Source organism: Equus caballus, chromosome X (genome assembly GCF_041296265.1).
Source record: "Equus caballus isolate H_3958 breed thoroughbred chromosome X, TB-T2T, whole genome shotgun sequence".
Lineage (NCBI taxonomy): Eukaryota > Metazoa > Chordata > Mammalia > Perissodactyla > Equidae > Equus > Equus caballus.
In genome coordinates, this window is record NC_091715.1 from 11,734,009 (window position 1) to 11,858,236 (window position 124,228).

Below are 124,228 nucleotides of genomic sequence, written 5' to 3' on the forward strand. Positions count from 1 at the left end.
GTTTTTGTTCACTCTCCACTAAGAAGATGCTGATGTTCTGATAGCTACCCAGAAGGTTCTCTCTGAGCCCATTCTGAAAACGGAAATCATCCACTAAAGACCCAGGGGAGGGGACCCAGAAAAACATTTGGCCTAAAGGTACAGACTGTCTTTGAGAAAGAATGGAGAACCAGGGAAAATTAGGAGACTGGAGATGCAGGAAAGCTGTCCTACTTTTCGAAAGGGTGGAAGGGTGAATTTCGTAAGTGGTAGAGGGAAGAGTTTGAGGTTGACACCTGTCAGAACTATAAAACATAGTTTTTAGAATGTGGTTTGCATTTGGAAAATACATCTCTCTTGTCCTAAATATATATATAGGGATTCAATGGAAAAAGTCAGATGCTGTCTGACTTATTTTCTTTCTCATAAAAGAATAGAATATTAAAAAAATCCAAAGACACAGTGTATCTTCCATCTCAATAAGGGATTTACCAAAATGTACAGTTCTACGACTAGATCTAAACGTTCCTGAAACAACCACACAGTATAGGATTAAGCAGTTCTCTGACCAAAAACAGTTCATGTCCAAAACAACAAGAATCTTGATCCAACAATTGTTTATTGGCTACATACTATATGCCAGGCGCTATTCTACATATTGGATATACACTAATGAATAAGACAAAAAAAGCTCCTGTGGATATCGTGTTATATGAGGTAGGATAGAGGGAAGAAACAAACAGCTGATGATAAATGCTATGACTTTACAATGAGCAGGAAAGGAGGATGGTGAATGATGGGGTGGGAATGAGAGGGTGACATTTGAGCAAAAACCTGAAGGGAGGGATGAAAGCCATGTGTATTCTGAGGGAAGACTGTTCCAGGCAGAAGGAATAGCAAGGGCAAAGGGTGCAGGCAGGTCTTAAGAACATCAGAGGTCTTTGTGGCTGGAGACCAGTGAGTAGGGGAAAATGGCAGGAAGAGAAGATGGAGAGGAAGCTGGAGGTCACACCAGGAGGTCCTTACAGATAATTGTAGGACTTTGGCTTTTACTCTGAGTAATATGGGAAAACATTAGAGGACTTCAAGCAGAGAAGTAATCTGGCAAAAGTTCTAACAGGATCATTCTCCCTGCTGGCTAGAGAACAGACACTAAGGGGGTAAGGGTAGAAGCAGGGAGAACAGTCAGGGGGCTACTAGAGCAGCCCAGTCAAGTGGGTTGAGTCAAAGCTTCGTAGGAGTTGTAAATCCAACTTGACTGTCCAAAAAAAGGGAAATCCATTGTAGACTCTCTTAGACTTTGTTAATAGAAGTATTAGATACAAAATAATTTAGAGCTTCACGCTCATTTCTGAGGACCACAATTTTAGAGAGACACAGAAGAGTATCCAGAGGAAAATAAATAAGAGAATAAATGGGTCTAAAATAATGTCATTTGAAGCACAGTTCAGACACGGACGAGAAGATGTAGGGTGTACAACTCTCCTCCATCACGGGGCTGTCATTTAGAAGAAGACTTAGGTAGCATAACAGATTTACTCTGCCACTTACTAGCTGTGTGGCTTTAGGCAGGTAATATTCCCCCCACACCTAATTTCCTTATTTCAAAACTGATGACGATATTGTACCCATCTCATAAGGATGATGTAAGCATTATATGAATTAATACATGAGAACAGAGAGAAGAATGCTGGGAGTCTAGTAATAACAGCCACTCAAAATGAGGGGAGCTGTGTAATAATTAGGGGACTTTGAGAAGCGAGGGAAATGGGAGAATTGTCTGTAGTAGTTCTGTAATGAAAACTGCCATATTCTGAGAATAAGCAGGCCCACATAAGCAAAACTAAAATGGACTGCTTTGATTACACCAATTTTGCATTTTTAAACCATTTACGGTAAAAAAAATTTTCTAAAAATATATTCCATCCTAATCAGGATGTTGCCTGAACATTATTTTGTGCCTTTTTTTTCCTGATGACTCAGTGTCATCATCTTGAACGTTGTTGACTGACTAGGCTATAAGGTGACAATGTCTTCAGGGCTTTACATTAAGTGGCTCCAAACTGCTTTATTGCTATTCACTCTGCTGTCTCTGCAGGTTCTGAATTCCCTGTCACTTCTTGAAGACTCTACTTCTAGTAAGCCTGCTCACCACAAATCCCCTCCCTGTTTCTGATTTGCTATCTGTTAAAACTGAAATGGAAACCAGATAACCATAAAGTTCAATCAGAAAGCTCCCTCTTCAGAAGCTCAGGGTGCATCTTCACTCTGCTCGAACAAAGTGCATAGACTTTGAGATCCACATTTCCCTTACCACTCAACTTTTCATATACTTCAAACTGAGTCAGAAGTGGTGATTTTGCCAAAGAGCTTCAGCAGAAGCTTTCTCTAGTTCCCTAAGTTGAGAGGATAACTTTGGGAAACTTTAAAGAAAAAAGGAGGTTTTGTGCAATTTCTTATCTTAAAATGGATAGAGTCATGCTTCTGACAGAAATAAGAAAGGATATCAGGAAGACACAGCATAGAGAATTTAAAACTTTACGTGGCCGAGAACTATTTGCATTTAGTACAATTAGTTTTGACCACATATTTATCACACAAAGTGAATTTATAAGTACTTTACAGAAAATAAATAACAAGTTGACTTTTGAGCCCAAAGGAAAAGCTAAAGCTCTTTCCTGTTTACATTTCTAGTTGCATAGCAGTCCCTTTTCCCTACAGATAGAGCAAAGATAATCTTCATTAACCAAATTGACAAATATTTTCAACAGACAGAGTTCAAATTTGTGAGGCCAAACTGTAGATTCCAGGGAGGTTGTGCTGAGTATTACTGGTCTTAATTTATGACAGTACAGTGCTTGCCATGTAACCCTAATTTATTTCCACACCCAGACTATACAAAATATCAGGTAACACTAGAGCCACCAGTATAAATTTACATCTAAGGCCTTAAAAGCAAAACTTGAGCCTTTATCCCAAGTAAAATGGTAATCCATGGTAGAGTTTGAACAGAGGAGTGACATGACCTCACTTGCATTTGGAAAGAATCACTCTGGCTGCGTATGGAGAACAGACTACTTAGGGGCAAGACTATAGGCAAAGAGCCCAGTGAGGAAGCTATTGCAATAATCCAGGTGAGATAAGATGGTGGCTTGGTGGTAGCAGTAGAGTTTGTGAGAAGGTGACTGGGTTTTGAATACATTTTAAAAGTAAAGCCAATAGGATTTGCTGGTGAATTGGATGTAGTCTTTGAAAGAAAGACAGCATCAAGGATCACTCCAGGGTTTTTGGACTGAACAACTGAAAGGACAAGGTTGACATCAATTTAGATGGCAGAGGTTGCATTTTGGAGGGAAGACTAGGAATTCAGTGGAGTTTGCGATATCTGTTAGAAATCCAAGGGGAGGTGTTGAGAAGGTAGGCAGATATACAAATCTGCAGTTTGGCAGAGAGGTCAGGGATGAAGATGGAAATTTGAGAGTTTTCATCTGGAGATGGTTACTCAAATATGTCTTTTCAGTTAAGACCAAGAGAAAAAAATCATACTTCTTCAGGATCCCAGTGTGCTAGAAAGTATTAGTCCAGCCCTCAGGAGGAAAATGGGATGGATAAATAGGGAAAAAAGTTACTTGCAACAACCCACCCTAGAGGATCCATCTGTGGACTGAACAGGGAAATGATAAAAGGGGGTTTCAGGAACTTGGCCAGAGCATCACATTTCTTCAGTGGTTGATAGCACAGTAGACACATCTTAGGAACACAGGATGATTGAGCTGAAACAAGGTGCAGGTTCAGAAAAGGCAGTTGACATGAGAGAGAGTCAAAGTCAAGTGGCTTAGACCCAGTCTAGGTCAAGGCTGAAATGTTGACAGCATTCAAAGCATAGATGATTCATTTTGGAGCCAGCTCCTGCCTTTCAGCTAGAGTCTGAGGGTGACTGAAAACTTTTACAATGTGGTTAATACTTCCTAATTGGCTCTAAATATCTTAGAATAAACCTTCATCCCTATTGGCCTCTATCTCAGTCTTCAGATTGAGTATAAGAGCCATGTTTTCTGATCCAACTAGAAATGTCCAACAGTAGTTGTCTTCTTGAGGTCTAGCAGGCTCATCTTGGAGACATTGTAGCCTCCCCTTCTCATCTTCTAAGGGATTTGCCTGGTCTGTGCCATCAGTGAGGCTTGGCCAAGGCTAGATACTGACTCAATCCCCAACCTCTCTATCACTCAGAGTCCCTCCCACCAAGGAAAAGAAGACCTCCCAGAGAGCTAATGGAACAATACCCAGATAGAGCCAGTTGTACTAACTCTAAGGTTGGTTCTGGGAACGCTGATCAAGACTATAACCTCTCAATTTTACTAAACGCTGTTTTGCCTCCTGCCAATCTGAAAGCTCAGAATTTTAAAAAAATATTATGATTCTCTTTTTAATGAGTCAAGGAGTGGAGCTCAAGCTACCTGATCGTCTTACTAAAATTGATCTCCCCTCCCACTACCACCACAGAAACATGTATTGACACTATTTCGACAACTTCCATCCATTATTTTCCTCTATGGCACTTACCTCCATCAGCTACACTATATTGATAACTGCATATTTTTCAAATTTATTTATTTATTGTTTATATCTCCCCCCACTATAACATATGCTCCAAAAGGACAGAGATTTTTCTCTGTTTTGTTCACTACCATATCCCCAGCTGCTTAGAAAAATGCCTAGCATATAATAGGTACCAAATAAATGGTTGTTGAATGAAGACATTGTATATATACTCAGTAGGGGGAGGAGGAAGAGGGTAGGCCCTGTATGTGGCATAATCCATTTTTAATAATGCATATGTTTTCTGTTCGTTTGTTCATCCACAGGATGTGATGGACAGAAATTAGTATCAGCTGAGAAAAGGTGGAAAAAATTTCTGGAACAAGATGTGATTTGGAAGCTATGCTTTGAGTTAATATGGTGGAAACATGGAAGAAAAATAGCATGATTACTATAATCCAGGCACTGGGCTAAATGCTTTCCATGTATTAAGTCACTGAATCCACCAAATGACCATGTAAGAAAGATATTGTTACTACCTTTTTATAGACGAAGAAAATGAAGTCTTCCTCCATCAAGCCACTTCTTCCAAGGCCATGCTATTACTAAGTAGAAAGGCAAGGGTTGAACGTGGGTCAATCTTTCCCCCGAGCCAAGTATCTCAGCCCACCATCAATGTTTTAGGCAACAAGAGAAGAGAGGACACTCTGGCATTGTATGAGATGAACCATCTTTATGTCTACCATGGTGAAAAAACTCATTGATGACTATGAAGCTGGGTGTCAGGGAGTGAGATAAAAGTAATGGAAATCCCTCCAGTTGATTTCATTAATAATTTTTATCTTTTAAAACATTTATTATCAAATTCATTTATCTACTTTTTAATTTTTAATACTACATTGATTTTTTGCTCCTACCCAGTGTTGTCTCATCTGTGGCCATAAGCTAGCATTCATTTCCCCACAGCTGTGGTCATCAGAATTCCTGGATAACCAGATAAAAGACATTACTCTAACTGGGATATGAAAATAAAGTGTTCCATAAAAAACTATTCTAGAACACAAATAGGAAATTATCTATAAAAATAAATATTCTAGACCAAGTCAGGAGGTGTACACACTCTTTAAACTGAGTCAGCAAAATATGAGGCTAGTTATTCTAGCATTGCTAACTTATTCCACCATCTAGGGGTGCTCTGAATTCAAAAGCTTAGAGCGCCATCAAAAGCTACGTCATTCCTAGGGGCTGGCCTGATGGTGTAGTGGTTAAGTTTGAGCGCTCCACTTCACTGGCCCAGGGTTCGCAGGTTCGGATCCTGGGTGCGTACCTACACACTGCTCATCAGGCCATGCTGTGGCAGCATCCCACACACAAAATAGAGGAAGATTGGCACAGACGTTAGCTCAGGGACAATCTTCCTCACCAAAAAAAGGAAAGAAAAAAAAAGTCCATGACATTACTTGAGGAGTTCCTGTTCTTAAAGATGGCCCTCATAACCAGCCATTAACTTCAGCAAAGATGAGATAGCCAAGTAACCACAGAAGCTAGAATACCGGCTAAACTGAAAAGCTGCTCTGGTAGCCATGTTAGACACATTTGCTCCCATGAGACAATGTGTCAGAATTAGGTTGAGATCATTATGACCTGGAGTTCTCAGAGGTGCCACATCTGTTAACAAGAAGTCTGGTACTGGAATGGGTGTGCTAATTTCAGAATGAATTAGGCAACATCGGTTATAGAAAAGTAAGGTAACTCTGAATCATAGACCCTTAGGATTATCTGGCAAGTATGACCCAGAACTCTGCTGAACCTTTGAGGCTTTATTTCCATGCCCAATGGGATAATAATGTTGCCCCCGATTTCTATGTAACATTTTTATTCATAACTTATGGTTGAGTGGCCAATTCAACAATAGAATACATGATTAATGTGATGGTGAGGACCCAGAAATAAAGTCAAGATACTTGACTATGTTATAGTTTGGTACATCACAAGACAAATATTCCTAAAGTCCAGATAGAGAAAAATGCTTGTTGTAGAAACAGAATGGCACGGCAGAGTGTACGGTAACAATTCTACAATGTATAGAATTCTCTTTTCTGTGTGTGCCCTTCTCTGACACACAATGTCCCAGATAAGAGCTGATTAACACCAATGGTGCTGGAAAGGCTGTAAGCTTCAAGGCTGGGGAAGCCTTCTTCTTTGGAGACGTCAGAGCTCTAGAGAGTTGGAAGGACCAGGGTGAGGCTCAGAGGTAAGCTTGCTGGTCTGGTCTATAGGACCAGAGAAAGGAGCTTAATTGGAGCTTTGAAGTTTTCCTCTAGGTTATCCTTTAAGAGTGGTACTCTGCCTAAGGATGCTAATGTTTATTTGGTTGCAGGGCTCCTTCGTTCTCTCTCTCTCTGGAACCTAAGCAAGTGGGAGATGTGGAGGAAAGTATGAGAGGTTATATAATGGCTCCAGTTCCCAAAATCAGAGAGATGGGGAGTAGATAAATCACATTGTAAATCCTCCGGTGCCTAACATCTGAGAGCCAAGGCAGACCAGTCTGGAAGTCAAAAGTTGAAGAGTAAAACCTTCAATCTCATGCCCACGTGGATACACGCACTTGAAATTATAAGAACTTTTCTGAGGCTTCAGAATCTACCATATTTTAAATTAAAAAACTCTCGGCTTTTGATGACACAGGAGATGTAATGTCACCACCAATATATAAAAACTAGAAGGTAAGTTGGGTAAGAGCCTTACTATTACTTCACTCTTTGCCACTAAAGACCCTCCTAAGATTTACCAGCCTGTCTTCAGCCTTGTCAGGAACCCTCTTTGGCTGAGAAATATGTTCACTACCTAGAAACTATACAACATAAATCCCAAAGCAGCATTGTATCTTTTCTGGGAACAGTCAGAATGTGGTAGGTATTAGTAATATTAATTTGGATTTCATCCCGAAAGGAATCAAATCTCTATGGCTTTCAAATTTGGATAAGGCCATCATGCTACAAGATGTTATTTCTGGATCTCAGTGATTCCCAATGTTTTAACATTGGTTTACATAAGTTTAGGCAAAGCCTCAGCAACCTCTGCAAGGATAAAGTCACTAAACAATTGTGACAAGTGAAAATGTGACTACACACTTGAAGGAACTCTCATATTGAGTGTCTTTCTCTGCTCAGCCTTTTCACTGGATTTTGTGGTTGGTATTATCCAAAGCTTTGTTGCCTATCATAACTATTGTACACTGGAATCTCCTGTTATAACACTGGAATCTCCCAAAAATTAGCTGGGGAGCAGAAGTCAGTTACAACTCACCGGGCAGCTTGATCATCCTTGGGAGCTGATTCAGAATCCTCTTTGAATTTATTTGGTCAAGAAGTCCTTAGGTCCACGTTCCACACAAATTCAATATGAACCTGAAATTCAGGGATAGCTCAAACACTTCCATAGGATGTTTCTGGAAGACCTATGATGCTTGAGAACATGGGGTACACTAGAGACGCTTTCGGTAGTCTGGATTCATTCCTAATAGTATTATTCCATTGGAAACCCGGAGACAGGGGCCGAGGGCAAAAACCCATCTCTTACTCAGTTGAGATTTCAATCCTGACAGTCTTCTAGGGAAACAGCTGCTGGCAATCAAAAACCAGAGCTAACAAGGCCCAAGACAAGGCAAAGCATTACGTCAGGCCCCAAGACAACCATCAGCAAACATTAGGCATTGGCAATCCAGAAACTTGGGGAGCTCCACTGCGGGCACAGAGCCTCTGGCAGGTATGGAGATGCTGTAGTCAAGGTGCCAGCTAGAACAGTAATGGGGTGAGGGGTTGTGGCAGAACAGATAAGAAATTACTTAAGTTTTGTTTAACAAAGAGAAGAGAGGAGAATGAGAAAGAGTGAGAGAGAGAGAGAATTCTAGGGCTTTAACTAGAGAGTATGGGCCTGTCTTTATAAATTACAAATAATGGTTAATATTTATATGCCAGGGACTGTGTTAAGCACTTTGCAAGCATTGTCTTCTTGAATCCTCCTGTCACCCTATGAGTAAGGAACTATTATAATTTCCACTTAATAGGAGTATAAATGAAACCTTACAGGGGCCAGCCCCGTGGCCGAGTGGCTGAGTTCACGTGCTCCGCTTCGGCAGCCCAGGGTTTCCCTGATTCAAATCCTGGGTGCGGACATAGCACCACTCGTCAAGCCAGGCTGAGGCAGCATCCCACATGCCACAACTAGGAGGACCCACAACTAAAAATACACAACTGTGTACCGGGGGGCTTTGGGGAGAAAAAGAAAAAGTAAAATCTTAAAAAAAAAAGGACTTAAAGAGGTTAACTAAAAAGCCCAAGTCTAATTAACAAGTGGAGGTGCCTAGATTCTAACTTATTTATTTACCATGATGCTCAACTAATTAGGGAGAGGGCTTTGTAAATATTTACTATAAGACATCTGTAGTACATTGCAGAACTACTTCTTCACTCCACCTTGTATTAATACCCTTTATAAGGTGACTTTGCAGTCTCTTCTATCAAGAGATATTGTCTATTTCCCCTCTTCTTGTATCTGCTTTGGCCAATAGAATGTGGCAGAAGTGATAGTGGGCTAGTTCTGAATCTAGGCCTCAAGAGTCCATGCTTGCTCCCTCCCTCCCTCCCTCCCGCTCTCTCTCTCTCTCTCTTTGTGTCTCTCACTCTCTGTCTCTCTCTCTCTCTCTCTCTGAAGCCTGAGTATCTACCAAGTGAACAAGACTGAGCCAAACTCCTGGAGAGTGAGAGACCACTGGAGCAATGATGAGACAACAAGGCTGAGGCCATGCTAGACCAGCCAGCCCCAAGCCTCCCTGGCGGCTGACTGTGGATGCATGAGTGAGAACAGCTAAGACCAGAACTTCTCAGGTGAGCCCAGACAAAATTGTCAACTCATAGAAGCCGAACTAAATAAATGACTGTTGTTTCAAGCCATGGAGTTTTGGGGTGGCTTTTTATGTAGGAAAAGCTAACTGATACATTCTCTTAATAATTTCACCAAGGTATTTCCAAATTATCTATTCAGTTAGGGTGCTTCTGGGCTGCAAGTAAGAAGATACTCTTACTAAACTGGCTTAAACAATAAGGAAAACATAATAACTCACACACAAAAAAGACCACGATACATTAAATCCAGCGTTGGTTAATTTAGTGGCTTAATGATATCATCAAAGACCCAGGTTTCTTCCATCTTTCCACTGTGTCACTCTCAGCGTATTGACCTCTGCTATGATTAAAGCTCCCCTTCTGGTCACAAGATGGCTACATTCATTTCAGGCATCACATCTAGAAGTCACAATGCAGAAAAAGAAGAACTGCTTCTTCCTGTGAATCTCTCTCTTTTTTAATGAATTTTTTTAAAAACAAGGGACGCTTTCCCAGGGGACTAGGCTCCTTGGCTTAGACTAATCAAGATTTAAATCTGATTGACGTTGGAGAATGGCAGACATCCAACTAATTGGCTCTGCCATAAGGAGGAAGGAGAAAATGTCTTTCATACAGGTAATATAGGTAGTGCTTGTTCCATCTGCTGTAGAAAGGGCTATTTCTACATTTTCTGTAGAGATAGCATTCCAACCCTGAGTTTGGGTTCCTATGAATTTCAGACACAGAGGACAGAACTTCCAAGATCTTCTTGAATTGTGCCTTGGTCTGGAAGGAGTTTCCATTTAGTATTAATATCATGCTACTATCGCTACCCACTGACTATATATGATATAACCAGATAAGAGCGGGAAAGAGGAGGAGACATTCCTAAGAGGAGAGGGAAGATACTTCCCCAAACCACTACCCAATTTTTTCAGGGATACAGATCCCTGCCCCGCCACCGCTGCAACAGTGTTAACAACTACTTACCCAATAAATGAGATGAATGAGAGAATGCAAGTCACATAGAACACAATCTCTGACTCATACATCCTGTGTTGTTGGGAAAATTTACTCAAACGACACAGATAAAAGATGATGTGAATAAACTGATTTGTAAGATTATAAAACTTTTCATGATTTCAGAGAAATATGAGGTTAGAGTGGGTTCAAAGAGTTAAGTAGTCTTTCTGAAAGAGATTAGACTCTGAATCATAGAGACTAATATTACTAATAACAGTAACAATAATAATACCCAAACCTTGTTGAGTGCTTATTATGTGCCATGCAGAGTTTAACTGGTTTACTTGTGCTCCCTCATTTAATCCTCACAACAACCCTATGAGGTAAGCAATAGCACCATCCTCATTTTCCAGATGAGGAAATCGAGGCATGGAATCAAGATCACAAAGCTGGAAAACAATGGATCTGGGATTCGAACCTCAGCAGTCTGCCTTCAAGCCCAGACTCTTTGTGGTAAGAAAGGGCTTTTTGAAAGAATTTTTATGGCAGGCATGGAAGAGAGGGATAGTCAAGGCATGAAGAAGCATAAAGGGTGTGGCTGGACAGCTCAAAAAATGGTCCCAGGATGACATCAAACTTGCATGAGTTACAAACATAGTTTCTCCTTGAACCTCTTTTCCTGCATTTATCTTCATAGTTTTCACTGAGGGAAGACCATCTACCCTCTCTTGGTAAAAAGCTATGGTTTTCTCAGTGGGCTGAGAATGTTCAGGAATAGAGAGTAATTAGAGATCATAGATTCACAGATGACAACCTCAGATGGCATGGCACTAATTTTCTCTTCAAAGCAAATCTATATCAGTGATATAGAGCAGTAGTTCTCAATCAGAGTGATTTTTCCCCCAAGGGGACAATTGGCAACGTCTGGAGACATTTTTGGTTGTCACAAGTTGGGCGAGGGTGCTACTGTATCTAGTGGGTAGAGGTCAGGGATGCTGCTAAAAGTTGTACGACACACAGGACAGCTCCTCACAAACGAGAATTATTTGGCCTCATATATCAAGTGCTGAGGTTAAGGGATCCAGATCTAGATAATGCTATGAACATAGTTGTCTCAAGAACTAATGTGTGTGCATGATTCCACTGCTCCACATCTCAATTAGGGCCAAGCAGAATAGTAAATTACCTACTCCCAGCTGCCAAGGCATTGGAGTACAAAGTATCTGATCTTGTTTAGATGTGCATTTGTGTATATATGCACTGGTCTCAATAACAAGTAGAAGAATGCAGGAAAAAATAAAACATAAAATACCAGCCCAAATAATTAGCCCTGACTTGAACATCACAGTGGGGAGAACCAACACTAAAAGTATTTACTGTGTTCAGGGCACCAATGTATATCACCTTGCTGAGTGTTCATAACCACCTTTCTGGAAGTTGTTACTTTTCAAATGCTCAGCAAGGTTATTAACTAGCTCTATGTCAACCGGTAAGAGAACTGAGGCTTAACCCGTTAGTGTGACTTCCATTTCAACCCCTGCCTCTTTCCATGGGATGTGGTAAAGGTTAAAAAGAATTAGTAAGACTGTTGAAGAAGAAAATAATTATGATTTTTAAAAATAGATGAAAATGATATAACACTTCTGCCTTGAAATTTTTTGATGTCAATATGTAGGAGATATTATCCAGACAGTGCCATCTCTCCCAAGAAAAGAACAGGAAGAAATGGGCTGAAAGGACATGGCAAAAGCTCATGTTTAGTCCTAAGGGAGAATCACTTGACAGTTGTAAACAGTGACACAGACTACTGAACAGTGTTGTGTACAATCTTTGTCTCTGGAGGGCTTCATAGGCTAAAGAGGATTTGAAAGTGGCCTTGACTGAAGGGGAGGACATGGATGGCCAGAGCTCCAGTCAAATGCTGCTTTGGGAAAAAGGAAAAAAATGAAAAGGAATGAAGAAATCCTATGGGACTTATGGGACACAACTAAGAGAAACAATGTACGCATCACTGGTGTCCAAGAAGGAGAAGAGAAGGAGAAAGGGATAGAAAGCCTATTTAAAGAAAAAATGACTGAGAACTTCCCACTCCTGGGGAGAGATTTAGACATCCAATTAATGAAGCTAAAAGGTCACTCCAAAATTTCAATCCAAAATGATCTTCTCCAAGACACATTAAAATAAAACTGTCTAAAATCAAAGACATGGATACTTTCAAAAACAGCAGGAGAAAAAAATTTCTCTCATATAAGGGAACCCCCATAAGGCTATAAGCATATTTTTCAGCAGAAACCTTGCAAGCCAGGAGAGAATGGGATGAAAAAAACTGCCAGCCAAGAATACTTTACCCAGCAAACCTGTCCTTCAGAAATGAAGGTGAGATAAAGACTTTCCCTAACAAACAAAAGCTGAGGGAGTTCATCACCACTAGACCTGCCCTACAGGAAATGCTGAAAGAAGTTCTTCAAGCTGAAATGCAAGAGTGCTAATTAGTAACATTAAAATATATAACACACTGATAAAGGTAAGTATATAGTCAGATTCAGAATACTCTAATACTGTAATATGGTGGGGTGTTAACTTCTTAACTCTAGTATAAAGGGTAAAGTACAACATTATAAAAAACAGCTATAGCTACAATAACTTGGTAATGGATACACAATATAAAAAGACGTAAATTCTGACATCAAAAACATAAAAAGAGTAAAAGGGTAGAGTTTTTGTATGTGGTCAAAGTTAAATTATTATCCATGTAAAATAGACTGTTATAATGATAAGATGTTTTACATAAGCCTCATGGTAACCACAAAGCAAAAGCCTACAGTAGATTTACAAAAGAAAAAGAGAAGAGTCTTCTCTTTTTCTGTGGAAATACTCTATGGAAAATCTACTACTATGGAAAACCATCAATTCACAAGGAAGGCAGCAAGAGAGGGAGAAAAGAACAAGGGAACTATGAAACAGTCAGAAAACAATTAACGAGATGGCATTAGTAAGTCTTACCTATCAATAATTACTCTAAATGTAAATACATTGAATTCTCCAACAAAAGACATAGTGTAGCTAAAAACCAAGACCCAAGTATATGCTGCCTACAAGAGACTCACTTCAGCTTTAAGGACACACATAGGCTCAAAGTGAAGGGATGGAAAAAGATACTGCGTGCAAGTGGAAATCAAAAGAGAGCAGAGGTAGCTATACTTATATAAGACAAAATAGACTTTAAGCCAAAAATGGTAACAAGAGACAAAGAAAGTCATTATATAATGATAAAGTAATCAATTCATTAAGAAGATATGACAATTGTAAATATGTATGCACCCAACATTGGAGCACCTACATATAATTAAGCAGATACTAACAGATCTGAAAGGAGAAATAAACAATACAATAACAGTAGGGGACTTCAGTACCTCACTTTCAACAATGGAGAGATCATCCACACAGAAAATCAACAAGGAAATGTTGGACTTGAATCATATTTTAGATCAAATAGACCTAATAGACATATACAGAACATTCCATCCAACAGAAGCAGAATACACATTCTTCTCAAGTGTACATAGAACATTCTCCAGGATAGATCATATGATAGGTCACAAAATAAGCCTTAGCAAATTTTAAAAGACTGAAATGGTACCAAGGATCTTTTCCAACCACAATGGTATGAAATTAGAAATCAATAACAGGAGGAAAGCTGAAAAATTCACAAATGTGTGGAAATTAAACAATACACTCCTGAACAACCAATACATCAAAGAAGAAATCCAAAGGGAAATAAAAAAATATCTTGTGGGGCTGGCCTGGTGGTGTAGTGGTTAAGTTCACATGCTCCACTTCAGCAGCCCGGGGTTCACAGGTTCGGATCCTGGGCATGAACCTACCCTGCTCCTGAAGCTCATTAATCTCGGCAACCCATATACAAAGTACATGGAGATTGGCACAAATGTTAGCTCAGGGACAATCTTCCTCAAGCAAAAAGAGGAAGATTGGCAACAGATGTTAGCTCAGGGCCAATCTTCCACACCAAAAAGAAAAAAATCTTGAAACAAATGAAAATGGAAACACAAAATACTACTCTTTTTAAAGAAATTTTTCCAAAGAAGACATACAGATGGCCAATTGGTACATGAAAAGATGTCCAGCATCACTAATCATCAGGGAAATGCAAATCAAAATGACAATGAGATATCACCTCACACCTGTTAGGATCAGAACGACAAGAGATAACAAGTGTTGGTAAGGCTCTAGAGAAAAGGGAACCCTGTCCACTGTTGGTGGGAATGTAAATTGGTACAGCCACTATGGAAATCAGTATGGAATTTTCTCAAAAAATTAAAAAATAAAACCACCATAGGATCCAGCAATCCCACTTCTGGGTAAACAGCCAAAGGAAGTGAAAACAGGATCTTGAAGAGATATCTGTACTTCTGTGTTCATTGCAGCATTACTCACAATAGCCTGGATATGAAACAACCTAAGTGCCTGTCAACGGATGAATGGATAAAGAAGATGTGCTGTAAGTGCTGGGAATGTACTGTACAGTATGGTGACTATAGTTAACAGTCTGTATCATATATTTGAAAGTTGCTAAGAGAGTACATTTTATAAGTTCTCACCACAAAAAGAAAAATTGTAACCACATGAGGTGATGGATGTGTTAAGTAACCTTATTGTGGTAATTATTTTGCCAGTATACATATACCAAATCATTACATCATACACCTTAAACTTATGCAATGTTATATATCAGTTATATCTCCAGCTGGAAAACAAACAAATAAACAAAACCAAATGCTGCTCAGGGAATGAGCCCCAACCACAGCCCAACTGTGGCCTCTTCCCCCGTCCCTTGTCCACCCCTACTCCTCTCCCTATGTAAGAACCTCCGTTTGATAGGCAGCCTAGCCCACCCTCCGTTGCATGTCTAACAGCCTGATCCATCGGATCCTCTCTCCTTTTGTTTCCAATCCTCTCAGGACCTCATCTCTCCCAGGCCTTTATAATTTCAGTTTTGAATGGTTAGATCTAGGTGGTAGATATACGGTGTTCATTATATTATTCTTCCAATTTATGTATGACAGTTTTTATAATAAAAGTAGTGTGGTGTTTACAGGGGCAGAAAGCAGATTGTGTAGGGTCTTGTCACCATTTAGAGACTTTGGGGCCGATCGTGACAGAGACGGGTAGGCACAGAGAGATTTGAGTAAGGGAATGCTGTGGCCTGACTTTCTGTTTTAACAGGATGTGCCAGAGTGCTCTTCCTTCATTTAAATCTGACTCGATGTAGGATGAGGAAAGTTGCAGTTCTGGGTGCAGTTTCACCATAGCCTCTAAAACATGCCCTGCCTTACCCACAAGTAAAGCATAATAGCAAATGACCTGAATCAAGTATAGCACAGAAATGGCCAACAATAATCTACAGTGCTATATAAATGCTGAAGCAAAAATACATTCCTCATTGAAAGATTTTTCCAGTTGTGAAATATATCCAATCTGTTTGAGATGCTTATTTCTCTCTATGCCACCGCCCATAGCATTGCAGTCGGTTTGGACCAAGAATAATCCTAGCAACCGCTCTGCACATTACTGAGTTAGGGGGTTCCAGACACTGTAATCCCAGTTCTTGTCCTCTAATGAGTCCACATCTGGCATGGCATAGACGACATGTTCAAGTTATTCCAGGAAGAAGAGTCGATAGCAAAGTGCTTCTTAAATGGAAATAAGCCAAAAGTAGAATAATAATAATGAAAACTAAAAGAATCAGTCGCTACATAATGTGGGAACATTTTTAAATGCTGTATGATTTCAGGTAAAATATTTAAATTCACTTAGCCTCCATTTTTTCTTTTGTTAAGTAGGATTAGTACTACTTGCTATTGAATGAAATAAATAAGGAAAAGAAGTAAAAATTAGTGAAAAAAAAAAGAACCTGTGAATAAAACTTTCATATTGTTTATAAAAAGTGATATTGAAACTATTCAACTTGAGTCCACAAAGGAATGAAAAAAAAGATTTATTTAGGGAAAATATTTTACTGTATGGCCAAATATTCATATCCGTAATGACTGAATCTTAGAAGTAAGACTATCTATCTATCCGGAAAGAAACAGATCTGGCAGAGAGGTGGTGAAAGGGAATACATAGATGTGTAAGGCATGTATTTGGATTCTCGACACAAAGGAAAAAAGAACTAGAAAACTCTGTGAAAAACTGCTAAGTACACTGGTTTCCAGACCCCACAACACCCTCAATTCTTCTCAAAGGACTCCAGCATAATCGCTGGGGAGGTTTTCTAAGTGGCGTTTTATTTGCTGATCTATTGGAATGTGCTGTGTCAAAGCACTGCATTTGAAACTGTAACCTGAGGCTTTCTGCAACTATTGTATTACTAAAATGAACCTTGGTATTCCCCCTTTATAGCTAAGCCAATGATAATCTAGCAAGTAACTACTGCAATATGTGATGGGAATTTAATATGAGCCTCAATCATCCTTGAAAGGAGGGCAAAGATACTAACATCGGCAAGCTTCTGTCACTTTTGAGCAAGTAGGTTTTAGTTCTTATGTCCATTGGTTTAAATTTTCCTTAGTTCTTCAAAGAACATGTTAGATTACCTGGAATTGTGCTAAATAAAAGCCAAAAGGTTTATCATGTGAATGAATTGTTCCACTGCTGGCTTGTGGCCCTGTCCTCCCAGGAACCTTTGACTCTTTGCCTTTAAGAGTCCCAAGAAATGAACAAATAAGTGACTCATCCCCACATACCTGGCAGACAAGTCACAGGCACCAATCTTCAATGTAAAAGAGTCGAAGCATCGTTAGAATTTGACCGGATGCACAAAGTTCTACTATATTCATTAGTTAATTCAACAAAACAGCGTGTCCGTCCAGTCACATAGAATTTTTTAACTGAATTGGTTGGGAGGCCAGTTGATTCAACAAATATCAACTGCTTTGGTGATAGAGTTTAAAAAGGAGTAATTACTTAAAAACATGATCATCATCACCTAATTGAGTTGAAGATAATACTGGGATAATTAGCTGAGTTACCACAAGTTTCTCTCTGTCTCTGTCTTTCTCCATCTCTATCTCTGTCTCTTTCTTCAGGAATTATATAGGATTGTTTCCTCCAGGGGAAAATGAGGGTATTGTTGAGGTTAGAAGTAATGTGTACTTAGAAGTTTTTTCTTTGCAATTACACTAGCACAGTGTCCTAGGGTTTTTAAAAATTTCTTTATGTTGAAAATTCAAATAGATACTCTATCTATATTCCCACCCACTGTCTCCCCACCAGATCTATGTGTGGTTGTGTCTTTCCAAATGGGCAGGTTATCTACTTCTGAGATTCAGCCATTGTAGTTATGAATTGTTCATATAGTAAAATATCTGCCTTAAATTCTTCTATTCCTCATTACAGCCTCAAGTTGAGTAGTTTCAATATCAATTTTAATAAATAAAAATTTCATTCACAGAGCACATTTTCTTTCTTAACTTTACTGGTTTTTGTTATTCATTTCATTCTATTCTCACAATAACCCTTTGAGCAGATAGGGCAAGTATTCGTTCCTTCTTAAAACTACTCTATCTACATCAAATGGAGACAAGTTATTTCACCGGATTGTCTCCCCACTTTTATGAATCCCTGACTGCCTGGGGCCACCCAGTTAGTAAGTTGTGGTGTTGGGATTAGAACTCAGGCAATATGGGTAATACTGTGTATACAACATATATCAACCTACCCCCAGTGGGATCTGGGGCAGCATTCTATCACTAAACACTTGAATATTTTTGCATTCAATAATATTAAGTATAATAAATAAAGACCATTAAGTATGATAAATAAGATCATAAAGAGCATTGTATCTGTTCAGGTCAGGTGTTGCTGCCAATGGTTTTTAGAGATTTTGGATTTAGAGTTGCAGATAAGGGACTGTGAACACGTATTCCTCTAGCCCTGGTGTTCTCCACCACTGTGTGAAGCAACTAATCAGTTATTACACGATGACTGCTTGCACACCTTTTCTGTCTTACGCCAAGGCTTCTCTGGATAGCAATCAACTTGGTGGTGGTCAGCAGAGAGAACCATTAACCCCAAGTATTTTCTCCATTGCCTTCATTATGCACAAGATGCAATTCTCTTCTTTCTTTCACTACTGAGAGGCCAACTAAATTTTACACAAAATAATTCAGTTTTCACCTGTTTATTTATTTCTCTTTCACCTTCGTCTCTGGTTTCTTTACGAATGGTTAAACAGAGAGGAGGAGTAAATGGATAGGGCCATATCACAGAAAAGTCAAGAAGGGAAAGTGTATCAAAGAGGGGGGGCAGGGTGCCCTATACTGTAAAATGAATCAAAGAGATTCAGGAGGGGGAGGACAAAGAAGCTGTGGTCTTGGCAACCAGAAATTCACTAGTGACCTTCGAGGGAGCAGTTTCCTCAGGGTTATGGGAATGGAAACCAGAATGCAAAGAGTTGAGAAGTAAGTAGATGGTGGTGAAGCCAAGACAGTGAATATACTGTAGACTTAATTTTTAGTTAGCTAGGATTAATGTCCTTTAAATGTCTTCAGAGTGTCTACAAATTCCTTTTACTAGTTCCATGTACTTTCTTATGCTTCCATTAAAATCTGCTTTTCCTCAAGCACTGACAATACAATCAAAGCTGGTTCTTATTAAATTGCCTTCTTTGTTAGTTTTCAGTAAGTTGCTGGCATTATAACAGTTTGTTTCCTAATATTTTACATGATAAATGTACAATATTTCAGCAACATCATGGGTTAATATGCTCCTGTAAGCTGGCCTGAAGGCTGTCTTACTATGTATGACATATTTTTTTTTTAAGATTTTATTTTTTCCTTTTTCTCCCCAAAGCCCCTCCGGTACATAGTTGTATGTTCTTCGTTGTGAGTCCTTCTAGCTGTGGCATGTGGGACACCGCCTCAGCGTGGCTTGATGAGCAGTGCCATGTCCGCGCCCAGGATTCGAACCAATGGAACACTGGGCCGCCTGCAGCAGAGCACGTGAACCCAACCACTCAGCCACGGGGCCAGCCCCTATGTATGACATATTTATATGGGAAACATCTTTCCTAATTTCCAAGGAATTGACTAGCAAACTAATAGCTTGAACCGTAAGAAATTGCCATTTTTGTAGGTCAAAAAATGATTGCATAGCAGCAATTTTTATCTGGTTCAACCTCATAAGTTTTCAAATGCAATCTTGACACAAACTGAATATTGCCACAATACTTCATTGTTCATTAGTTATCACGGGCTATGACCTAATGGTTTAGGATGACAAATGGAGTCCAGGGGCAATTAAGACATGAGTCTTAATTGAACTTTTGCTAAATTTTGCAAATAAGGGCCACTTGTTCACTGTAGCAAGGCACCTGACAACGGCACCTTCTAGGCTTGCCTGCCCATGGTAGCTAGTGCTCACCTTTGCTCCGTGCCTTGCCCAGGAGCTTTTGTTCCACGCTTTCCAATGGTGTTGGATATGACCTAGCCTTGTTGTTCCGGGAACCTAGTTTCAGATTGTGTCAAAAGACGTCAGACACTTTAAAAAAAAACTGGGATCACTCTCCCTGGTCTGATTAAATGTCTCCCTTCATCCAACACCCCACACCCATATTATTGACATGTGTTCACTAATTTTCAAAAACTATAAGCGACATCAAGGAGTAACTGTGGAAAAATTACACCTAGGGACACAGTTGTCATTTCTTTACTGGCAAAACTCTCCCCTCCTGCCCAGTACCACCATAGAGACTTGCATCAACTATTTGCACCCTACTGCTGCCCCTACTATGTTATAATAGAGAGGAGACTAATGCTGTGCTTTATAAATTGGCTCTTATTCTGTACCCATACTGATATAAAATTCTTTTTCAAACGATGCCATGAAAACAAAGAGCAATAAGTAACAACTAGAAATTATTCATTAATTCAAACCAAAATTCTCTAAAATAGAATGATATTCTGAGTAATACTTAATCTTGTCATAAATAATGAATGGATCCCTTCTAGAACATTCTTCCTCTGTTTACCTAAACACAGCATGATATATTACATAGAGTGTACAGTCAATAAGTTCTTGAGGCAGAAAGGAAGGAAAGAAGAAGGGAGTAAAGGAAGGATAGTAGGAAAGAAGGAAATAAAACTTCCATGCATTTGCTTATGTAATTGAGGTAAGTAGACATATGATATTCTTTATGAAAGAAAACAAGATGTAAAATGGGAACTAAAGTATCTTGTTTAAGGGGCCCCATGAATTTGAAATGAGGACGGAGGATTTGGACTCTGAGGGATTTTTTACTCTTTCTGGTTCTTAACCTGTGTTCTCTCCTATTCCTTGTTCCTTATCCAGGAATGAAAAAGGTGCATATTTCACTTGGTGATATTCGTATGCGGAGTCTGATCGTGTATCTTTCTAAATGCAAGAACTCACTGCATTATTTTATATAGTGATGTTTTGTATTGGTTAGTCTTGTGGAAAACATGGAAGATAAAACTACACCCAAAAAACCAAAAGTTACCTGAATTTGCATTTCTTCTGTGAAACGAGTCCAGATACCACCATCCCAGCTAATTTTTTCTGTAGTGACTTGGTTTTCAGATGCTTCTGTCTTTCCAGTTTCATCGTAGTTTTTGCTAAGGAAGTGGATACTGGAATAACAGCTGTATTTCCACCTGCTTTACAACATTTTATTTCCAGTACATATCACCTGGTAATGTGTTCCCTTGTGGCACATTAGAGGATCATTAAATTAAAAATGAAAGGAGTGGTTGATGATTGACTGCTCTCTAATTACCTGGAGTGTTTGTCAAAGGCAGTAGGCAGGAGACATAAGCTCCATTTTGCTGTTATATTGACTGTCGGGTTTACAGCACATCTCTGCTCGCATAGAAAACTTCCCCAACAAGGATATTTAGTGGAGCAGACCTTTGCAAGTGGAATAAATCCCTTTGGCATCAGAATAAACAGACAGTGAAGAAAATGATCTAGTGATGAAACTGGTTTATCCGCTGCCTTCAAAATAAGAATCCTATCTAGGATCAGTGTTTCTCAACCATTTTTCCCCACATTATTGAGACTTTTTAGAGATCTTTTCCTAACAGCTCACCCGTGAAATTTTAATACCATAGATATATTTTTTATCTGTTTATGTACTGTGGCCCTTTGGAGGACTATAAATTATTATAATATCTAAACTTTTTTCTCTCCACCAAGAACAATTTCCATCCTCTTGAGAATGCATGTCTTGAATTATGCTTGCTAGTGCACACTGATTGAATTCATATGTTTCATCAACCTTATATGCAAAGTTATCCTACTCTGGAGTGTACAATTCAAGAGGATGTAAGATAGAAAATGGTTCTTGAGTGAATCATATATTGCCAACCAAGAGGTCAAATCTCATTCCTCCCCTAAAAATAAGAAAGCTCTAATAACATTAAAGAGTATATGTTTCCCAAGCCAAAATGGTGTCCAAGTCAAAAATCTTGCACCCACAGATTCAAACTCTTCCATGTACAGAGAGAGGGGCATGCTTCACTCTCAGAGGGGATAAGACTATGAGTTTGTGACAGCTACTATCTCATTTGCTTGTTTATTAGCACACATTTACTGAGCTCTGACTATGCAGACTTTCAGCACCATGAGGGCAGGGATTGTGTTCAATTTTGCTCACCACTGTAAAGGGAGAAAGGAAGGGAAGGAAAGAAGACAAGGCACTATGCTAAGTAACTTGAACACTCTAAGTGTTCTAAGTATATTTAGTGTGAAGTTACAGATATGTAAACAAAGTGAAATATTATAAGCATTATAATTAAAAATATGTATAGATATGGTGAGGTTCCAAAGTCATGGCTAATTCTATCTGGTTGGAGGTGGGAGCAAAGTGCAGTGGGTTATGAAAATGTTTATGGAGACAAGGCTTTATTAGGACTTCTGTGGGCGCTAGGGCAACTCCTGCCTTTGCGGTCTCTTTCCTCTAGAAAAACACATTTAAATATGATATAATTATAGTGTAACAGGATGAGTATAATTATCTGGGCATTCTAGGAGCACATAGCCGGGAGGTCCAGCAAAGACCTCCAGGAGGACAAGATGTTTAAGTGAGAGAAACCCTAAGGACAAGCTGTAAGAGTGGCTGAGAGAGAGGGAAGAGTGTTCCAGGTGAGGGGAGGAAGACTTTTCCTCTACCTAATGTGGGTTCGTCTGGCCGGAGAACGAATTAAATTCACATGAGACAGAATAGCAAGAGAAAATTAAACAAAGCTTTATGAGGACCATGGCCCGGGGCCTTTCTTCCTGAAGGAAGAAAGGGCACTGAAGAAGTGGGGTGCACAGAGTGGTTATATACCCCCAAACAGGATATTTCACATATGATTGAAATGTCCCTCCCACAATAGTCACAAGATTGCCCTGTCGGCACAGCGCTTGATGGAAACAGCAGGTAGGGGTCTGCTATCTCGGAGGGTGTAGCAGGAGGCAAGTCTATTGTCTTGAGCTGGGTGGTCACAGGTGAGCGCAGCAATCAGTTCCTAGCCTAAGGAAAGATGCTTAATCCTTAAAGAAATGCCAATGTTGGGAGGGGGAGGGAAGTCAGTTACAGGAGGTTACCAGACAAGCACAATAAACAAATGCAGATTTAAGTCCTTGCCTTCCCCATTGATTAAGAGTTTCTAGAGATAAGGTCATCTCCCCTTCTTCCTGGTACAGAGGGCAATATCTTTACAGACGGAGAGTTCCTTTACAATGTAAATGTCTCTTACAAAGGGTAAGTAAATTCTACTTTTCAGTTGCTTTCCTGTCTGCAAAGTAACTAGCCTGAAATAATCATCATGCCAAAGAGACATACCTTGGGGTGGCCAAATCCAGGCCTCCACACAGGTAAACAGAACAGCTTGTTTAAAGGCCTGTGAGAGATCTATTATGATTGGACGAAAGAGAGAGAGAGACAGAGGACAAAAGGGGAGGAGGGGTGGGAGATGAAGTTAGAGGGGAAGGTGGGGGTCAAACCACAGGAGGCCCTGTATTAAAGAGTCTGACTTTGTCCTAAAGATAATAAGAAGCCATTTAAAGGCTTCTATGTTAGGAATCAACAGGATCAGTTTTGCATTTTGAATATTAATTAAAGCTACATTGCAGCCAATGGACTGGAGAAGGTGTGGTGGATATTCTGGGGGTCCACCAGGCCCCCTCTTCAGGGCCCATGTACCCATCCCCAGCTTCTGGAAATAGTGACTTTTGAAGGCCCACAGCTGAATTCTTCAATGGGAATTGCTCTCAGCCACAGTGAACTGCCTTTCCCAAGGGCAGATACTCTCCTAGAGAGCACCCATGGTCACGAGATACCAAGGTCCAGCCACCTTATCTCAATCAGGAACAGTCTCAGCTCCTAAGCTCCCTGAAGGATTGGCAGAGGTCTCTGTTGTAACCATGTTGCTAGTCACTTTGCCCTCTGCCTAATCCTAATCTATTAGTTTCCTATTGCTGCATAATACGTTACCACAAACTTGGTGGCTTGAAAAAATACACATTTATCATCTTGCAATGTCCATGGGTCAGGAGTCTGGGCACAGCTTAACTGGGTCCTCCGCTCAGGGTGCAATCAAAGTGTTGGCCAGACTGCATTCTCATCTGGAGACTTGACTGGGGAAAAATCTGCTTCAAAGCTCACTCCAGTTGTTGAAAGAATTCATTTCCTTGTGGTTTTAGGACTGAGGACTCCAGCTTCTAGCTGGCTGTCGGTTGGAAGCTGTCTTCAGTACTGAGTGGCCACCAGCAATTCCTAGAGGCTGCTCACAGTTTCTTTCATGTGGGCTTTCCCAACATGGCCATTTACATAATCAAGCCAGCAAGGAGAGTCTCTAGACTTGCCTGCTAGCAAGACAGACTCAGACATAATAGAAAGTAATTGCAGGAGTGACATCTCATCACCTTTGCTGTATTCTATTCAACAAGAAGCAAGTCACAAGTCCCATCCTCACTCAAGGAGAGGGGATTACATGAAAGCATAAACATCAGGAGATGGCAGACACCTTAGAATCTGTCTGCCACACTTGCCTTCCTCACTTCGCACAGGTATAACTCCTGAGAGCAGTCCCCAATAAACCTTCTGCATGCAACTACCCACCTTAGAGTCTGTATCCAGGGAGCAACACTGCAGGCAGAGATGAAGTGAGTTAGAGACTTGCTGTAACACCAATTATGGGTGATAGCAGTGAGAGATTGAGCATCAAATTTTCTTTCTATTAATAAATGTATAATAATTATTATCAGAATTTAGAATGATGCATGGCCTATCTGGAAGTAAAATCAAGTCTAAAAACTACAAGATGTCTTCAAACAGGGATACACGCAACAAAAATAATGCATTTCTAGGGCTGTAGAGCATATTAAACATAACTAACAAGAATTAGGGTTACTATGTTCCACCGTGTGAAAATAAATCTCAGAACACAATTAGTCATATAATCAAAAAGAGATGATTAGCACTTTATTAAATTAGCATAGATTGTACTTTTACAAATTGCAGAAATAGTCAACAAATAGAGCTGCCTTATTAGAGACTGATAGTCAGAAAATATACAAGCAACTGTTGGTATGATAACAGGATCAAATTCCACCTTGTGTATCCACACTGCCATTTCTACTCATTCCATTTACATTCCATTACTTTTTATTCTTGTTTACCTAGTCATATACAGCATGATATAAGTGATATTCAAAAAGGATCCATTTTCAATGATTTCTTCACCACATTATAGGTATTCTCCACTGGAAAAATATTTTTCTTAGGTCTTCAAAATGAGAAATACATATATATAGTGGCCTGACCTGATTTCTGGAAATGCTTAAATACTAAAGCATTTTTAAATCAGTAACTACAAACGCCACATGACTACACTTACGCACTGTGTCGTCAGAGAAATATTTTAGAATATTTTGAGTACTCAACAGTTTATGATTCCAGTGGTCTTCAGGGGAATAACTGATTGCTTTTCACTTTCATGCACATTCAAAATTTCTTACAAAAGAAGAATGGTGAAACAAAATACATAATCTGCCCTTGATAATTTGTGACACTCGGCAGTTGCAGAGAAGCCAGTATTGAGTTTCTTAGAGAAGCAGAACAGCAGCCCTTCAGAGAGGGGTGAGTCGCTCATCTTCTGTCATGAAGGCATCATTAACGTGCCCTCCCTTTGTGTCTAGGGGATCGCATGGGATGCCATTTTCAATTGTGATTGTGTTTTCACACTTATCTTCAGTGTCATCCACTTCAGATGGCCCTTTGTCCTTCCTAAATGAACATAAAAAGAATGATTGGTATCTAGGAGGAGAAAGCATGGTCTTCTGTACAAACATGGAGAGCAGGAAAGGGAAGGGGAACCTTAGAATGATGAAATAATTGATGACATTGTGTATTTTCAAATAAATTTCAAAGATCATAAAGAGCTGATAAGCTGAAAAGATGCTCTCAAGATAAGAAGTCTGCCTGGATGATATATACATATTGATCAGAACAAGTGGGTCTTATTTGGAATACTAAAATAAACATATATGAATATGTACATGAATGTGTACATATGTATGTTTATATGAATGAATATGTTTGTATACACCCACATATACACCTATACATTTACAGACACAAATTGCATGAAGGAATGTGAGGAAATATATGGTAAATGGCAAGTTAAAAATTTAACTCTAGGAGAACAACTTGATAAAAATTGGATTTAAAAAAGCAATAAATTCCTCTCACAGGATTTGACAAATTAATGGCCTGAAAATGTTGAGTGAAAATCAAATTGAAATGAAATATCAAGAAGCAAACTCTCATTACTTTGCAGAAAGGAAGTAACCATTATAAATTGCAGATATCACTGCTTGGCTCTACTTATTACAAAATAGTTGCATTCATTTGTAAGTCAGGTTTTGTAACCCAGAAAACATTTTACTAATTAACAACTCATAGCTATAATTCCAGGTCATTCCAGAAAACTCTATAAGACGGGGTAAATTTTTGAGTTTCTCTTTCTCAGATCCTTAGTAGACCCTTCTACTCCAACCCAAGTGGTAACCAGACCCTTAGTATTTCCTTAGAGTGTGGAAAGCTGTAGCCTTGAATTCAAAGGTTCTTCTTGTCTTTTGTGAAAGACCAAGCCACTGAGCCAATTATGCTTGATATCATGGAGGGAGGGGGAGAAAAAAAGAGTGGTGCATGATGATGCCCCAATGATGACTGAGACAGAGTTTCCTATTAGTCCTACGTAAAAGTCCACTTTAACATGCTTTAAAGAATATGGTGGAGGAAGGGAGTGAAAAAGAGAGAGCTCTTGTTTACAAAAGAATGACAACTAATATAGAAGGAGTAACAGAAATAGAAAATCATCACTACAATAATAATTGATTATGTTGAGGCTCATCAATGGATACTAAACCATTGAGTGAGAGATGGTTAGGGAACAGGACAGTCACATGCTCCCACAAGCAATGTACTAAATATAAAGAGACATTTGTATTTTGTAAAGGGAGAAATTTCGTGAATATCACCAACAATGAGACAAAGTGACAAGTGTCTCCAGATGTGATGCAATGAGAAGATTTTATATATATATAAAATATATAAATATTTTTAATATATATAATATATATATATATATTATCCTGGCCCCCTACCAAATTTTTTTGACCTGAATCTCTCAGGAGGAACTAATCAGACAAATCCAAATTTAAAGATATTTTGTAAAACAGCTGATTTAAAGATATTTTGTAAAACAGCTGATCTGGACTCAGCACAGAGTAGGTACTCAACTACAGTGCTTAGAGTTGGATGGACACATACATGAGTGGCTGGCTAGCTAGTTAGACAGACAGACAGATGGATGAATGGATCAATGAATGCAGATCAATGGCTGGCTGGTTGGATGATAAACCGATGGATGGATGGTGGTTGGGTAATTGAACAAACAATTGGATGGATGGATGGACAAACAGACTAATGCTGTAGGCAAAGCTACTTAGACAGTAGCCCGAGGTAGATCTTGAATGGGATCCACCGCAAGAAAGAGAAAGAAGGAAGGAAGGAAACAACCAAGGAAGGAAGGAGGGAAGGAAGGAAATATATACATGTGATACTTCTTGTATCTCTTATATTGTTATTTTTTCAAATGGATGGAGGAAAATATTCATTTTCGTACCTTAGGAATTAGGAGTTAGTATAGATTTTGCCAGGCTTTGCTGATAGTTTCAAACAGCTAGATAATTTCAAATAGCTAGATTTCAAAAAAAAAGGTAAAGTAGCCTTCTGATACTGCAGATTCCACTGTCATCACTTGAAAGTATTTTGCCATTGTAGACGCCACTGTCAAATGTCACAGTGTGTCACTAAAGGCCCAATACAGGGTTGTAAGTCAGGAGTTATAGTCCCAGAGACCTAGGAAAGGATAGGCTGCTGTGTTTTTCCATCCCAAGGGTGAAGACACTCCATGGCCATTCCAAGCATCAGCAACCAGCGATCGGCGCAGGTTGGGGTGGGCATCGAGTTTCATGTGATGAGAAGGTCCTCCAGCAGGTGAACTCACCTACCAGAGGACTAGAATACTTTGGTCCCTCCTCCTGCGGACAGGAGTATCATAACTTTCCATGTCCTCCAGAAAGCATAAGCAATTGACATTCTATAACCATCAATCACATTACTTCCATTCAGTGTATCCAACTTTCATTCAATATTTTGAGTGCCTACTATGTGTTGGAAGAGACACAGTCCTTGTTCTAAAGTGAAAAGAAAGGACTCAACAAAAGGAAAAAATTCCGAATTTCCCTGGTCCTCCCTCCCCTCATTTTTTATGGATTATAAAAGGAGGGATGAAACCCTAGTAACAAATACACATTTATAAATTATCAAAAATGTCTAGCTCGTGCAATTTTCCCCCAAATCACTCCCCATTGGGCTTGGAGTGAATAATAATTCTCCATAACAATAAATTTTAAACAGTCAGATCTTACCCTGAAATTTGTGTATGTAAGTATGAAACCCATATTACAAAAATCTTAGTGAATGGAGCATTCTGAAGTAAGTGGCAATGCAAAAATAGTGTTAGAAAAAATGGTTGTCAGTGTTTATTTGACAGTTTCTTCAGTTAAAAAATGTTTCGGGGCCAGCCCTGTGGCCGAGTGGTTAAGTTCGTGCGCTCCACTGCGGCAGCCCAGGGTTTCACCAGTTCGGATCCTGGACATGGACATGGCACCACTCGTCAGGCCATGTTGAGGCGGTGTCCCACATGCCACAACTAGGTGGACCTGCAACTAAGATATACAACTATGTACCAGGGGAATTTGGGGAGATACAGCAGAAAAAAAAAAAAAAAAGATTGCAACAGTTGTTAGCTCAGGTGCCAATCTTAAAAAAAAAAATGTTTTTATGGAGTTAGAAGAAAAATTGCCGAGAACTGGACACATGCAGATCACTGCAAGGAATCTTGCCTCTCCCTCCACCAACCACAAGGGAAAAATAATCTATCAGGTGTCACAAAAGAATGGGAAGAACTAAAAAGGAAGATGCAAACGGATGAGGACAAGTTTCTCTTCGTTAGTAGAAGGATTTCTCAACCAAAAAGATTCTGAGCGCAATCACTCTGGAAATTTATCAAAGCGAGCTGTGTCAGTGGCAAATTAGGTACATATTGTTCTTTTGTGACCTTAGATCCAGTTGTTCGGAGTCATGGCATTGCTGGGCTTCACAAACTGCAGTGTCAGTAACTTGCTGGTTGGTGGACATGATAAGCAGCTCAAAGGTTATCTAACAGTAACATAGCACTTTGTCACATCTCATAGTGTGTACTGTAATAAACTGATTCACTGCCCATGCATTGCTCTTACTAAGAATAATAAAACTTAACTATCTTTCTGGATCATTCTGATTTGATGTTCCGCTAAAAACATGAATTCTTTTTCCTGAAAAATAAAATTGAGCTTTAATGACTTCCGCCGTTCCTGTAATGTCAGCTGGTCCAGGAAGAGGATAAAACAAACAATAAAAAAAAGTGACTAAAATACCTGAAACTAGCTCCTAGGAGCCTTGAGAATGGATATCTCTCATAAATCCAGAGAGAAGAGGGGAAAAAGAAAGGACGAGAAAAGTATCAGGTGGCCCTCAGAGCTGGGAGTGTTGAAGAACAGGGTTTGCTCAAGATAAAGTAGTTGCACCTAAAAGCAGAAAGAGTATTTCTATCTCCTTTCAAACAAGATAGGGCAGAAGAGCCAAGGTCCAAGAATAGCCAGAAAAACAACAAAGGATAGACAAATATGATTTTAAAGCAGGACAGAATCAATTATTGGGGAAATAGGACTGTCCTCATAATCAGTATGGATGATTCCTGGTGAAAATGTCAGCAACGATGTTGTTACTGGAATGATTTCAGTGGGCATTGCAGCACACTGATTGGTGGGCTTTGGGATCAAGCCCACCTGGTTTTAAATACTGGTACTACTACTTTCTAATCATGTGACTGTAGGCAGGTGGCCTTTTATCTGTCATGTGATAGCAATAATAATAATAATCAGTATCTATCACATGGCAGAAACCAGACTAAGTGCTTTGCATACATCATCTCAACTATTCCCATTGCAATATTGTGCACATTTTATTATTATCATTGTTTTTCAAATGAAGGAGCTGAGACTCAAATATATACAGCAACTTGTCTTTCAGAATGGAACAAAATTGGTAAAAAGAGTGGACCTAGAACTCTATAATCTCCCCAAGCTTCACTCAAAACACGTATTTTATTCCTACTGAGTATGTACATTTAAGAAGAGCAAAGAAAGACAATTATTAGCTCTAACATTTCTGATTTTATTTATACGTCTATTTTCAAGACTATTTATTTAATTAAAGGTTATTTTTTTTAAGATTGGCACCTGAGCTGACATTGGTTGCCAATCTTTCTTCTTCTCCTCCTTCTTCTTTTTCCTTTTCCTTCTTCTTCCTTCTTCTTCTCCCCAACCCCCCCCCCACCCCCCAGTACATAGTTGTATATTCTAGTTGTAGGTCCTTCTGGTTGTGCTATGTGGGACACTGCCTCAGCATGGCTTGATGAGTGATGCCATGTCTGCGCCCAGGATCCGAACCAGCGAAACCCTGGGCCGCGGAAGCGGAGCACGGGAACTTAAACCACTCAGCCATGGGGCTGGCCCCTAATTAAGGTTTATATAAGAATATGAAGTTTCAGTATATGAAAATGTCAGCTGAGTCCCATCCCCTTGTGTGAAAAGCAAGATTTGTAGAAATCCAAATTCACTTCTGTTTACTATTGACCTTATGGGAATAGAAATATAACCAGAAATAAACCAAGTGAATTTATTAATTACTCTACTCAACTGTGAGCATTAGGTAGGTTTCTGTGTCCTGAGTCCTTGACTTGGCTTTGCTACCAACTACAAGATTTTAATCTCCTTTAGGCAGGGACCATCCTATCTATGTCTATATATCTCTATCTATATATGTCTATTTATCTATATATGTCTCTTCCACGGTATGTACCATAGCTCCTATCACAGAATGGATGGTCAATAAAGGAATAGGATATTTTTACCTCTGAGGCTTGGTTTTTGGAGAGATGGACTTAGTTCATCGTTAAGGTTGCTTCCTAAGATCCTAACGTTATAACAGTCTATTTATATATGGGATTCTTAAATCAATTCTACTATGCAAATGCAAGTCTGAAATTGTGCTGTATGTGTGACTCTCCTTTCATGGCACAAAGTGCAAGGTTACATAGAATCAGCACTTTGTAACTGCTTTTTGATGGTAATGCTAGTAACTTCCATTGATATGACACTTTCCAGTGTATAAAGCACTTGTGTATATTCTCTAATTTTGTCTTCTCATCAACATAACTATTTAAGAAAATATTATTATCCTCATTTTCCATATGCAACCTTCTCAAGATCACTCAGCTAGTAAATGCCCGGGCCTAAGACTGGAAACCAAAACCAAGAGTATTGATCTAGAGCTCTTTCTACTAAAACACACATCACATTATCAACTTAATCACCATTGCCATTATCACATCACCCTCACCATTATAACCATGATTGCCCTTGTCATCATCCACCATCACTATCACCATCATCGTCATCACCATCACCATAAAGCTGACCAGAGAACTAAAACACCTAGCTCTGGGCTGGCGCTACACACAGATCTAGTACAGACATCATTGTGAAGTACATGCAGCTCATCCTGGCTGCCTTCCAACCTACCCAGCTCCCTAATTGTTGCCCAAAAGTTAAAAAAAATAAAAATCACTTCTCCATCTTTTCCTTTCAACAAAACTCTCTCTTCCACAAACCATTCTCAACTAGATGATAATAGAGAAGCAGCCTCCTCAAACTATTTCAAAAGGAGATGGCAGTGGCAATAGTGTGTTGAAGCTGGCTGTTACAGGCTTGCAAGGGGTGACTTAAATATTCAGAAATTTCATACTTGATAGGAAATTGACAAATGCTACAAACCAGGGTATATTTTTTAGAGAGCTGGTTAACCACTATTATAGTAAACAGCAGACCTAATAAGACCATTTACCTTTTAAAATAGGCGTTTGTTGACTAAAAAAATCCCAAGTAATGAGCCATGGAAAATTTTCTACAATATGGTGGCAATATCTGGATAGAAAAGATATCCTTTTCCAGCATCCCTTAATCACAGAAATGGGTTAAGCTGATCTTGGATAATAATTACTGATTATTTAGTGCATACTATACCCTAGCTACTTTATACACATTTATCTCATCTAATCCTCATGGAAGCCCTGTGAGATATTATCTCCATATTACAGATGGAGAAATGGACTCATGGAAATTAGATGACTCAACCAAGGTCAATCAGCTAAAGAGTATAGCTGGTATTTGAGTTCACCTAGTTCAGGCTCCAATAACTGCATACTTTCCACCCATGGCTCTGAATGATCAGTGTAACACTGTTAGTGACACAGTTAATAGAACTATTAAAGTTTTACTTGAGAAATTTCCTCAATAGTAAGTTTAAATATTTGGGGCTGGCCCGGTGGTGTAGTGGTTAAGTTTGCACACTCTGCTTCAGCATCCCAGGGTTCACGGGTTCGGATCCTGGGTGTGAACCTACACACCACTCATCAAGCCATGCTGTGGCAGCATCTCATATACAAAATAGAGGAAGATCGGTACAGATGTTAGCTTAGTGACAATCTTCCTCAAGCAAAAAGAGGAAGGCTGGCAACAGATATTAGCTCAGGGCCAATCTTCCTCACCAAAAATAAATAAATAAATAAATATGCATATATGTTAGATAATACTGGCACTCTTTTCCATAGAAGCAGAATGGTGACTTTTTATGACCCCATTGTCCTTCCTGATCTTCTAAGTTTAAGATTTTCTATCATGCAAACTATGCTCATTATTATCTAATGTGTATGCATTGGATTGCTGAACAAATCTTTGTCTTGCCCAAGACTAAAGACTTTGGGGCAACTGCTATCTTTTCCATGATTAGAAAGGGATTTCATCACAATTATCAGGACTCGCCTCACTTTAAACTGCACCCTCTCCTCACCTTTGAAGCAATACTTTGCCCAAGAAAAACCCACTGCAGACTGTATCAAACTTAAAACATGACAAATCAATTTATCTTCAAAAGGTTGTCATAATTGTCCTGACTATATTTGCTAATTATTGATGCCCTCCAGGTTTACACAAGAGATCTGTCTATCTGTTTTTCTAGTTTGAACATGAAATGAATTTATGAAGGCAAGGTTGTGACAACAGCCTCACTCTTCCTGGGCAACAGATTATGATGCTACACACCCAATTATCGTGTTACTGCAGAATCTACTCAGAAGGAAAGAGATAGCTGATCCCAGCACAAACTAGCTGAAAGACCAGCAAATGGCAAGATAACAAAGTAATAGTAAGAGCTAACACTTACTGAGCATTCACTGTGTGCCAGGCGCCACTCTAAGCACTCTACTGTATTAACTCTTTTTAGCCCACCAAGTTAATTATTTCCCTGATACTTTGCTGTCGCTCTAGCAAAGCTATCTATGCACAGACAGCAAAGAAAAAATTAACCAACTTGACTCTAGCACCACAAACCATATTCTCCTGAGTTTCGTTTCCCTGACTCATTGCCTGTGCTTCCTGATATCCATACAGTTAATGGATTATACCCAAGAGTAGAATCTAGGAGATAAATACTTTGGATCTAAGCAGTCTATTTCCAGAGCCCATTCTTCTAACTTCTGCACTATATCGTACTAGTGAGAAAATTGGGAACTACAGAGATGAAGTGAATTCATAAAGGTTACAATCAATAGAAACTGAAGAATCATAGCATTTTAGGATTAATACAAAACTTTAAAATATTAAACACAGATATTCAAATACTATAAGAGAATATTTCTTAATATTCTTAAAAAAAATACCAAAACAAATTAACAATTTGTACCAAGTCTCTTTGCATTACATGTCAAGCCAAAATCAAGAAAATCAAGCAAGTACAACTTGATCTTAATCTTTGAGTTTAATTCAGGGACTAGACATAAATTTTATTTATTCCATAGAGTTTCACTTATCATTTGTGAAAAAAATTACAAAGCCCCAAATTTAAAATGATTACCTTCTGCTAGTAACTAGGGTGAACCATACAGGAAGTAGTAAACCTCAGGAGAAACATTTAATTGAACACAGACTAGGCCAGACACACCCCATATGTTCCAAGTGGGCACCAACACTTTTGAAAACCAATGCATGGCCCTGTGATTCCCACTTACCAGAATTCATCTCCCTTGGCATCAGAAGGGGAGGTTTAGAAGCATCAAAACGTCTAGTGAAGAGCTGAGGACTCTTTCCACTTCCCCTCTGGATCAGAGGTACTTGCCAACAAAATTATTTTCTCCTTTCACTGCACTGAGAAACCCTGCCTGTCTCCTCTCCTCCTGTCTCACTACCTTAGTAACTCTTCCACTGATCTGAAATTCTCTCTTGAAGTAATATCAATAATTTAGACAGCAAAGTTTACAAGTGCCCCAGAATCCACGTAAATGAACTTGAGGAGTGGGAATCTATAGGTAAGGAGTTAAATTGGAAGCTTTCAAACTAAGTGAATTAGAATAACCTGGATATTTATTAAAATGCATCCCCTTTAGAAATTCTAATTTAGTGGGTCTGTAGTAGGGGAAAGGAACGAACATTTTAAACAAGTGTTCTAAGTGATCTGATGCAGGGAGTTGATTCAAAGGCCACTTTGAGGAACATGGTTCTGTATAATGTCATAGGGACTAGAAGATGAGCAACCATCAAAGGGAGGGAAGTACAAAACAGCACAAAAGTACCTGGGGCAAGATGGCGGCTGCATGTACTGGGCCAAGAGGAGGCAGGCCAAGGTGGAGAGGCATGGAAATGACTATGGAGCTGCTAACATTTGGAAGTGGATGACTATCAAAGATTAACTCTGCCTACCTGAAAAGTCAGCTTAACTCTGTATATCCAGTTTACAAAATCATAACACAAGTATTAAAATCAACTCTGAATATGAAACATTCATATGGTGTAGAAGAGAGTGAAAGATAGTAATGGAAGGAGCCATAGTCAAGTAAGGGACATTGGACTCCAAAAAGTCTCTAAAAACAAGAGCATAAGTGATATTTTGAAAATCATCAATTTTTTCAAAGTTTCAGATTTAAGGTATTATCTTCAGCTAGGGGAAAAAAATCCTCTCCTTATTTTTCCAAGCCATGAATAAACAGGAAAACACCCTTTAAATTACTCCCTTTAAATATCTTACCTTCTACGTTGCCTGATTCCTGATAAAATCAATAGTATAATTGCAACTATGACGATGCAAAATATCACACCAAATATAATAATCCAGATGGGCACAGGTGGGTCAGTGGGTGGTATAAGAGTGGAAGGAATTTTTAAAAATTCCAGAGTCTGGTCATTCAAAAAGAAGGCATTGTTGATCCGGTTCCTATTCATCCTAAAATACAATGATGATTAAAAACAAACAAGACAGAAAAAAACGTTAGAAACAGAAGGCACAGGCCTCTCTCTCCATGATTATAACTATCCCTATAAACAGAGCTCCCCCTAGCAGGAGGCTTCAGGTTGAATAGACAGTTCGATGAGGGCAATCACACTGTGGTTTTCTTTTCATAAGTTGCTTCCAGAGAGATGCTCGTCTATGCACCACTGCCCTCCATGTTGCGAATGTCCTAGAAGTAACCAGAAATCCTGAGCTCTGAGCTCTGCCCACCATGTTTTATTTCCTGAGAGGTAGCATCTAGATTTAAATGACAGAACTCTATTGAAGGTGGCTTACATAAATACCAACAGGCAGAAAAAATAAAATAATATGTAAAAAGTGGGCAATAAGCATGAGAAGAAAAGAAAATCAGGAGCAGAAAAGAAAACAGGAAGCCAGGAGCAGCTGCAAATCCATCAATTTGATCTTTTTTTATTAATTCAACAAATATTTGCTGAAAATTTGCTAAGTACCAGATAGTGTGCTAGGTGCTAGAGATACAAAGTGAAATAAAAACACCAAGGAGCCTACAGTCTAGAAGGATGGCAGATCGGTCACTCCACAATCACAGTGCAGTGCAAAGTGTCCTATGAAAGAGGCAAATATGGGCACAGTGGGAGCACAGCAGAAGGGTGAGTACATCCCAGTGAGAAGTCAGGGCTGTTTTCCTGAGAAGGCAACTTTCGAGCTGTGTTTTGAGGGACAAGTAGGAGTTCTTTAGACCAGAGTGTGTAGTGAGCACAGGAATGGAGACATGGTATAGTATGACTTGTTCAGTAAACTGCAAGCAGTTCCGTTTGACTAAAGTAAATGGTGCTTTAGGAGTCCAAAAGTCTAGAAAAATATAAAGGTAAATGTGTTATTTTTCCTGGGGAAAATCTGCATTTGGGTGGTGGTGGCAGTTAGGGAGGGCTTGGTAGCAAAGACTTATTTGACTGAAGCCAAATAAGTGAATTTCTAACTGGAATTTGCAAATTGGGTGAGGAGATTTCTTAGAGCTATTGTATGGCCTTTACTGAATCCCCACTAGATAGGCTGACTTCATCCACCTCTAGGGCAGCACTGGGAAAGAGAAATACAATGTGAGCCTCATGTGTGGCTTAAAATTTTCTAGGCACTGCCATTTTTTTAAAAAGTAAAAAGAAACAGGTAAAATTAATTTTAATGGTATACTTTTGCCTCAATAGATTGAAGAAAATATAATTTCAACATATCCTCAATATTGAGTTGGCTCACATTTCGTTTTGTACTGAGTCTTTGAAATTCAGTGTGTACTTCACACTTAGAGCATATTTAATCTTGGACTGGCAACCTTCCAAGTGCTCGATAGCCACATGTGGCTGACTGCATTGGACAGTGCAGGTCTTGAACGATAGTGATGGCTTGAGAACCTCTGCAGACCAGCACCAGGCTATCAGGAAAGACCTCCTTTAGCAAACAGAAATCTGTGCTGAGGCATGATTATTCATGAATGTGAAGGAGAATCCCAGCCAGACAACCTACAGCAGGGGGTAATTTCAATGTAATTTTTATCAAACCATGGAATGTTTTCTTTTTTCATAATTTAATATTGATAATCTGGGGACACAAACCTTCCCACAAAACAATGAACCCTATTACTAAGGGTATGACTCAGAGTAAAATGAACGTTCAGTACAAACTGAATCTCCATCCACCACTGAAATCCCCAGTAGGTGTCAATCGCGATGGCTATCTTCCAGCCAAGACTGGCCTTGACTAAGTCGAGGCCCTCACAACAGAGCTAAAACAGACATCTTAGAACTGGTTGGTCTTTGTCTCCCCTCATTCCATAGGTGTGGACACTCTAGCAGAGAGAAAAATACTCACTGGATATGGTGGCAGCATGCCTGGGTTCAAGTCTGCACTCTTTATTTTTCTAGCATGGCGGCCTTAGCGAATCAGTTAATCTCTCTCAGCCTCTATTTCCTCATTTATAAGCCAGGGATAGTAATAATTACTTAAAAATGATTGGCATTGATATTAAATGCCACAGATGCATAAGAACACATCTTGTGAACCAGAAAGTCTTATGCAAATATTTGGTGAAACTACTATTATTTTGCCCAACCACGTAGATTCTTCAACCTTGAAACTCCTATTACCTGCCCTCTAGCTACCATCTCCTTTCTCTTCACTCTTTCTTCCCTCTTGGTGGTGTTTCCTTTACTTTCATACAATCCTGATGAACCCTACCCATTCCCTGACATAAATTCTCATTCTATTGGCCATCCTCACTCCCTCATAGCTTCTCCTGCTTGGACCTTTCAAATAGACAGTTTGTTGTGAACATATCCATCTACATCCTTGACCTTCACACCTTCAAGAGTGAAGAAGGTCACTCTTCCTTCTCACGTTAACTGAAGCCTGGTTTAACCACAGTGCCTTCATTTTCCTTGTAGCCCTCCCAGATCACATGGTTTGCATAAAATCTCTTTTCACATGAAATACAATATTCCTCATTCTTACTCTCTAAGTGGTGGGTCTTAGTATTCTTAGTGGCAAAAGTGCAGAAACAACTTAGTTCGAACCTTCTTGTTAAAGCAGATTAAATCATTTTCCATTCGTATAGATCTTTGCTTCAGCAAGGGAAATAGAACGATCGTTCACACAAAAACCTTTGGCATTTGATTATATACTCATTATCTTCAGTGTTAATATTTTACAGAGAGCAAATGAGTTCTTTCACTAGATATTTCTCCTTGGTAAAGAGAACAATATGCATTTCAGTAACTTATAAATCCTTTGTGAGGAGAGTTCCTTTGTTTCATTCTTTCTTTTTTGGGAAATAGTTTGTTTCCTGAACTCATCCAATATACCTTTGCCCAATATCAATCATGTGTGGGATTTGAAGTTTTGACACGCATAAAGTGCACAGCCATTGAAATAAAAACAAATTGCATCCTTCTGCTTCTTTAAAGTAAAGAATACATTTCACTTTTGAAAGTTTGTTATGATCACAAGGAAAGGAGGAGGAGAACTGTCAGGAAAAACTGTATAAAACTTGAAATGGGTAAAAAATATTACTGAGTGTCTGGCGAGAGTAACTTTCTGGACAATTTCCACTTTCTATTGTCTTTGAGTTATCTTGCAAATCTGTAAGTTGTAGAAAACTGAAATAATGTAAATGATTCTTGCCAAAGAAAATCAAGTGAACCGTGTCTCATGGAACATGATTGATTACTGCCTGTTGGAAAGACTGGTCCATCTTTTTGCAAATGAACATCACCATTCTTCAATTCCTATATATGCATGGTTCCCTGAAATCTCCTTAGAACCAGTTTTAACATGTCACTAGCTTCTTCATTAATTAATAAGATAATAAAATCTTTGATATTATTTATTTTTAATTTGTATGAGAGTCATGATTTTACCTTTTTAAAAAAATATAGCTTTTAAAGATAAAGACTGTATATTGACTAAAGAAGGTAAGTCTTTAGATATCCAAGAAATGCGAATATTTTTCTTGCTTTTTAAATAAAAGTCAAAGGTATGACTTGTCCCTCAAAATGCCTTCCATTTATTAACTCATTTCATCTCTTCAACAACTCTGAGAGATTAAATTCCCATTTTACAGATGATAAGAGGAAAGTAAAAGAGGGGAAGTAATTTGTCTGTATTCAAACAGTTAGCAAAAGGCAAAACGGAATTACAAACCTAAGCATTTGGGCTCCAGAATCCATGTGATGAACCATCACATAAGAGTGCTGTACACGGTGTTCTTGACAAATGAAGACAGTACTAAACATTCTTAGCTAATATTTAAAGCAGAGTTTCTCGGGGCTGGCCCTGTGGCCGAGTGGTTAAGTTCGCGTGCTCCGCTGCAGGCGGCCCAGTGTTTCGTTAGTTCGAATCCTGGGTGCGGACATGGCACTGCTCAACAGACCACGCTGAGGCAGCGTCCCACATGCCACAACTAGAAGAACCCACAACGAAGAATACACAACTATGTACCGGGGGCTTTGGGGAGAAAAAGGAAAAAATAAAATCTTAAAAAAAAATAAATAAATTTAAAAAAATAAAAAAAAATAAAGCAGAGTTTCTCAACCACAGCACAACTGACAATGGGGGGGGGGGGGGTTGGCGAATAATCCTTTGTTATGAAATGCTGCCCTGTGCATAGCAGGATATTTAGCAGCACCCCTAACTTTTGCCTACTTGATGCTGGTGACCCTCCCCCCACCACCACCAATTATGACAACAATAATGTCTCCAGGCATTGCCAAATATCTCCCTGGAGGGAAAATTGCCCCTAGATGAGAACCAGTGATGAACTCTAATCTCTAATACAAACTAACAAAATAAATCTTTGACATCTTAACAAGTAAATCATTGTGAAGCAGAGAGAGCATTCTTCAATATCTATGAAAATAACTGAATTAATCACCTAGTGGATTTACCATAGAAGGCAGTGATTACCTTATGGCTTCCTGTACCTCAACAGCAGGAAGGGTGTGCTTTTCCGAAGGGTCTGTAACCACAAACCAGAATGACACCCGCTGAGTTACATTGCAAAGTAGGACGTGGGAAATTCTGCAGATGATGGGAAGAAAAAATACATTATAAATAAATAATACCAAATTGTATTAGGCCATCCACTCTGGTGTAATGACCATCTAAGAGGCGTCCTAGCTGTGTATGAAAAGTCATTTCCACCATTATGAAGAAATGTTTTATTGAGAACAAAATTATATAGGAAATTTCCATTGTTTCAAAATCATATACTTGAGAATCATTCCTTAAATAAGCAATCTACCAAACAAGAAAAAATAAAGAATTACTCAATAGAGAGCATTAGGGATCTCATTCTCTATCACCTGTCAGCTGATAGCACTCCTGCTTCCCCAACACTTGGCCTCTCTCTGAACCACAGACGCCTTTTGTGTTTCCTCATCAAGCTCTTTTCAGCGTCTGCCTCATTCAGCCTTCCACCTCTCACATCCAGACAAATCTGTTGTCCACACTTGATTCAACACTTGCTTGCTCCGTTGGCCACCATTTCTGTCCCTCTCCCACTGTAATATTGGGGCCTGCCCAAAAACAGACCTCCAAACTGAAGTGCTATAATTAATTTATCGGTGGCCTTTGAACATTGTTTCTCCAGTTACCTGCTTTCCCACTGTAGATGGGAAATGTGACTTACTCTACTCTGCGTACACGGATTATGAGCAGAAATGACAAGAAAGAAATGGATTAGTGTTCAGACTGGAGACAATCAATATATGAATGTATGAAATGTATGAAGGCTGAAAATTCTAGGAGAGTCCACATTAAATGAACATTATCATGCTAAAACATAAATCCTGAACGTCTTTCACCATTTGCTTAAGAGCAAAATTACAAAAAGTGACATTAGCAACCATTCTAGAAAAATGACCTTTACTAACAAAAGTAAATTTGTTGTTTTTCCTTAAAAGAGCATTCAAGTGCATTAGGTTCGTTTTCACAATGAAAGAGCAGCCTACTGTCCATTTTCTGTAATTTTCAGGACCTAGTAGAAATTATTATATTTTCTCCCTTTATCTGCCAACTATAAAAGTCAAGGCACTCCTGGGCCTCTTTGCCCAGAGCCCCAGAGCCAAGCACTGGGAACCAACAGTGGGAAGCCGGACGTTCCTGTTCTCAGAGAGCAGGCGGCCTCCCCCCGCGTGGGGTCTCTGTGTTCACAGGGCTGGCCTGGCACGTGCGGGACCCCGTGCCCGGAGGGCCCGGACGTGCGACACCCCACGCGCTGTCCTTGCGCCCGGTACCAACGGTCACGCAGCCTGTGCGCTTGGCGTCTGAAGACTTCGGACACGTCTGGGAGCCGAAGGCCCCGACCCGCCGCACCGCGATCATGGGCAGCTACCTGGGCACAGCCGAGGCCGCACAGCCGCCCCCAGCCCCGGATCGCAGGTCCCAGCGACCCAGACCCGCCGGCAGCCAGCGGCACTGGGACCAGTGCCCGGTCAACCACGTCCACCCGGAGCGCTGGACGCGGACCCAACCCCACCACACCTCCATGGGGCTGGATTTGTCCGAGAATCAGAAGAGCTTCAGGCAGCGATGGCTTTGGAATGCCCGGAACCCCCGACACGTCCGGAGCCCGGTCACCGTCAAAATCAATCCTCCTGAGCGCAGAGAGAGCGTCTCCCGAGGTCCACCCCCGGAGGAGCCCCCGGACCCCTGTGCCAAGGAGACCGTCCTGAGGGCCCTCAGCCAATGCCAGAAAGGAAAGAAGAAGTTCGACGGACCTCTCTGGTTTGAGATCCCTGACCCCGAGGAGAGGAGCCCGAGCCCCCAGCCCAGGCCATCTGCCTTCCAGCCTGTACGGAGAAACGGAGTGACCCCTTCCTTTGTGCCCAGGCCTGGGCCTCTGAGAAGCAACCTCCGCCACTGATGCAACAGTGCCTGACAGGAGGAGACTGACCCGGGCCTGACCTCCAGCCTTCCTGGGCCTTCCCGGTGCACCGCCCACCGGCCACCGCCCACCACCCACCGCCCACCCTGCTGCGAGGACACCACCAACCAGCCCCCAGAGCCTCGCCTCGCTGGAGAGCTGGGAGGGATCAGCACTCCACGGGGCCTGGGGCCTCCTGCAGCCTCATGTCCCCCTGTGTCCCAAGAGGCAAGGCCCTGCCACCACCACCTCCTGAGACTCAAACCCACAGTCCTTTTACCCTGTTGGCCCCGCTCTACCCCTCCGTGACTCACTGACACCACCAGGTCACCTCCCACCACCCCAGCTGGCAGGTCTGCCAAGCCCCCAGGCCCACCTCTCTGCTCCCTGTGGAGCCCACGCTGAAGATACACTGTTTGCCTTCCTCCTGCCCAGCCAGGCCTGCCTTGTCCCTGGGACCACGCTTACCCAGAAAGCCTGCTTCTCCACTATTTGCCCAGTTTGTATAGAGGAAAGTTTGTTCTTATTTTAAATAATAATAATGGTGGGCAGCTTTATTATCATAGAGATTGTCATCGTCTTTCTTTCAAAGAGTCACACATTAGGATTTTGTCCACACCATGGCTTCCCCACCTCAGCACTGTTAACATTTGGGGCCAGATAAGTCTTTGTTGTTTGTTGGGTGCTGTCCTCTGCATTGTAGGGTTTTAGCAGAATCCCTGACCTCTAACCTCTAAGTGCCAGTAGTGTACCCATATTGTGAAAATAAACCATATGTGTCCAGTCACCACCAAACATTCAGGAGCCCCTCCTTGGGGGTGGGAGGGTGGTGGGAGTGGGGAGAGGCTGGCAAAAAAAAAAAAAAAAAAAAAAATCCCACTGGTAAAGACGCACGGGGGGACGGTGACCCCTACTGGCAGGAACACTCAAGCTTGGTGTCCCAAAATGGGTGGTTTTAAAACACCTACAGGGATGAACAAAATGAAGTGGTGCATGCTTGCCAAAAACATTTCCCCCAATTTTGTAGAATGGTGTGGGGTGTGAATTATTCATGATGTTTGGCTTTATTAATAATCAGAAAATGTATTTTTTTAAATGAGCAACTTAACCACTTCAGGTTGTCAAAATTCAAAAAGGTAAATAATATCAAGTGCTGCTAAAGATGCAGAGAACTAGAATCCCATATATTAAGAAATTTCTATTTTTTAATATAAAAAAGTTAAATAATATCAATTGCTGGCGTGTCAGAGGGTCCAACTGTTCTGGAGCGGCATTTGGAAGTGCTTCCTAGAACAGAGTGTGGCCGCTAGAAACTCTCTTACACACACCCTCACACCCCAACACAGATTGGTGAGGATGCTCTTTGCAGCACACTTGTCAGGGCAGAGAACTGGAACAACCTAAATGTCCAACCTAAATCGAGAGGGGAATGGATCGAGTAAATACGGTGTGCAATCTCAAGGGAATAGCATTCCACAGATGGCAGGAAAGAAACAGCCAGGGTTTCTCAACTATTGGGCTACTGGGCCAGATAATTCTATGTTGGGGAATGCCCTGTGCATTGCAGGATGCTTAGCAGCAAACCTGGCCTCCACCAACTAGCTATCAGTAGGACCACCTCCAGTAGTGGCAACCAAAAATGTCTCCGGGCATTGGCAAATATCCTCTGAAGGACAAAAACACCCCCAGTTGCAAACTACTGAACTAGAGCTACACTGTTTTATAAAAGGAGGAATCTCAAAAGTACAGTGTTGAGTGAAAAAGAAGGGAAGTGGGATACTATGTATAGCACATGCCCTTTACAGAATTAAACAACTACAAAGTAATATTGCTGGCATAATAGAGGAGGCCAGAAACCAGGTAAGAGGCCATTTGGACACTCTGCCTGTATTGTTCTTTCTATCTAGAGCCTCTTCAAATACTGTTCAAACATGAATCTCATGGTATTCCCCTTTAGAGAGTCAGAGACTACGCCGTAAACAAAGCAAAGTCCCTTCTCCTCTGGAGCTTGCTTTCTAAGGAGGTGGAAACAGAAGATAAACAAGGAGATACACACACACACTGCCCGCTGGGGAGAGAGCATATAAAGAAAGAGAAGGCAGGAGGAGGGCTGCACACAGCTCCATCAGCGTAACTGTGGCCCTGTATACTCTCCTGTCCCCGTCACCATGGAACTGCACTATCCCTTACCGTGAATTCAAGTTCTTTATTCATTGTTTCCACTGGGTGGCAACTCATGCTTTAATACAGCCCCTCGGCAGATGAAATGACAATATTTGCTCTACTTAGAAATACAGATTTCCAAATGATTAAAATTATTGCTGAAAATACTCAGTGGAGACAGTTAGTGTTAGATACAAAAAGTCCTGGACTGAATCCCTAAAACTCAAGCTTTTGTCTTGAAGTTTACTACCTGCCATTTACTAGACTTGAGACACTGCATGCCACTCTACATGAGTTAAGAGCAAGGGCTGGAGATCTTAGTGTGTCAGTGAGGGCGCTGTTGGCATTTTGAGTAGGAAATTCCTTGCTAGGTGGGACTGTCCTGAGTTTGGCACCACACTGATTATCTCTCATCCCCTCCTCCAAATGCCATAGCACTCTCCAGTCATAGATATAACCCAAAAACACATCACATTTCCACATGCCACCTGGATATGTTATGGATGGGGTCAGTGTCCATACCTATATAAAAAACACTTATAAATCTCTTCAAAAGTGTCAAGGTCATGAAAAACAAAGGCAGACCAAGTTCATGAAAAACAAAGGAAAATGGAGAAATTGGCAGAGATTGGATCAAACTAAAGTGGAGTAGACTCTGGAACAGAAAAGGAACATTCGTTTTTTAAAAAGGGAAATCCTAAAATACTACAGTTTAATAACATTAAATGAATTTTAATTTCATATTTTTGATATACCTACCATGGTTATTTAACACAATAACATTAGGGACATGGGTGAAGGGTCTAGGGCAGTTAGTTGCTCAACCTCAGCACTATTAACATTTTAGGCTGGAAAACTCTTGCTTGCGAGAGGCTGTCTATCCTTTTGCAGGATGGACAGCAGCATTCGTAGCCTCTACACACTAGATGCCAGTAGCACATCCAAATGTGAAAACCAAATGCCTGCAGACATTTCCAGATATCCTCAGGAGCAGTGGAGGGAAAAATACACCCAGGATGAGGACCATGTACACAGGATCTCTCTGTATTATCTTTGAAATTTTTTTATAAATATCTATTTTTTCAAATTGAATACACACACACACACATACATACAAATACAGGAGCAAAGCAGTTATTTTTAAAGTTGCCTGGGCAGAGTAAAATGACCTACAAGAACAAAACAAGGAAATTGAGTAATAATAGTTCTTACTGGCTTCACTGATAAGGAGATAACAGATACAAATGTACTTTGATAATAAGAAAGAGCTATATTCAAATGCAAGATATTGGCATCTATCAGCATAAGGGTGGTCTTAATAATTATGTAAAAATTTAAAAAATTAGTTCTGTTTTCTATTCAGATTTGTCAAGTATTTATTAGAATACCTCCCACTGTACTAGTGTCTTAAGAAGCACCATTTCCATCATTTCTCCAAGATGGATATTAGAAAAAAGGTGGAGAGTTTTAGCTGCTTAGGGTCTTCTTCAACAGAAGAGCACTAGGTACCCCTCCTACACGATGGTTCAGCCAGGAGAAGTCTAAGATTTTAAGCGAACAAAAATGTAACCGTGTGCTCGACAAATACCAACCATAGAAATACAATTGCAGAGAAGCATTGATAATTTGTTCAGATACTGGCAGCTGAACTAGCAATGAGTACGCCCTCTTCCTAAAGTAGCCAGGCTGTGGGAAAGCACAGCCCTGCTTCTGGAGACAGCTGCGAGGCAGAGGCTGTGGAAGATGATGGAGACACACTCATGGGCTGGGGCTTCCCCCTTGTTTGGATGATTTGAGAAATTAATTGATGTCTTGGCTCCCACAAGAGTGAGAAATTGAGGTCCAACAAGAGATAAAACCCAGGCAGGAGGGAGCTCCTTCTACTCTGGCCATTCCCACCATATCCACCATGGGAGTATCCTCCCATGGGACTAAGGTGGAAGAAGAGGAGAAGTGGGTGGGTGGGTGGGGCCCTGTTTTCTGGTGTCCACTGTGCCCCAATAGACAGGCCTCTGATTTAAGAGCCAGGATGTTAATCATGCTTCATTCACTCACAAATGTTTACTAAGACCTAACATTGATTAGCCAATATGGTTAGGGATGGTTAGGAAGAGTTGCTATTACAGGGGCATTTAGATTTCATGACTCTACCCATAAGTTCCAGGTACAGGAGTTTAGTGCTACTAAGACCATCGAAGCCCAAGGTCACAGTGTCTTGAGCCCACCAGAAGATTAAACGCCAAAGTAGAAGCCAGTAATGCCTGAGATGCCAGAATCTGCACACGAGATTCCATGTCCCACGTGAGAACAGACCCAGGACAGTGGGGAGGGCAAAGGGCTTCTAGATGTCATGTGGTTTGTCCAAGTCTTTGTCAGGAGGGTCTCCAACCCCTGCCCTGGTTTGAACTTCATTGTCTCCAAGCAAAGAACACCCTTTTTAATTTTATCAGCTGAGGGTCACCGGGGAGACTATCAAATATTTTGTCCATAAAGATTTGTCCATTTTGTGCAACAGACGACTTCTCAGGGCCCCAGGACATGAGGGCCAGGCTCGAGTCTGTCCCGTGCTGTGAGCCCCTGTATTCCTGAAGTGTGGCCCACATGGGAGCTCGGTAAGCGATTGTGAAATGAATGGACAGATGAACAAACTAATAGAATGGAGTAGTGACTTCCATTGTTTGTACTCACTGTTTCTACATTATTCCAAGAGGGACAAACTGAGAAAGTAAATTGTGCCAAGACTGCAATAATACAAAAGAGAGGAAGGAAAGGAGGGTGATTACTTCCCAAAACTTTGTTTACCCGACCACAAATATTCAGACAACATAATAACACCAACATGATAACTGTGTAGTCGAAGAAGACTCCTGAATATAGTGTAGATGGGGTAGCCAAGAGGACGTGTAAATGTAAGGAAAGTCGGTGTTGAAATGGAAGGAGCATGAAGGCTGACGGCACAGTCTTCAGTAGTTAACTTGCTTAGCAACCAAAGGATAGAAATTCCTTCCATTTACAGATTGTGTACAACTAGTGTGACTTCTTCCATGGTCTTTCTTCCAAATGTGACCACAGTGAATGTCTTCTAAGATTTGCACAAAATGGAAAATTAACCAAAAAGTACTTACTGAGCTAAACATGTCTTTTTAAAGTATGTTTTAATGTAATAAACCGAAATGTCCAAATCTTAAAAGTTCTCATCAAAAGAAAAAAAAATTCTGTGACTATGTAGGGTGATGGATGTTAACTAGACTTATTATGGTGATTATTTTGCAATATCTACAAATATTGAATCATTATATTGTACATCTGAAATTCATATAATACAGTGTGTCAATTATACCTCAAAAAATAAACTGAAATCCCATTAGTACAGCTAAATAGAAAATCTACATTTTCAAGATTGTAAGTATAGGTGGATCTGATGGAATTATTTGAATTCACTTCAATAATCATTTTATCCAACCCTTTTACAAAGTAATAATACTTATTCATATACAAATAGCTTCTTTAAGCAACTCACTGAACAGGTAAAAACTCTTCACTCCCTTTCCTCAAGTGTGGGGAGCCCTGGTCTGAAGGTAATTCTCTAAAAATTGGCTCCACTGCCATTTCTCATCGATGGCGCCAGACAGGGACAACAGCATGCAAGGGGTGGCAAGAATCGGGCTCTTGTTTCTGGAAATCAAAGGACTAAATAGGAGCTGGGCTGCTGTTTTACAAGCACAAGGCTGTTAATCCCCTTAGCATGGATACAACAGTACGTTGTTCTCTTTTAGGTCACAAGACTTCTCCTTGAATAATTAGGCAGAGGAGGAAATCCATTCCATGCCCTACCCCAGTTAAGTCAGAAAGAAAATGCCGTGGCTGAGTTACCTCTCTTGCTAAAAATGATAAATTATCCTAAGAAAACAATATCTGCTAAACGAGAGAGATAAATTTCCCAGTTTATCCGGGAAATAGATTAAAGTTTAAACATAGATTACATTTTCCTTAGAAACTACTTTCAACATTTAAAAATTCCGGTGAAACTATTTAGTAAATTTGGCCTTAACGTTACTATAAAAACTTGAGAACCCCTGATTGCCATCTTCAGTCGAAGTCCCAAGAAAACTTCAAATAACCTAACCTAAAGAAATAGAAGTTTTTATCATTTAAATAATTCCATCCATTTTCTATTCTGCTTTTAAGCAAATCCAGGAAATAGCAAGAAAATCACTTGATATCAAGATTTCTAGAGCCAGCCCTGGTGGTCTAGTGGTTAAGATTCAGTGCTTTCCCTGTCACAGCCTGGGTTTGTTTCCTGGTTGTGGAACCACACCACCAGTCTGTCAGTTGTCATACTGTGGCAGCAGCTCACATAGAGAACTAAACCAACAACTAGGCTACATAACTATGCACTGAAGCTTTAAAAAAAAATGTAAACAATGATTTTGAAAGAATTGTCTTATTTCTGTCACATTTAGTCCCTATTCCTATAATTTCTACCTGGGCCAGCTTCTTGGGTGTGGGCCCTGTGCTGTGTGGGACCTGATTTTACATATCATACTAATCTCAGGGCCTAGCACATAGTAGGCCTTCAACAGAGGCTACTTCATTCTGTGGCCCCAGCCCAGCAGCGCCGCTCAGCAGGCTGGCCTCAGTAGACCACAGTGAAGAGAGAGGTTCATATGGCTCACAGCGCTGCCTGGGGGCCCTCGGTCAGCTCTCCCTTCCCCACCCCTTGACGGCATCTGGAGCAGCTGGTGTGGCTTTCCTGCCACCGCCGGCTGTTAAAGAGTTCAGGGCAGCCTGATGAAAACCAACTGTCTTCCCGCCTCTGCCGCACAACGGCCCTCCTTGCAGCAGTGCTGGCCTGCATGGTGTGCCCCATGCTGTCACTCTCTGACCTCCACTTCCTCCTGCACATCTCACCTTGCCTCCCCCCACAGCTGCTTCGTTCTGGCTCATTTGGGGTGGAAGTAGAAAGGGGAGATGGGAGAGGGCGGGAATCAGAGAAGAAAAAGACAAAGCGCTTTTTCCTTAGCCAGGGCTCTTTGTGGTTCCCTCCTGCTGTTGGGGGTGCTCTGTCATTGGGGGTGTCCTCATGCTCTTAATTCAGAGTGCATTTGTGGGGCCTTTGGGGACCTGTCTGGGGACCTCTGCACTGCATCTTCCCCTGACACGGGTGATGCAGTCTGGCCAACTTCCTCCATCCCAGCCCTGCTCTGCCTCCCTGGTGACTTCCAGCCTCACTCTACCACCTCTCGGCCCTGCAGTTGGTTCTCAGCCCCAAAGGCAGTGACTCCATCCAGCTCCCTTCAGCAGCCCCCGCTTGGCCCCAGAACACATTCAAGTGCAGGCTGCTCACAAAGCTGCCCTCTCACCCAGTCACAAGAGGCTCAAACCAGCCTTCCACCTTTAGACTTCTCCAGCTGAGAGGAGGCTCCAGCTCATCCAACCGGGAAGTGGTAGGCCAGTCTCTCCTCTTACAGACAACTCCACTCTCTGAGCAGTCTCTGCCTCACTTGAGCGAGGCAGGAAACAAGCAAGAGTATCACTCAAAACACACACTCACTGGTAGGGCGAGGGCACCGACTCATCAGAATGGACCCGGCTGTCAGCACCCCACCTGGCTGCGTGGTGTCTATGTACTGGAACCCATTCCTGCCCCTGTCCTATGGGGAAGGCAGTGGAAATGCCACAGCCCTCTCTGCAGGCGCACACCCTCTGCCTCTCTGACCCTCTAGCCTTCTCTCCCCGTCTGCTTGGTGTGATGGTGACTGGACCAGGTCAGCTCTCCAGCAAGTCCTGCATGGAAGCAGCCAGAACCTCTCTCTAGAGGTTACATCCGCTTTCATAATCAAGGTTAAACTGACTGGATCAAGGATATGCCAATCTAGGCTTCCAAATGTGAACAGGCATTCTCAGGAGATACTGTGCTCTTATCACTAGCGTTGATTGAGCTTGATATGAGAGATATTGTAGTAAGGACTGGGTGAATGTGGGATGAATCTGAGAGTATTTATTATTCTGTGAATCACTTGGCTATCTTGACTGAGTTACTCTTTACATTTTCAATTCAGTGCATCTCAGTATCAAGTTTTCTGAAATATTCATTGAATACGCAATAACGTGGGAAAAAATAAACATACAGCAAGTGTCCAAGATTTGAATCCCTGAAGCCATCCTGGAAAGCGATATTTCTCACCTTCCAGAATTCACTCTGCCTCACACTGGCACCAAAAGACCTCTGAAAGGCAGAAGATGTAAAATCTGATCCATTTGCCAAGCTACTGGTGTCTTCCATCCACTCACCACATTCAAGTCAGACAGCCCCTCTGCAAAGTTGTTTTCAATGCCATCTTGCATTTTGTGGTCCCCTTTCCCACAGCAGGAAGGCTGTTCATGTAAAGATGCAGCCTCCTTTATGGCAGCGCATGTAGAATCGGGCCCAGCACTTGAATTGCATCTTAAACACATCCTGATTCATTAGGCAGCCCTCATCACTCAGCCCCCTGACAGCAGTATTCCTGTGACTCATGCTGCCTTATATTTTACAGAAAAAAGTTTGTTGACCTCTAATCTAGTTTCACACTTTTCGATTTTTTGAATTGGCAGTGGCAACAAAAGCTTCTATATATCTCGTGTACCCAGTTCCAAGCAAAACACCTTTGCAAATAAACAAGATCAGATATTCACAGACTCCTACCATGCCCCAGGTTCTGCAAAAATAATTTCAAAAGTGAATTTCTCAAAATTAATCTGAAATGTTACATATTTAAATTAACTTCTCCTAAGAATGGAAACATCTGATTTAACATAGTCATTGAAAGGTGAAATTTAGGGGCCGGCCCTGTGGCCGAGTGGTTAAGTTCGCATGCTCCGCTTCGGCGGCCCAGGGTTTCACTGGTTCAGATCCTGGGCATGGACACGGCACTGCTCATTAGGCCACGCTGAGGTGGCATCCCATGTGCCACAACTAGAAGGACCCACAACTAAAATATACAACTATGTACTGGGGGGATTTGGGGAGAAAAAGCAGAAAGGAAAAAAAAAGGTGAAATTTAGGCACTTAGAGGAAGTAATATTATACTGAACACAGCAATGTAGAAAAACCTACTGAACAAGGACAAGAAGATTAAGAGACTAGTTGAGGGGTTAGCATTGTGAGATGACTAGTGGATTTTTTCCTTATATTTTTCCTTTTTAATTTCTTATACTGCAATCACAATTTTTATTGATAATTTTAAAAGTTGTTATAAATAATTGTAGAAAGAATGCTGTAGTTTAAAGGCATAAGAAAAAAGCAAATATATTTTTTCCAAAAATCTACAAAATAGGAATAGAGTTCACTTAGGATATAATTTTGTTTTGCTATATATCTCCTTCTTTTAATTTTTTGAATCACTTGAATATATTATGTGACTATTTTAAAGTATCTATGTGTGTACACACAAATACATATATCATATGTTTATTTTGCTCCCCCATGTTTCACTCTTCTGTTTCCTTCTTTATATTCACAGCCCATGCATCATATATTGTGGGTTTGAGGGAGACCAATAAACAGCAATCCTCTTTGCCAGGTTCTGAATCATTATAGAATTAAGACGAAAGAATGAAGTAGATAGGAGACCAAAATAAAAGGCTAGGTTGGAGGCTACGACTTTAATCAGCAGGCAAATTTCCTTCCTAATTTTAAAAAAATCCTGAAATGAGACAAATTCACCTACAGCGTCCCAGGTAGAGCTGAACTGGGGCACGTGTCATGACATACTGGAGTATTATCCAAGATATTTAATACCCTGTATGATATGGCAGCTACCCATCTAAACAGTCCTCATTTGCGAACAGCGCATACAGCCTTATAGGTATGTATGCATGCCCACGCAGGGCCTGATTCTGTACTTATGTAGGGGATGGCATAGAAAAAATGCCGGCTCCTAGAGAAGCGAACCCATGCCCAGTTTCTCCTTCCAGTTCACCAACCAGATCGGTCATTTCTCCTCTCAATGGGAAGAGGGAGGGAAAGAGTAGAGAGAAACCAGGACTAGTACTCTAATCACAAGTAGAGATGGAAGTAAATATTACAAATAGAGAAGATTCCTCCAGAAGAATAGATAAAAACTAAAGCTTTTAAGAAAATAAACAAGATGCTATGACAGATAGCAACAGTGGGATGAACTCACACACATTTATTTTCAAAATGAGTTCTATGAACTGATTTGTTCCCCTTCCCCCAAAATTCATATATTGAAACCCTAACCCCAAATGTGACTGTATTTGGAGATGGGGCCAAAAGGAGGTAATTATAGTTAAATGATGTCATAAGGGTGGAGTCTTGTTATATAGGATTAGTGTCCTCACAAGAAGAGACACCAGAGAGCTCACTCTCTCTCCCTCCGGTTCCCACCCGCCCCCTGACCACACGCCCCCCAACAAGAGGCCATTCGAGCACACAGCAATCTGGTGGTGTCTGCAAGCCAAAACAAGAGACCTCAGAATGAAACCTCACCTTGCCAGTCCTTGATCTTGGACTTCCCAGCCTCCTGTACTGTGAGAAATAAATTTCTGTTGTGTAAGCCCGTCTGCGGTATCTTGTTATGGCAGTCCGAGCAGACGAATACAATGAGAGTAGAGTCCTTTCTTTCTATCTATCTGTCTATCCATCTATCTATGTGCAAGAGAAATTATATGTATACAATAGAAATGTAGAAAGCTTATGACATGACTGCAATTTTTTTGGATAATTATCTTCACAGTGCCCAATGAATGAAAAGCATTGTGGGAACATGATATAAATTGCAAGCTGAGCTAGATTATGAAAGTCTTTTAAAATGTTAAATAAAAATGTGGATTCCTTTGAAAAATTGGTTAAAAAATTATTTTCAAGATCGAGTTTTGAATTAATGTACTGTCTCAAATAATACTGCAAATAATCAAGATTTTTCACTGTTTACTTACTCTGTTTTTTCTCTGTTGGCAACTTTTCTCATGGAGAAAGCCACCATCGCTTTGAAGAGATATTCTTCATTTGTATCCCAAGCATACTGAAAGAGAAGTAAAACAGAAAATGTAAAGTGAAGAGGCATGGGGTAAAAAACAGTCCATTGGAATCTAATTGTAGCCACAGTGGTGTGGCGCCCCCCCCCATCTCATTTTCTTCATACACTAAAGACTGGAGACCATGATAAATCATGTCACCATAATGTTCAGGATAGAGTTTCCTGGACATTCTATCATTCCAAGTGTGGAGTGTTTCTCATTGCATTATCTTCTTCAGAATCTGCAGTATTAGTAGCAGGTCAACAAATAGGGCACTTAGACTTCTTATCCTGGACATATACAGTCCGTTCCCTTTCTCTCTTCACTCATAAACTGACTCCCCCTCTCAGCTTCCTTTCCTTTGTTAACATTGGTACAATTTTTATTTTCATTTTCTTAGCTGGAAACTTGAGTGTGTGCGTACATTATGGGCTGAATTGTGGCCCCCCCTCCCCATTTATATGCTGCAGTCCTAACACCCAGTACCTAAGAAGGTAACCAGGTTTGGAGATACTGTCTTTTACAGAAGTGATTAGGTTGAAATGAGATCATTAGGGTGGGCCCTAAACCAATATGACCGGTGTCCTTGTAAGAAGAGGAAATTTGAACACAGACACGTACAGAAGGAAGACAATATGAAGACACAGGGAGAAGACGGCCGTCTACAAGCCAAGGAGAAAGGCCTGGAACAAAGCCTTCCCTCAAGGACCTCAGAAAAAACCAACCCTGCTGACACCATGATCTTGGATTTGTAGGCTCCAGAACCGAAAGAAAATCAATTTCTATTGTTTAAGCCACCCAGTCTGTGGTACTTTGTTACAGCAGCCCTAGCAGACTAATGTGGCTGACTCCACATTTTAGGCAAGTAATCAAGCGTAACTGGAGAAAGTCACAAAACAGGGTTTGTTGGTTTAACTCTAAATTCATGATGACCTACTCTCAAATTACCTGGGAATCCCTTAGATTTCTCCATCAGTTTTCTCTCCCTCACAGTTCACAGTGACTATTTCAAACTTCTTTCAGGTACCCCAAATCTCAATGCTTTCCCTCATTCCTCACTCTCACTAGACGTTCTTGTTTCATAATTTAGAGATATTTCTCAAGTGATCAACTTAAACTCCCCATCCTCCTGACACCAAATGTAAAACTTCCTCGATAGACACACATCCTATCCACATTCCTCTTTGAAAGGTCAGATGTGGGCTGGCCCTGTGGCCGAGTGGTTAAGTTCACACGCTCTGCTTTGGCGGCCCAGGGTTTCAACAATTCAGATCCTAGGCACGGACATGGCACCACTCATTAGGCCGTGCTGAGGCGGCGTCCCACATGCCACAACTAGAAGGACTTACAACTAAAATATACAACTATGTTTTGGGAGGATTTGGGGAGAAAAAGCAGGAAAAAAAAAAAGAAGATTGGCAATAGTTGTTAGCTCAGGTGTTAATCTTTAAAAAAAAAAAAGGTCAGATGTGATGTTTCTCCTCCTTTCAGTGGCTATTCCATCCACCTCTATTAGGAACTCTTCTCTTCTGCCCTTCTCAGGGTCTAAACAATATCCATTTCCCCCCTTTCTTCTGTGCATTCAACTTTGAGTCCATTGACTTTTAACCACATTCAAGTCTTTCCCATTAAAACAACAGCAAAACCAAGTCACTTTACTCAATCCTCCTTCCACCTACTTCTGTCTCTCTCCTGCCCTTCACAGCCAAAATTCTCAAAGGAGTTGTCCATAATTCCATCTTTACATGTTCACTGCCCACTTCTTCTTAACTCCCTCCATTATCTGCCTTCCATTTCCACCATTCCAGAAAAACAGCTACCTCCAAAGTTACCAATGACCTCCACATTGCTTAACGCAATGAGTAGTTTTCAGTCTCATCTTCCTTGGCCTCTCAACAGCATTTGACGCTCTTGAACACTCCCTTCATCTTGAAGCATTTTCTTCTTTTTTATAATATGACATTCTCCTGGTTTTCCTCCTGTCCCTCTGCCCCTTTACAGGTTCACCTTCTTCTACAGGAGCTTCAAGTTTTGGAGAACCTAAAAGCTCTATGCTAGACCCTTTCCTCCCGTCACTCTGTACTTTCTCCCTCAGAACGGTCATCTACTCCAAGCTTCCATTATTACTTTAGTGCAAGCGACTCAGGAATGTATAGCTCAAGCCCCTCTGTCCTTGCCTATTCGTTAATAATGCCTCAAACTCATCAAGTCCAAAATTAAAGCCTGTTCTTGTCTGTACCTGGTTCCCTGACTCATAAAAGGGCCATCACCCATCCAGTTGCTTCATCTTGACCCCTCCTTCTCCCTTCCTTGTCACAACATCCCTGTGGCTCTCGAATCCCTTAACTACTCTCTCTCCACCCGCACACTGTACTCCAAATGGACATCATGTCTCACCTACACTACTCCAATCACCTCCTGATTCCTCTTTTCTACCCTAGGCCCCTTCAAACTGTCTTCCACGCTGTAGCACAAGTCTCTCCCAAACACTAATTCTACCGTGACGCCTCTTCCATAAAACTTCCACTTGCTTTAAAGATAATATCAAAACTCCCTAACACAGTCCACACATTCTTTGGCCTGACCCCTCCTTTTTCTCTAAACTCATCACGTGCCTTGCTCCTCCTCTCTGCTCCAGTTCCAGACACCTCAGCCTTCCTTCCATCCCACACTCTCACCAAGTTCCTTCCTGTAATAAGCCCTTGCACATGCTGTTCCCTCTGCCTTTTTTTCTTTTATCCCCTGGTTCACTTCTACTCCTGTTTTAGACCTCATGGCAAATGCCAGGTACCGAGGCCCCTGATGAGGCCAAAGCCCCCATGTACTTCTCCTTCCTGTAATACTTGTCAAGGTTGCACATTCGCATTTGGTTCATTGAATATTTAATGGACAACCAATTCTCCCACTACTATAAGCTCCACAAGGGCAGGGACAAGCCTGATTTTAGCTGCATTGCATCCCCAGCATACAGCATGGTGCCTGCCCTCAGAGGATCCTGGGATAAGCAACCCTACACACTGGTAGAGAGAGTGGATTCTACAGTCAGGCTGCCTGGGTTCAAATCTTACCTCTGCCATTTGCTGGCTTGAGATCTTGAGTAGGTCACTTAATTTCTTTGCACCTTGGTTTTCTCATCCATCTACTGAGAATGAGAATACCTATACTACCTTCCTCAAAGAGGTATTGTGAGGGCTGAATGAGCTGATGTGAGCAAAGTGCTTAGCAGGGTCCCAGCTAGAAAGCAAACTCAGTTCTCAATAAATGCTGGCTGTTATGATGATTATTACTCACTGAGTGAATAAAATAATACATTGGTGGATTGAACTGCAAACAGAATACCTCTAAGTTTCTTTAAAACTCTTTTATTGTTTCTAGTCTGAAGCACCTTAATATCACATTCTATTAGGGAAAATTTTCACAGCCCACACTGGAAAACTGAAACTAGAATTGCAGAATGCTATCTTATTCATTTGACAGTCTTTATTGTTCCTATAGCTACATAAGCCCCATGAGTATTTTTTAGCTTCCATTTCATAAGCATATATTTCCTGTTGGTACTTTGATATCTCAGAAGAATTGAAGAAACTTCACGCTAGAACTGGAATTTTGTGCTGTGAAAGATCTTATGTGTGTGGAACATCCCTCTTTTCAATGACTAGAAAACTGAGTCTGACAAAATTCAAATGACCATAGCAGTGAGGAGCAGAGCCCAACCCAGACCTGAGTGCCTGACTCAGGCCCCTTTGCTCCACTATGCTGGGTTGCAATGTTCAAGTTTGCAAAATTGTTTTGTGTAATACAAAACTTCACATATTTTCTAGCATACATTGCAGATGAAATACTTTAGGCAAAGTTATTTTCTTAACAATTTCTGTTTTACTGTAATTTTTTACTTTAAGAAAATAACAGATTTGAGGTCTTTAGAAGTAATCTATACAAGTTTAAGACAACTCTGCAGAAAGGCTTATTGTTAGAGAAAGCACAATGGTATTAGCAAACAAAATTTAAAGTGAACACACAGGTTCTCCACTTACTGCTTTATCTCCCAGAGCTGTTCTGATACTAAGTCTCACTTTAAAAGCATTTTCTGCACCTGCCAGAAAGAAAAAAAGAGAGAGCAGTACATGATGATAAAATCTGCCAAAACAAAGCCTGATGAATCCTAATATTTAATGCAATTCAAATCAACAGAACTGTAATTAAACTGCCCCAAATATTCCTGAAAGTTAACTGCAATCATGTTAGACGGTTTAAAATTTTCTTTCAAACTCATGAAACAGTCACAGGCTCAACTTTCAAGCCACAACATGTCCGCAGATTTAGAAAAATAAAGAGGTCTTTCAGTCAAAGACTTGTCAATCATTTAGAAAACTGTTAATCTATTTTTGAGTTTCAAGGCTACATACCTGGTTGACAGAGTTCAGCATGAATAGCAGTCACCAGAAAAAAGAGCAGCCACAACATTCTCTCAGAGTGTAAAACACAAGGCAAAAGGAGGGGAAAAAATCCACCCTTCACTTAAAGCTGCCTTAGCCATTCTGTGACCCAGATTAGAATATCAGTGAAACAAGCAAGCCACCACCTGAAAGGTTTAATGATTAACCTCCATCATTTGGGTTAATACTTTCATAGAAGCAGCCCATCTCCTGTCAGTTATTTACGAAAATCTGTTTGGAAAACAGATCAGTTGTCCTTTCCAAACTCTACCTCCAAAGAATGTTTCCTCTGCTGACTCCAAGTCGGAATCTTCCCCCACCCCTTCTGTTGTTGTTGGTTAAGTGCATGGTGGAAAAAAGTCAGTCCTCTCTGGAGGTTTTCCTTGGCATGAACTTCCCACCTCTTCAGGGCTAAAAGATCTGGCTCATAGGTAGGCTTCTTAATTTGGGAAACGAACATCACTCCTTTCTATCTCTGGTGAACAAAGGACACCCTTCCAAGAATGGCCTCACCTGACTCTCACCTCTGCAGGTAAACATCCGAGGAGAGCTTCCAACTCAAAGGGAATGGTTTTGGCCAGCCCTAAGATCTGGCAGTTGTGTAAAATCAAAGTTGATGATATAGAGCAGTGCTGTCCAATGGAACATTCTGTGATGATGGAAATACTCTATATCTGCGCTATCCAATATGGTAGCCACTAGACATAGTTGGCTATTGAGCAGGTGAAATGGGGTAGTGCTACTGAGAAACTGACTTTTTATTAATTTAATTTAATTAGCCATGTGTGGCTAGTGATTACATTGGTCTGTGCAGCTATAGAACACTAATTAAGAGCTACCTACCATGAACTAGGTCTGCTAGAGTATTTCTCTAATCCTTGAAACAGCCCCTCACAATTGCTGTTGTTTTAATCATCTTACATATGAGGGAACTGAGGATCCAGTGTTTAAGGTATTGGTGGCAAGGAGGGGAATGGAATGAGTGTCACTTTATCAACCTGGCTGACTTATAGTTGAACCCTATCTCCACCACCCTGAACCGCACTGCATCTTGGGTCATTGTTGGTCAAAACTGAATTGCAACAAAACCTCAGAGATGCTCTGAGGATTAAGATAATGAATGGAAGAGAATCTTATCCCTGGTGGGCATTCTATAGATGCCAATAGAAGCCCCCCAGCAGGTCAATGTCTGGCCTTTCCTCTCTACCATGCTGCCTCTTCATGAATTCGGTCCCCAAATTCCACCTTGTTACTTGAAAACCATGAATGAAAAAATTAGATTGGGTGATCTTGATGTTAACTAGAAAATCTGGATTTTTTTTTTTTTCTGAGGAAGATTCACCCTGAGCTAACATCCACTGCCAATCTTCCTCTTTCTGTATGTGAGCTGCCACCACAGCATGGCCACTGACAGACCCACTGACAGATAAGTGGTGTAGATCTGCACCTGAGAACCAAACCCAGGCCACCAAAGCAGAGCGCGCTGAACTTAACCACTAGGTCACTGGGGCTGGCCCTACAAAATCTGGATCTTTACAGCAACAATCAGAAAAATATCAACAACTACACTTCTGCAACACTTTGAGAGTCTTAACATTTCCCCCTCCTAGTTAGGGTGATATTTTATCATAGATGACCCATCTCTGTTTGCTGACTCCACCTGAGGAAGCTTTTTCTCCTCTCCTTCACCTTGGTTGGAAGGGCACAAGAGTCAGGAAAAATTGTACTAGAGGGAGAAGCAGCCTAAAGTTAGCCCAGTCATTCTAGCAATTTCACTATCAGGTGAAACGGCAACTTCCTAGAAGGAAGAGCTCACATAACTAAGCCCTGAAAACAAAGTCAGACTGGATGAAGTTATCTTGGGAAAAGTTAGACTAGATAAAGTCATCATGGGAAGGAAAAGCCAATAGATAGAGATGGTAACCAAGCTGAATATTTGCATTTAGGAATAGAGCCATGTTAGAGACATAGAAATCTGATTCAGCTTTCCCTTAATCTTGCACTTCTTAAAAGTAACTAACTTCTCCATTTGCTTTTGCTTAGTCATTTGTGTGACTAGGATTGAAGACAGTGAAATACTGAATCATAGTGTAAGCCATTCATTTGAAAAGAGAAGAAAATCTCTTCTCTTTGGAATTATGATTTCTCAATGTTCTTGTCCCATTTTAAAAATGATTAAAAAAAGAACGATAAAAAAAAGATCGAAAAAGTAGTTCTGTACAGAAAATAGAGAAGCAAAAAGAGAAAAGTACAAAATATCCATAATACCACCAGCATGAATGACCAATGTTAATATATTTAAACAGTTGAAACACACTTTCCTTAGCCTTGGATCTTCTTGTGTGTTCTTGTGTGATGTTGTTATTTTGTCTCATTGTGGCAGCACTATCAAAACAGGGTGATGTAATGGTGGGAATAACATGGACCCTTGTCTTCTTCCTCACTCTAATGGGAATGCTGCTCCTCCACAGGGTCTGGTGGGTCACTTTGAATATGATGTCATGAGACTAAAGTCTCCTTTTATTTCTAGTTTACTAAAAATCCTCTTTATCAATAATTGGTGACGAATTTTCTCAACTGCCTTTTCAGCATCTATTAATATGATTCCAGAGTTTTTATCGTTTGGTGCATTATATTAATAAACTACATTGATCCAACCCTTATATCAGCTCAGTTTGATGATTTTAACATGCTTCTGGACTTAATTGCTGTGGTTTTCCTTAGATTTTTTAAAACTTTTTTTCATAGAAGAATATCACTTGGGTTCCTTTTCAAGTTCTGATTCTTCAAATTTATTTTTTTCCAGCCCTTATATTACCATCCCGAAAATGGTATAGAAAGATTACTAACATTGTCTATGTTTACAAACACTTAAAAATGCAGAAGAAATAAAGAATTCAGAGTTGAAGAATCTGGACCATATATATTTTGGGGGAAGAGTTCTTTCAAAATTTTCATTTCTGAGGCCAGCCCGGTGGCATACCAGTTAAGTTTGCACACTCTGCTTTGGCGGCCTGGGGTTCACGGGTTCAGATCCTGGGCATAGACCTACACACTGCTCATCAAGCCATGCTGCAGTGGCATCCCACATATAAAATAAGTGGAAGATTGGCACAGATATTAGCTCAGGGACAATCTTCCCTCAAGCAAAAAGAGGAAGACCAGCAACAGATGTTAGCTTGGAGTCAATCTTCCTCACCAGAAAAAAAAAAAATCATTTTTTTATATTGTCATTTATTGCAGGTTTCATATTTCTTTCTGAGTCCATTTTGGCTGGTTACAATTTCCAAGAGGATCATTCATTTCATTAAGATTTTCCAGAGGCTGGCCCCATGGCCAAGTGGTTAAGTTCATGTGCTCCACTTCAACGGCCCAGGGTTTCACCAGTTCGGATCCTGGGCCCAGACGTGGCACTGCTCATCAGGCCATGTTGAGGTGGTGTCCCACATGCCACAACTAGAAGGACCCACAACTAAAAATATACAACTATGTACTTGGGGGATTTGGGGAGAAAAAGCAAAAACAAATAAATAAATAAAGATTTCCCAGTATTCTCATGGACTTTATACAATATTTCCCATAAAATATCTACATTCATTGCTATATTCCCTTTATGTATTCTAGTGTATATATTAATTTTTTTCTCATTTCTCATTATTCTTGCCAGAGCTTTATCTATTTTTGCTGTTGTTTAATCAAAGAATAAAATCTTGGATTTAATTTTCAATTCTTTACTTTCTGATTCGTCAATCTCATGTACATGTATGAAGTCCCATTGTCATTATATTGGTTTTCTTGTTCTTTTTATAACTTGTGGGTTGGCTAATAGGCTTATTTATTTTTAATCTTTCTCAGTTAATAATGAAAATATCTGTGGCTATCAATTTTCCTTGGAGTAGTGTTCTGGCCACATGACAGAGGAAGTATAAATGTACAGTGATCTCATTCCTATTTTCTAAATAGTCTATAATTACAGTTTTAATTTTTCTATATCCCAGTATTTGCTTAGAAAAGGTATTTGACAATAGCAAAAGAAACAGCAGCCAAAAAGGGAATGATTAAAAATATCAACTTTTATAGCTCCCTTCAGGTGAATAGAAAAAGTATAATGATAAAATAAGATGTCAATAAATTGACTTAAAATATGAAGACTCTTACAAGGTATGGATCACTTAGAACGAGCTAAAAATGATTTAATAATTAAAGAGCTTGATAGATAGCTCAATAAAATAGGTGGAACACAGAACTAGATATTATTGTTCTTGTCTCTCAACACACTGTGTTTTTTTCTTCCACTTTTCAAAACCTTGCACAAACTTAGTCTTTATTTTCATAGACAATTTTAAGTATTAAACCTCCAGAGAACCCATAGTAAACTTGCTTTATTTCACCAGCTTCATATACGAGCTTAATAATTTAGCAGTAACAGTGGTAACAATGACAAATAAAGCCATTTCAATCATTCTGAATATGTTACCATTTACTTCCAATGTTCAGGGTTTAGAGAATGTAGACAAAAAGTTGAGATTACTGTTGCTATGAGCAATACAAAAGGCACTGAGACTCCAGACAGGAAAAAGAAATTGATTTCTCCATGTTTTTTCGTACTACACAACACTATTGAAAAGCAGTTTCTTGGCACACAACTATTGATCTATTGCTCTGGAGGGTAAATTAAATATGAGATCACATGAAAAGAAAACACATGAATCATTCTTTTGATTCACGCAAGAGGCCTTTTAAAGTTCATTGGAGCATATGTATACTCCATTTACCTGCAATAAAACAAGAGGCAGGGAGGACCAATGTCGCTTTTGAATTTTGACCCTGAGTATTCTGTTTCATTGTCACAAACAGACATTTACTAAACCTGTAGCACCTAAATCTACTACAGTAAACTGTGAAACCAAACCATTTCAAATGTAACTTTACTCCGTACATTTTTTATTGGGTTTTGGGAAATACAACTGGCTGTGACACATTAAAAGAAATCAAATAAAACCTTTAATAGCTGAACATGGGAACTTTTCATAAGACAAAAACTTTGCACTTTTAAACTAATGGCTCCACTCAATAATTTTATAGAAGTTGTAGAATTTTGAATAAATGTGATCTTTCATCGTTTAAATTGGAATGAAATCGATATACATTATAATAAACAATATCAAGATGTTTATAGCAATTAGTCTGATATTTTCAGTATAATTAGGAGGTAAAACATGTTATTCTCCTTAAATTGTCAGTACTAAGACGCATGGAGAGATAAATTATTTTTGTCTGTCATGAAAAATATTATATTTTAACTCAGTGGTTCTCCACTGGGAGAGGGAGGGTTGGATTTTTTCCTCAAAAAGACATTTTGGCAATGTCTGGAGACATTTTTGGTTGTCTCCAAATGGAGGAGGGGTGCTACTGGCATCTAGTGGGTAGAGGCCCGGGACACTGCTGAACATCCTACAAACTTTAGAAACATTATTTAGGCCTTTATGTGGTACCTTTTCTCTCCTTCTGTTTGGCTTAATGGGAATAACTCACACAAGGAAGAACAGGAGATAAAAGGGAACCAAATATGTTTGTGTGTGTAAAATCAAGCATCCTATGAGATTTTAACATCATTTCTTCCATATTCTGAAATTATTATTAAAATAAACTCATTTTTTTTATTAAGATGGCTAATGAGAAAGAATAACTGCCTGGTTGCTGGAGCCCTGGGCACATATGGGCTTCCAGTCCAAGAGCCCATGGTTAGTAAGTACAGACACATCTAAAACTCACTGTCATTGAACGCTCTTCCTACCTTCCATTGTCCTTCTTCTTGTCTTTTACATTGAAGTCATTCACATTGAAATCTTCATCAGCAGCCCAGGGCCTATGTCAGAGAATACAAACTCTTTGGCCTCTAAGATCTGAACCCAACTTGGTTTTTCAGGTGCATCTACACTGATGACGCTTCCCATCTTCCTCTGAGCCATTCCACCAGCTAGTCCTGCAGTGGGCCATGTCCTACCTCTATCCTTTGTGTTCTCATGCTATTTCCTTAACTTGAATACTGTGAGTTTTCATTCCTCACCTTTAAACATCTTAGCCATTGTTACAGGTCCATCTCAATTATCACCTCCTTTGAGAAACCTTTTTCTTTTGTTTTTATTATAGATTTTTATTATTTGTTGTAGACTTGTCCAATCTACTAATTTTTTATTCTCTCCTTCTCCTGTATTCACACGGCATTTTGTTCACATTTGTACACACATCTATCACCAACATGATTTGCTTCTGTGTCTTACAAATTTTAAGTTCCTGGAGAGCAAAGACAATATTTGGATCAATTTTGCATTTCTCATGGGCCATGAATATTTGGTAATTTAATAAAATTAAATTGACTTATTTGAATCCAAAATTGGCATTCTAAGAAGCTTGAGACTGTGGAAATGAAGTATCATAAGGTACACTGCAATTTTTATTTTTACATTCCTAGCCAGAGAAAAACAAATTCTAGTATCTTTGGTAAACAAAGAACTCTGGGCTTTGGAATATTTTTGTCTCCACTCCCATACTTTAAGCCCTTTTTAAGGTGAGAAAAAAAATGAGAAGCTACGATATTTGGAAGACTCATCAAATTTTGCAGGCTAATCAACAGCCATAACCATTATGAACTTTGTCTTTTTTTCCACAGGGTAACATTTTACTAGTTCAGAGAAAGTTAATCTCTACTGTTTAGAAATAAAGATTAATTCAGATAAACTGAGTGAGTGTAATTCTGCCAACTTTACATTTCTGAGATAGGAATTGAAAGGACAGCTTCTTAAATGGAATGCATGTGTGCCTGCGTGTCTCATCCTGCGCATGAAGACCAATACATCATAAGGAGTCCCATGTAGTAAAAGCAAGACTTTACTGACATTTCTTCCTACACGTTTAACTCTTTGCACTGTTGCTTGGGTGTTATATTAAGAGTTTTCTCATAGTTTTGGCAAGTCATGATTTTTTTCTAGGCTAAAATTATTGCAGCCATGCTCTAGAGAGTAGTGTTTCTCATCCTTAATCTTCTGTTTGGCTGCCAGTTGGTGTCACTCAGTCACATCTAGCCTTGCCTATAGGTACTTCCTTTGCCAACATCTATAAAGAGGTGGCGGGGCCATTGGGCCATGTACCTTTTAGGTTAGATGCTCTCATTTTCATAACAGAATCCTAAACAGCCCTCGTTCTGGTTGATATACAAAGCATACGAATTAATCAACAAGTCAGTTTCTGCTCTTAAATTTTGGCCAGCGACAGTGACCTTGACCCTTCTACTGTCTGAAAATCACTAAAAGCTTTATACTAAGAAATGTTGTTTTGGGTGCCGGCCCGGTGACGCAGCAGTTAAGTGCGCACATTCTGCTTCGGAGGCCCAGGGTTCACCGGTTCAGATCCCGGGTGTGGACTTGGCAAGCCATGCTGTGGTAGGCGTCCCACATATAAAGTAGAGGAAGATGGGCACAGATGTTAGCTCATGGCCGGTCTTCTTCAGCAGAAAGAGGAGGAATGGCAGCAGATGTTAGCTCAGGGCTAATCTTCCTCAAAAATAAAAAAGAAAGAAAGAAATGTTGTTTTTGAGGACCACCTAAAAGATATGCATGCAAGACCTCTATTACTATAAATCAGAGATGCCAGATAGATGGTTGCTTGCAGCCTTTCATCCATCCTTCACCCACAACAGACACTGTTAATCTATTACAGAACTTCTCTCTCCTGAGCATGAACTCAGCCACAAAACTTCCCAAGGCAGTTATTCAGTTGACATGTGAGTTGAAACTTACTTGCCATCATAGGGAATGATGATCTAAAGCCGCCCTGAATAAAGCCATACCACTGAAGCTCTGTGATCTTGAACGAACAAGAAAGTTTGGGCGGTTCATTGCACTGATTTAACGCACCGTGCTTTCTAATTGCGGCAACAGTTTACATCGAGGGGATCTGTATGAAACTCCTTATGACACTTTCCTGTTTAGTTCACAGTATCATCATGATGAGGAATCAGGATTTCCCTTCAGACTAAAAATCAAGAAAAACTGTGCTTCTCAAAAACAAACAAACAAATGGACCTGGAGGGCATTATGCTGAGTGAAATAAGTCAGAGAGAGACAAAATACTGGATGATCTCACTTATATGTGGAATCTAAAAAACAAACAAAAATAAAAACCAAACTCATAGATACAGAGAAGAGACTGGTGGTTGCCAGAGGCAGGGTGTGGGGGGTGGGCGAAATGTGTGAAGGTGGTCAAAAGGCATAAATTTCCAGTTATAATATAAATAAGTCAGGAGGATGTAATATACAGAATGGTGACTATAGTTAATAATACCATACTGCATATTTGAAAGCTGCTAAAAGAGTAGATCTTAAACGTTCTCAACACAAGAAAAAAAATTATATGTGTGGTGATGGATGTTAACTAGACTCATTGTGGTGATCGTTTCGCAATATATACACATATTGAGTCATTATTTTGTACACCTGAAACTAATATGTTATATGTCAATTATACTTGAATTTAAAAAAAAGAGAGAGAGACCAGCACTTACCAAGTCCTTTTGCACCTATTAGCCAACCTCCTTACTACACCTTCCTTACTTATCAGTTTTCGTCTCATCCAAACCTAAGGTGGGAAACTTCAGGCTGTAAGCTCCTTGAGGTTTGTCTTATTTGTCGTTGGAACATAGTACTCTATAAACAAGATTTAAACGAATGAATGACTGAATGGCTAATGGAAAATGCCCTTCTCCAAGGTGTGCCCGTTTAGAGATTTATGGATAGAAAAAAAACCTGGTAATAACCTTTTCACTTTTTTCTTGTGGACTCAGAATTGTAAATGGAGGGAATAAAGATTAATCTTAAAGCAGGTCCGGGGCCCAGGTCCCCTCCCACCCCACCGCCAACAGACGTCGAACCCTGTTCCTCCCCTATGAGGGTCTAAGTGTGGTGTTGCCTCCACAGGCCCAAGACAGCAAGAGGGCACTAGGTGCCTAGGGAAAGTCATCGGGAGGAGACATCAGGAAGCAGAGGAGTGTGCTAACGCCATGCATCCGCCTAGCACTTAAGATCTGCTGGGGGGCTGGTAGGAACACAGTTCCAGTCGGTCCCCGGTTATGTTTCCTACCCGGTTTCTGCTCATGGAGTTGTGGGGTTTGGAGCTGGGAGAAATATGAAGAAAGTCAATTTTTAGACCGGGATCAGGTATCCGCAGGCCCGTTTCACTCTACAAATGCCGCTGAAGTCTAGCTCTGAGACCTGGACGGTTTTCTTCAGAAACTTGTGGGCCCCTCCCATTCCTCCGTGGCTTCCCAGGACTAGGCTCCACCAGCAGGGGGAGATAAAGCGCCGCGCACCCAGCCAGAGTAGAAGTGAAACCGAACAGCCTGGGAACTCAGGGAGTGGCCAGGACGGAACGCGGGGAAATGCGCATGCGCGGGACAAGCCTGGCCAATGTATAACGCATAGTCGTGCCGCGTGGCAAGGGCAGAGCGCCGGGATTGGCCAAGAAGGAGGGGCGGGGAGCGCAAGAAGAATTGTGACCCGCGCCTGAGGGGCGGGGCCTGGACACCGTGGGAAACCACGCCGGCGACGGCACTGTTGGGAGGGGCATGACCTGAAGACGTGGGACTTAGTTGTTGCGTGAAGGGCGTGGCGTGGCGTGGCGGCTCGTCAGGGCATGACAAAACTGGTCGAGATTGTGGGAGGGGTGAGATCAGGCAGAGGGCAGCAGAGGAATTACTAGAGTGGAAAGTAGGGAAATGGGCTCAGGGAGGGACGTGGGGTCAACAGAATGAGCGTGACCGGCGTGGTTAACAGGGATGTGAAAGGACGCAGGGCAGGGGCGGGGCCACCGACGGAGACGCCGGGTCATGGAATGGCATGCGGGATGCTCATGACGAAACAGGAATAAAGGCTGTCGTGTGGGCGGAGCGCAGGGACGTACCGTCAATGTGGGGGCGTGGCTTTGCCGTTCTCAGGGGCCTGACAAAGATGGTCCAGCTCTGAAGGGTGGGCCTAGGCGGAGAGCAGGGGCGGGGCCAAGCTAGCGCGCCTGAAGGCACGGAGGGACGGCAGTAGAGATATAGCCAGGGCAGAGAGCAGGGGGGGAAATCCAGATCCTGGCTGAGTGGACAGCAACTTGGCGCTCCGACGCGAGGAGCGTGGCCAGGGCGGGACTTAAGGCCTTGTCGGGGACGTGGGCCGGGTGGACGCTGGCGTGACGTATGAAGCGAAATGACGTCTCCCGGCGTGAGGGGCGTGGCGAGGCGCAAGGGGGCGTAGCCAAGATGGCCGCGCGCATGAGCCTCTCCCGGTAGCGAGCGGAGGGGTTCGCGCTCAGGGAAACGTTCTGGTAAGGGAGCGCTGCTGTGTGGAGCGTGGTCAGCAGGGGGTCATAGCCTACCAGAGAGGACAGGGATCTTCTGCCCCTCATGGCTACGCGCTGCGATAGGGCCGCGCGAGGAGGCCCACAGTCCCGGCGGGGTTTTTCTGGGGAATGGGCGAGAGGAGGCAAGGCATCGCTCTTTCCCCACTCTACTCTTGTTCCTCCACTATGAGGATCACCAGATAGCTACACTCCGGTTAGAATTCTATTTAAAGGTAGAACAGCTGTCCCAGAGACTTGGGGAAGTGAAGTGGTTGTAGTTCCAGACACTGAGACGCCGCAAGCTGAGACTTACTCAGAACTGCATTGTTGATCTTCCCCCTGCCTATGCCGAGGGTTATGGGCAGGTTCACAGCCAATCCCAGGGCAGGGGGTCAACAGCAACAGCATAGCTGTCCCTTGTGGGCAATTCTGAGCCTTCTCTACTCCTCAATTCTTTTTTTTTATCCTTTTTCTTTTGTGCCCCAGAGCTGGAGGGGAAGAACCTACAAAATACAAACGTTGTTGGTGGCTATGATTCTTTGTGGCATGAGTTAAGAGCTACTGCTCTGAGGCTGCTGGAAATTCGTTTATTATAATTATCGTTATAATTATATAATATTTTTATTTACTTATATATTATATACTACAATATATATTGGTATGTTATATTATTATATTATCAGTATAGTTTTACCTCGTTTATCTTTGTTGAGAAAGTTTGAAAAATATGGGGAGATAACCAAGATGTGTATACCTTAATTTGGGTAGAATTTATTCTCTGTCAGCTACTGAAAACCACACTTTTCTCCTTGCCCTTTTTCCTTTACTGACAGTCTGGTCGTCTCCATTCTGCTATTTAAAAGTCTTGGGGGCCGCCCCATGGCATAGTGATTAAATTTGGCACGGTCCGCTTTGGTGGCCTGGTTGGCAGTTCGGATCCCTGACACGAACCTACACTACTGTCAGCTGTGCTGTGATGGTGACCCACATATAAAGTGGAGGAAGATTGGCACAGATGTTAGCTCAAGGCTAATCTTCCTCACCAAAAAAAAAAAAAAAAAACTCTTGCTGGCGTATGGAGAGAAGTCAGAACTCTCTGGTGAGAGAGTCTGCCCCATACCCTACCATAAGTATCCCTGCACACACCTCAGAGCAGTCACTGTTCTCAGCCTCCGTTGGAATCTACAGTGAACCAAAAAGTTAAGCCCTCCCTTCTGGGCCCTGGTAAAGAGCTGCACTGTTCTTGAGTATTTTGGAAATGAAACCTTTCAGCTTTCTAGAGCTTTCTTCCTTTACTCAGAAATTGTAAACTCAGTACCAGGACTAAAATTCACCTAAAGGGCGAAAGCAGCAAGAGCACCATTCCTGTGCTTGTACACACCTGCCCTCTTGTCTCTGGAGTCAGGCAAAAGGCTGCCACCACTCATGGTTGGAACACAATAAAAGTTGAGCGATCTTTGATTAAATATGACTATTGGGGAAATCTGATGAAAAGAGGGAAATGCATTTCATTTCATTGGCTGCTATAGGGCAGTTAATTGCAGCACACAAACCAGGTTAAGTAATGTATTTTGAAACCTTTGGCAACCCCAGATTGGGATCATGCTCTCAGGGAAGAAGTGTGTGAGAGGAGGATGCTGAACTTTCTCAATCAAGACATAGAAACATACCCTCGAATTTAAATTTCAGAGAATTGCAAAAGGCTGACTTCCTTTCTAAATCAGGAGGTGAGAAAATGAAGGGGCGATCTGGTAAGAATCAAGGAGTTTTTCAAAATGCAATTGTAACCTTTAGTAAGTAATTTTTTTTTGGTGTCTGTTTTGCATATGTATAAATAGCTTGATCAGGCAGAGTTCTAGCCGAGGCATTCAATAAATACATGGTTTATGAATTATTTTAAAGGGCTTTTAGAATCTTTTCTTTTTTCACACATTTGTAAGTCTGCAAAACAGCAGATAAGGTACGTTTAAGTAAAACCCAAGGACATACATAAATAATCAGTGATAGCAAGAGCATATAGCACACAAAGTTTACCTTCCCTGGGACCCATCCTGCCTATGGTCCCAACTTTATGGACAGACTTAAGGGCAGACAGATTGTGAAATCCAGCAATGTGTGCTAGTAGTTCATTGTTGTGTGCTGTGTTTGAGGATTAATCACTATTTGTGGTTTCACAAGCTTGGGGTTTATGAGATCACTGGGTAAGGTGGGTAAATAATCACCTCTTGATAAATTATTTTAACAACCATCACTGGCTTTAGGCAGCAGTGCTGGCCTTAAATAGTATACACCTGTTCTCTCAAGTGTCCATATTTTTATATCTTGGTGTATAATTTTGTTCTTAAAGCCCTAAGGCCACAGCTGACTTGTAATTATTGAATGTGTTTGTCAACATGAACATTGTTTTATGTATTTAGAATCCTTTTATTTTGAATATGTGCTTTTGAGAAAGAGAAGTATTTTTGGTCTAAAACTTCTAGTGAACTATTTCTTGCTCATAGACAATGGTTGATAATAATATAAAACATTTATAATTTCATTCAGTGTTACCTATTTTTCCTGTGCCTGTACTACAAAATATAACTTACTGAGAAAATACATTCTACATTTATACATTCCAGAACTCACCTGGAGCCTATTTAATAATGGCTATTAGTATGTATTTAATGCTAAATTTTGCAGTTTATAGTCTAGGTGCAAATTCATAAACGCTTTTCTGATAAGCATCTTTCTTCCTGAAGCATATGCCTGGACATAAACAACCTTCTGTGTTGTTACAGGTGTTGTAGCCTAGCATTAGCTAACTTGAGTTTCTGTTCATTTGGATTTTCCGGGAAGCCTGCTCGCCCGACCTTCCATGCTCGGTTCCGTCCTTGATTGCCTTTGACTGTTCCTTCACCATCTCTTGGCCTCCTTAATCACTCTATTTTGTCAGCCCCCCTCTATACGCCCGTTACTCCTGGGGAGAGGAGATTTTCCTTCTGTCTCTAGCCTCATGACCTCTCCTGAGCACCAGAGCTGCACTGCCGACTCTCTCCTAGACTTCTCCCCTCGCCTGCTCTCTTGGCGCCTCAAATCCAAGGTGGTTAGCAGTAAGAGTGCCATCTTCCCCTTCCCACCTGCTCCTCGCGCCAGGTTCTGCCTCTCTGTTCAGGGATCCGTCCTCATCCTACCACCAGCACCACTCCAGCTGTAAAATCACAAGGCCTTCCTCATCTCCTGTCCTTTTCTGTCTTCCAGTTGAGTGCCAAACCCTCTGTTTTTTATCAAAATGGTGATCTCTTGAATACAAAGTACCTTGTACATCTCTTTTGTCACTGTCTAGTCCAGTGCTTCATAGTCTCTCACTTGGATTATTGGAGTTTCATTTTAAATTCCACATGCCCAAATCTGAGCTACTGATTTCCCGCCCAAAACCTTTCCACACACTGTCATCCTCACCTCAGTTCATGGCAACTGCATCCTTCCAGTTGCTTAGCCCAAGAATCTTCCAGTCATCCTTGACTCCTTCCTTTCACGTCTTATGGGGTGTATCTCCAAGATATAGGTAACACCCAATCACTTCTCACCACGTCCACTGTGACATCCTTACTTCCAGCGCCAGGACTATCCTGAATGATCTCTCTGCTTCTTTCCTGCCTCCCATCCCAGTCAGTTTCTAGGAGGGCGCCCTGAATGATCTTTTAAAACTGCAAATCAGATTCTGTCCTGCGGCACACAAACTCCATTGTGTCCCCATTTCACTTAGAGCAATGGTTTGTAATCAGAGGTGACCCCTCCTTCTCCAAGGGACATCTGCAATGTCTGGAGACATTTTGGTTGTCACAGTTGGAGGGAGGGTGTCACTGGCATCAAGTGGGTAGAGACCAGGAATGCTGCTAAACATCCTACGATGCAAAGACCAGTCCTCTACACCAGAGTTATCTGGTCAAAAATGTCAACAATGTCGAGGTTAAGAAACCTTGAGTTAAAGAAAGAACCTTTACAGTGGCCTAGAAGTCTACTTGATCGGCATCCATTATCTCTTGCCCTCATGTCCTACTACCCTCCTCCTGGTTCACTCCACTCCTGCCCATATTGGCCTCTCTACTGTCCCTTGTATGTGCCAGACAAGCTCCTACCTCAGGGTCTTTGCACTAGTTTATATTTTTATATATATTTGCACATTATATATTTATGTTTTTGTATGTATGCCCTTCCTCTAGATAGCCGCGTGACTAATTCCCTCATCTCCTTCTAGTCTTCCCTTCAATTTGCCCTACTCTGAGGCCTGCCCTGAGAAGCTTTTTAAGGTGCAACATTCCAAATTCACCTTACCCTGCTCTACTTTTCACTGAACCTATTCTAATTTTCTCCATAATTTACTCATTTATACACTTGCTGTTTATTGTCTGTTTCCTCCTACTAGAATGTAAGCTCTACAAGGATAGGGATTTTGTTTTAGTCCCCTGATGAGCCTAGAACAGTTTCTTGCATTTAATAGATGTTTCATTGATGTCTTGATGAATGAAAGGGCGAAAGAGTGATGGAGTGAATGAAGGATGGTTGAAGGACTCACCTCATCACTGACGTTCCTGGCTCCACTCTGCCCACTCCCATCCAGCCTGTGCTGTGCTGACAGAGTCATCAGAAGCCATCAGTGCTTCATCCTATATGCGTGAAATAACATCAGAAAGTCATCCAGTTTCTTGGACATTCATATTCCCCGAATTAATCTCAAATCCCCATCCAGCTCCACCTTCCACTGTGTACCCTGGACATCTGCTTAGCTAGACTGACACATAAAATTAACCATCCTGAGTAGAGAGGCTGGGAACAGATAGTTCCCTCACAATTCTCAGAAGGAACCAACCCTGCCGACACCTTGAGATGAGACTTCTAGCCTTCAGAACTGTGAGACGATAAATCTCTGTTCCTTAAGCCAGCCAGATGATGGTACTTTGTTTCAAATTAATACACTGGCCTGAAGACAGCAGGTGGAGAGCTAGGCCTGCAGGTGAGGAGTCTCCGTGGGATTCGTGAACTTCCTGCCAGTCCTCTCTAATGTGACGGTGCATCTCTGCCTCTTGAGTTCAGTGTGTTCAATGGCAAAGTGATGCGTACGACAGAGTGCGTGGCACCAGGCTGAAAAGCTGGCTGTTTGCCACCCTTCATTTTACAATACTTGTCTGTGACATAGCTTGTTGTTAGGCAGTTATAGAGTTCTACCTGGAGCCTGCGCTTGTTCCTCTCAGGGTAGTAATAGGAAGTAATTCTGCTTCCTGCTTTCACTGGACACACATCGGGTGTGATTTTTCTCTCCTTCCCCTTGGGTGTAGCCTTCTCCCCTCTAGCTCAGATCTAGCAGGGTCAAGGGCAGCAGTACGGGGAAAAAGAGCTAGTTCAGAGCCAATTAATAGTGAAAGACATGAAGCAAGGGGAGGATGAAATCAGAGTGCATACCTCCTTGCTCAGCATCACTGGGGATCATCATGTGCTTTTTTGTATCTAACATTCTTCTTGGAAAGATGGTGTGAATGAATAATATTGATGTCAGTAAGTGACCTGTGCCTTAGTGTTCTCTCAATGTCTCTTTTTGTGCCTTTTGTCACCTGTCTTCCCCCCCTCCCCGCCCCGGCATTGCCAAACTGTTGGGAGGCCTCCAGTAGGCTGAAGGTAGAAAGTGAGGAGGCACTAACGCCTGCTGAGAGCTGGATTGGTCTGTGTTTCCCTTCCCATATGATGTGCATTTCAAGAGGCTCCAAAGAGGAGAAATTGCAACACCGGGAAGGTAGAGTTCATGCCTTGTACATCTTTGCATCCCAGCACGGTGCCTAGAGCAAAGGAAATGACAGTGAATGTTGAAAGTGTTTGCTGGCAGAATTCTCATCCCTGTGAGACTAGGCTAGGTTCATATTGGAGTAGGTTCCTCTTTCAGATTAGGCAGGAAGGACTTTGGGGATCCTTCAGATATTATAGGTAGGGTATGAGACCCTCCTCTTAAATGACAAGCATTTAAAAGTGTTTCAAAATTACAAATGGGTGATGGTGGCATCTAGGAAAAGGAAAAACACTTAATACTGTCTGAGAACATGCTGGCAGTCACTTCACAGTTCTGGGTTCTTGAAATTAGGATCAACATCTTCACCACTCAGGTCATTCCACTAATCCTCACTGAGCAGCCATCATGTCCCAGGTATTGTGTCCCTAAGAGATGCAGCTATGACAGACAGACACAGTCCCTACCACCATGGGGCTTAGATGCTGGGGAGATGGAGTTGTAAAGTACATCCCTGATCAGATATTTAATTCAACTGAGATAAGCACGGTGACCAAGGAGAAGAGGGCGCTAGGCTCACCTGGTGAGCATGTGGTCAGGGCAGGCTTTGAGGGAGTGACGCTGGAGTGGATCACCTGAGGAGAGGGTAGGAATTAACTAGGCACAGATGGAGGAAGAGTGGTTTGGGGGAAGGAGGAGTACATGCACCAGCTGGAGGGAGCTTCCTCGGAATTTGGAAGAACTAAAGGGCACATGGCTGGTGTGCAGGCAGGAGCATGAAGTGCATACGAGGGAAGCAGATCAGTCTGAGGTCCTGGGGAGACCAGTAAGTTTGAGGAACAAGACTGGATAAACTACTGACTCTCATTTGGGTCCTCCCCGCCGACCCCCAGTGTACTAATAGTCTGAATTCTGAATGTTGTCCTACTTAGAAGTTTCCACATGCTGTCAATCTCTGTTGTTTACAGCTTTTCCTCCTCTGTCCTCCTGCCTCTAGGTTATTAGATTCCTGCAAGTTATTTGGGAACTGATCAAGATTTCAAGCTAAAGATGGAGATAATGAATTGTCTGAGGGCCGTTCTTCAAGCCTCTCCATGCAAGTCACCGTGGAGAAGATTCCAGATTCCGAGGTCCATGCCAGTGAGGCCCTGCAGCCTCTACACCTGCACTTACAGAACCCGGAACCGAGCCTGTGAGTACACCACTGCCTTAAAGACAGCGAAAGGCTGGTTGTTTCCTAAGAATCACGTGTGTGTTAAGTGTTTGCACATACTATGTCAGTGGCATTCCAGAGTGGGATTATATGCCATAAGAACTGAAAATAGCTACTTGTTTCTCTATTTGTCTTCTGAAATGTGGAAAGTTCTTTTTTTCCTAGCTTTATTGAGATATAATTGACATTTAACATTGTGTAAATCTAAGGGGTACAACTTGATGATTTGATACGTGTATATATTGCGAAATGATTACCACAATAAGGTTTGGAAAGTTTTTTTCTTGACGAATTTTAACATGTTAGAATGATGTCATGCAAAAATAGAAAAAGGAAGATGTCCCAGTTTCAAATACTTTAGAACCTGTTATTGTTTCTTGTTAGCAATTATCTCCTTGCTAATGTTGATCCACAGACTGCAAATTATTTCTTTGAATCTTAACGTTCTGGAAGGTGCATATTAATGTTTGCAAGCTCAGTAGCTTCATGTTCTGGAATATTTCATCCCTAGTTACAAATTGCAGTTACTTCTAGCTGACCACTTTGCCACGTGTGTGCTCTGCTGTAAACGCAGAAGAACAAGTGAGGCAGCACATGGTCTTCCCTGGAACCTCTCGATCTCCTTCCCCTCCTGAAATACAAGTTACCGTCCATGTCCATGTGCAAGGATTCTCCACCGAGACACTGCTGACTGGGGCGTGGGTCATTCTGTGTTGTCGGGGGCAGTAGTGTACACTGTGGATGTTGAATGGCATCCATAAATGTCTCAAGACATTCCTAAATGTCCCCTGAAGGACAAAATAACCCTGGTAGAGAACCACTGAGAAGATAATGTGTGTGTTGGTGGAGAGATGAGTTTAAAGAAATGATGAAGTATATTTTATATATTTCCCACTATTCACCATGAATTCACACAGTTTTCAAATGTTGACTGGCTTCAAAATTCTAGGTTTCTTAACTTTGCCTCCTTGCGTTTACTCTCTTTGACCCCTTGTGCACATAAGAAAAGGAACTCATTAGTAACGTCAATTTAGCTAAATCCATTGCCTTGAAACTGCTTCATAAATATATTTTTATTGTAAGTTTATTTTATTTCCTCCAACACTGACTGTGTTCTCATTAAGATGAACTGGCCAGAGTCATAATAAATTTCTGGTTGCTGGGTGTGGCTTCCTGCCAGCAGGCCCACATCTTGCCCAGACTGGTTCATTCTCAGTGCTGGCACTTTGTGGTCAGAGGCTTAAAATGGAAAAAAACAGTCATGTTTATGTAGTTACTAAAGTGGGGTTTTTCCTTGGAGTTTTTGTTTGTTTATACTTACAGAAAGATGAAAGTTAAATGTCTAAAATCCAATATGCTCATGTCTTTAAGATAGTTCGCTTCTTTAAGTATTGACAAAAACCAAAAAGTAGTGACTTGGAGGGTGGGGGCTCCCCTTGATTAATTTCCTACATCAGATGAAATATTCTTATTTGTAAGTTACTACAAGAAACAGGTGAGTCACCATTTGATTTTGCCTTTGGCATATTACACTGTCCCTCCCTGTTTTCACCAGGAGAATATTATAGTCTTTGCTGACCTGGGCCATTGAGCTTGTCCTGTTCAGATATCCTGCTCCCTCATCTGTCCAGTTGTAAAGACAGTTCTCATTGTTTCTGGAAGCTCAGTACCCCAGCAGAAGGCCCAGTGTACACTTGTGACCAAGAATGACCCAAGATTGTTGAGAGAGAGAAAAGGTAACGTGTACAGTCCTTAGCTAGTGCCTGCCACACAGTGAGGACTCAGTGTTGGCAGCTACTTCTGCTACTACGATTGTTAGCAGCAGCAGCAGCATCTTTATCATCATCACAGGCTCAGTGCCTCCCTCATGTGTTTGACCATTTTTAAGATTGGGAGAAGCAGAATAAGAAGTACACAAAGGAGGAGGTTATAGCAAATTCAGAAAGCAGCGTTTCTCTGGAGCCCTGTGCTCTGTGCTTTACCCTCCCTGCCCACCCTCCCCCCAGGTAATCACTGGCTGGCAATTTGCTTTGCTGTTGGCTGTCATCTCAAGTAGCAGACAATAACTGTTGACAGTCCTAACTTTGTGGACTAGTAATATAATAAAGATGAAAGCCTGCACCTGTTACCCAAGATGAAGATAAAATCCATTTCACTTAGTGTATCATCTAGTGAAAGTTAACCTAATTGTCACATGAAAAAATTTAGGCATGAGATCTTAGACTGTAAGAAAATTAATTTAATAATGTTAATTTTTTATTTAGTGAAATATAAAGAATGTCATCTAGAATGGAAATGGTACAAATTTGTTATTATTCCAGTGATTCTTAATGTTCATGATCTCCCTAATTTTAGAAGGAAGAGAAACATTTCTTTTTAGGACACCTTGGAATAGAGTGGCACTGTGTAAAATGTAGCCACTAGCCCCATGTGTATTTACATATAAATACACTTTACATTTACGTGTAAATAAATATAAATTTATGAAAATTTTATGGCCACATGTAGCTCTCACTTACCATATTGGAAATTTCCATTATCAGAAAATTCTATTTAACAGGACTGGTCTATATTATAACTGAACTGTGTTAGAAGGTTGTTGTCTTGTTTCTGCAGTTAATTTTAAAGAACACAAATAAAGCCTGGAGAACAACAGTATTCAAAAGCTTGTTTTGCAAGGTCTTCACAAAGAATTCTGTTAATCCCCAGATGATATAGGCTGGGATACCAAGACTGTGTTGTTTTCCATTAACTTTCAAAGAATCTCGAGAAACAATGGACCGAATAAAAGCCCCTTGGAATTGTATTAAGGGCCTCAGGGGAATCTGCAGCTACAAGGAAGTGACAAATAGCCCTGAACTGACCACCAGGAAGCTGCATGTGTATGCTGTGCTTATCTGGGCTCAGCATCAAAGTGCCTTTTACAGCCCTGATGCTCTGAGAAGACAATTTGTGATTCTGTGATCATCCTCAGCAATGTCATATGGAGGGTCCCTGGGTATCCTGTCACTGCGCTAAGCCCTAGGCCTACCAGGATGGTCTTCAGTTAGATGAGGGAACAGCGCATCTCAGGAAAAAGGACGGTACAGGGCAAGGCAGGGGAGAAAAAGCTCATGAGGGTATAGAGCAACCATGTCCAGGAGATAAGTAATGTGAGCCACAAATACGAGCCATATAGGCAATTCTATATTATCTAATAACCACATTTAAAAGAGAACAAATAGTATGTCAATTACACCTCAGTACAACTTGGGGGGGAGGAAGAATAAATAAATTTAGTTGATTTGTGAAGTTATTTCTACTAATATAGCAAATATATGTGAAAAATAGTATATAGGTGAAATTAATTTTACTAGTCGATTTTATTTAACCCAATATATCCAAAATAATATTACTTCTACATGTACTCGATATAAAAATCATGAATGAGATAGTTTATATTCTTTATTTTTATGAAGTCTTCAAAGCCCAGCGGGTATTTTACATTTACAGTACTGCTCACTTTGGCTGACCAAGGGGAGTGGCATGGCCGAGTTCTGGGATAGCATAGCAAGACCAGACTTTGGGAAGAATGAGGAGAAGTGAAATGAGATGGGTGAGGTGCGTTCCTATTAGGGAAACCTTGGCACTTGGACACAGAAGTTAGGACTTGACATATAGTCTTTAACTCAGGAAGAACACGTTGAAGGTGGTCATTTAGGAAAGCTGATGGAATGAGAGAGGAGGAAAAGCAGCCAAGAGACATTGTATAAAGTCTGGGATGTAGCGTCTAAACTAGGCTGGTGGTCATGGGCAAGGCAGCGAGAAATCTGAAAGATCCTTAAAGAAGAAATAATGTGATCAGTAAAGATAAAAGGAGAATGAAACTCTCCCAGTGATGCTGTTTATCTTATACATTCTATGCAGAAGCAGTGATAAAAAGCCAGCTCAGTTTTTCATGGGGCTTGCAGAGCAGTGGGGGAGGCAGATAATTAAGCATATATGCATATAATTATCATTATACTCAGGTAATAAATATTTTGAAGGAAAAGATCAGATGCTGTGATTTAAAAAATGAGGGGGTCATATAATAAGAGGGTAGTCTGAGAGGTGAGGAGGTGACACTTTTGCTGAAGAGGTGGTAATTAAGCTAATAATAGGAGCCAGCCCTGAGCTGAACCAGGGGAAATTGATCTCTGAGGAGGAGGAGCAGGAACTGAGGGGCTAAGGCTAGAGTGACCTTTCTATGTTTCAAGGACTGAAAGAGGGACACCTCCGAGGCTGGAGACATAGGGTGGTGCCAGCACAAAATAAATCAAAGCCAGGACTAGTGATATAAATAAGAACTAAAACAGAGCACATCCCCACTATGGAATCTAAAGGGCTTTTGCTATTCATCAGGAATAAATTAGTGACACTTTTGTAATGGCAGTGTCCCTTTGCTCACTTAAACCATGGTTGATAAAATCACTCTATTTCATTTTCCTCAAACAAGAAGAACCTGAAAATGAAGGCTCTGTGGTCAGAACACTTAATCATCTTCCTGTTTTGAGGGACAGTATGAGCAACTACGAAGAAATCATTTCAATCTGCATTTGGTTAAAATGGCAGAAGAGGAAGGGAGGAGAGAACAAAAATGTGAATTTATCTTTAGCAAAACAAGCCCTTGGCAAAAGCTGGCTTCACTAAGGGGACAGTGACCAAGGGCCCCCCTAGTGGGGAAATGGTCTGGGTTTGTAAAGAAGGAGGTCGTGGGGGGCAAGTGGAGAAAACCTTCTGGAAGCCGAACTTGTGAACTGAAGGGCATCAAGTGATAGGAGTGTTATGGTCATAAAAGAGCAATTGGAGGAATAGGCCTGGTTTTCTTGGGCTAGTGTTTATGTGGGTGTGAGAGTAGATTCTGGCCATTTCCTGAAGGAAGTGGGGAACGATGGAGGGTGAAAGAGGGCATCGTGTCAGGCATCTGCTCATTATTCCACCTCTCCCCTGGTCTTCACAGGAGACCCTCGTAAATTGCTTTTGAAGGGTGATTCTCAAATCCTCAGCCAAGGTCTGAGTATCTCAGAGAGGAAGAGGGGGCAAGGTCTCTTTGTGCTGGGCATCTTTAAATCTGAATCAGGGCTGTTCTAGGGGTTTCTAATTTGCATCCTAATCAGATTATAATATTAATATATTGTACTAGTTCAAATGCATTTTCCATTTGAGATTTCTGAAACAGAAAATTCTTCTCTAAGGAGCAAGTTCTTTTATACTAAGAAACATAAGTAAAAACATTGGGTTTGGATCTCTCCAGAGAGAAGACAGTACTGTGTTATAGGAAGAAATAGAGGGAAAAAAAAGAACGCTCCGAGTTTGCAGAGACCGAGCTTTCTCAGCTTTGGCATCATTGACACTTGAGACCAGATAATTCTGTATGCTGTAGGGTGTTTAGCCACGTGCCTGGCCTCTGCCCGCTAGATGTCAGCAGCACTCTCCTCCAGTTGTGACAACCAAAAATGTCTCCAGATGTTGCCAAATGTCTTCTGGGGCAGAATCACTCCTCTTGAGAAGCACTGGGCTACTCTCAGGAGAGCTCTATGTTGGTACCATTTTTGCCAAAAACAAACAAACAAACAAACAAAACCCGAAACAAACAAAAAACTAAGGCTGGGATTTTGAATTTATAGCAGCTACCCAAGCAGAACTCCAGGGACCTTAGCAATGCTGATTCTCTGCCCAGGTTTTGCAGGATGGCTGCCTCGTGCTCACAGTTCGCTTACATGGGAGGTAAACTCAGCAGACGCACTTCTATGGGACCGTATAATCCCTCCAATGGGATCAATGTCTCTGCGTCTCTTCCCTCTGACATACTTCTCTGCTGTGATTCAGGAAGGGTCTGAGTCTCTCCTTAAGGCTTAGGGGTCTCTGTGTCCCCTACTTTCCTCTTTCTCCTCCATGGTATGACATGGCCCCCAAACTCTGAACATCTTACTTACACTTCTCAAATTAAGAAGAAATTACTCCTTTCCTTCCCAGATTCATCGGTATCTTTCTTAAGTCTTTCAAAACCCTAGAGTGTGTCCCCATCTCAACCAGAAGCCTATAATATTACATTGTGTCTAGGATTCCAGAAATTTCAAAACAGCAAGCTAGATTACAGGATGCATGCTACGCAAGCCTTTATTTCTACTAGCCAACCAATTAAAACCTTACCATGCTTGGTTGAACGTTCTGTCCAAAAATTCTTCCTCCTCTTCCCTCATTTCCTTTGTTGAAAATAAGTTCAGTACTGAAAATGTCATTAATTTGTATTTGTATTTAAAGCTGGCTTGGCAGGTTGGGCTCCGAAAATTATCAATAAAGAGAAGGAACTCGTTTGAGAATAGCCTATTCCACATGGCGCTCGTCTCCACGCATTTTGCTGTTATCGCAGGACTGGGTGTCACTCGGTTTAGGTGAAATTAGAAGGTCACCTGAGACGCTTTAGCTTGATGAGACAGCAGAAGGCCACTTCTCTACAAGCTGCTCTCTGACCGCTTTGTCTTCTGCTTTGGTCAGTCATTTATGCCCCTGAGCAGATAATTCCTAAGACTTCAATTCCATCGGCCTCGACAGGCTCTCCGCAACTGGAATTGCCTGGTGTGTGATCCCAGATAGTGGACATCTTGGTGATAGCCCGGATGTGCTTTCTCCTAGTGCACCCACTCTGGGAGAGCGTGGACCTGGTCCCGGCGGGCGAGCGCCAGTCGCCCATCAACATCCGGTGGAGGGACAGCGTGTATGATCCTGGCTTAAAACCGCTCACCATCTCTTATGACCCGGCCACCTGCCTCCACATCTGGAATAACGGGTACTCTTTCCTCGTGGAATTTGAAGATTCTACAGATAAATCAGGTGAGAGCCAGACTGGTGTTCTTGTCTGGAGTTAAAGGGACAGTTTCTTGTCAGCAGAGGCCATATCACACTGCCTCCATGCGAGCATGAACCTCTCCTGTTAGCAGTGGCATGGCACTCATTGGACTTACTTTCTTTTAAATTGTGCTAAAATGCACGTGGCATGAAATTGAGTGTTTTAACCATTTTTAAGTGTACAGTTCAGTAGTACATTCACATTGTTGTGCAACCATCACCACCATTCATCTCCAGAACTTTTTTCATCTTGCAGAACTGAAACTCTCTACCCATTAAACAGTAATTCCCCATTTTCCCCACCCTGTAGTCCCTGGCAATGACTGTTTTACTTTCTGTCTCTGAATTTGAATACCGGGTACCTCATATAAGTGGAATCATACAGTATGTGTCTTTTTATGACTGGCTGATCTCACTTAGCAGAATATCCTCAAGGTTCATCCATGTTATAGCATGTATCAGATATTCCTTTCCTTTTTAAGGCTGAATAATATTCCACTGTGTGGATGGACCACATTTGGTTTATCCATTCATCTGTCCGTGGAAACTTGAGTTGCTGCCACCTTTTGGCTATTGTGAATAATGCTGCTACAAACATTAGTGTGCAGACATGTTTTTGAGATGCTATTTTCAATTCTTTGGGGTGTATACCCAGAAGTGGAATTATTGGGTCATCACTGGACTTTTTTGAGTGTATGAAAAATGTCCTTTCTTGTTTTTATGTACAATTTCTTCTACAAGTAGTATTTTCTATTAATACATCTCTCTCTATGCATAGATTGTCTAATTGATATAGAAGATAGGGCATGAAATTAAAACTTAGCTAGAAATTTATTTTGTGTGTGTGTGTTGAATACGTGCTAATCTTCCTCTGCTTGCTGACTTTACAAATAACTTCTATATTAAATAGTAATACTGGGGCCAGCCCCATGGCCAAGTGGTTAAGTTCACGCACTCTGCTCCAGTGGCTCAGGGTTTCACTGGTTCGGATCCTGGGCGCAGACATGGCACCACTCATCGGGCCACATTGAGGTGGCATCCCACATGCCACAGCTAGAGGGATCCACAACTAGATTATACAACTTTGTATTGGGGGGATTTGGGGAGAAAAAGCAGGAAAAAAACAAAAGGAAGATTGGCAACAGTTGTTAGCTCAGGTGCCAATCTTTAAAAAAAAATAGTAATACTGTTTATTCACATTTTACGTGATAAGATTGCAATACAGAGTAAAAGGATCGGCAAGCAAAAAGTCTACATTTTTGGTCACCTAATAATATATATATATATATTTTGTCATTCATTGATTTATTTATTCATTCAGCATTTACTCAGTGCTAATTATGTGCCAGGCACAACACTAAGTCCCAGGAATACTAACTTGATTCTTGACCTCCCAGAATTCAAAGTCTGGTGAGAAAAGTATGCATGAAATTAGAATTAAAAGCAAGTGTGTTTTGGAAAAGGGTTTCTAAAAGTACTGTGAGACCACAGAGGAAGGTGTGATGTAGACTGCTCAGAGGAGTCTATGATGATTTCAAAGGAGGAACATTTCCGTTGGGTGTTGAAGGATGAATAGGAGTTTGCCAAGAGGATTAGAAGGGCATTCCAGACTGAGGGAAAATCATGTGTAAAAGCAGATGTTCATAAAATGGCCAAAAAACAAAGGGACCAGAATGCAGAATGTGTATTGTGGGGAGAGGCAGGAAGAATGGTGATCATTGAACTTAAGAGGGTAGATGGAAGGCAGGCTCATCAGACACTGGTTATTTTTAAAGAAGAGAGTGGCACAGAATAGTTTCATTTAATTAGTCAGTTACTTTATTTTTTGACATTAACCCAGGCAACAGTGCAGGGCCACAAGGTTGGATTAATCCAACTGAGAGATGGTAGAAGCCTAAATGAAAGGTGTGACAATCGAAACAGGGAGAAGGAGCAAGTTTTAAAAAGCATTTCTAAGACAAAAGCAACAGGACTTGGAGGTGGAGACCTCTTCAAGTTAAACGCAAAGTTAACCATGACTTTGAGGTGTCTCACTTGGGAGGCTGGAGGGCTGATGATGTCAGAAAGTTCATGAATGACGGATGAGGAATAATTTGTAGGGAAGTATAGGGAGCACATAAGAAAATAAAATTTCTTCTTACGACTTTTTCCCCAATTTAATTTTATTTTAATTTTAAATGTTACATTAAAAATAGAAAGAAACACATTTTAAGTGGTTATCCCTCAAAGAAGAAATGTCTTCAACTCCTGATTCTCATAGGGAGAGTGTTTCTCTCAAGATAAACATCTTCTCTCCTTTTGACGCAAATGCATTTTGGATTTCAGTATTTCCTGCAAATCAAGATAGGAATAAACAAATGTTGATCCCTCACTGAATTGTTACTCACTTTGCTATATAAGTTTTCTTTTATTTTTCTCCCCAGATAAATCCCCTCATTCCAAAGTAATATTAATTGCTGCTCCTGCATAAATTTCTTCCTCTTCTTTATTTCTGTCTCATTTTGCATCAGATTGTTATATGCTTTTGCCAGTAGCTTTATTTTGGGTGAGGAGACATAATTAAATATAGTAGGTTGAATTAGGCTATTGCTATTGATTTATTTTGGAATGATCCTATATGGTTAGGCATTAATCCTTCTTTTGATGGTATTTAGCTGCATGTGGTGCATCAGAACGCAATCAAATTTGAAAGCTTTGAGGATGCGGCAACTGGAGGAACATGGTTATTATACGAATATTTTTGAAGGTAAAAATGTTACCAACTTTAAATGATGGATTTTAGAATGAAAGAATATTACAATATTGTTTTTTACTTTAAGAATATTGGGATCAATACATTGGTAAGATAAACAATGCTTAAAACATAAGATTGTTAAGAATATGTTTCAAATGGCATAAAACTGTGCTGTCCATGGTAGCTACAAGCCATGTATGGCTGTTGAGCACTTGAAATGTTGCTAGTGTGATTGAGGAAATGGATTTTTAATTTTATTTGATTTTAATTAATTTAAATTTAAGAACCGATACTCAGTTCAGTTATTGGAAAACTTTTTAAAATGTTTGGAACAACTTGGGTATGTGTATCCACATTTTCTAGTGTAAAAATAAAAATCAAGTATTTCTGATCAAAATTTAGCATCCAGATTGGTATGTGCTGCATGTGTAAAATACATACAGCAGATTTCCAAGACTTAATATGGAAAAAATGGAAACAGTCTCATTAATAAGTTTTCATAATGATTACATGTTGAAATGACAATATTGGAATATATTTGGTAAAATAAAATGTTATCAAAATTAATTTCACCTGTTGTTTTTTAACTTTTTAAATGTGGCTCCTAGAAACTTAAAATTGCCTCTGTGGTTTGCATTACATTTCTATTTTTAGGCACTGGAATAAAAGGATAAAGGCAAATAGCATAAAATAAATGATGGTTAAAATGTGAGATTAGTTAAGAATATTTTTTTTAAGATTGGCACCTGAGCTAACAACTTTTGCCAGTCTTTTTCTTCTTCTTCTCCTCCCCAAAGGCCCCCAGTACGTAATTGTATATTCTAGTTGTGGGTGCCTCTGGTTGTGCTATGTGGGGCACTGCCTCAACATGGCTTGATGAGTGGTGCCGTGTCCGTGCCCGGGATCCAAACCCACGAAACCCTGGGCTGCCGAAGCAAAGCACGCAAACTTAACCACTTGGCCACAGGGCTGGCCCCAAGAATATATTTAGATGGAATAAAAAGATAAATACAAACAATTATGGGACATGATCATGAAAGGAAAAAAAGAGGTCTCTGATGGCAATACTGTCGTTTTCATTTTTCAGATGAAGAAAGTGAAGCTCAGCGGAGGTGAAGTGCTTTCTTGCCAGGTCACACCGCTAGCAACTGAAGAAGTGGACTGAAAATCTGTGGACTGTACTCTGTGCAGGACCTCTGAGCTCTTGCAGGTTTAGCAGGTTCAGGCCTCCCACAAGCTCCCTGCTTTAGTCCCGTCTGGAGGCTGAGTGTTTTCAGGGTACCTAGGATTTGTTTTAATCAGGTATAGCAACACACAGACATGGAAATGACTGTTGTGAAGGAAGGATTTTATTATACTCACAGATTCCTAAAAACAGGTGGCATGAAACACCATGCAGGGTCACATGGGGAAGCACCAGGCATGGTCAGGAGGCAGATAGAGCGAGGGGAAGATGTGAACAAGAGCCTTTATTATGGCTTCCATGGAAGGAATGGGTGAGGCAGCATAAGCAAGCTTAGGATTGCTTGGTTTGGATAATTTCAGCAGGCTCTGGGACACAGAGGCTGCCCCTCGTCTGGTGCCTGATTCTGGGATAATTAGGGCAGAGGAATAGTGGCCCAGAGGGTGAGAATCTTATAAAGGAGGAGTTGGGGTCTGGGGTCTGGATTGGTTGGTTTGCGTATTAAAGACGTCCTCCCAGTTTGTTCTGTATAGGAATTAGCTAGCTCGGGGAGGGGCACTTCCTCTAGGGTCAGCAAGGCCTCAGATATCAAAGCATGAAATACAGAAACCAGAAAATGTGGCTATTATGCTGAAGCTCCAGAAATGAGCCCTTGAGGACTCAGGGGCCTGAGCTAAAAGCTGTGCCTTCCCACACTCTGGCTGGCTCTGAGAGCTTCAGCCTCGAGAGCCCCTGTGGGCCAAGTGCCGGTAAGGCTCAGAGGGAGAGGCTGATGGCACAGGGGACACCTTTCCCTCCAGACTGTGGGCTCCAGCTTGTCAGCAAACGGCCTACTCATTTGTTTTGTATCTACTTTCATTCAGTGATGTTTATAACATTCTAAATTGTCAGCTTAAGTGCAGGTTCAGTACTGTGGATTATTTTTAGGTAGTCACCAGGTATCTGATTTTAATTCACATTCCATTACAATTCTAGAGTGAGATGTCAATTGTTTTTAATATTTTCTCATTTATTGTTCTTTAGCTACACAAACATCATAAAAAGCTACAGAAATTGGTGGATACTGTGCCATCAATTAAGCATAAGGTAATTTTTCTTTTTCCTAAATCAGTTGAAATCTACTTTATGTTTCAGTCTCATAGTGGAAACACTAAATAGGGCACTTTGAATTGGGAAATATAATTAACCTCAATGTAATTCAGGTTTTCTTTGAAAGTTGCTGAGGGGCCAGCCCCGTGGCTGAGTGGTTAAGTTCATGCGCTCCGCTTCGGCGGCCCAGGGTTTCGCCCGTTCAGATCCTGGGCGTGGACATGGCACTGCTCGTTAGGCCATGTTGAGGTGGCGTCCCACATGCCACAACTAGAAGGACCCACAACTAAAATATACAACTATTTACTTAGGGGATTTGGGGAGAGAAAGCAAAAAAAAAAAAAGAAAAGAAAGTTGCTGAGAAGACAACTTGCCATTTATGATGCTTGTGTTGAGAGAGCCCCTGGCCCTGGGCTACCTTGCAAGGTACAGAAATGATTCTTTAAAGAACATTACCCATATTCTTCAGGTTGGATACCTCTGTCCAGCCCCCGAGATTAATTGTTCAACATTCAGAGTCCCAAAGGGGCTGCTCCCTGGAAGTCCATGTATTCTCTCTCTCTTTTCCTCTCCTCCCCACCTCTGTCTCTCTCCCTCCTGCCTCTTTCCCTCTCCCTCTCTTTTTCCTTCTCTCCCTCTCTCCCCTTTTAGTCTCGGATCCTGGCTCCTCCTAATTTGTATTGCATTTTAGAAAGGAGAATTCTATGAATCTCTTTGAGAAAGGAAAGCCTGTTTACGTACCAGCTACCACCTAATGCCTCCCAAGGAGTTCAGAGGAGATCACCTGCTGTAAAGTCACTAGAATGGAGGGAGCAAATGGTGTCTGCTGTGTTCCCACTGACAAGTATCAGAAATACACAGTTGTCAATTATATTTCAATTTTTTAAAAAGTCAATTATATTTCAATTTTTTAAAAAAGAAATACAGTTAATTACAAGAAGAAAGCATGGGCATAATTCTATCCTAAGGTGCCCAGAGGTACCTAGAGCTCCTCTGGACCACTACTGGTCCCCAGCCACCCCTAGAATCATCATCTCATCATCCGATTCCTCAGTGGTTTTTACCACTAAATGATAGCTTGGTGATCTCCTTCTCTTGGCCAGGATGCCCTTGTGGAATCTGGGTCCTTTGATCCTTCCTGCCTGATGCCCACTTGCCCAGATGGACCTACTCAGGGGCCCTGACTACCCCACCACTTGCCGAGTCCATCACCTGGATTATTAAGAAGTAACCTGTAGAGGTTGATCATGATCAGGTACAGTCTTTCTACATTTCTATGTAAGGAAATTCTAGTCTGCCTCTTTAAAACAAGGTTGGGCTCAAACTTTGGCATCAGTTTTTAACATCTTGTAGCGCTTATACGTTTTCATTAAAGTGTGCTAACATCTTGTCTCAGTTTGGACATGAATTTGGTGATACTTCAAGTTAACCAGAGAGAGGAGTTAAAACTAGAAAAACATAAGCTTTTTACTTTCATTCTTGACAATGACGTATATTTTACTGTATACGCATTATGTAGGATCTCTATAAAAATTAAGACTCTTTTAAATGGAAAAATGAAGCCTGGAAATGGATGTATTCAGAACCCTTTAATTTCCTTAAGGGAGTTTTACTATGGAATCTTGGGGTAAAGACAGAACCAAACAACGTCCATACAGAAATTTTATTCTAAGTCAGGAGTTTTGACTTGGTATTTGTTTTTCCTTTAGAAACTAAAGTTTAAGTGGTAGTTACTACATCAACACACAAAATCCTCTTTAATTTATAACCTAACCAAACTACAATAACTGCTTTTACTTGTTTGTATTGGATTTTAATTGATTAAAAAATTTTTCTCAAGAACAAAAGCTTCCAAATTCTTTTTTATGAAGTCAAGATAACAGTGAAACCAAAACCCACCAAAGATTGGATACCCCCCACAAAAAAGTAAATAATAGGCCAATATCTCTCAAAAATTTTTAGGAAAAAAAGAAAGCTAAATAAAATATTAGAAACAGAATCCAGCAGTACATCAGAAATATATACTTTGCCCAAGTAGGGTTTTTCTAGTAATGCAAGGATGGTTCAGTATTAGGAAGGATATAGTTATGATTAATATACTTCATCCTATCAGCAAGTCTAAAGGGAAAACTCATATTTTCATTTCTATAGTGTAGGGGAGGAAGACATTTCCTCTACCCTGTCTGGGTTCATCTGGCCGGAGAACAAATTAAATTCACATGAGACAGAATAGCAGGAGAAAATTAAACAAAGCTTTATAGCATGTATACATGGGAGAGGCTCAGGCAAGCTGAGCAACTCGCCAAAATGGCTGAAGCCCCCACCTTAAATATCATATCCAGCTAAAGGCAAAGGAGGATGTTGGGGGTGGGGGGAGTCAGTTACAGGAGGTTACCAGAAATAGGAATAAGATTATTATGCAGATTTAAGTCCTTGCCTTTGGCATTGATTAAGAGTTTCTAAAGATAAGGTCACCCCCCCCTTCTTCCTGGTAGAGAGGGAGATACCTTTACAGATGGAGATTTCCTTTACAATGTAAATGTCTCTTACAAAGGGTAAGTAAATTCTACTTTTCAGTTGCTTTCCTGTCTGCAAAGTAACCAGCCTCAAATAATCATTATGCCAAAGAGACATATCTTGGGGTGGCAATTCCAGGCCCCCACAATAGATTCCTAAAACACATTTTGACAAAATTCAGCTATTTTATAAAAATGCTTTTTAGTAAAACAGGAATGAAAGGACAGTTCCCTAACTTGGTAAAGTAGATAATAGTATGCCTAGTTTGGAAAGGATATCTACTAATTCCACTATTATTAGCATATTAAATATTAAATTAAATTCTGGTAGTAGCCAATAAAGTTAGGCCAAAAAAGATAAAGGAAACTAGAGAAACAATTAGTGGAGTACCATAATTTATAGAAACCAATTCCTTTGAGAAATATAAATCACAGTTAGAAGATATAATGGAAGAAAGAACCCTACTTACAAGGAAAACTAAAAAACTAAAATACCTTGAAACGAAGTTATAAAATGTTAACAAGAAAACTGTAAAACATTCCTAAGGGACACAAAAAACTTGAACTAATAAAATTCATACCATGTGATTGCATAAGAAAACATCATCAAGACGTCTTTGATGTCAATTCCCCCTAAGTTGTTATTCTCCATGAATTGTTTATTCTCCATAAATGTTATGTGGTCTCAATAAATATACCAATAGTTATGTTGTGAGGGGCTGTCCTGTGCATTGTAGGATGTTTAGCAGCATCCCTGGCCTCAATCCACTGGATGCCAGCAGTACCCCCAAGTAGTGACAACCAAACATGTCTTCAGACATTCCCTACTGTCCACTGCAAATTCACCCCTGGTTGAGCACCACTGATAGATGCTAATCTCCAGTATCAACTAACCAGTGAAATTCTTTACCTCTTGGTACGTGAGAAGAGGAAACGTCTTCAGTGTCTATGAAAACAAAACGGCTTTTAATTAATCAACACATTGATTTACCAGTAAAGGTATATGAGTGACTCACTTATTATTGCCTGTAGCTCACCAGCACACTCTGGTTTGTCAGAGGGTCATTAGTCACAAACCGGAATGACACCCACTGAGTTATATTGCAGATAGGATGTGAGAAATTCTGTAGACATTGGAAAGAAAACTACGTTAGAAGAAATCCATACCCAATGGCATTAGATCATCCAATCTGATACTATTACCATCTTAAGAGAGATGTTAGTTATGTAAGAAAAGTTATTTCTATCCTGAAAAATGCCTTGAAAAGAAAATTATACCATAGGAATTTTTCTGTTTTCAAAATCATATACCTGGGGATCATTCCTTAAATAAGGAATTGGCCAGAAAAAAAAAAAAGAATTCATGAGTGAGTAGACTGTTAGGGATTTCATTCCCACACCTACCAGCTAACCACACTCCTGCATCTCAAAAGATTTGGCCTCTCGCTGACCTCAGAAACCTGATGCTTCCTCACTAAGCTCTACTAAGTGTCCTCGCCACAGCCAACCTCCTCTCCGATCTGCAGTGAATCTGTTGCCCACTCTTGGATTCCTTGCAGGCTTCTACTTTCTGTCCCTTCCCAACCCAGCATTGGGGCCGGCCCAACAGGTGCCTTAGGCATGTGCTTTTGAGGGAAATTTTCACAAGAAAAGACTCATTTTTTTCACACCACCTTGAACGGACCTGCAAACCTAAGCACAATAATCAGTTACCCAGCAGCCCTTACACACTTTGTTTTGTGTGAGGAACACTGGCCCTAAACTAACATCTGTGCCAATCTTCCTCTATTTTATGTGGGATGCCACCACAGCGTGGCCGGATGAGTCATGCTAGGTCCGTACCTGGGATCTGAACCTGTGAACCCTGGGCTGCCAAAGTAGAGTGGGCAAACTTAACCATTATGCTGCCAGGCTGGCCCCTTGCAGAGTTTTTGAAGTTGGATGTTTTCAACTACTAGTGAAAAATGTGCCTCGCTCTACTTGCAAGACTGCCATTAGAAATGAAAGGAGAGGGGCTGGCCCAGTGCCACAGTGGTTAAGTTCACACGTTCTGCTTCGGTGGCCCAGGTTTCGCTGGTTCAGATCCCCGGTGTAGACATGGCACTGCTTGGCACGCCATGCTGTGGTAGGCATCCCACATATAAAGTGGAGGAAGATGGGCACGGATGTTAGCTCAGGGCCAGTCTTCCTCGGCAAAAAGAGGAGGATTGGCAGCAGATGTTAGCTCAGGGCTAATCTTCCTCAAAAAAGAAAGGAGAGAAATGGCATTAGTGTTCAGAGAGAACCACCCATCTATGAATGTTTGAAGGTTGACAGTTCTAGGAGAGTCCACATTAAATCAACATTGTCAGTGCTAAAACATAAATCCTGAATGTCTTTCACCAGTTCCTTAAGAGCAAAATTGCAAAAAGCGACATTAGCAACCATTCTAGAAGAATGAAGTACACATCCCCTTTACTAACAAAAGTAAATTCGTTGTTTTTCTTTAAAAGAGCATTCAAGTGTATTAGGTTTGTTTTTACAATAATGAAGGAGCAGCCTTCTGTCCATTTTCTATAATTTTCAGGACCTAGTAGAAATTATTATATTTTCTCCCTTTAAGTGTCAACTACAAAAGTCCAGGTGCAGGTGGGCCATGACCGAATGGTTCAGTTCCCACACTCCACTTCTGGTGGCCGAGGGTTTCAGATCCTGAGCGCAGACATGGCACCGCTCATCAGGCCATGCTGAGGCGGGTCTCCTATAACACAACCAGAGGCACTCACAACTAGAATATACAACTATGTACTGGGGAGCTTTGGGAAGAAGATGGGAAAAAAAAGATTGGCAACAGATGTTAGCTCAGGTAACGATTGTTTAAAAAAAAAGTGAAGGCACTAGTGGGCCCCTCTGCCCGGAGCCCCAGAGCCAAGCACTGGGAACCAACAGTGGGAAGCCGGACGTTCCTGTTCTCAGAGAGCAGGCGGCCTCCCCCCGCGTGGGGTCTCTGTGTTCGCAGGGCTGGCCTGGCACGTGCGGGACCCCGTGCCCGGAGGGCCCGGACGTGCGACACCCCACGCGCTGTCCTTGCGCCCGGTACCAACGGTCACGCAGCCTGTGCGCTTGGCGTCTGAAGACTTCGGACACGTCTGGGAGCCGAAGGCCCCAACCCGCCGCACCGCGATCATGGGCAGCTACCTGAGCAGCTACCTGGGCACAGCCGAGGCCGCACAGCCGCCCCCAGCCCCGGATCGCAGGTCCCAGCGACCCAGACCCGCCGGCAGCCAGCGGCACTGGGACCAGTGCCCGGTCAACCACGTCCACCCGGAGCGCTGGACGCGGACCCAACCCCGCCACACCTCCATGGGGCTGGATTTGTCCGAGAATCAGAAGAGCTTCAGGCAGCGATGGCTTTGGAATGCCCGGAACCCCCGACACGTCCGGAGCCCGGTCACCGTCAAAATCAATCCTCCTGAGCGCAGAGAGAGCGTCTCCCGAGGTCCACCCCCGGAGGAGCCCCCGGACCCCTGTGCCAAGGAGACCGTCCTGAGGGCCCTCAGCCAATGCCAGAAAGGAAAGAAGAAGTTCGACGGACCTCTCTGGTTTGAGATCCCTGACCCCGAGGAGAGGAGCCCGAGCCCCCAGCCCAGGCCATCTGCCTTCCAGCCTGTACGGAGAAACGGAGTGACCCCTTCCTTTGTGCCCAGGCCTGGGCCTCTGAGAAGCAACCTCCGCCACTGATGCAACAGTGCCTGACAGGAGGAGACTGACCCGGGCCTGACCTCCAGCCTTCCTGGGCCTTCCCGGTGCACCGCCCACCGGCCACCGCCCACCCTGCTGCGAGGACACCACCAACCAGCCCCCAGAGCCTCGCCTCGCTGGAGAGCTGGGAGGGATCAGCACTCCACGGGGCCTGGGGCCTCCTGCAGCCTCATGTCCCCCTGTGTCCCAAGAGGCAAGGCCCTGCCACCACCACCTCCTGAGACTCAAACCCACAGTCCTTTTACCCTGTTGGCCCCGCTCTACCCCTCCGTGACTCACTGACACCACCAGGTCACCTCCCACCACCCCAGCTGGCAGGTCTGCCAAGCCCCCAGGCCCACCTCTCTGCTCCCTGTGGAGCCCACGCTGAAGATACACTGTTTGCCTTCCTCCTGCCCAGCCAGGCCTGCCTTGTCCCTGGGACCACGCTTACCCAGAAAGCCTGCTTCTCCACTATTTGCCCAGTTTGTATAGAGGAAAGTTTGTTCTTATTTTAAATAATAATAATGGTGGGCAGCTTTATTATCATAGAGATTGTCATCGTCTTTCTTTCAAAGAGTCACACATTAGGATTTTGTCCACACCATGGCTTCCCCACCTCAGCACTGTTAACATTTGGGGCCAGATAAGTCTTTGTTGTTTGTTGGGTGCTGTCCTCTGCATTGTAGGGTTTTAGCAGAATCCCTGACCTCTAACCTCTAAGTGCCAGTAGTGTACCCATATTGTGAAAATAAACCATATGTGTCCAGTCACCACCAAACATTCGGGAGCCCCTCCTTGGGGGTGGGAGGGTGGTGGGAGTGGGGAGAGGCTGGCAAAAAAAAAAAAAAAAAAAAATCCCACTGGTAAAGACGCACGGGGGGACGGTGACCCCTACTGGCAGGAACACTCAAGCTTGGTGTCCCAAAATGGGTGGTTTTAAAACACCTACAGGGATGAACAAAATGAAGTGGTGCATGCTTGCCAAAAACATTTCCCCCAATTTTGTAGAATGGTGTGGGGTGTGAATTATTCATGATGTTTGGCTTTATTAATAATCAGAAAATGTATTTTTTTAAATGAGCAACTTAACCACTTCAGGTTGTCAAAATTCAAAAAGGTAAATAATATCAAGTGCTGCTAAAGATGCAGAGAACTAGAATCCCATATATTAAGAAATTTCTATTTTTTAATATAAAAAAGTTAAATAATATCAATTGCTGGCGTGTCAGAGGGTCCAACTGTTCTGGAGCGGCATTTGGAAGTGCTTCCTAGAACAGAGTGTGGCCGCTAGAAACTCTCTTACACACACCCTCACACCCCAACACAGATTGGTGAGGATGCTCTTTGCAGCACACTTGTCAGGGCAGAGAACTGGAACAACCTAAATGTCCAACCTAAATCGAGAGGGGAATGGATCGAGTAAATACGGTGTGCAATCTCAAGGGAATAGCATTCCACAGATGGCAGGAAAGAAACAGCCAGGGTTTCTCAACTATTGGGCTACTGGGCCAGATAATTCTATGTTGGGGAATGCCCTGTGCATTGCAGGATGCTTAGCAGCAAACCTGGCCTCCATCAACTAGCTATCAGTAGGACCACCTCCAGTAGTGGCAACCAAAAATGTCTCCGGGCATTGGCAAATATCCTCTGAAGGACAAAAACACCCCCAGTTGCAAACTACTGAACTAGAGCTACACTGTTTTATAAAAGGAGGAATCTCAAAAGTACAGTGTTGAGTGAAAAAGAAGGGAAGTGGGATACTATGTATAGCACATGCCCTTTACAGAATTAAACAACTACAAAGTAATATTGCTGGCATAATAGAGGAGGCCAGAAACCAGGTAAGAGGCCATTTGGACACTCTGCCTGTATTGTTCTTTCTATCTAGAGCCTCTTTAAATACTGTTCAAACATAAATCTCATGGTATTCCCCTTTAGAGAGTCAGAGACTACGCCGTAAACAAAGCAAAGTCCCTTCTCCTCTGGAGCTTGCTTTCTAAGGAGGTGGAAACAGAAGATAAACAAGGAGATACACACACTGCCCGCTGGGGAGAGAGCATATAAAGAAAGAGAAGGCAGGAGGAGGGCTGCACACAGCTCCATCAGCGTAACTGTGGCCCTGTATACTCTCCTGTCCCCGTCACCATGGAACTGCACTATCCCTTACCGTGAATTCAAGTTCTTTATTCATTGTTTCCACTGGGTGGCAATTCATACTTTAATACAGCCCCTGGGCAAATAAAATGAAAATATTTGATCTACTTAGAAATAAAGATTTTCTAAGGATTAAAATTGTTGCTGAAAATACTCAATGGAGACAGTTAGTGTTAGATACAAAAAGTCCTGGACTGAATCCCTAAAAATCAAGCTTTTGTCTTGAAGTTTACTACCTGCCATTTACTAGACTTGAGACACTGCATGCCACTCTACATGAGTTAAGAGCAAGGGCTGGAGATCTTAGTGTGTCAGTGAGGGCGCTGTTGGCATTTTGAGTAGGAAATTCCTTGCTAGGTGGGACTGTCCTGAGTTTGGCACCACACTGATTATCTCTCATCCCCTCCTCCAAATGCCATAGCACTCTCCAGTCATAGATATAACCCAAAAACACATCACATTTCCACATGCCACCTGGATATGTTATGGATGGGGTCAGTGTCCATACCTATATAAAAAACACTTATAAATCTCTTCAAAAGTGTCAAGGTCATGAAAAACAAAGGCAGACCAAGTTCGTGAAAAACAAAGGAAAATGGAGAAATTGGCAGAGATTGGATCAAACTAAAGTGGAGTAGACTCTGGAACAGAAAAGGAACATTCGTTTTTTAAAAAGGGAAATCCTAAAATACTACAGTTTAATAACATTAAATGAATTTTAATTTCATATTTTTGATATACCTACCATGGTTATTTAACACAATAACATTAGGGACATGGGTGAAGGGTCTAGGGCAGTTAGTTGCTCAACCTCAGCACTATTAACATTTTAGGCTGGAAAACTCTTGCTTGCGAGAGGCTGTCTATCCTTTTGCAGGATGGACAGCAGCATTCGTAGCCTCTACACACTAGATGCCAGTAGCACATCCAAATGTGAAAACCAAATGCCTGCAGACATTTCCAGATATCCTCAGGAGCAGTGGAGGGAAAAATACACCCAGGATGAGGACCATGTACACAGGATCTCTCTGTATTATCTTTGAAATTTTTTTATAAATATCTATTTTTTCAAATTGAATACACACACACACACATACATACAAATACAGGAGCAAAGCAGTTATTTTTAAAGTTGCCTGGGCACAGTAAAATGACCTACAAGAACAAAACAAGGAAATTGAGTAATAATAGTTCTTACTGGCTTCACTGATAAGGAGATAACAGATACAAATGTACTTTGATAATAAGAAAGAGCTATATTCAAATGCAAGATATTGGCATCTATCAGCATAAGGGTGGTCTTAATAATTATGTAAAAATTTAAAAAATTAGTTCTGTTTTCTATTCAGATTTGTCAAGTATTTATTAGAATACCTCCCACTGTACTAGTGTCTTAAGAAGCACCATTTCCATCATTTCTCCAAGATGGATATTAGAAAAAAGGTGGAGAGTTTTAGCTGCTTAGGGTCTTCTTCAACAGAAGAGCACTAGGTACCCCTCCTACACGATGGTTCAGCCAGGAGAAGTCTAAGATTTTAAGCGAACAAAAATGTAACCGTGTGCTCGACAAATACCAACCATAGAAATATAATTGCAGAGAAGCATTGATAATTTGTTCAGATACTGGCAGCTGAACTAGCAATGAGTACGCCCTCTTCCTAAAGTAGCCAGGCTGTGGGAAAGCACAGCCCTGCTTCTGGAGACAGCTGCGAGGCAGAGGCTGTGGAAGATGATGGAGACACACTCATGGGCTGGGGCTTCCCCCTTGTTTGGATGATTTGAGAAATTAATTGATGTCTTGGCTCCCACAAGAGTGAGAAATTGAGGTCCAACAAGAGATAAAACCCAGGCAGGAGGGAGCTCCTTCTACTCTGGCCATTCCCACCATATCCACCATGGGAGTATCCTCCCATGGGACTAAGGTGGAAGAAGAGGAGAAGTGGGTGGGTGGGTGGGGCCCTGTTTTCTGGTGTCCACTGTGCCCCAATAGACAGGCCTCTGATTTAAGAGCCAGGATGTTAATCATGCTTCATTCACTCACAAATGTTTACTAAGACCTAACATTGATTAGCCAATATGGTTAGGGATGGTTAGGAAGAGTTGCTATTACAGGGGCATTTAGATTTCATGACTCTACCCATAAGTTCCAGGTACAGGAGTTTAGTGCTACTAAGACCATCGAAGCCCAAGGTCACAGTGTCTTGAGCCCACCAGAAGATTAAACGCCAAAGTAGAAGCCAGTAATGCCTGAGATGCCAGAATCTGCACACGAGATTCCATGTCGCACGTGAGAACAGACCCAGGACAGTGGGGAGGGCAAAGGGCTTCTAGATGTCATGTGGTTTGTCCAAGTCTTTGTCAGGAGGGTCTCCAACCCCTGCCCTGGTTTGAACTTCATTGTCTCCAAGCAAAGAACACCCTTTTTAATTTTATCAGCTGAGGGTCACCGGGGAGACTATCAAATATTTTGTCCATAAAGATTTGGCCATTTTGTGCAACAGACGACTTCTCAGGGCCCCAGGACATGAGGGCCAGGCTCGAGTCTGTCCCGTGCTGTGAGCCCCTGTATTCCTGAAGTGTGGCCCACATGGGAGCTCGGTAAGCGATTGTGAAATGAATGGACAGATGAACAAACTAATAGAATGGAGTAGTGACTTCCATTGTTTGTACTCACTGTTTCTACATTATTCCAAGAGGGACAAACTGAGAAAGTAAATTGTGCCAAGACTGCAATAATACAAAAGAGAGGAAGGAAAGGAGGGTGATTACTTCCCAAAACTTTGTTTACCCGACCACAAATATTCAGACAACATAATAACACCAACATGATAACTGTGTAGTCGAAGAAGACTCCTGAATATAGTGTAGATGGGGTAGCCAAGAGGACGTGTAAATGTAAGGAAAGTCGGTGTTGAAATGGAAGGAGCATGAAGGCTGACGGCACAGTCTTCAGTAGTTAACTTGCTTAGCAACCAAAGGATAGAAATTCCTTCCATTTACAGATTGTGTACAAGTAGTGTGACTTCTTCCATGGTCTTTCTTCCAAATGTGACCACACTGAATGTCTTCTAAGATTTGCGCAAAATGGAAAATTAACTAACAAGTACTTACTGAGCTAAACATGTCTTTTTAAAGTATGTTTTAATGTAATAAATTGAAACTCCATTAGCACAGCTAAAGAGAAAATCTACATGTTCAGGATTGTATGTATAGATGGATCTGATGCAGTTATTTGAATTCACTAAGATAATTATTTTATCCAACTGTTTTACAAAGTAATAACATATACACCTGTACAAATGGCTTCTTTAAACAACTCACTAAACAGGTAAAAACTCTTCACTCCCTTTCCTCAAGTGTGGGGAGCCCTGGTCTTAAGGTAATTCTCTAAGAATTGCCTCCACTGCCATTTCTCATCGATGGCGCCAGACAGGGCCAACAGCATGCAAAGGGTGGCAAGAATCAGGCTCTTGTTTCTGGAAATCAAAGGACTAAATAGGAGCTGGACTGCTGTTTTACAAGCCCATTAATCCCCTTACCATGGTTACAACAACAAGTTGTTCCTTTTTAGGTCACAAGACTTCTCCTTGAATAATTAGGCAGAGGAGGAAATTCATTCCATGCCCTACCCCAGTTAAGTCAGAAAGAAAATGCCATGCTGAGTTACCTCTCTTGCTAAAAATGATAAATTATCCTAAAAAAGCAATATTTAAGCAAACTCTGGAAACAGACTAAACATAAAATTTAGATTATAGCTTCCTTAGAAACTACTTTCGACATTTTAAAATCCCCGTGACTTGCAACTAGTAGATAAATAAGTTGTGGAGATCTAATGCACAGTATAGTGATTATAGACAACAATTCTGTGTTATAAACATCAAACTTGCTCAGAAACTAGATCTTAAGTATTCCCACCACGAAAAAGAAGTGATAATTATGTGACAGGATGAAAGTGTTAGCTAAAGCCACAGTAGCAATCATATTGCAGTATATAAATGTACCAAATCGACATGTGCACCTTAAACTTACACAATGTTATATGTCAAAAATATTTCAATTTAAAAAAGTCCCTGTGAAACTGTGTTAATAAATTTGGCCTAAATGTTACTGTAAAAACTTGAAAACATCTGGTTGCCATCTTTAATGCAAGTCCCATGAAAACCTCAAGTAACCTGAGGTAATGAAATCAGAGCCTTCTATCAACTAAATTCTTTCATCCATCTTCCATTCTGCTTTTAAAAAAAAACAGCTTATAACAAGAAAACCATTTCATATCAAGATTTGTAAAAAATTGCTTCCAAGGAATTGCCTTGTGTCCGTCACATTTCATCTGTCTTCCTATAGTTTCTGCCAGGGCCAGCTTCCTGGGCATGGGACCTGTGTAGACACACAGACCCCTGACCTTTGGAGGGTCCTACTTTTGGTTTAATGCTCTGCTGTTGCCATCTTACAATTCTTAATCACTTTTGAACAAGGGCCCTGCATTTTCACTTTGCTCTAGGCCCTGCAAATTACGTAGCCCTTCCTGATTTCTACATCTACAACTATAGAATAGTACAATGGGAATTCCACACAGATTAATAATTTACGACACTCAAGATTTTTTCCTTGTATAGTTCAAAGTCGTTTACGTTATTTAATTTGATCTGATTGTAAAATTGATAGATGTTCATAATGAAAGATAAAGACAGATTCACTCTAAGGACTGAAAATATATATAACATTACATTTTAAAGATTTTTTTTAAAAATTACAATTTATTTATTATTTTTTGTTTGTTTTTTTGTTTTTTTGCGCCACCAGGCCAGGCCCTACAATTTATTTTTGAGAGGGATTCTCTTGCTAGACTGACTTCCTTTGGGATCAGAAGCCATGGTCATCTGTGGGGGTCAGCAAGCTTTTCTATCAAGGGCCAATACTAAATATTCCAACTCTTCCATTATAGCAGGAAAGCAGCCATAGACAATAGGTGCACAAATGACCATGGAGGTATTTCAATGAAACTTTATGTGTGGACACTGAAATTTCAATTTCAGATCATTTTCGGGTGTCAAAAATATTCTTTTTCATTTTCTGATCATTTAAAAATGAAACATTATTCTTTGCTTGTGAGCCATGTAAAAAACAGGCATCAGGCTGGCTTTGGTCTTATCTGTCATTCTAATCTCAGGGCCTAGCACATAGTAGGCCTTCAATAGAGGCTACTTCATTCTGTGGCCCCAGCCCAGCAGTGCCGCTCAGCTGGCTGGCCTCAGTAGACCACAGTGAAGAAACAGGTTCATGTGGCTTACAGTGCTGCCTGGGGCCCTCGGTCAGCTCTCCCTTCCCCACCACTTGATGGCATCTGGAGCAGCTGGTGTGGCTTTCCTGCCACCGCCGGCTGTTAAAGAGTTCAGGGCAGCCTGATGAAAACCAACTGTCTTCCCGCCTCTGCCGCACAACGGCCCTCCTTGCAGCAGTGCTGGCCTGCATGGTGTGCCCCATGCTGTCACTCTCTGACCTCCACTTCCTCCTGCACATCTCACCTTGCCTCCCCCCACAGCTGCTTCGTTCTGGCTCATTTGGGGTGGAAGTGGAAAGGGGAGATGGGAGAGGGCGGGAATCAGAGAAGAAAAAGACAAAGCGCTTTTTCCTTAGCCAGGGCTCTTTGTGGTTCCCTCCTGCTGTTGGGGGTGCTCTGTCATTGGGGGTGTCCTCATGCTCTTAATTCAGAGTGCATTTGTGGGGCCTTTGGGGACCTGTCTGGGGACCTCTGCACTGCATCTTCCCCTGACACGGGTGATGCAGTCTGGCCAACTTCCTCCATCCCAGCCCTGCTCTGCCTCCCTGGTGACTTCCAGCCTCACTCTACCACCTCTCGGCCCTGCAGTTGGTTCTCAGCCCCAAAGGCAGTGACTCCATCCAGCTCCCTTCAGCAGCCCCCACTTGGCCCCAGAACACATTCAAGTGCAGGCTGCTCGCAAAGCTGCCCTCTCACCCAGTCACAAGAGGCTCAAACCAGCCTTCCACCTTTAGACTTCTCCAGCTGAGAGGAGGCTCCAGCTCATCCAACCGGGAAGTGGTAGGCCAGTCTCTCCTCTTACAGACAACTCCACTCTCTGAGCAGTCTCTGCCTCACTTGAGCGAGGCAGGAAACAAGCAAGAGTATCACTCAAAACACACACTCACTGGTAGGGCGAGGGCACCGACTCATCAGAATGGACCCGGCTGTCAGCACCCCACCTGGCTGCGTGGTGTCTATGTACTGGAACCCATTCCTGCCCCTGTCCTATGGGGAAGGCAGTGGAAATGCCACAGCCCTCTCTGCAGGCGCACACCCTCTGCCTCTCTGACCCTCTAGCCTTCTCTCCCCGTCTGCTTAGTGTGATGGTGACTGGACCAGGTCAGCTCTCCAGCAAGCCCTGCATGGACGCAGCCAGGACCTCTCTCTAGAGGTTACATCCGCTTTCATAGTTAATCAAGGGTATGCTGACTGGATCAAGGATATGCCAATCTAGGCTTCCAAATGTGAACAGGCATCCTAAGAGATACTGAGCTCTTATCACTGGAGTTGGTTGAGCTTGATGTGAGAGATATTGTAGTGAGGACTGGGTGAATGTGGGATGAATCTGAGAGTATTTATTATTCTGTGAATCACTTGGCTATCTTGACTGAGTTACCCTTTATGTTTTCAATCCAGTGCATCTCAGTATCTTCAAGTTTTCTGCAATATTCATCAAAGATGCAATGAGGAAAAAGAAGCATGAATAAATAGTGAATGTCCAAGATGTGGGTCCCTGAAGCCATCCTGGAAAGGGATATTTGCTACTGTGTTGTAGTGTGTAACTAACACTACAGACTTGGGGGCTTAAACAACAGAAATTTATTTTCTTACAGTTCTGGAAGAGAGAAGTCCAAGATCAAGGTGTCAGCAGAGTTGATTTCTTCTAAGACCCCTCTCTTTGGATTGTAGATGGCTGTCCTCTCCTGTCTTCACATTATCTTTCCTCTGGTGCATGTCTGTGTCCTAATCTCCTCTATAAGGACGCCCGTCATACTGGATTAGGGCCCACCTATTGACCTTATTTTACATTAGTTACCTCTTTAGAGACCCTATCTGCAAATATGATCACATTCTCAGTTACTGGGGATTAGGACATCAGCATATGAATTGTGGGGCGCCACAATTCAGCCCATAACAGCTATCCTCCAGAATTCACTCTGCCTCACACTGGCACCAAAAGACCTCTGAAAGGCCGAAGATTTAAAATCTGATCCACTTGCCAAGCTACTGGTGTCTTCCATCCACTCGCCACATTCAAGACAGGCAGCCCCTCTGCAAAGTTGTTTTCAGTCCCATCTTGCATTTTGTGGTCCTCTTTCCCCTCGGGGGACGCCTGTTCATATAAAGATGCAGCCTCCTTTATGGCAGCGCATGTAGAATCAGACCCAGCACTTGAATTGCATCTTAAACACATCCTGATTCATTAGGCAGCCCTCATCACTCAGCCCCCTGACAGCAGTATTCCTGGGACTCATGCTGCCTGGCACAGCAAGATCAGCACTTTGTCCCTCCATCCAGGGCATCCTGCCAAGAGCTAGCTCTTCCCGCCTGCAACATTTTTCCCCCTTGCAGGCTCCTTCTTGTTAACCCAGTTTGAGTTTAAATGGCATCTCTTCAGAGAGGCCTTCCCCTGATGACTCAACATAGAGAAGCCCCCACCCCAGCCTATTGTTATCAAAGTGGTCAGTTCTTTTCCTTCATATCACGTGTTTACCACCAATCTCTACATTGGTCTACAGACACCATGAAGACCACTTCCTAAGGATAATCTCAATAGTCAACCATGTTGCCCAGTTTGTGTTTGGGAAATTTTGCCTATGAACAGCTGTCATCTGTGTCATTTGTGTCCCACAGTTTATTGCTGCTTTTTCATGCAACTTTACACAAATACAGGTGTAAGTATGTAGACAGTAGTGGCCCCAAGGGATGATTTGAGGGAATTTAGCCTGTGTTAATTTCTGTCAGCACCTCTCTCGTAGCCACTCCATATAAATGTGAGATCTCAGTGAAAGGGGAGCTTGCTGTCAAAATATTATTTCAACAAACTCCCTTATAGCCTCCCCACCCATCAGTAGACAAAATCTGAAGCCACCACTGTGTCTGAAGCATTCTCATTGACTGAAAACCAGAGTGAATGTCTTTTGTGTCAGTAATAGCTATTTGGCCCAAAGGATGGATTTTAAAAAGTACAGTAATTTACATTACAGTGAAACAACTATCTGAGCATGAAGGAAGAACTGGCTTTAGATAGGCTCCCTTGTACTATCTATAATAACTTCAGACAGGTAAAGAATGACTTGCTAAAATACAAATAAAATCCAGATCTTCATTTTAGTGAATAATTTTAAGATCCTCTTTCCTCAAAGTGACTTTCATATATATAAGGAAAAATGAATGTTAGTTTCATTCTCTCCTTGGTTTCCTGCCCTGCTTAAAGAGCTGAAGTGCAGAAAAAATTCATGTCTACAAACTTAAAAATCAAGAAAGACCGTTCTTGATCAAGGATTGGCACAAACACTCTTCAGAGAGGAAAGGCTTGTTAACAGAATGCTGAGGTGGGGGATAAACCTGCTCAAGTGCAGATGAGAATGATAAGCTTGGTGCAGCAGATAAAAATGAAGATGCTAGCCAGCTCTCCTTGGAGCATGAATTTAACTTGTTTGTCTGATGTTGGGGATAAATTGACCTGATCTCCTGTCCTTTCATTGGTTCCTCTTAAATCTAAGAGCATGAGCTGGCTGGTGCTGGGTAGGAGTGGAGTTCTGGTCACAGAATGAAGCCTCAAACTATTTAGATCAGAACAGGGTTCACGTAGTTCTAGATTAAGTATCTTCCCAATGGAACCACTTATCTTGGGTAAGTGTTAAAGGATCGAAAACTTGTGCATTGGATGTAGCATATTTCTACTAGGCACTCAAAACATTTCAAAGAGATAGGCTCCATGCCTAAAAGGAATCGAAGTGTACAACTTAAGAGAGGATAAGGGAAGAGTTGCTAAAGCGAAACATATGTATGCTCTATGACCTGCAATTTCCCTCCTGGGTAAGCACCCAAGAAAAAGAAAGCACATGGAAAATAATGGACAAGAATGTTCATAGCAGCGTAGCTGCCTGCTGTGCATATACTTGACGTGTAATAGGTGCTCAATAAACATGTGAAATTGAGTTGAACACATCTTTATATCTCACATATGGCTTCACAGATCAAGCAACACATATTAGCTGCATATATTTATCCATCAGTTTGAATTTCTAGCCTATACTAGAGATTAAATACTTTAAGCAAAACCGTTTTATTAACAATTTCCATTTGAATCCATTATTACTTTAATAAAACATCAGAGTGATGTCTTCGGAATAATTTTTTTTTAAAGATTAGCACCTGAGCTAACAACTGCTGCCAATCTTCTTCTTTTTTTTTTTCTCCCCAAATCCCCCTGGTACATAGTTGTATATTTTAGTTGTGGGTCCTTTTAGTTGTGGCATGTGGGACGCCACCTCAGCATGGCCTGACGAGCGATGCCATGTCCATGCCCAGGATCCCAACCGGTGGAACCCTGGGCCGCTGAAGCCAGGCACAGGAAATTAACCACTCGGCCACCGGGCCAGCCCCTCTTTGGAATAATTTATTCAAGCTTAAGATAACTATGCAGACGACTTACTATTAAAGAAAGCACAGTGTTATTAGAAATATATTTTAAAATTGAGCACACAGATGTTCCACTTACTGCTGTATCTCCCAAGCTGGTCTGATACTAAGCTCACTTTAAAAGCATTTTCTTGTGAAGGGAATGGTTTTGGTCAGCTCTAAGGTCTGATCGTTGAATACAATCAAAGTTAATGATATAGAATAGTGCTGTCCAATGGAACATTCTGTGATGACGGTAACGTTCTATGTCCGTGCTGTCCAATATGGCAGACACCAGACATAGGTGGCTTTTGAGCACTGGAAAGAGCAGCAGCATATAATGACAAAATGTGCCAAACAGCCTGCTAAGTCCTAATATTTAATGCAACTGGAATGCCAGAGAACAGAGCTATAAATATGCTGCCCCAAATATACCCAAAAGTTTAACCTCAATCATCATAGATGGTTTAATAGTTTCTTTCCAAACTCGTAAAACAGAGGCTCAACTTTCAAGCTTTGACACATCTGCAAATTTAGAAAGACAACAAGTTCTTTAAGTCAAAGACTTGCTACATCAGATAACAGAAAATTTAATCTATTTTTAAGTTCCAAGGTGACGTACCTGATTCACAGAGTTCAATATGGATAGTAGCCACCAGGAATAAGAGGCCACGACATAGTTTCAGAGTGGAAAGCTAAAGGCAAACACGGAAAGGAAAAACAAATGTCCTGCCCTCCACTAAAAGCTGCCTTCGCCATTCTGTGACCCAGATTAGAATATCAGAGAAACAAGCAAGCCACCACCTGAAAGGTTTAATGATTAACCTCCATCATTTGGGTTAATACTTTGATAGAAGCAGCCCATCTCCTGTCGGTTATTTACGAAAATCTGTTTGGAAAACAGATCAGTTGTCCTTTCCAAACTCTACCTCCAAAGAATGTTTCCTCTGCTGACTCCAAGTCGGAATCTTCCCCCACCCCTTCTGTTGTTGTTGGTTAAGTGCACGGTGGAAAAACTTCAGTCCTCTCTGGAGGTTTTCCTTGGCATGAACTTCCCACCTCTTCAGGGCTAAAAGATCTGGCTCATAGGTAGGCTTCTTTTTTTTTTTTGGCACCTGAGCTAACATGTGTTGCCAATCTTTTTTTTTCTTCTCCCCAATACATAGTTGTATATTCTAGTTGCAGGTCTCTCTAGTTGTGCTACATGGGACGCTGCCTCAGCGTGGCCTGATGAGCAGTGCTAGGTCTGCACCCAGGATCCGAACCAGTGAAACCCTGGGTCGCCAAAGCAGGGCACGTGAACTTAACCACTCAGCCACAGGCCCAGCCCCCAGAAAGGCTTCTTAATTTGGGAAACAAACATCACTCCTTTCTATCTCTGGTGAACAAAGGACACCCTTCCAAGAATGGCCTCACCTGACTCTCACCTCTGCAGGTAAACATCCGAGGAGAGCTTCCAATTCAAAGGGAATGGTTTTGGCCAGCCCTAAGATCTGGAAGTTGTGTAAAATCAAAGTTGATGATATAGAGCAGTGCTGTCCAATGGAACATTCTGTGATGATGGAAATACTCTATATATCTGCGCTATCCAATATGGTAGCCACTAGACATAGTTTGCTATTGAGCAGGTAAAATGGGGTAGTGCTACTGAGAAACTGACTTTTTATTAATTTAATTTAAGTAGCCACATGTGGCTAGTGACTACATTGCTCTGTGCAGCTATAGAACAATAATTAAGAGCTACCTACCATGAACTAGGTTTGCTGAATTATTTCTCTAATCCTCAAAACAGCTTCTCACAATTGCTGTTGTTATAATCATCTTACATATGACGGAACCAAGGATCCAGTGTTTAAGGCATTGGTGGCAATGGGAGGAGTGGAATGGGTGTCACTTGAACCCTATCTCCACCACACTGAACCACACTGCATCTTGGGTCATCGTTGACCAAAACTGAAATTGCAACAAAACCTCAGAGATGCTCTGAGGATTAAGATAATGAGTGGAAGAGAGTCTTTCCCCTAGTAGGCATTCTCTAAATGCCAATAGAAGCCCCCAGGGGGTGGATGTCAGAGCTTTGCTTTCTAGCATGCTGCCTCTTCATGAATTGAGTCCCCCAAAATCTCTCTTTGGCTTTTACTTAGTCACTTATGTGACTAGGATTGAAGACAGTAAAATGCTGAGTTTTTGTCAGTGTAAGCCATTCATTTGAAAAGAGAAGAAAATCTCTCCCCTTTTGAATTGTGATTTCCTGATGTTTGTTGCATCATTTTTTAAAGATGAGAAAAAGAGCAATATAAGTTCTTTATGGAAAGTAACAGAGAAGCCAAAGAGAAAAGTAGAAATCACTTGTAATTCCGCCAGCATCGATGAGCATTGTTAACGTTTTATAAATATTTGGAACATATCTTTCGTAGCTTTGAGTCTTTCTTTGTGTATGTGTGTGTGTTTGTGTAAACACAGATAGATTTCTTCTTAAAAACAAAACTGGGAGTAGAATGATGGTTACCAGGGTCTAGGGGGTGGAAAAATTGGGGAGATGTTGTTTAAGGGTACAAACTTGCGACTAGTTTATAAATAAGTTCTGGAGATCTAATGCACAGCATAGTGATTATTATCAACAATACTATATTATAAACTTCAAAGTTGCTTAGAGACTAGATCTTAATTGTTCTTACCACAAAAAAGAAATAATTTTGTGATGTGATAGAGGTGTTGACTAACGCTACGGTTGTAATCATATTGCAACATATAAATGTATCAAATCAACACATTGTACACCTTACACCTACACATTGTCATATGTTAATTATGTCTCAATTTTAAAAAGCTGGAATCATATTATTATGAAGATTTGTTACCTTCTCTCTTGAACTTAACAGTGTATTTGAATATATTTCCACATTAAATATTTCTCTATAATATAGTTTTTAATGATTGTCTAATGCATTTATTTTATAGATATATGCTTTTAAATCTAATTTCTTATTTTCTTTTTTTTACTATAAGAAAAAGTGCTGTAATAAATATTATGGAAGCTAGTAATTTTTTACTCGTTTATAATAATATCTTTGGTATAAATTGTTAAAATTTAAATTTAGGGGGTCAAAAGTTATGCAAAAAGGTAAGATTTTGATACGTCTTAATTTCCTTTCAAAAGTGTTATGTCAGTGTACGTATTTTTTGCAGTATATACATGTTCCTTTTCCAGTATCCTCAGAACTCTTTGGCAAAACAAATGGTACGGCAGTATATAAATGCTACTTTGATTTCAGTTCTTTGTTCATAGTAAAGCTGAACATTTTATATGTTGAGTGGCCATTTGTATTTCTTTTCTTGTAAATTGCTTTTTTGACCCTTTGCCCTTTTTTCTGCCAAAGTGTTCATTTTCCTTAAATTTTTTTGCACAAATTTGTGTGTGCACATTCTTTGTCAGTTGTTAGCTCCCCCTTTCAATTTGATATATGATTATTCTTTTGCATTTTCCTGGAAAGCAATCCTGTATTTCATGTCATATATACATAATTTTGAAATGTTCTCCTACTTTTCAACAGTAATACCTAGCTGTTGACGTTGTTGTTGCTGTGTTGCCTCATTGTAGCAGCTCTATCAGAACACAGCGACAGGAGGGTGGGAATAGCGTGGACCCTTGTCTTCTTCCTCACCCTAATGGGAATGCTGCTCCTCCACAGGGTCTGGGGAGTCCCATTAAATATGATGTGTCATGTGATAGAAGTATCCTTTATTCCTAGTTTACTAAAAATTCTTTTTATTGATAATTGACCTTGAATTGTATCAATTGCACTTTCAGTATCAGTCTGATCATTGGGTTTTTACCACTTGGTGCATTATTCTAATAAATTTCCTTACCTTGATCCAACTCTTACATAAACTCAGTTTGATGATTTTTGACATGCTACTGGACTTATTTTGCTACTTTTTCCCCTCAGATTTTTAGATCTATTTTCACAAGAAGCATAGCATGTGGGTTCCTTTTCCAGAGCTAATTCTTGAAGATTCTTTTTTTATCATTATCCTACCACCTTCAAAATCGTATAGAAATATATCCAACATTTTCTATGTATAGAAATACTTAAAAAGCATAAGAAATAAAAACTTTACAGGTAAATAATCTGGATCATGCATCTTTGGGGCAAAGAGTTCTCTGAAAACTTTCCATTTTTTCCATTGTGAGTCATTTCAGATTTCATACTTCTTTCTGAATCCATTTAGACTTCTTATAATTTCCAAGAAAGTAATTTAATTCATTCAGATTTTCCAGTATTCTCATAAGCTTTATAGAATATTTTCCATAAAATATTTATATTTATTGCTATGTTCCCTATATATTTGCTGGTGAATACATTTTTTTCTCATTTTCCGTTAGACTTGCCAGAAGTCTTGCTATTTTTTTGCTGTTATTTTTTCAATGAATGTGCTCTTGGAATAATTTTTATTTCTATTCTTTCTGTTTTCTGATTTATCCATCTTATTTACATTTATTGAGTCCTTCCTCCAGCTGTTATACTCATTTTGCTGGGGTTTTTTTTAATAACCCTTGAACTGACTAATAAGCTCATTTATTTTTGGTCTTAGTTAATAATGAAAGCATCTGTGGCTATGAATTTTCCTCTGACTACTGCTCTGGCCACATGACATAAGAAGTGTAGATGTACATAATTATTATCTACATAATGTACATAATAAAAATAATCTCATTATTATTAATTTTCAAATTAGTTATAATTACAGATTTCATTTTTTCTATAACCCAGTAATTACTTAGAAAAGTATTTTCTAAGTCCTTTTCAGATTTATCCATAAATATGTATGTATATATCATATTTTAAATAGTATTCTTATTAGTCTCAAGTATATTAATGCATTTTTAATCTTAGCATTTATAAGAGGATGTCTGTACAATTTACCCATTAATCTCCAAAGATATTTCATTAATAACTTCAAATGAGCTTCTAACAATATTCTTTGTAAAGGAATCATGAATGAATATTACACTGTTAGAGTAAATTTCCTTTTTCACAATAAAAGCATTATATGTGACTATTTCATGTTATTTTAAAGCAGAGCTATCATAGTATTAAAGAGCTATGAAATGAAAAATTTCTCAAGGTAATAAAATTTTCATATCAAGATAAAGCAAATTCATGACCACAGGCTGGTGTGTTTATATGTTTAGATTTGTTTGACAACAGCAAAAGAAATTGTCAGATGTGTGGCCCCAAGTGGCATAGTTCAAAATATCAACTTTTATAGGTCCTGTCAGGTGAATAGAAAGACAAAAACTCAAGTGACAAATAAGAGACACTGTCAATAACTTGACTTCAAATCCTTAAATACCACAAGTTACATATCACATAGAAAGTACTAAAAATGAATTAATTGTTAAATAGCTTGATGGAGATGGAAAAATAAAATAGTAAAATAGATGGAAAACAGAATTATATGCTGGGATTCTTACCACACAACATGCTGTTTCAACATACTTACACTTTTAAAAATCTTGCACAAATTTAGTGTTTGTTTTGGTGGACAAGTTTTAAGTAGTGAACTTCCACATGCTTCCTATCTGTGTAACTTGCTTCATACAATGCTCATTTCAGCAATTCCACATATAGAAGCCTAATAATCTATTAGTAACAGCGGTAACGGTGACAAATAAAGCAGTTTAAATTATTCTAAATATGTTACTATTTACTTCCAATGTTCAGGGTTTAGAGAACGTAGACAAAAAGTTGAGATTACTGTTGCTATGAGCAACGCAAAAGGTACCAAGACTCCAGACTGGAAAAAGAAATTGATTTCTCCATGTTTTTTCATACTACACAACACTATTGAAAAGCAGTTTCTTGGCACACAACTATTGATCTATTGCTCTGGAGGGTAAATTAAATATGAGATCACATGAAAAGAAAACGCATGAATCATTCTTTTGATTCGTGCAAGAGGCCTTTTAAAGTTCATCGGAGCATATGTACACTCCATTTACCTGCAATAAAACAAGAGGCAGGGAGGACCAATGTCGCTTTTGAATTTTGACCCTGATTATTCTGTTTCATTGTCACAAACAGACATTTACTAAACCTGTAGCACCTAAATCTACTAGAGTAAACTGTGAAACCATTTAAAATATGACGTTATTTTGTACATTTTTATTGGATTTGGGGAAATATATATGTACTTCCTTTGCCAGTCTTTATAAAGAGGTGGAGGGGGCATTGGGCTATGCACTACTTTAATTAGATGCTCTCATTTTCATAACAGAACTTTAAACTACCCTCCTCCTGGTTGATATACAAAGCATATGAATTAATCAATATCTCAAAGTTTCTGCCTTTAAGTTTTGGCCAGAGACAATGACCTCATACTCTCTGCCACATGATAGTTATCAACAGCCCTGTAATGAGAAATATGGGTTTTGGAGGACTGTAAAAGACCTGCATGCAAGACCTCTCTTCCTACAAATCAGAGATGTCAGATAGGTTGTTGCTTGCAGCCACTCACCCATCCTGCAATATTAATCAATCACAAAACTTTTTCCTTCTGAGCGTGGACTCAGCCACAAAACTTCCCAGCACAGGGGCCGGCCCCATGGGCTGGGTGGTTAAGTTTGTACGCTCTGCTTCCGCGGCCCAGGGTTTCACTGGTTTGGATCCCGGGCGCGGACATGGCACTGCTCATCAAGCCATGCTGAGGCAGCATCCCACATACCACAACTAGAAGGACCCACAACTAGAGTATACAACCATGTACTGGGGGGACTTTGGGGAGAAGAAGGAAAAAAGAAGATTGGCAACAGTTCTTAGCTCAGGTGTCAATCTTTAAAAAAAAAAAACAAAAAACTTCCCAGCACAGTTATTCAGACAGCTACCATGAATAGATCAGAGATAAAATGCAAGTTGAAACCTGCTTGCCATCCTGGAGAGCGATAATCTAAATGCCACCCTGGATTAAGCTAGACCATTCAAGACCTATGTATACTTTACTCCGTTGAACAGGAAAGTTTGGATAGTTCATAGCATTGGTTTAATGCACTGTGCTTTGTGATTGTAACGATGGTTTACATCCAGGGGAAATGTGTGTAATTCCTGTGGTGCTTATTTGCCGCTTAGCTCACGACACCATCTTTATGAAGAATCAGGGTTTTTCTTGGTATTACAAATCAAGAAAACCTGTACTTCTCAAAATCAATCAAACAAAAACCCTAGCTTTTATCTTATGAACACTGGAAAATCTTAAAATGATTGTCATTCTCTTTTGATTCAGACACTTACAGTCAAATCTCTGGCCCACCTTTAACAAGGACATTTTCCTCTGTGCTCACAAGGAAAACGTTCAGGATCCAATGGCTCGCCTGCTTGTTTATCTTATCATTGGCTGAATTATTCTTTCTTTTAAGTTCCCCTTTCCTTAATTCCTTCAACTATTTTATCCAGTATTGTCTATATTTTCATAAATTGCCTCAAATCATTTGTGGAAGAAGTAAGCTATTGATAACTACATAAAAATTAACACAGTAACTTACACAGTCTGTATCTGGTCTCATTTCTTGTTATTTTTTAAGGCAAGAAATGAATGACATTTGAAACATTTTATATAAATGAAGCAGAGTTCTCATGGTCAGAGTGAACTTAACATGTGTTCTGTTGAAAATTGTTCTTATCTCTTGTGTTTCTTCTAGCTCAACATTGTGAATATTCCCACTGTCTTTAAGGCACAGATGGAAGGGAGGGTGGGAGGGAAGAGAAGAGAACTAATATGTGATCCTAAAATCTCTATTGCTGGCATATAAAGAATTACATGTAGCAAATCTTGCTGCTATGGAGGGGGAAAATGTAGCTCTCTACATGAGTTAAAGGAGCATACATTGAATGAAGATTTATTGAGAATTTATTGTGCAAGGGGCTGTAGTAAGTACTATAAAAGTGGCTTCTTATGTTTTCTGCCCCAAAATAGTCTTACTAATCGGATCAAGAAGACCTGTGGTTACGTTCAAGTGACAAAACTAAAACAATTTAGTAAAGAGTTCGATGTTCTTTATTCAAGGGAACACAGTCCCTGGATTGGGGGGGTGCGGTGCCTCACAGGCAGTGGAGCCCTCTTCCCGAGGGAGTTGGGGCAAGAGCAAGTTTTACTGAGAGAAGAGGCAACATGGAAACAGGGCACGATAGGCCGGGAGGTTGAGGATTTCCTTATGAGGTCAGCGGGTCCTGTCGTCTAGGGTCAGGTGAGCTAGCTAAAGCTGAGTTGGAGGATTGTGATTGGTGCATGTTAGATTTCCTTGAAAGGTTTTTCCCATAAGTGCGGGCTGATTCAGGTTTAGATTTGTGACTTGGGCCAGGCCACTGGGGAGGCCTCCATTTGTGGCTCCTGATATACAAATTAACTTTATCATTACCGAGTCCTTCTCCACCTATCAACTCCCTTAACACACCTTCCTTAACTTTCTAGTCATTTCTTGTTCTATCAAAACCCAAGTTTGGGGCAACTTCAGGCTGTAAGCTCCTTGAGGCTTGTCTTATTTGTCACTGGAACATGGTACTTGATAAATATGGTTTGAATGAATGAGTGGCTGAATGGCTAATGGAGAGAGCCCTTCCCCCAGGATTGCCCATTCAGAGATTTCTGGACAGAGAAGAAAGCTGGTTATAACCTCTTCAATTTTTTTTCCTGGACGCAGAATTGTAAATAGAGGGAACAAGGATAGCAGAGTGATCCCAGAGCACAGGGCTGCAACCAGAATTTCAGTCTAAGTGGGGGTGGTGTCAGGTCTGGCCCTAGAAAGCAAGAGTGCACTGGGTGCCTAGGAAAGGCCTTTGGGAGGAGGCATCAGGAAATAGAGGATTGCTGCTCACTCCACACATCTGCCTAGCATTTAAGGTCGGCTGAGGAAGGAACAAGGTTTTCCAGGCCCGGTTAGAGGACTTGAAAACTGGCTGGAAGGAACATGGTCCTGTGACCCATCTACCAGTTGTGTTTCCCCACTAAACCACTAGATTGCTGCTCATCAAGTCGTGGTGTTTGGAGCTAGGAGAAATCTGAGGAAAGTCACTTTTTAGATAAGGACCATGGGTCCGCAGCCTCATTTCATTATACAAATGCCACGGGGCCAAGCTCTGGGGCCTAAGAGGGTTTCTCTGGAGGCCTGGGCACCTTCTGCAAGTGCATCCTGAGGTTCCAGGGACCAAGCCTCACGGGTCAAAGAATGAAGGGGATATGGCACGCACAGTAGGGCGAGGACGAGACAGAGTGCACCTAGCTTTCCTGCAATGGGATGGGGGTGGCCACAGTGGATTGCAAAGATGTGGCATGGGCAGAGAGTGGGAGATAGACCAGTGGGGAAGGGCATGGCTGGACCAGAGGGGCATGAACAGTGGGTGTGAATGGGGCGGGACTATAGTGGGTCGGGAGGGACTATTGACAAGCACAGAGGCTAACCAGGGGAGTGACCTTGGAGGGAGAGGAATGGTGGATACAGGAGGGAATGTGGTTAGCACTGAGTTCATTTGCCATGGCCCAGCCAATAGGGGCATGATGCAGGTGGAGAACAAGGGTGTGGCCTTTACTGAAGGGGTGTGGCAGGTTGGGAGGGGGCTTGTTTATGACAGAGCACCGAAAGCAAGGCCCTAGATAGAGATGTGCTCACAGCTGAGCTTGGAAGACTTTTAGCCTGGCCAAAATAAGAGTGTATTGGGAGGTAGGAAGTGACCAGGTGGGAACAAAAGGAACTTTGCTAGACACGGCGATGGTAGAGGTGGGGCCTGAACAAGAAGTACGTGGTCAAGTGGACCTGAGGAGTATGGCTTTGAACTTATGGGCATGGCCATACAGAATTGCATAGATGTGTTGAGGCAACAGCTGGAGACCAGAGAGACGTTGGGGGGGGGGCGGGGGAGACATGAGGAAGGGTTGCCCAGATGGAGTGCAGGAGCATAGCCATATCAGGAGGGATATTGCTCATGCAGGAAGGTCAGGAGAAGCCTAGAGACCACTTACCTATACATCCCACAATATCTTGTCTTTCCTACAATTCCTTGTCTCTCCTGAAAGGCTCTGCATCTCCCACTATTCCTTATTCTCACCCACAGTTCTCCATTGTCACTCACAATCCTCTGTTCTCTCCCACAATGCTCCTTTCTCCCTCATAATTCCTTCTCCCACATCTCTGTTTGCACCCATAATTACATGTTTCTCTTGCCAATTTTTTTACCATCTTTTTTTTAATTGAGGTATAATTGACATATAATATTGTATTAGTTTCAGGTGTACAACATAATGGTTCCATATGTGTATATATTGTGAAATCACCACAATAAGTCTTGTTAACATCTGTCCCCATACATACTTACAAATTTTTTTTCTTGTGATAAAGGACTTTTAAGATCTACTCTCTTGGCAACTTTCAAATATGCAATACAATATTATTAACTATAGTCACCATGCTGTACATTACATCCCCAGGACTTTTATTTAATAACTGGAAGTTTGTACCTTTTGACCACCTTCACTGATTTCACCTACCCTTCACTCCTGCCTCTGGCAACCACCAATCTGTTCTCTGTATCTATGAGCTTGGGTTTTTGTTTTTTAGATTCCACATATAAGTGAGATCATGTGATATTTTTTTTTTTTAAAGATTTTGTTTTTTTAGTTTTTCTCCCCAAAGCCCCCCGGTACATAGTTGTATATTCTTCGTTGTGGGTCCTTCTAGTTGTGGCATGTGGGACGCTGCCTCAGCGTGGTTTGATGAGCAGTGCCATGTCCGCGCCCAGGATTCGAACCAACGAAACACTGGGCCGCCTGCAGCGGAGCGCGCGAACTTAACCACTCGGCCACGGGGCCAGCCCCTAGATCATATGATATTTGTGTTTCTCTGCCTGACTTATTTCATGTAGCATAATGCCCTCAACGTCCATTCATGTTGTCACAAATGCCAAGATTTCATTCTCTTTTTATGGCTGAATAATACTCCATTGTGTATGTATATATAGATATATCTCACATCTTCTTTATCCATTCATACACTGATGGATATTTATGTTGTTTCCATATCTCAGCTACTGTAAATAATTCTGCAGTGAACATGGGGGTGCACTTATCTTTTCAAATTCGTCTTTTCATTTTCTTCGGATAAATACCCAGAAGTGGAATTGCTGGAGCATATGGTAGTTCTATTTTTAATTTTTTGAGGAACCTCCATACTGTTTTCCATACTGGCTGCACTCTAACATTCCCACTAACAGTGCACACAGGTTCCCTTTTCTCCACATCCTCTCCAACGCTTGTTATTTCTTGCCTTTTGGATAATAGCCATTCTAACAGCTGTGAGGTGATAATCTCATTGTGGTTTGGATTTGTCTATCCCTGATGATTTAGTGATGTTGAACATCTTTTCATGTACCTGTTGGCCATCTGTATGTCTTCTTTGGAAAAATATCTATTCACATCCTCTGCCCCATTTTTAATCAAGATTGCTTTTTTGCTATTGAGTTGTATGAGTTTTTTATATCTTTTGGATATTAACCCCTTATCAGGTATATGATTTGCAAATATTTTCTCCCATTTGATAGGTTGCCTTTTCATTTTGTTGCTGATTTCCTGTGCTGTGCAGAAGTTTTTTTGTTCGATGTAGTCCCACTTGTTTAGCTTTGCTTTTGGAGTCAGAGCCAAAAAATCACTGCCAAAACTGACGTGAAGGAGCTTACTGCCCATGTTTTCTTCTGGGAGTTTTATGGTTTCAGGTCTTACCTCCGAGCCTTTAATCCATTTTGAGTTAATTCCAGTTTCATTCTTTTGCATGTGGCTGTCCGGTTTTCCCAACACCGTTTATTGATGAGACTGTGCTTTTCCCATTGAATATTCTTGGGTCCTTTGTTGAAAATTAATTGACCATATATGCATGGGTTAATTTCTGGGCACTCTATTCTGTTCCCTTGATCTATGTGTCAGTTTTTATGCCAATACCATGCTGTTTTGCTTACTATAGTTGTGTAATACAGTTTGAAATCAGGAATTGTGATGCCTCCAGCTTTATTTTCTTTCTCAAGATTGCTTTGGCCGTTTAGAGTCTTTGCAATTCCATACAAATTTTAGGATTGTTTGTTCTATTTCTGTGAAAAATGCCAGTGGAATTTTGATAGGAATTGTACTGAATCTGTAGATTGCTTTGAGGAGTATGGACATCTTAACAATATTAATTCTTTCAATCCATGAGCATAGAATATCTTTCCAATTATTGTGTCTTCTTCGATTTCTTTCGTCAATGTCTTATAGTTTTCAGTGTATACATGTTTCAATTCTTTGCTTAAATTTATTCCTAGGTATTTTATTCTTTTTGATGCAATTGTATTCTTAATTTTCTTTCTGGTATTTCATTGCTAGCATATAGAAATGCAACTGATTGGGCCGGCCCCGTGGCTGAGTGGTTAAGTTCACGTGCTCTGCTTCAGTGGTCCAGGGTTTTGCAGTTCGAATCCTGGGCTCGGACATGGCACTGCTCATCAAGCCATGCTGAGGTGGCATCCCACATGCCACAACTAGAAGGACCCACAACTAAATATACACAACTATGTACTGGGGGTTTGGGAGAAAAAGGGGAAAAAAAGAACAGCAACTGATTTTTGTATGTTGATTTACTGAATTCAGTTATTAATTGTTCAGTTATTCAGTGCAGTTATTTATTAATTAATTAGTTATTATTCATTAATTAGGTATTAATTGTTCCATTGTTCAGTATTCAGTTATTAATTTTAACAGTTTTTTGGTGGAGTGTTTAGAGTTTTCTGTATATAATATATCATCTGCAAATAGTGACAGTTTTAATGTAATTCTTCCTTTCCAATTTGGATGCGTTTTATTTCTTTTTCTTGCCTAATAGCTCTGTCTAAGACTTTCAATAAAAGGACATTGCCACTATGTTGAATAAAAATGGCAAGAGTGGGCATTCTTGTCTTGTTCCTGGTTTTAGAGGAAAACCTTTCAGCTTTTCACTGTTGAGTATGATGTTAGCTGTGGGCTTGTCATATATGGCCTTTCTTATGTTGAGGTACATTCCCTCGATACACACTTTGTTGAGAGTTTCTATTACAAATGGATGTTAAATTTTGTCAAATGCTTTTTTTTCATCTATTGAGATGGTCATATGATATTTATCCTTTGTTTTATTAACGGGTGTATTGCATTGATTTGCAGATGTTGAACCATCTTTGCATCCTTGAAATAAATCCCACTTGATTGTGGTGTATAATCCTTTTAATGTATTGTTGAATTCAGGTTAATATTTTGTTGAGGATTTTTGTATCTATGTTCATCAGGTATATTGGCCTGTAATTTTCTTTTCTTGTCATGTCCTTGTCTGGTTTTGGTATCAAGTAAATGCTGGTCTTGTGAAATGAGTTTGGAAATGTTCCTTCCTCTTCTGTTTTTTGGAAGAGTTTGAGAAGGGTTGGTTATTAATTCTTCTTTGAATCTTTGGTAGAATTCACTAGTGGAGCTGTCTGGTTCTGGACTTTTGTTTGTTGGGAAGTTTTTGACTACTAATTCAATCTCCTTACTAGTAATCAGTCTATTCACATTTTCTATTTCTTCATGATTCAGTTGTGGATGGTTGTGTTTCTAAAAATTTATCCAATTCTTCTAGGTTGTCCAATTTGTTGTCATATAATTGTTCATAATAGTCTCTTATGATCCTTTATATTCTTGTGTATCAGTTGTAACATCTCTTTCATTTCTAATTTCATTTATTCAAGCCTTCTCTCTTTTTTTTCTTGATAAGTCTAGCTAAAGGTTTGTCAATTTTGTTGATCTTTTCAAAGAACTAGCTCTTAGTTTCATTTATCTTTTCTATTGTCTTTTTAGTCTCTATTTCATTTATTTCTGTTCTGATCTTTGTTATTTCCTTCCTTTTATTAACTTTAGGCTTTATTTGTTCTTCTTTTTCTAGTTCCTTGAGGTGTAAACTTAGGCTGTTTGAGATCTTTCCTGTTTCTTGAGGTGAGCATTTATCACTATGAACTTCCCTCTTAGAATGGCTTTTGCTGCATCCCATAAATTTTGGTATGTTGCACAGTCATGCATTCTGAGAAATACATCATTAGGCAATTGTGTCATTGTGCAAACATCATAGATTGTACTTACACAAACCTACAGGGGATAGCCTACTATACACCTAGGCTATATGGTATTAATCTCATGGGACCACCATTGTATATGTGGTCTGCCATTGACTGAAACATTGTTATGCAGCACATGACAATATTTCTGTTTTCATTTGTCTCAAGGTATTTTTTTCTTTTTTGATTTCTTCACTGACCCATTGGTTGTTCTCTCCAGCAATTCTTTTTTTTTGTCTTCTTCTTTATCTCCCCAAATCCCCCCTGGTACATATTGTATATCTTAGTTGCAGGTCCTTCTAGTTGTGGCATGTGGGACGCTGCCTCAACGTGGCCTGACGAGTGGTGCCATATCCATGCCCAGGATCTGAACCAGTGAAACCGTAGGCTGTCGCAGCAGAGCATGCAAACTTAACCAATTGGCCACGGGGCTGGCTCCTCTCCAACAATTCTTAGTAGCCAGTAAGTAAGAGGTGTAGCTATGACATAGTGTGGGGGTGTGGCCATGGACAGCCACTGTGTCTGGCCCCAGCAAGAGAGGCATTGTGTGGCAGGAGTAGAGTGGCCTAGGAGGGAGGGATACGACTCAGACAGTGATGGCATGGGCAGAATGTGAGAGGCATAGGCCCTGTGGGAAAGGAGGGTAGAAGAGCAGGAAGCGAATTCTCTTTCTGCCACAATTCCATTTTCCCTCTCAAATTTCCTGTCTCTCCCACAGTTCTCTGTACTAACCCACAAGTTTGTTTTCTCCCACAATTCTCTTGTTCTTTCATAGTTCTGTTTTCTCCCACAATCCTCTATGCTCTCCCACAATCCTCTTGTTTTCCAATAATTCCTCATGCTTTCCCATAATGCTGTCCTTCTCCCACAATCCTCAGGGCTGTCCCACAATCCATCAGTGCTCTCTAATAATCCTCCTTGCTCTCCCACAATCCTCTGTACTCTCCCACAATGCTACCTTTCTCCCACGATCCTCTATGCTTTCCCACAGTCCCCTTTGCTCTGCCATAATTCTGTTTTTACCCACAATCCCTTCTGCTTTCCTAGAATACTCTGTGCTCTACCACAATCCTTCATTATCTCCCACAATTCTCTTTCCCCCCATAATTCCATGTCTTTCCCATAATTCTCCCTGGTGGGTAGGTTAGGGTCTTGGCTATGATAAGTGGAAGGGTGTGGCCATGGATAACTGTGGTGTGTGGCCATAACAGGACAGGCATGCAAGGTACACTGTGTGGTCATGAAGGAGCAAAATTGGTATGACATAGGAAAGAGGGCGTGACTCAACTTTAGGGCATGGCCAAAAGGTGAGGAATGGCCCTGAAGGAGGAGGATGGGTAGAGTAGGGAATGAATTCTCTCTCTCTCCCACAATACCTTATTTTTCCCACAATTCCTTGTCTCTCCCACAATTCTGTTTTCTCCCATAATACTTTGTTATCTCCCACAATTTTCCTGCTCTCCCACAATTCCCCATGCTCCCCCACAATGCTATGGCTCTCCCACAATCCTCTGTACTCTCCCACAATCCTCCGTGCTCTCCTGCAATCCTTGTGTCTAGGTTTCCCTCACAATTCTATTTTCTCCCAGAATTTTCTGTTCTCTCCAAAAATGCTCCATTTTCTCCCACAATTACCTATCTTTCCCAGAGTTTTCTCCCATAATATTATGTCTCCTGCAATTCCCTGTGGTTCCTAGGTAAGAGGCATGGCTATGATGAAGCATAGCGTGGCCCTGAATGAAGAGTGAGGTGCCATGAAAATGCCTGGGGGAATGGTCATAGTGGGAGAGGTAGATTGGCAGCTTTCTGGGCCATGGTGCTCATGGAGGAGCAAAGATGGCAAAGCAGAAGAGGCAGGGCAAACAGAGGGTGAATTCTCATTCTCTCCAACAATACTTTGCCTTCCCATAGTTCCCTCTCTCCCAAAATTCCCTGCATCTCACATATTTCTGTTCTCATCTACAATTCTGTTTTATCCCACACTCCTCCATGTTGTCACACAATCCTTGCTTTTCTCCCATAATTCTCTATTTCAAATCTTCTATTTCCTCTCACAGTGCTCCTTTCCCACAATTTCCTGTCTCTCCCACAGTTCTCTGTTCTCTCCCATAATTGTGTGCTTCCCATAATTCTTTGTGGTGTCTTGGTAGTGGGCATGTCTATTAAGGCACACAGGAGGTGTGGCTCTGGCAGTAGCTGTGTAATCACCACATTGATCAGAGGCCTTAGCTTGCTGAAATAAGAGGGAAAAAGACATGGCCTAGATGGAATGTTAGGAGCTTGCCCAGGCTGTAGTGGTCAAGGTGGAGCACAGGGATTGTCTGGGAAAAGGAGGAGCATGGTAGGGAGGAGGGATGAGTAGCGGCTCATATGAGAATGGTTTGGTCAGGTGGAATAGACGGGCATGACTCTAGAGTGATGGGAACGGCCACAAAGGAGCATAGGGGCAGCCAAGGGAATGTCCTGAGTCTGAGAGGCATGGGGGGCTGGGGTGACTAGAACTGAGCTCAGGTGGCAATACCAAGGTGTAAGGGGCCAATTCTCAGTCTCTCCCACAACACCTTGTGTATCAGTCAGGGTTCTCCAGAGAAACAGAACCAACAGGATATATATAGGAAGCTGGGTACCTGAGGGTTACTGTATATATTGAACCAATTTGCTGTTTTCCTGTTTAACTTGAGAGGTGACTCAGGGGTCTCGAGGAGTTGTGAGCTTGTTTTCCAGAGCATTTGTGAGCTCGTTTTGCAGAAGAAAGAGAATGTCTTTGGGGAGGTTGCAATCACCTAATGACTGGCCCTCAGGTGGCTGGCCCTCTACAGCCGCTGAAGCCCAGAAGTCAGATTGCCCAGGGGCTTATTGGGAGTGACCCTTGTGTTTCCCCCAGGCTCATCCTGCCAAGACCCTTGGCTCTATAGAGCCCCCTCTCAGAAAGCCCCCCGCTTTCTGTTCTTGGGGAGGCGAATTTGAGTGAACCCAGGCTCCCACCTACTCGTTTTGGCCAATTCAAATAAATCTTTCTCCATCTCCAAGCACCAACGTCTCAGTGTTTTGCTTGCTGTGCATTGGGCACATGAACTTGAGATTAAGAGGCTCAGTATCATATATTTATATATGTGGAGAGATCTATTTTAAGGAATTGGCTCAAACGATTGCGGAGGCTCAGTAAGTCCAATATCTTCAGGGTAGGCTGGTAGGCTGGAGACTCAGGGAAGAGTTGAGTTCAGTCCAAACACAGTTGGCTGGCAGAATTCTTCCAGGGAGGGTTAGTCTTTGTTCTATTAAGGCTTTCAATTAATTGGATGGTGCCTACCTGTATTATGGAGGGTAATCTGCTTTACTCAAAATCCACTGATTTAAATGTTAATCTCATCCCCCTAAAAGACCACCTTCATAGAAACATCTAGAATAATGTTTGACCAAATATCTGAGTACTGTGGCCCCACCAAGTTGACACATAATATTAACCATCAAACCTTGTCTCCCAAAATTTCTTGTCTCTCCTACAATTCTCTGTTCTTGCCCACAATCTTTCATTCTCCCCCAGAGTTTCTCCTCTCTCTCACAATTTTCCATTCTCTCCCACAATTCCCTCTCTTATCATTCTTTCCTATCCCACAATTATTTGTCTTCCACAATTCTTCCTTTATTCACAAAATTCCCCATTCTTTCCTATACTTTTCCATTCTCTGCTACAATTATCCATTCTCTCCCACAATTTTCTGTTCTCTCCTACAATTGTTTATTATAGCAAGTGATGAAAAATCTTGTAATTGTGTCTCAAAGTGTGTATTTCTATCTGCCTATGAGTTTCCTGAAGATGGAAAAAATATAAATACATAATATATAAAATATATTATACATAATATACATAAAATATACATACATATACATATACATTTTATGTATAAAAATACATAAAAACATAATACATAAGCATTACATAACATTGTATATTTTTATCCTCTATATCAGTGCTACTCAAAATGTGTCCCATCAGCAGGGGCCAGTTCTCACACTGTCACCAATCTAGGATTAGAAGAGGACCCTGCCCCAGAAGAGAAAACAACTCATTGCTTCCTTCATCAAGAAAGCCTTGCTATGAAAATTTTTAAAAGTCGTCCTAACTAAACACTGTGCTAGTGACATATCAGATTTACATTCTAGTTCAAGCTAATCAACAAATCTTGAACAGCATCATTCATTCAGCAATATTTACGGAGCATCTCCTGCTGTGCCAGGTACTGTGTTCAGTGCTGCGAATACAAAGTTGAACAAACTGGTCAAAGTCCCTGCTCCTATGGAATTTACATTCTAGTAAACAACCAACCAACAAACAATCCAATATACAAACAGATAAAGAAATAATTTCGAATCGTGAGACACACCACGAGGAAAATGAAACAGATAATGCAATAGAGATGGAGAGGTGGGGCTGCTACTCAAAGTGCCTTCCATGGAACATCAGGTTTGCATCTCCTGGAAGTTTGCTTGAATGCAGACTCTCAGGTCACATCCCAGAACCACTGAGTCAGAGTCTGTACTATAACGTGATCTCTGTGCCCAGGACAGATTGAGAGGCTCTGGATACAACTTCAGATATGGTTGTGAGGAAAGATATCTCTAAAGAGATGACATTGTAGCTGAGAACTGAATGATGAGAAAAACCCAGCCTTGTAAAGCTAGGCAAAGAGTGATCCAAACAATGAGAACAGCAAAGGAAAATGTTCTGAGATGGGAATGGACAGGAGAGGACCAGTGTGGGTTGGTCAGAGTGAGATAGAGACCTTGAACTCTCTACTGTAGGATATTTATCAAAAGCCCTATAATGAGAATTGTTGATTTGGAGTAACTACACAAAAGCCCTGCATGCAACCTCTCTATTTCTATACATCAGAGATACCAGATAGGTTTTTGCACACAGCCACTCACCCATCCTGCATCCATGACAGACGTTGTTAATCAATCAGAGAACTTTTTCCTTCTGAGCCTAGACAAAGCCGCAAAACTCAACATAGTTATTCAGACAGCCACTACAAATAGCTCAAAGTTGACATATGAACTGAAACCTATTTGCCATCCTGGGGAAGGATTATCAAATGTGACCCTGGATTAAGCCAGACCATTGAGGGCCTATGTACTTGGATGAATAGAAACATTTTGATGGTTCATGGAGTTGATTTAATGCACTGTGCTTTGTGATTGTGCCAACAGCTCACATTTGAAGGGCCCCGTGTTTAACTCCTGATGACACTTCTTTCCCACTGAGCTCACTACATCATCTATATGAGGAAACAGGATTTCTCTCAGGGCTAAAATTCAAGAAAAACTGTTTCTGAAAAAACAAAAG

The 124,228-nt window shown here is 41.1% G+C and overlaps 2 protein-coding genes and 1 long non-coding RNA gene across 34 annotated transcripts; 1 reads left to right on the forward strand and 2 right to left on the reverse strand.

The window, feature by feature from the left end:
- Positions 1 to 24,846: 24,846 nt before the first annotated feature.
- On the reverse strand, positions 24,847 to 67,558 carry CLTRN (collectrin, amino acid transport regulator). Of its 7 annotated transcripts, none has more exons than XM_070256958.1 (9): positions 67,423 to 67,558; positions 66,029 to 66,170; positions 64,840 to 65,018; positions 63,263 to 63,334; positions 57,064 to 57,122; positions 52,949 to 53,034; positions 39,883 to 39,996; positions 35,206 to 35,400; positions 24,847 to 25,680 (listed from the first exon to the last, which is right to left on the reverse strand). In XM_070256958.1, the coding sequence occupies exons 4-9, from the start codon at positions 63,267 to 63,269 to the stop codon at positions 25,524 to 25,526; spliced, it is 618 nt and encodes a 205-aa protein (XP_070113059.1). In that variant the 5' UTR covers positions 63,270 to 63,334; positions 64,840 to 65,018; positions 66,029 to 66,170; positions 67,423 to 67,558; the 3' UTR covers positions 24,847 to 25,523. The 7 variants fall into 7 exon arrangements, with proteins under 7 accessions (XP_070113059.1, XP_070113060.1, XP_023490071.1 ...); XM_070256959.1 differs by having other exon boundaries at positions 64,840 to 65,022; XM_023634303.2 differs by lacking the exon at positions 67,423 to 67,558 and adding an exon at positions 66,604 to 66,895.
- On the forward strand, positions 67,432 to 93,476 carry LOC100056154 (carbonic anhydrase 5B, mitochondrial). Of its 26 annotated transcripts, none has more exons than XM_070256964.1 (10): positions 67,707 to 67,830; positions 69,439 to 69,572; positions 73,491 to 73,615; positions 74,601 to 74,795; positions 81,471 to 81,668; positions 84,338 to 84,429; positions 85,505 to 85,719; positions 86,624 to 86,686; positions 87,793 to 87,944; positions 92,204 to 93,476. In XM_070256964.1, exon 10 carries the CDS (start codon positions 92,371 to 92,373, stop codon positions 92,923 to 92,925), a length of 555 nt encoding a protein of 184 aa, XP_070113065.1. In that variant the 5' UTR covers positions 67,707 to 67,830; positions 69,439 to 69,572; positions 73,491 to 73,615; positions 74,601 to 74,795; positions 81,471 to 81,668; positions 84,338 to 84,429; positions 85,505 to 85,719; positions 86,624 to 86,686; positions 87,793 to 87,944; positions 92,204 to 92,370; the 3' UTR covers positions 92,926 to 93,476. The 26 variants fall into 26 exon arrangements, 16 of the variants coding, with proteins under 16 accessions (XP_070113062.1, XP_070113069.1, XP_070113063.1 ...); XM_070256963.1 differs by having other exon boundaries at positions 73,494 to 73,615; XM_070256966.1 differs by having other exon boundaries at positions 67,742 to 67,830; positions 69,535 to 69,572.
- On the reverse strand, positions 83,825 to 105,521 carry LOC138921754 (uncharacterized). The gene is made up of 3 exons (XR_011434620.1): positions 105,375 to 105,521; positions 90,222 to 90,329; positions 83,825 to 84,014 (listed from the first exon to the last, which is right to left on the reverse strand). It is a non-coding gene; the product is annotated as an uncharacterized lncRNA (long non-coding RNA).
- Between the last annotated feature and the right edge of the window lie 18,707 nt (positions 105,522 to 124,228).

Coding starts and splice junctions, on each gene's coding strand:
- CLTRN (XM_001489943.6), bottom strand. CDS start 57,493: ATGTTGTGGCTGCTCTTTTTTCTGGTGACTGCTATTCATGCTGAACTC. Junction 57,123..57,435: donor TGCTGAACTCTGTCAACCAG/GTATGTAGCCTT, acceptor TCTTTCTGGCAG/GTGCAGAAAATGCTTTTAAA. Junction 53,035..57,063: donor CAGCTCTGGGAGATAAAGCA/GTAAGTGGAGAA, acceptor CTTCTCTTTCAG/TATGCTTGGGATACAAATGA.
- LOC100056154 (XM_070256961.1), top strand. CDS start 92,371: ATGGGCAGCTACCTGAGCAGCTACCTGGGCACAGCCGAGGCCGCACAG.